The following is a 144,179-nucleotide window of genomic DNA, read 5'->3' as shown; positions in this document are numbered from 1 at the left end:
TAAAGCGATGAGACAGAACAATGTGAAGGTTCCTGTTGAAGACACTATAAGACTGATAATCACATATAACAAGCAACATCTAGACATTAGGAAGATCATGACCAAACACTGGGATCTTATTAAGAACGACCCGGTGTTAAAAATGGGAACGGTCAATGCTCCAACCATTACTTTTAAAAAAGTGGGCTCTATGCAGAATAGTTTGACTAGTAGCAGCCCTGAGTTCTTAGTCAAGACAGACTGGTTGAATAGCCGGAAAGGGTTTGTTAAACGACTAACTGCAAAGCCTGTCAGAATGGGGTGAATAAGAAAACTTATACCTCTCCTTTTTTCAAGAAAGAGATTTGCATTTCGAAGTATTTAACCTGTAAAACTGAGTTTGCCATTTATGTTCTTGAATGTCCTTGTGGGCTTAGATATGTTGGTAGTACGAGACTTCCGGTCCATAAGAGAGTACTTCAACATTTAAGAGCCATCATACATTGTGATGAAAGTTACCCTGTTGCCAGACACTTTAAGGATTGTCATAAACAAAACTCCAGTCTATTGAAATATTATGCCATAGACGCTGTCATGCCCCTAAGGAGAGGCGGCGACAGGGATGGGGCTCTCCACAAACTAGAAACCTACTACATTTTGAACTTAGACAGTAAGCATCCCAATGGATTGAATGCAGGAGAGGACCTCTATACATGTTTGTAATGGGAAACAATCATGTCTATTCAGATTCTCAAGACATTGAAATCAAAGGTGCTATGCATTGATTACAGGTTATCCAATAGCATTTAATATATTTTGCAAAAACTCTTAATTACATGAATGTCGAAGTAGCTATTTTGAAATATTTCATTTTATGTTTTTATTATAATTCTATTTTGCACTGGATTTTAACATTTATTGTGTTATAAATGTTATTAAGACATGGTTTGCACTTTGCACATATACACGGGTTGTAACTTATATTATTTACATTGCACTGCTTTGCACAATAGGATATAATCCCAAGATATTTTTGATAACACAGATCATGAAATACCCCGTTATAAGCGTTCAATGTTGGGATAAGTAATATTCTATACTGAAAGGCATTTTGTTCTTTGGTTAGAAAACTTGTATTTTACAGTTAGTACCCCAACGAGGTTTTCCCCGATGTGACATCAGTTTGTAGAAAAAATGTCAAAAGTTGTCATATGCTTCTATAGCAGCAACATATTACACATTGATGATGATGTTTTTATGTATGATTTTTTTTAAAAGTATTTATCATATATATTTATTTGGGGAAATGCTTTTAACTTTTTAAAAACAGTTCATTTAATGCTGTTTTTTAAAGTGTATGACTCAATGACGCTAGGATAGTATTTTATTTATATTGGTTATGACGTGGATTACCCAATTGTGCACTGCCACTTTAAATTTCGTTCTATCACTCCAAAGCGCTGTCATGTGATCAAGGGTCGAGGAAGACCCGAAACGCGTCATGGCTGTGGTGCGGGGGCGCTTTTGCACTAAATAAAACTTTGCACCTTAAATTCCTGGGTCCGCTGTCGTCCTTCTGCATGCTACAAGGTTGCGACTTCCAGACTTCCAGAGTTATATATATATATATATATATATATATATATATATATATATATATATATATATATATATATATTACCTACTGGCGGTCGCCAGTAGGTATATATAGTTAGGGCCTAGTTACCATAGGAAATCCCCAACATTCTATTGGGAATAACTTTGGCGCAGATTGAGGAATCTGCGTGTAATTTTCCCTAAAATTGCTTCGCTCCGCTCCTTCCCTGAAAGTTTCGGGGGGATTCGTCAAGCGGGGGCCGAGAATAAAAGGGGGGTCCCAAAACGTGTTTTCCCCATGTTAATTTCCATAGGGACCTTTAGACACGGCTACAGCCCGAACGGCTGAATGGAATTACACCAAACTTGGCAAAATGGTAGGGCCTGGTATGCAGATGTGCATTTGCTATGTTTGGTGAAAATCCCTCCAGTAGTTCTTGAGAAAATTGAATATGAAATTTTTCAAATGGAATTTTCTAAGGGACCTTTAGACACGACTACAGCCCGAACGGCTGAACGGAATTACACCAAACTTGGCAAAAAGGTAGGGACATGTTTGCAGTAGTGCCTTTTCTATATTTGGTGAAAATACCTCCAGTAGTTGTTGAGAAAATTGAATTTGAGCAAATTATATATCTATAAGCGCTCAACATTCTATTGGGAATAACTTTGGCGCCGATTGAGGAATCTGTGTGTAATTTTCCAGAATTTTGTCCAGCTCCGCTCCGCTTCTTCCCTGAAAGTTTTGGGGGGATTCGTCACGCGGGGGCCGAAAGGGGGGTCCAAAAACGTGTTTTCCCCATGTTAATTTCCATAGGGACCTTTAGACACGGCTACAGCCCGAACGGCTGAATGGAATTACACCAAACTTGGCAAAATGGTAGGGCCTGGTATGCAGATGTGCCTTTGTATTGTTTGGTGAAATTCCCTCCAGTAGTTCTTGAGAAAATTGAATTTGAAATTTGTCAGATGGTATTTTCTATGGGACCTTTAGACACGGCTACAGCCCGAACGGCTGAACGGAATTACACCAAACTTGGCAAAATGGTAGGGACAGGTATGCAGTAGTGCCTTTTCTATATTTGGTGAAAATCCCTCAAGTAGTTGTTGAGAAAATTGAATTTGAGCAAATTATATGTCTATATGCGCTCACCGTATGCGCACCGTAAGCGTACAGTACGCGTACCGTACGCGTACGTGCGCGTACCTTTACGTGCGTGAGCGAGTTTCTGATTGGCTGGCAGTCGACTGTCAACATTCCAAACTGTCCAAACCAGGAAGTGTTGGCCACCATCTTGTTTTTCAGGAGAACTGAGGCACAAGAGAGCCCAAAACAAGAGTGGAAAACACGAAAAGGGGGCAGGGTAGAGACCCCCCAACCCTCTAGCCCTTCTCAGGGGTCCCAAAAGGATCCCCAAGGGCAAAAAAAAAAAAAAAAACATTGCGGGGTACGCGCACCGTACGCGTACGGTATGCGTACCCCGCGATTAAAAAAACAACAACTTTTTTTGCACTTGGTGGTCCTTCTGGGACCCCCTGAGAAGGGCTAGGGGGTCAGGGGGTCTCAACCCTGCCCCCTTTTTGCGTGTTGGGTGATTGCGTGGTCTTGGACTGCAGTGTAGGAATCCAAGAGTTTCTGGGTGGGTTAAGTGGTTGAAAACCCCCCACGTCGGGTACGACTCCTAAGCAAATGACGACAGAGGGAACACGTCCCGGCGAGAACACACAGCGACCAGGTCTCCGTTACACGGAGTCTCTGTCGTCATTTGCTTAGGAGTCGTACCCGACTACGCATCGTGGGGGGTTTTCAACCACTTAACCCACTCAGAAACTCTTGGATTCCTACACTGCAGTCCAAGACCACGCAATCACCCAACACGTTTTGAGTACTATTTCGGGACTCCACCCACATTGGTTCCAAAACAGTATAAAGAAATAATCTATTGACTCTGCCTCTTCACTAAACCTACGGTCACGAGCCCAGCTGGGTCGGAAGTATCACCAGCAGTGCGACCTTTTGGTTTAGATACAGGCATTATAGCCCTGAGGATTCGCAAATAGCGATGAAACACGTGTCGGCTGGCTAATCGACATAATAAAGGACTCCTACGGACTACTCTCCCTCTGGAGCATCTGATTGACTTCTGTTGTTTTGTTGCACTGTACTTTAGAGATATTTGCTAACATAATATATGTGTTACTGTTGCTTGAGTGCATTGGGTAAACCCGTAATCAATCTTTTTAACATTCTGGAATTTTGCTAAAATATCTTCATGACATACTTGACAGTTTTAAACATGTAAATGTATGAATTTTGTTGCTGCTTTTATGGTTTTGTAATGTCAAAAACCGAATAAAGAAATAATTATTATTATATCAGAAAACATTGCAGGGTTGGTATGACACACACCTCTTAACTTGGGACGAGTTACACTTTCTGGAAAACACTACTCCATCTATACCCGCCTTCTACCTGCTACCTAAAGTTCACAAATGTCTGTCTTCCAGGGAGACCGATTGTCTCGTCAAAGAACAGTCTGTTTGAGAATACTTCTCTTTCCCTTTGTATAAAACCTTAATTCTTATGTCAGGAACACTAAATATTTGTTTACAAGGAATCCAGAATTTATCCTGGTGCAGGGAATGTTGGTTAGTTTGTCTGGATTTTGAAAGCTTGTATGCAAGCATCAGACATGATGATAGTTTAAGAGCCTGTAAATATTACCAACCTGCTAGGAACATCGGCATATTAGAATACACACACATGCTATTAAGTATGATTGATCTATGCCTGTGTGAAAATGTTTATCTTTTTTAAAGAGTTCTGTACAAACAGACACAAGGTACTGAGATAGGCACCTGTTTCACCCCAGTTACGCAAACCTGGCTTTGGGCTGGTGGGACCAACAGGTGCTATGGAGTGGACAGAGAGAATCAATATATTGTTACAATACATCAATGATGTTTTCTTTTGTGGGAGGGAAATGAAATAGATTTAGTTGGTTTTGTACAGGTGCTGAAATCAGTGATGTGAATTTGAAGTTTACGATGCATCACAGCCAGGAAACTATTGAATTTCTAGACACAAACATAAGCATTGCAGACAGCAACTTACAAACTAAACGTTTTAGAAAATCTACTGCAGGAAAGTCTGTCCTGCACTCTGACAGCTGCCACCCCCCTAGCTTTCGGTGGAGTGTTCCATATAGTGAGTTTCTTCAAGCCAGTAGGAGTTACAGCTCAGACCTACATACGTACAAGAACACAGATGATAGAAAGTTTTTGTGCTAGGGACTATCCTTAAGATAAACTTTGTTTGGCCAATAAGAAAGCTGACAAGACCCCCCCAGAACGTAGGGCATGTCAAAAACCCACTTCTTCACTGCCATCCTTGAGGGCCTGATCTAATTAGCAGGTGGTGACTTACGCGGTTTACCAGTGTTGAGGCTCTCCTTGTTTAACGTTTGATTGTTGTAGGACTGTCCAACCACAAGTACCTGAAGCCACCAATTAGTAGAAATATTTTTCTACTACTTCCAGGATAAGTGAAGCTCATCATCTCATACTGATCTGGGTTGGTGTGCGCCTGGGCAGATCGAGTGACCTGTTCAGGCTCAATGATGGGTGCAATCCGGCAGCGTCTTCACAACTCCGCTGATGGCTCTCTTGCTTCTCGCGGTCGGTTCAGGGCAGCAAGGACTGCCGGTACCACGAGGTGTTCACCTTTAGTCATTTTCGACTCTTGGATTATGGGGCCCTGGGCAATTGTTCATTTTCCCCAATGTTTCAATGTGGTTCCCCAAGTGAGAAAAGCATACACCTAATTAAACAGCGGCAATCTTATGGGAAAGTAGAAGACACCGGTTTTAGGAAACATTGTTTATACAAATCATTGTTAGGACTCAAGAGCAACATGCAGAGTAAAGCGGAAATTAAAAAGACTTTATTTTTCTTTACATTTAAAAAAATGCATATTTCTCAACAGCTTCAAGAAATAATAAAGAATTCCTGTAATTGAAGAAACCAAACACTTCTGTTTTGACTTCAATGAGCTGTGTCCCTCTAGTAAAGGGAGCAGACTGCAGAAAACTTCACAGAGTGACCTCATGCTAAATTTGAAAATGAACTTGGAAAGAAGGTGGCAGGCAGTATAGACCACCTTGTCTCTGGCTTCACTACAGCAAAAAACAGTCTGGTGGTTGCCTCAGGTTTCTTCCACTAGGACTTTTTTTTATACATTTTTTTATATTATTTCTTTAATTTTTTTTTCACTTGCTCATTTATCATTGCGCTTCAATGACTTGCAGCCACATGGCCATCTTTTTGTTATCGGTCAGACAATATCAGTCAGATAAACATCACCAAGACTAGAGCAAGCTGGGATGCAGCAGATATCTGCTTTGTGAGTATAATGAAAGCCGTCTGATCTCTGGCAGGGATCTCTCTTGCTGCAGGTTGGGCGACTCATTAGTATTCAGGTGTTCAATGAGTCGCTGTCACAGTACGGCATTCAGACCCGGCGGGGCATCCACGGGCACAGGGCTCAATGGCATGTGTTACTTCCATCAAACGATAAGTTAAAAATGGAAGGGCAAAGGGGCTGACGCACTAAGTTCTATGCAACGGGCAATGCCGGAGGGTCGCTGATGTTTACATTGCCAGTCGCAATAAGCTCTTTGAGATTGATCGTGAATTGAAAGCACATGCACAAACGCATACCCCCAGCGAAAGGTCTGGAAAAAGATTTGCAAAGCCTAAGCGGTCCACAGCAGACCCCATTCAGGTCTAGAGACTACTAGCAATGAGGCAGCAGTCAGCAGTTTACCAGGGACTGTACTTGCATCTTTATAGAGCACTATGGCGGCCCGGGTCACATTGATGCCATGGCGACCCATGCCCATTTAAGGGTCTGGTAACAAAATGCCATCTTTCATCTTTCGGGATGGAGGTCTGTTATGTGAACACTTCTCCTCCTAGAAGTTCAACTTTGCTCGCAAAATTGTAAGGCCCGCTCCATGTGAACGCCCACCATGACTCTGCGTGTAGCCCCCATCTACTTAGGATTGGGTTTGTATACCAGGGATATGCATGCTCTTTGGGAAGTCGATGGCCCACTGTAGACAGCACAATTCTTCATTTTCCAGGGTTTGTACATCTGCCTCCACGTTTCCATGGTCGTCTTTTCTCTATTTACTAGATGATTGCCAAGGGTTTTAACCACTGGGAATCTAGAGCACTAAATACTATTGATCCTAAACGCTCCAGTAAATTACAATATCAAAACCTATGGCTCACTGGTCTTTGGAGGACCTCCATGAAGCCAAAAGAAAAATGAAAGCATTTGAATGGAAATGCAGAATACCATACAAAGTAGAAGCTAAATAGGCTTATAGAACAGCGTTTCTACATTACAAACAGTTGATTGAATAAAAATAAGTGTTTTTTTACATTTTTTAATTATGAATACAAAAAAAGCCACTAGGCAACTATTTAAGTTTATTAAGGATCTAAAGCAAGCAGCCGCTGAAAGCAATTCCCCTACTCATTCACAAAAACTGTGTTTCGGACTGGCAAGTTTTTTAGGGACAAGACTGAATAATCAGTCTTAACGTTGATAACCCAGAAACTGTTAATGTGGATTTCTTTACCAACAAGATAGCTGTATCTGCAAAAAATACCACACTTGAGGTGTTTACTTCATTAGAAGCTCTACAAGTGAAGGAATGTGTCATGAAGACCAAATCGGGCTCGCCAATGGACCCCTGTCCACCTCAGATTCTGTAGTTGGTCAGTGATGAAATTGCTCTCACACTTAGTAACTTTTAAATAATTTCTTTGTTGAGGGCTGAAGTCCTTAAGTGTGACCATTGTGAAGACCCTCTTAAAAAAGTCATCAGCTGGTCCATCACTTCTCTAAAGCTGCTGGCTGCTTTCTCTGCTCCCCTGCCAGCTACGAAACTTGTAAAACTACTCAATACACAACTGACCAACTACCCGGAGGCAAATCAGCTGCTGGACGGAACCCAATGGGATTAAGGCCAGGTTACAATACATAAGCGATTCAAGTAGCCATAACTGTTTTTTTTTCTTTTTCTTTTTTTTTTGGTCCTCATTTACCACCATGGTTTAAAGTGTAGCCACCGGAAGAGTGCAACATGCTGTCTCAGTATAAGAATTGGCAGGGATTCTTTTAATGTAGGATTCCGACTCCCATCAGCAATGACGCTATCTCTAGAGGCCAACACCAAAGAAACCTTAAAAAGGAATATAAGAAAGGTGACGATGGCTGCCATTATGCACCGGAATTCCAACCGGAAAAAGCCAAAGCAGGAAGATGAAACCACAGCTGCGTAATCATTGGACCAGGGGAGGGGGGGGGGAAACCCCGGCCAACTTAGTGGACCCAGTTTATCAGGTACCAGAAAGCTCTCTTATCTTGGTTCCCAGCCCTGGCCAGATTCAGCCTTGACACCTGCAAGACTGAGGCATACCAATCATTAAGGGAAGGTGATGTAGGCTCTTTCCATTTGTTACAGATTTCCCTTCTGGCCAATAAGATGGAATAAAACAGAAGTTTTTGGCCGCACTCCGGGCCCCATCAATGACTCCAAAGATTACAAGGGGGAGCTCTACCGACACTTGAAAACCCAACGAGGACGGGAGTTGCTTATAGTGTCCCAAAATGAGGTCAAGCGGGGGCATTCGAAAAACTTATGAGCATCAGAGGCAGCTACTAAGCCACACCTGGCACAAGCCACAGGGTTTCCTTGAGAACATTTTGACAGTCTTTGTGGGGAAAAATAGGCTCTATGTAGAGTGAAAAGATGGTTCCTACGTAACCAAGCAGGCTTAACAATGTCCCACAATACCTTGCACGATATAAGCCACAGATCTTGCGGATTGTGACCGACAAGTATGGGACCCCACAGCAACTCTGGTAGTTGAAATTCGCCGTCCACTTCTTCCTGAATCAGATTGTACCATAAGGAGATCTCCTTTTTGGCCGGAGATTTGTCTAACAGTAGGGACTCCAGTTGACAGCCACCACCAAGTGGAAATCTGCTCCCAAAGAAGGGCTGGGAGATGTAAGAGTGAGCCCAACTAGCAATCTGCATGTATTTAAATCTAGAAAGATTTGGCCCAATTTTATTTTTTAAGTATTCCCATGGGAGCAAGCATCCTTCCACGAACAGGTCACCCCAAACCTCCAACCCTGCATCCCTTAAATGAACAACTAAACTGTCTCCCAGCCATCCAGGACTTTCAGGAAGACCCCAAAGAGGTGACCTACTAGAGAAATACCCCAACTTTATTGATGTCCTCAATTCAGGCCAAGTTTTTGCCATCCCCTGCAAAACCTTCAGTTTGATCTTCTTGAAGAATTTGGGATCTCCAAATTTAAACAGAAAACCTAACTGAGCTACTCCTTCCCCTTTAAGCAAGGCTGTAAACATGCTCCCAATGCCAAAATCTGTAGGCATCTTTAATAGCATTCAGGCATGGGAGAGTTGGAACGCCCATGCATAAATTTGCAGATCTGGAGCTGCCAGCCCACCTTTCTCCCTGCGTCGCCTAAGTTTCTTCCATGCGATCCTTGGGATACGTTTATCACAGATAAAAGAGGTAATTTCTCCCTGTAATTTTACTAATCAATATGAATCAAAATAAAGAGGAATAATGTTAAATAAAAAGGAAACTTTTAGTAAAATAGTCATCTTAATCAGATTGACTCTACCCAACAAAGATAGTGGAAGTTGCAACCATGATCGCATGAGTTTGCGACAATCTTTTGCAACAGCAGCACAATTAGTTATAGCAATTTGATTTATGCCTTTAACAATATTGAGACCTAAGTATCGCAAACTTAAACTAGACTGCATGTTTATGTCGCAGATGTCGTCATTCCAAACCATCATCTCAGTTTTAGAGGCGTTAACCTCATATCCGGAGATTTCTCGGAATTCCAGAGCCAACTTAATTGCTGCTGGAAATGCAGTACGTATTTCTGGTGAGAAAATCAGAATATCGTCAGCGTACAGGGCCACTTTCCTTTCCCATCCCCTATAGATAAAGGATTTGATGTTTGTATCCTCCCTCAGACGCTGAGCGAAGGGTTCTACGTATAGATCAAATAGGAGAGGGGAAAGAGGGCAGCCCTGCCGCGTCCCCCTTGTGATGGTAAAAGGGTCCGATAGTTCTCCATTCACCAAAACACGAGATGTAGGGCTCTGGTACAGAAGTCTGACTGCTCGACAGAAGCCCCCACCGATGTTAAACTTGGCCAAGGCCCTCGACAGGTATAACCAATTTACCCTGTCGAAGCCTTGGTGGCATCAAGCGTGAGAACAGCCAGAGGCAAGGAGTCAGTTGTTGCCATGTCGATAGCCCCTATCAAATCATATGTCAACTCATATAGTTGATGGCCCTTGACAAACCCTTCTGATCATGATGTAAAATATCAGGTGCCATTAGACCCAACCTCTTCGCAAGAACAGCAGCAAAGATTTTATAATCTACGTTCAATATTGAGATTGGCCTATATGACCCCCAACACGAGGCTGGTTTCTCTGGTTTTAAAATCAGGGTGATTGATGAGCTATCCCAAGATACAGGGGGTGGTAAACCTTCCTGTAAGATTTGATTAAATAAGATAGTGAGAAAGGGTGCTATTTCTTGTTCCCTGACCCTATAGATTTCAGCTGTGAGGCCATCGGGTCCTGCAGCCTTTCCCTTCTTACTATTTTGGATAGCGACCCTAACCTCTTCTTCCGTGATGATGCTATCAAGAAATGTTCGTTGTTCCGAAGAGAGTACGGGGAGAGAGATTTCTCTCAGCCAACTCTCAATATGCTCTGGTTCGATCTTTTTATCTTCATGGTAGATGGTCTGGAAAGATTCTCTAAATATTCTTCTGATATCAACATCTGAAGAAAATGTCACGCTGTTAGTGGTAATAGAATCAATATTGTTGCGGACCTGGTCGGTTTTTCACTTCCAGGCCAATAATTTCCCAGCCCCTTCCCCATACTGGAAATGGGCTATTTTACTAGCCTCCCATTTCTGCAAAATTCTCTGATTTAAAACCGAGCCCAACTGACCCTTTAAGGAGAGTAACTTATTATATAACGGTAATAAGATAATATTGGAGGAGGCAGCATTCAAATCTATATCAGCTTGAATTTTAACTATGTCAGCTTCAATAGTAGTGACTTCCTCTCTATACTGTCTCCTCTGATTGGAGACCTTGTTGGTAATAAGACCTCTCAAGCAAGCCTTAAAGGCGTCCCATACATTTCCAGATGCAGCCGATACAATATTATTGTACATAAAATTCTGGGCTTCAGTTTTAAGAAAAGAAATGTCGTCTGGCAACGAGAGTAAAGAACGGTCATATGACCAAATTCTAGGAGAAGTTTTGGGAAACCCAGTGAGTTCCATAAATACTGCCGAGTGGTCGGAAAGATGAGAAGGAAAGTAGCAAACACTCATAACGGAGTCCACCAGTTTGTGACTAATTAATATGAAGTCTATTCTCGACTGGTGGTGGTACTTGTAATTACGAAAAGAGGTGCCCTGTAGCTGTCCTGACCTAACCCTCCAGATATCTACATAACCATATTGCTTCATGCAATTGAGCAAGAAGGCCCTGGTCTTAGAGAGAGCTAGAGGTCGACTGTTAGGAGTTTTATCCAAAGAAGGATCCAATACTATGTTAAAGTCCCCCGCCAAGATGGTTGGTTCTGGGAAGGACAATAAATGCGAAAATATGGATTCCAAGACTGAGGGATCTCCTGGTTAGGCCCATAGTAACCCAAAATCGTGATTTGAGCCCCGCAATGATTACCGTGGTAATGACCCATCTGCCACCTGGGTTCACCAACTGAGAGACTAACCTTGCTTTTATCGGTCTCTTAAAGATGATGGTCACACCCCTAATATTCATAGCTTGTGATGTAGATACTGAGAAATCAATCCACCTATTTTTCTTAACTAGAGAGAGCATTTTGGTCTCGATCAGATGGGTCTCCTGGAGTATAATGACCTGCGCATCCGAGTCCCGTAGATACTGCATAATTTTATCTGCTCTGGGTCTGGTGCGCAGGCCATTAACATTCCAGGAGAGAATGTTTAGACTGCTCATGAAAAACAAACCCGACCACCAACATTCCACTCATTTAAAAAAATAAGGTTACCAATAGCCTGCCACAACTGTGAAATTAGTTCATTCGACATTACTTCCTTAATGCTAAAACTAAGCGAAACCAATCGGAAAATTAGGAAACTTTTACATTTTCCCCCTGTCCCCCCCACCCTGGTACCCCAGTGGAGTAGCCATAACTGTTAGATGCTTTGGGTTTAGGGTTTCATCTTACACTGTTTAGTACTCAGATTACCCTATCAATATCTGACGATCTTGAGTCAACTAGGGACATCTTCCTAGAATGTTTGGAGTAGTCAGGTGAATAAAACAATTTGTTTTAAAGCTAAATGGAGAAAAAACAGATATTCTCCTTTTTGGGAAACAATCTTCATGAATCACCAACATGGGGGTCCACTGAGTGGAGGGCTTCGCCTCCCTATAGATGCAGCAAAGAATTTGAGCATCGTTTTTTACACCTATTTTACTCTCAAATCCAAGATTAACAAAGTAACTTCTCTATGTTTTCTGATATTAAGATAATTGTGTAAAATCTGTCCGCTCGTACCCGAACCAGCATGTATTCTGGGATGAAAAAGTTCCTCTGAAAGGTAATGGTCATGTACCCCTGCCATTGGTGTCGGTGGATGAGGTTGTCTGGATTCCTAATGCTGATTTTTGTTATCATAGGCAAACACCATGACATATGCTTGTCTCACGGATTACAGTTCTGTTGGACTGGGAGGGGCTCCAAAAGCGCTACCCTCATAGTGGTAGAAGGCTACTGCCTTCACCAGGAGTTAAGCAACACGGGCATGTGGTGGCAGAATACCATGCAGTGATCAGTAAGAGTGAACAGGACATTTTTAACCTGTCAGACCTTTTAACCTGTCATGAGGTGGGAAGCGTGGGGGGTGAATAATAATTTTAGAAAAAAGGAACTTACCTTAAGCTGCCGTCCGCCTCCCCATCGTGTTGCGCCTCGGTGTTCTTCCTGGTCCCAGCAGACACTAAAATCGACTCCCTGTTCAATCCCCATGCTGCTCACATGTTATGAGAGCAGCACGGGGATTGGCCTCAGCGGGCTGGATTAATGCTCTTCTCAGCACAGGGAGTCTGTGCTGGTTCTCCTACCCGGCTGTGCAATACATGCTCACTTGGAGAAACCTAAGTGCGCATGTGTGTTCGGCAGGCCTAAGTCGGCTGACCAAACACACATGTGCACTTAGAAGTGCAAACCAGTCCTCCTCCCCACTCCCATGGCCCCAGCCAGGCCCCTGCCTACGCACGCTGGCTCAGCCAGCATGTGAAAAATAAAACAATGATGGAATATCGTTTTATTTTCCACCTGCTGGCTCTGAGCCGGTGGGGCGACATTCCTCCTCCATTACGGAGGAACCGCCCCTGAAACCTGTGCCACGGGGCTGAGGCCTACAGGCTCACTCACCTTTGTTCTGCAGCTGTATGCTTAACTCACCCCATGGCATACATTGGTTTGATGTGAGGGGCTGCGCAGTGCAGGAGTGGTGATTCTGCACTGGATGTATGTGTGCCAGGGGAGGGTACAATACAGGGGTAGGGCAGTGCTGTGCGGCGCATGCCTGGTGACTGTATGTGCTGGGTGTATGTGTACCTGCGAGTGGTACATTACATGAAGGATGTAATGCTAGATTTTGCGCTGATGGTGGATGCATTCACTAGATGTAGGTGTGCCTGAATGTGGCACAGTACATAACCTGTTTGCTGGTTCTGTCGGCCAACGTCCGTCGTGAGCGCTACTTTGGTAGTGCTGCACACGTCCGTTGGCCGACGCGCCCCGCCCACTTAATAGAACGTTCCGCGCTAGCGCGGAACATTCGAAGCAGCAAACGGGTTAAGTGTATGTGGTGCAGTGTATGTGTGCTTGCGACAATTACAATACAAATGATTACAGTAGTACAGTGCGTGCATGGTGAATGTGTGTACTGGCTCTATGTGTGCTTGCAAGAGACTCAATACAGAAAGGCTGCAGTTCTGAACAGTGCGCACAGAGTGAATGTGTGTGCTGAATGTATGTGTGTCTGTGGCGGCACAATGCATGAAGGTAACAGTGCTGAATAGTGTGAGTGCTGTGTGCATATACTAAGTGCAAGTGTGTCTGTCATGTTACGTTACATGGAGAAGGCTGGGTTCCACTTTGGGAACCCTAGACCTGCCTGGTGAAGACGTGAGGAGTAGGGAAATCCCCCCAGGCAGAGTTGTGTATTGCTGCATTCCTGTTAGCAGTGTGGGACAAACTGGAGAAGGGATAGAGAGAGACTCCCTCTGTACACTTCAAAGGGTGCTCTTTGATTCAGAGTAGGGCAGGAAGCCAGGCATTTACCTTTTGACTCACATATCCCTGTGGCTGACATCCAGGTGTGAACTCTAGCCACTCCCATGCCCTCTGTTGTGAGACTATCAGCTTCGGAGTCTCTCCTGCTGTGATAGACAGCCTTTCAGGAGGAAGAAGAAAGAGGAAAAGTGTACACATCAAAAGAAGCAGAAAGCCCAACATAAAATGTAAAAGACCCAGGCCCTAAATCACACTTGGTCCCTGGAAATGGACTATAAGAAGGGGAGGTTGAGACCCCAAACTTTGTGTCATCTGCCAAGTAGCCAGATGGACTGTGTGAGTAGGGAAAGCTCTGCAAGACTTGTGCCTGTAAACAGGACTGGGGGCCACAGCCTGCTAGCCTCCCTGCTGGGTGATGGAACATCACGCAGGGTAATCAACACGACCTGCTCTGAAGCACCAGCGCCTGCCTGCTTGGCAAGACCAGTATGCCCTGTGAGGAAGAGGAGAGCATTGGAGGTATGAGGTCCAGTGGGACGACTGTTGCAACAGAGATGAGTGAAAGCATACACCGGGGCGGTCCTATGTAACTCAAATATCTTAGAAGTAAAGAGTTTTCCTGGTGGATTCTGAGGTTAAGTAACTCAGATATGTGTCTCACCTAGGAATAGTCAGCCGTTATCTGTGTAAGGTAAGAAGCTGATTCTTTGATTTACCTCGAAGTGGTAGCTAGTCGGATATTGACTGGTACAGTCCTTCAGACACTGCAACTCCCGGCGCCCCTAAGTAGCTAGGTGGTTCTGTATTGCTCTGAGAAGCTTCAACGATTGGCCTACTGTAACTGTAATCGCTACTTAACAAACGTGTAATGCCCCGCCTGTCGATAGTAGGGCACCGTAAGAATGCTTGTAATCCAAAGTTGACCTTCCTAGCAAGTCCAAGGTTTCCAACACAGGCTGGAGACAGATTTAGTTTGAGAAGGTGTGTGGTCAGTGGAGTAAGTCATTGGTAGGGGGTACCTCAGCACTGAGTTTGAGTTTGGCTAGAGGACTGCACCAGGTCACTCATGAGAGCTCTCAGTCGGTGCACAGGCACATTGCAAGACTGATTTAAGTATGTGTTGGGTAGCTAGTGAAGAATGTGCTGTTGAGAACCTTGGTACGCTGCAATTGCATAGTCGGTATTGTTGCATGTGTGTTCAGAGTTTCGTTGAATGTGCTCTGTTGAAGAATAGTGTATGGTGTGTGTTGGGTGCATGTACAACGTGCTGTCTAACTGCTGCAAGTTACTTAGACCTGTGACATGTAATCAGAGATACTCACCCTTGTGAATTCCTTGATTCCCAACCAAGTGTAAAATTCTCCAAATATCCTTTCTCCAGTTGTTCTTTCTAGCCCTGTGGGTTCCTTCAAATTCCCTGTTGACTCATCCCGCCAACACGAGTCCAAGGCACCCGTCTGTCTGTAGCTTGCATGTCTCTTCTAATGTATGTAATGTAAAGGCAAACTTATATAGCGCAGCTATCACTCCAAGGAGCATCTCCTACAAGTACTGGGGCGTCTGTAATGGCGAGTTTCTAACACTGGCGCAATTTACATGAATTCTACAATTACATGTCTATAGTACATGCTTCCATGGAATGACCACAACACACTGCTGGGGTGGAGGAGACAAACTGCAGGGTCTATAAATAGTAGTTTAATACATGGACTGCCAGATATAAACCTGAAAGCATCAGAAATAATCAATACATTACTGGAAGGAGGGAGGAAAGCAGCGGCCATGCCTGCAGGAAGTCGCATTAAGAGGATGCGGCTGTTAATAGGCGCTCAGCGAGCTGGGACTCATGAAATGCCATAAATACACATAAAGGGACATCCATAGTCTGAGTAGGATTCGGGGGACAAGCGGGGTTCAATGCACCTCTTGGGGACAGGATGCCGCTACCACCACACACAAGCTAGTAGTCATGGGCGTCAATTCACCAAAATGTCTGGGGTAGTGGAAGTGAGGTCACACGCCATTTGATCTTTACCCTGTCTCACAAACACATGCTTACACACACACACATTCACATAAACACACTCTCACCTGCAAGCAGCCATACAACAGACATTTAAAAACATTTTTTGCTTACCTCATCTGTCAGATAGGGTCATATTACAGCTAATTGTCCTCCATTTTTATTACTCTAAATAGTGAATAATTTTATTCGTTATTTGTGTAGGAATTTGTTTTTACAGAAATCCAGGAAAATAGAACTCCAGCTGACGTCCATTAGGACGAGCTGCCACTGTGTTTCTGCCACTGAGTTCGCCACCTCTGAGCCCAGGGGTCGCAAAGGCAGCGCCAGGGGTCGCAAGGGGCAAACCAGGGGTCACAGCTGTAACCCCTTAATGGCATCTACGAAGCTAGTGTGGGCGACACACAACTGTTATATTGTGTACCTAGTGGTCAGGGGGCATTTCTGCTGCAGATTGGATTTAATCACCAATTTTGTAGATTGCCCTGGAGTAATTCTCTGAGCTGGGCTGATAAAGGGGCGTTACTGGGCGGTTTCCCAACCCCAGCAAAATATGGGTGAATACTGAATGTAACAATAGATTTTTAGATCCATTTCAATCTTCAAGCGAGGAGCTGGAGTGTGTGTCTCTCCAGGGTAGGAAGGGGCCCTGTGAAGGGTGGACTTCTCTGTGGGGGACATTGGGCGGTAAACCATGAACGGGCCACCATGCACCGGATGCCCGGCTGACACATCTCAGTGCTGCTGGTCATATGTAGAGCATTCTTTCCTGTGCTACATTTAGATCCGGGTCAAAGGCAAGCGACCACCAACCAGGAGGCAGATTGTGGCCAAGAAGGGATGTCCACAGCGGTGCCAGCCGACACTCCTCTGTAACAGGACCAGGTGAGCAGGCAGGAAGCTTGGGGTACGAATTCAAACAAAAAGAGTAGAAGAGGGAGTGGGGGCAAGGTACAAAAGGGGAAACATGCAACGGTTAGCACAGGCCAGGCCTTCCCCTGCCACATACATGGTACACAGAGGAGATGGACAGGCTGGGTCTGGTGGCTCAGTGGCCTAATGCGTCTACCGGAGGGGCCTGGGTTCGACCTCATGGTCACAGGTTCAAATCCCGGCTGGTCCACTCAGCCTTTCATCCATCTGAGGTCGATAACATGAGTACCATTGAGTTGGGTAACAACAAACATTCGTTATTCAGCGCCAAGATACCCGTAGTGGTGAACGTGCGCTTTACAAATGCATATGTTATGTTATGTTTCACCCACCTCGTACAGGAGTAATGCAGAGCACACAAGGAAGGTAATGGTCAGCGCAAGCAGGAGGCCAGGAAGAGACAAGGAGGCAAATTTGGTTAAGGCATTAGCTCAAGTCTATGATGATGAAGAGGTGCAAGGTAACAGAAGGCCTTGACCATGATATCCCTTGGACCGGGCAAGGCACATTCAGGGTAAGTCGGCAAGAAGATGCTCCGATCAAGACATTACAGGAGTCAGGATCCTGCACAAAGGGATCTGAGGACAGGGACCTCGAAGCATCATGTGTAAGTAGATCAGGAACACTTGATCCAGGCAGTGAATGAGAGGCTGAGAGGGAGGGACCGGAGTGACTGGGGTCCTTGAGGAGGATGGATGAAGAATGGGAGAAAAGCCTCAGTAGGGGAGGCAGGGAAAGCACTGTTCAAGTAGAGCCGATGAGAGAGCCAGAGGAGGCAGGGAAAGCACTGTGCAAGTAGAGCCGATGAGAGAGCCACTGGAAGTCATAATAGACAGCCCGTCGAGTGCTTAGAGACAGCTGAGACGTGGTGATGCAAAACAGGACTGGATGGGAGAAGAGATCTCAGAACACAGTGTTAATCAGGGTTAGCCAGATGTACCAGCCGATACTCTATGCATGTCATTTAATAGCCCTGGTATTGCCCTTACCCGCTCTGGGCTCAGAAGGAATAAAAAGTAAGCAGCACTCAAGAGACATATTTATTTGTGCATCTCCCAAGTCTTGCCTTTGGTCTTCAGGAGTAAGCATGGGCGGAAAATCCGTTTCGCTCGCGGATTTTGCGGATTTTCGGTAAATTCGCAATCCGCGAGATTCGCGAATCTCCCGCCAAATCCGCAAGCAGCGGATTTTGCTCGCACTGCTCGCACTGTTCGCGTGAGTTCGCGGCTTCCCAGTACAACTTCGCGCCCCGCGAATAAGCGCAAAATTGCAGAAATACGATCTTAGCAAAACTGAAACTACTTACCAGGTTCAAAGGTTCAGGCTCATCATTAGTAGCCATTTCCTGTAGTGCTTCCTGAGGGGCCCCTCCAGAGTTCAGTTGCCAGTTGCAACTATTATGTGACCCTGCTCTGAACCTCAGAATAGTTACACATATGCCACAAAGGTCCTGAATTACAGCTAAGGGAGACAAGCAGGAGCCAGGCTGGAAGTTCAAATCCATTAATCAGCCCCTAATTCATTATTGTCAGTTGGGGCAGGGCAGGTGTTGTAACTAATTTTGCAACAATGAAAGCACTTAGCAAGTGCAATAGATCACTAATCAGGAAGCACTAAGGAAGCAGGTGCCAGCTAAAAAAATATTCTGTGACACATTAATCAGCCCCAAATTAATTCAGGTAACTTGAGGCAGGGAAGGTGTGCTTGCGTTGCCACAATAATGTACACTGCCTAGACAACCAGAGGGTGCTGTGATGAAACAGAGGGTGGCATGGGTGGGCCAGAGGGTGGCATGAGTAGTCAGAGAGTGGCAGTGGTGACAGAGAGTGGCAGTGACGAAGAAGAGTGTCCCAAACAGGCAGGACACAAAGAAACAACAAGTTCGCGAAACTTGCGACCCGACAGGTAAGTTCGCAATTTGCGAAATTGTACAAAACCCTCGCGAACTGGCAGAAACCCGCGCAAACACAAAAAAAAAAATTCCGCAAATTCGCGAGAATTCGCGGATTTTGCGGATTGCGAGTTCGCAAATCCGCAAAATTCGCGAACGCGAGATTCGCAAAATTCGCCCATGCTTATTCAGGAGGCTGTTGACGGCTAATGTAGGTCCATCGGAGGAGAGGTGTGGTGCAGTGGCCCAAGTGGCTGACTCCGGAGCGACGGGCTCACGGTTCGATTGCAAGCGGTAGCTCAGCTCAGCATCATGTGGCTCTGGGTAATAGCTGACTTAATTTCCCCAACTGCCCCCAGCACCTTGATATGTTCGTGCTTTACAAATATGGATTATTTCAGGGTCAAGCGATAGTTTTTCTTGGGTGCTGGTGATTGTGTGATGTCCCGGCACTGCTCCATTGCATTTTGTTTAACCAATGCCCCTCTGCAAGGAAAGAGGACACATGGGACAAATTCCTAGAAAAGAGAGAAACAGATAGGGCAGGGAAAGACAAAGGCAAAAAGCCAACAATAGAAATGAGGGTGAATGAAGGCCTTCAGAGGGCATTTCTCCATGAACGGGGGACAGTGAGGGTTGCACCAAGCGGCTGGTTCTGAAGCTCCAGCTGCAGCATCGCCACAATGTGGAAAAGCATCCAGTTTGCTGGCACTTAAAGTGCATAGAATGAATGATTGAGTCTGCCCTAAGCAGCACTGCTCTTGTTTACAGGACCTTTTGGCCATTTCTACAGAGAGCACAAGTGCAGCGTCTCAAGTGGACGCTAGTGGTAACACACCGAGGAAAGCAAAAAGGTGATAGGACGAATGCTTGTGATACTCTCAGCCACTGCTAATTACTTTGGAATGCATTTCAGATCATCACTGTTTGCACCTACTGCCACTTTAGACAAGAACTGACCTCATGCAAATCAGGAGTAGTCCTGCTCCAGTAAGAATTGCCTCACCCGAACTGCAGGGTATGTCCCTTCTAAACAGAAACCAAGGCGTCCGACCATTTTAGCCTCTTTGGGCCTCTGAGTGTCCTTCTGGACATGTTCTAGTGTTCCTGTACATACACCCTACACCAGTCGCAGCTGCTGCCTGGAAGCGGGTGAGGGGGGATCACAGTGAGAAAAAAAAACACTTACCTCCCGGCCGGCCGTCTAGCTGGCCGCCTCCGCTCCTGCATCCTCTTCCTGGCTTCTTGTAAGTAAAAGGAAGCACCAGGGCTCCCACACTCCCCACAGCCAATCACAACACCACAATGCAGCATTGTGTTTGGTCAGAGGGCCATGACACGCCGCTCAGCCAGGGGCTGTAGGGGTGGGCATGTTCTCCATGCAGGCTGTAATGCAGCCTGCATGTAGAAGGAGTAACGTGTGCATGACTGGTTTGGGCGGCATGATAGGGCAGACCAAACAGTCATTGTGCACTTAGGAGGGTTGTACACTCCTCCTCTGCCCTTCAGCCCTTCCCTGCCTCCTCACACAAGCTGCCGCAGCAGGGGGAGATGATTGACAAAGTCTCAAGCCAATGACGGAAAGAGGCTGGTTGAAGAAAGCCAAAGGATGAAAGCGGAAGAGGACTCCGAGCCCACACTGGGTATATTGTCAGAAATAGGTATGTTTTACACCTGGGCTAAAAAAACGATGTTCTTATTGTAACTGGTGCCAATTTTCACTAAAAGAGCTCGTAGCTTAGTTAAAATGGTGGCTGAAAGCATTGAAGGCATTGCTGGGCTCCTTTGAGAGTAGTATGAGGGCCCGGTGACGAACTGGTTTATCTGGGCCCCCATTTCAGCTCCTTCCCCTTGGAAAGATGATATCTACTTGGCAGTAATTCCAGACTGCCTTACAAATGTCACTGTCGAAGATGTAGTGGAATTTGCTCTCCTAAAGTCACCTTGTAAGCTTCTGGATATAAGTGAGTCCAAGTAAAGGAATGAATGAAAATCTTCCTCTGTCCTCTCTCACATGATGAATTAATGCAGTTGTTTCTTCTGTTTGTCCATCCTGAATGTGATGATCCTGGATTCTTATATTGACTACTATTAGTGGAAAAATCAAATTTTTCCAGATAAAGTCCTTGTCATGAGTGGTCCGTAATCTTCGATGAGCCGATAACAGAAGTTGCTGGTCTATCGAGATTGCGGGTAACTTGGAAACAAGGCGGATTCCCACTTTTTCTCTCACGGCATTTGCTGGGTGAAAATCCATCTACGAATGAGGATCCTTGACTGCCCATTCCTAAATGGCCCTATAGGCTCATTTTTCCAACTCCAGTGGATAACTCATGGAAACAGAACTGCTGAGCCCATGGACAGGAAACTCCAAATGAAAGCCCGGGTCTTATATTCTGTGTGTGGATTTATTTAGCTAAAGGCAGGTGTGACTTTACTGAACATGAAGGGATTTACATTTATATTCCCCGGCGCAAAGGAGAGTGGTGTCTAATTTAATAATCCTCCACAACTAACAGGATGAGCCTGGTGTATCTTCCTCCCTGTCTGAGTTCATTTGATTAAATTGCCTCAAGTGACCCAAAGAGGCAGATGAAGTTCTGCGATTCACGGATTACAAAGTTGTAGGGCACATTAGGAGATTACTAACATCCACAGTGCGCCAATTAAAAGTGCAACCACCTGTGCATGGAAGATTTCGGCAGGCCCTAACCTCCATCTCAGAGGAAGACGTGCCATATGTCCTGTGCAGTGCAGGCCATTGTAATTTTCCCTATGTTAGCATGAGCACTTTGCAGACTGCCTTCGTTGCGGACTGCCCTCTGCTTTGCGCACGTTACTATGCAAACCTATTTTGCTTTGTCCCACACAGTATTTTCACACAGGTCACGTTGTTGTTTTTGTGTTCTGTTCTTTCCTGGGATTTAGTCTGAACATGTAGACAAGGTCAAACAACAATGCCCCTTGTTATTCTGTTCTGGTCCGGCCTTAGCACCTAGACAAAACACTTGAATGCAACTGTTGTTTGGGAACACGTACTTTTGTCATATAGGTATGCACAAATAGGTAAGACACACTTGGAGAGGGATCTTTCCAGGTAAGAGATCGTGACAGCATGATGTAGAACTTTCATCTGTTTATGCTAACGGGTCTGCTGCAAACACCCAGAGATCTTTTAATATATAATCATTCTGCTTCTTTAGAAGGGGATGGGGGTTAGGTTACCCTGTCTTTAATAATGACAGCTCCTTTTATGAATTATGGACTACTTACTATGCTGACCGTATTTGTGTTAGGCATTTTCTTACTTATTGTGGCACATATACGCCAGACTAGAGCACAATAGTGAAAATAAACATTTAAAACTTTTCTTGTATCTCTGTCAGATCTTATTGTGGACAAGTATGAGTGTGAGAGCGAAAGGGTGTGTCTTGCAACCACGATTCCTGAGAAGATCTGGAGTGTTGTGTTCAGGGGTATCCAATCACTTGTTCCTCTGTGAGTGAGCAGGAGGGCAAGTGAGACACTATAGCTAGTCGGTCCGGGCTCATGGGTACTCAGGTGGTAGGATGACTTAGACCCTGCCTACTAAGGTTCTATGATCCCAAGCACAGTTCTGTGACTCCGTAGAATCCCTGCAACAGACGTGGGTGTAAAAAATTAAATAAATCAAAGATTAGACAAAAATAAATGAAGAATAGCATGCAGAAAGCCACATCCACACACCCACATGTGCAGGCACACTCTCTCAAAGACGCATTTGCACACACACACACACATGCACCTACTTGTGCCACACACATAAGTGCACTTTAGCACAAGCAAACTTGCACACACCTACATACACATGCAGCCACGTTAACAAATCTATACACGTGCACACACACATGAATATACTCAGATGTCCACAGAATCCTAAATGTGAATGGACACACATGTGCCAAATCACACAAACACGCATTATTACACCCAGATGTACATACCGGCACATACACATTCCCACATGGCCATGCACAAACTTATATAAAAAAAAACAGAACAAGTGAGTATCTTTGTGTGAATTACTTAGTGAGTTTGTGTGTATGAGTGGGTAACTTTGTGGCATGACTAAGTGAATGAGTTAGGTGAGAGTTGATAGGAGAGTGAGTTTGTGGGTAAGTTGGTGGGTGATCCTGTCTGGGTAGGCGAATGAGTGACTGCGTGCATGACTGTATAAGTGAATGAGTAAGTGACTGGGTAGGTGGGAGACTGAATATTTAATAGAGTGAATTAGTGGCCAAATAAGTGTTTGTCAGTGTGAGCTAGTGAGCAGACTACTGAATTAGTTAGTGGGTTAGTCAGCAAATACAATTGTACATGAGCGAGTGGGTGAGTGTGTGGGTGTGTAAATGGAACCTGTGGAAGTAAATTACTGGGTGCAAGTGGAAGGATAAGTTGAGGGTAGAGTGAGTGACTGGAGGATAGCAGTGGACGTTTTTAGGTAGGTTGGTAAATGAAAGAGTGACCACTTGACTGGCTAATTAGGTGTGTGCATGCTCTAAGTAAGAGACTGATGGAGGTGTAATGTTTATTTCTGTTGGTGGATTGATGAATGAGTAGATAACTCAGTACAGGAATGAGTTGGTAGAAGTATGAGCGAGTAAATCAAGGGGGTTGATGAGTGAATAAGTGATTGGCTTATGACACTCAGTCAGTGGCGTAGCAAGGGGGGAAGGAGGGCAGTCCGCCGCAGGGACTACCACCGGCGGCCAAGTGCCTAGCTACGCCACTGCACTCAGTGACTCAAAACCTGCTTCATTCTCATTCAGAATTTTATGCCAAGCACCTACCTAAATCTCAATCCAACAAAACAGAATTCCTCCTGTTGACCAACAGTACCGAATACTAACAGATTGTTTTTTTTCTTATAATTTTTTTTTTTTATCAACATGAGGTCATTTAACTTAGACAAACATTTAATATAACATAATAAACATTAATGATACAAATTCTTCGCATCCAAAATCAATGGGTAAAATACAACAAAAAAGTAATAATATAAAACAATACAAAATACGGAGATGAAGCCGGGCTTTACATAAAGGTTCCCCGGATCTTTGTCATCTTACAAAGTGATTGAATCCCCCTAGCTTTAGCAAGTAAGAGCCTAATGTTATGGATGTCTTTGACCATACCCCACCATTCCATCACCACAGGTGGTGATTTTGAAATCCACGCCCAGGCTATGATTAATCTAGCACAAGCCAATAGTATAATTATTAAATCCTTCTGGTTGGAGTCTCTATCTTGTCCCCCCATTAATACATCCATTGCTGTAAACAAAATGGGTTTATCTAATTTTTCTGATAGAACTTTAACCACCCCCTGCCAGAATTCTCCCAAAATTGGGCAAGAGAAAAACATATGTAATAGATCAGCAGCCACCAGATCACATTTCAGGCACTTAGTCCGATCGCTAGTAGTCGTATTTAATGCCCACTTGGATATTCGTTCGGGAGTATAATATAAGAAACAAATAGTTCTATATTGCTGTACTCTTAAATTATATGAATGCACCACTTTACAAATACCACTAAGTGCAGATGATACAGAGCTAGCAGATATATTATATCCCAATTTCTGACTACAGCGTGCAGCTATTCTTACACAGTCGCTTTCCTTATGAGAATTAAAGTTTTTATAGCCAATACTAACCATCGATTTGTTCTCCCTTCGATATATACAATCCCATATACTGGAGTCCAGTATTACCATAAGCTTCAACTTTCGTAAGAGATAATCACAAATCTGATAGTACTACCATTGCATACCCTCTACTAAATCATATATAAGCTTCAGTCTCTCAAATGTTATGAAACCGTTGGAATTGTATACGTCTCCTTAATTTACAATACCCAAGTTGGCCCATTGTTTCCCACCCCACTCATGGAATATTCCCCGGAGTGCTGGATTATCCCATAGAGGAAATTTAGAATGATAAATCGATATTTTATATTTTTTTAGAATAGCTCGCCAAATAAATACAATATCCCGTGCAGTCTTAAATTTAACATGTTTGTAATAGTTGGGGTCATTAACTCTATATAGAAACATCTTGGTTTCTTCTCCTAACATAAATACATAATAGAAAAGATTATTGCCTAAACTTACTAAGCTACGGATCCGACCAAGAAATGTTGACCAAAAGTATCATTTAAAATCTAGGAAATCGAGATCTCCTTGACTAAATGGGAGTTTCAATAATTCAATTGCACGCCGTGCTTTCTTATACCCCCAGATAAAGCTGCTGAGTATGCCATCTAAGGGTTTAAAGAATGAGTTATTAATACGTAAAGGAATGGACCGAAACAAATAAAGAAATTTAGGAAGAATTTTCATTTTAATTAAATTTATACGACCACTTATGCTCAGAGGAACTTTATGCCATTTCTTCAGTAAGATAACTGTCTCTTTTAGTAACGTTTCATAATTTAATGTGACTACCTCTTCTAAATTAGCAGAGATTTTTACCCCCAAGTAGGTGGCTGTTTTACAAACTCCTTGTATCCCCGAAGGTGGTTTATAATTAACTTCTACTTGGGTTTTATTTGTGTTTAATCTATATCCCGAGACTGCCCCAAATTCTTTTGCCTCTAATATAATCCCTTTCATAGCTTCTCCTGCGTCTGTTGGGTAAACAGCAATATCGTCTGCATACACTAATATTTTCAGTGAGGCCAGACCTGAAGAGAAAGGGATTATGCAAGATTGATTCTGTAAAGAAACTAAAAACTGCTCCATAGACAGAGCAAATAAAAGCGGAACAAAAGGCATCCTTGATGAGTGCCCCATAGTATAGGAAACATTGTAGATTGAGACCCTGCATAGCGAATCTTTGCCCTGGGATGATCATAGATAGCTTGGACCCAGTGTAAAAACTGTCCCTTAATCCCAAATTTCTGTAGTGTAACCCAGAGATAGTCCCACCCCACTCGGTCAAATGCTTTTTCAGCATCTAGCAAAAGCATGCCGAGTGGGGCTGAGCTAACCCTGGCCACATCAAATGCAACTGCAGTGTTTACATGGGTTGTAGTGTCCCTCCCTAGAATAAACCCATGCTGTTGGGTTGACACCAAATAAGGCATTATCGTTTCCAGACGAGTTGCAAGTACTTTAGCAAATATCTTTGCATCAGCATTGATAAACGATATGGGTCTATATGACCCACAGTCATCCGCTGGTTTATTCTTTTTTTTTTTAAATACAATTTTTGCAATGTTCCACGAGCTAGGAGCTTGCCCCCTGCTCCAATATATGCATTTACCTTACTGAATAAAGGGCCTAGCTCTTCAATACATTCTTTATATAACTCCAGAGGGATTGAATCCTCTTCATCCGCCTTCCTGGCTGCTAACGACAGCACAGCTGCTTTGATTTCCATAAATGAGATATCACTAGTAAGTTTGTCCTATTGGTCAATCTCCATATGATTCAGAGGAGTAGTCTGCAGATATGCGTCAATATCATCAATTAATGGTCGATTCTCTGGGGCATACAAATCCCCATAATATTTAGCAAATTGTTCAAGTATCTGTTCAGCATTTTTATAAACTATATTATTTGGTCCTTTGATGACCTTGATTAAAGTTTTAGCCTTTTCGTCTGCTACTTTATATGCTAATATTTTTCCTATTTTCTCGCCTCCCTCATATTGAGTTAAATGATATTTGTTCAATTTAGTAATACTTTTCTCCCTCAGTGTATTTTTTAAAGTAGATTTCAAGTCAACAAGAGTATACCTCAGAGCTTCTACCTCTGATGAATGCTGTAATTGTGCGTCAGCAAAGTTTCTTTTCTGCTTGAAGTATATTGGCGATGGTGCTATCTGTGTCTTTTTTCCTTTCCAAGTTCTGTCTAAATATGAACTGTTGTGTAAACCCCCTGATGCTTGCTTTACATGCATGCCAAACCACAATATGTGAAGCTGATCCTATATTGATTTCCAAGAATTCCTTCAGATGTATCCTAAGTTTGGCCATAAAATTCAGATCAAAAATTAAACTTCTAGGAAATGAAAACGGCCGAGGTCTCTGCTTATCAGTCTTGATTTTGAATGTTAAAAGGATTGGTTTGTGATCAGATGTAATCCTTGGGCATATTTCCATATAACTTGACTCCAATATTCTGTCCGATACCCAGGCCATATCTATGCGCGAACAAAGTTTATGTGCAGCTAAATAAAACGTATATCCAGCAATATCTGGGTATAACACCCGCCAGGCGTCTCTTATACCATGTATTCTTCCAAGTTCTCTAACTGCAGCTCGTGTTTTGTGCATCCTCTGAAATGCACCTCTTCTAGTAGTATCGATGTCATAACTCATTATACAATTAAAATCGCCCATTATTACCCATTCTCCCTCCCAATCTACCAGCTCGATATTTACCCTGTCAATGACAGTGGAGTCATCCCTATTAGACCCATATAAGACACAAAATATATATTTAGTACTTTCAATCTTTATCTGTGCTATAGCCCACCTGCCGTTTTTATCTGAAGATGTCCTAATGATCACCCCTTTAAATTGCTTGTGCTTCAAGATTACAACCCCTCGAATCGAAGTACTTAGTTCTGAGCTGACCACTACATCATAACCCTAACTGGCCAAGCAGTTTCCTAGCTTGATAAGAGATATGAGTTTCTGAGAGCAGAGCAAGATGTGGATTGTACATTCTCAGTCCTTCAAAAACCAACCTTCGTTTATTTCTACTGTTCAGTCCAGCCACATTCCAGGCCAAACATCTCATTCTATCCATACCAGTATTCTCATTCCCCTTTTCATCTTACCCATTGCAAAAGAGAAAAATCTTTTTCCTTTATTATTCTCAAAATATAATTCCCTCATGTTATTTTTACCCACTTTACCCACCCCATACCCGGCCTTAAAATCACCCAACCCCAACCCACCCTACTTATCCATAGAGGAGGATTCCTCCGCTTTCCCAGCTGCCGTTAGTGTGGGCAGTTATAAAGAACCACAGCCATAGTGATCACTCCCCGTGTAGACAAAAAAACTCTCCTATAGTTTGTTCTATATTTTATTCTTGAATTACCCATTAGAGCGATGAATAGCCTTTCAATTGAAAGAAAGAAATGAAAAAAAGAAAAAAGGAAGAAAAGAGGAAAAAGAGACTGTAAAGAAAGAAGGAGGATCTAAAGAGAAGGACAAAAAAAGGGAAACATCTGATGCTTTCATTATCCTCTCTCAATCAACTATAGACCCTCCACTATATCATACAGCAGTAATCATTATCCATTAATGTACATCATTATTCCGTTAGTTCTACAGTGTTTTCTCCTTGCCACTTAATCAGCATCTTCCCCACTTCCTTCTCATCTGTAAAGAAGTAAGTATGCTCCTTCTTAAATACTTTAAGCCTAGCTGGCTCCTGCAAGAAAACCTGTCCTCCAAGAGCTTTAATCGGATCTATATATTGCCTCAGTTTCCATCGTCTATCCATGGTAGCTTTACTTAAATCTGATCTAACAAAGAAAGTAACAGATTCCGTAGTAACTGGGGTATTAGGGCGAGCTTTAAGTGAGACCGCTTGCCTCAGTAGAAAATTTCCCAAATAAATCAAAAAAGGCCGAGGATATTGGCTTCCCTTATTTCTCTGCACCAGCGGTAGTCTATGTACTCTTTGGATCTGTGAATCCCAGTCCCAATCAGATAGGTCCAGGAATGCCTTTTGTAATAATTGGACAACGGACGCTCTTGGGTCCCCGCCCTCTGACCCCTCCGGGATGCCAAACAATCTAAGATGTTGTCGCCGCTGTCTATTTTCCATGTCTTCTAGGTTTACTTGCATAGCCATAATCTGGTTCTCATGTCTTTTAACAGTCCTCCATGCCAGCAGATGATTCCTCGACTTCCAGAACTCTTTGTTCCAATTCTGACATCTCGAGCTTGCTTGCCATATCAGATAGTGAGTGTTGTACTCTCTCATTATCCTCCCGCATCTGCACATAATGTTGCTGTGCATCCTGCCTTTGTTCATTAAGCATCTGCCATATTAAGCCAAGCGAAACATCTTCTTTAATTGAACCAATCTCCTGCGATGTCTGAGGTATCAGCCCTATCTTATCCGAGCTTTCTACTATATTAGCAGAGTAGAGAACGGGAGAAGCAATTAATGATGCAGACTGTTCCGCAATACCCAACTTGGCCTTATCTGATTCCAAGGTACCCAGTGATAGATCTTTCACATTATCCCCTTCAGGAGGGCTAGCACCTGAAAGCCGCAGTGCCATCGTCTTGACGCCTCCTTTTGCCTGCATCCATCTCCGTAACGGGCTATTATCGATCACCGAAATTCCTTTGGTAATTACATTATTTTGTCACCTGAGTGTCTTCTTTATTTTATTTTTACCCTTGGTTCTTCCTTTCTTGCGCCCAGAGCCTTCATATGCGTCTGAAACTGAAACTGAGGCTGGGGCTGTGAGCAGCCACGGCCCGTGGAAGGAGTTGCGGTGGGGCAGGGAGGCGGGGCGGGGGAGGGCCAGGGTAGGGGGTGATAAAAACCGGCATATGGATATTTGGAGGTAAGTAAACAATTAAATTAACAAAACGAATTTCGTAGAGTGCCCTGCATTGAATTTTGCGATGCAGGTCACGCTACGAAATTTGTTTCGTTTCGTTTTCCATAAAACGTTTCGTTTTTCATAAAACACAAAAGGAGAAATCATATTACATTGATGGTGAAAACAGGTCTTATAGCGCCTAGTAAATCGCCCACCCTAGCTAGGAACTACGTTTTATAAAATATAGAAGTTCTCCTAGGCTTGTGTGAGGGACCCCATACCTCTAAGAACAGCAAGAGTGAATCACATCAGGATCTGCAAAAGCTCTCTGTCTCTCTGGAAACTGAATTCTTCCAAGTACCTAAAATCATATCTTCAGTGCAATATTAAAGGCGCCAGAATCTCCGTTGGATTGCAGCTGCATGTATGTTATGTCGAAAACATGAGCAGATCAGCCCGAAAAACAGCTACCTTGTTATGATAACCTTGGAGGCTTTAGCCCTCACTGTGCAGACTAGGGTCGTGATGTAAGTCTAGGGATGCTGAAAACAAGCCTTTCTCGTGTGAAATAATTCACGCAGCCTAACTTACAACAACAGCTATATGCAGTGTTGTGTGCAAAAGCAGCAAAAAGGTAAAATGGCGTTTAGACTTATAATAAGCCTATGCTAACATAGCAATGTGCGCAAACAAGGCTCAGCCCTCACTACAGGTTAAAATTATAAGTGGTGGGTGGAGACGTTTTAAAGTGATGGGGTGCAAAGACTGCCACTGTGCCCAAATTTTCCATCACAAATCATCTTAGAAAGGCTAAAAATCCATGGACACTGCATACAGTTAAAACATCTAGATTTGCATTTTCACATGGAATATCATTTTTCAAAATGCATATTGTATATATTTCATCATTTCTGCACCCCAATTCTTTTCAGTTTACCAGTGCATGTTCCAACCTGTTTTACAGTCATATTTTATTACTGATAATCTTCTTGAAAGAAGCACAGTGGAAAAATAAATACCGCCCGTACACAAAGAATGCCCGCACACATAACAGTGGCTGCTCAGGTTATAGGGACCTCAAGTCAAGTCAAGAATCCTTTATTCGACTGTCAGAAAAGCAGTCATAAAAGTACAGAGATACATTATTATATAATTCATTCAAGATTTTTATAAACATTTTTAAAAGTAAACAGTTCACCAAAGAGTTAAAAATGCAGAGAGTAAAAAAATGCAGTAGACCAATGTAAAAATAAAAAATGCCTATTTAAGGCATAATTTCATATTTCGCGCAAGCCATCTTGGGATCATCCTTCCATGCTTAATCTAAACTTCCGGGCTGTTTTTAAGAACTTACAGATAAAAAAGGTACTGTCATCAGGCAGCATCTGAAGATATAAAAGTGCAGGCTTAATCTGTACAAAATTCAACTTTTTAAGCAAGGGTTTTAAAAACATTTGTCTTGGACTAGAATAATAAGGACACAGAAATAAAAAGTGAGCCAGATCTTGCGGAGACATGTTGTCGCAGCCGCAAGCTGGCAACACTTGACCTCTATGTGCTCCACTCGGCACAGCTAAAATCAAGTGGTAAAGGCCAAATCGGAATCTGCTCAACAGAAAACGGTCGTATCTAGGGATGTTCCATGATAAGTATGGTTCACAGAACACACATGTCTTTGTTAGTGTATGATTCCTAACACTGGACTTCTTCATCTCGGTGTCTTCCCTGGCAAGTTGTCGTTTTAACATGAAAGTGTTTTTTACAGAATCAACATCCTTCTTTGTAACATGCTGTGGTGTTAGATATAAGTCCAATCTACCCAGGTCTTTGCAACAGTTTCTAATATAGTTCATCCAGGGTATTTTAAGATGTCCTTCCCAGGTGAGGGCTTCAGCGAGGATGCTATGCGTCAGGGGTATAAGAGCATTGCGCCAACAGTTTAGCCAACAGAGTAAAGGGTTTGCAGCAATTCTGTCTCCTAGGTGTGGTGTTCCCAGTTCCTCATGTACAGAGAAATTTGCGGTGCTTTTGGGTAAGCTCAGAACCTGTTTTAAAAAGTTATTTTCTAGTGTTACCAGGGCTTCTACTGGTGAGAAACCCCACAGCTCACTCCCATAACATGCCACCGCTACACTTTTTGCCTGATATAATTTCATTATAGCGGACACTGGGGTATTACCTAATTTGCGTGCAAAGTCCAATATTCCGAAGTTGGTTCTTAGTAGCTCACCTTTCTTTTTATTTATAGCAGGACCCCAAGAAAGTTTGTGATCGAATAGTACTCCTAAGTATGAAAATGTTTTTGTCAACGGTATGCTTTCTCCGTTGACTGAAAAGGGGTATCGTTTTTTGGGGGTTTTCCCAACCGTCATTATGAAAGATTTGGAGTTATTAATATTCAGATCGCGTGAGGTCATGAATTGGAAGAAAGAATCCAATAACCTTTGAAGTCCTAAAGCGGTTCTGGATATCAAAACGGCGTCGTCCGCATATATAGGGACCTTATGGGCTTAGACAGCAGACAGTGATAGCAATCTTGCAGGTTCAGTCCTCTTGCAGTGGTAATGATAATGTCATAAAATATTCAGACACCGCAGCAAGTGACAACTAGTGCTAACAACGTCAGCAAGAAGTGTCCAAATGTCAGCATGAATTATCACTAAAAATTGAGCTTAACCAGGTCCGCAAACATCAGATTGTCAGTTTCTGAAAGCATATACTCTGTGCTGCTCAATGTAGGTGCTTTCTTTTGGATAAACCACAGCAATTCTCTAAACAAAAGCTTGTAAATAAACATCTGGTTAAGGATAGGCTCCATAACCCCAAGGAGACCCACAATGTGCCAAGAATTAATTACCACAGTGTTGCCCAGGCCAACATAATGCCACAGGTGGGAACAACCATGCTCACAATAGGCCAAGGTGATAAGCGTGGCTCAAATCCACCCGAGTGACTTACCACACTCACCTATAGATACTCAGTAAGAAGTCAGCCGGACAGTGGAGAAGAATAAACAAAGTATTTTATTAGGCCACAAACTCCCATATGAGAGGGCCCTGCCCGACCTCACCCCTAAGAGTGCGCCGAGAGGAATGACTCATATCATCACAGCAATACATCATAACATGGTACAGTGAAGCAAAAACACGCCCCTTCTGGAAAAGTACTGAACCCCAGAGAGAGGAACAATGGTATCATAAAAGAGGCATCTGCACCTGCACAGGCAACATTTGGATATCTCTGCCCAAGGCCGCGGAGCCGGACCTCAGCGTCTCTGGTGCATGAGAACATTACTGATAAGGAACTTGTTAGTTTCGGCCACAGCTAGCTAAGAAACTAAAAACTGCTGCATTAGGGTTTTTTCTATTCCTACGGGAGGGGGACTGAGCGAGTGCGACTCGCAGGCACAGTGGAACACTCAAAATGGAGGCACACAAGCTAAGCTAAGAAAACTGAATATCGTCACGCACATAAATGAATAACCACTTGAAGAGTAAAACAAACGCAAAGGCATGATTATATACTTCGTTAGTTAGACACATGATGCTAACTTGCATATGTAAATGCTAATGGGCGGGGCATCGAAAAATGAAACCTATCAGACCCTCCTTTTAGCATCATTAGGCTAACTGGGGCGTAGCCTTTATTAGCTAAAAAGGTAGCGCCTTTACAGTCAATCCTAGGGGCGGGGAACACTTCAATCAAAAATATCATCATCAATAAGCATCAACCAATTAACATCAGGAAGCTCAAACGCATTAGGAGTAGGATATTGAACATTCACTTTTCTTGGGGGCCGTAAATTGCTAGCACACATTGAGCAACACGGGGGAAGGCAGTAAATGCAAAGGCAGCAGGTCAACAGCACACCTAATATTCCCACAATCCATATCAGTATTTTCCAGCCTCACGAGGAGAAAACACCCCAAAGCCACCCCTGTAGTGACCATGTCCCAGTGTCCTGATGCAGTTCAGTCGCAAGTCTATGAAGTTTCTGTACCGCTAAGTTAACACTCGGGGCTGAATCAGGAATATATACGCAGCAAGACGTCCCGATGACGCGGCAGGCTCCACCCCGTCTAACACCATCCTGTTTTGGATCGTAAATAATCTCATAGCCTGCATCTCAACTGACATATTAGCAGCAATGTCTGCTTCAGTGTTGACCACTTTTTCCATTACTCTCGATAATCTACGGATAGCCCTACTGTTAAATATCGGATCCCAGAATGGCAGTAAGCCCTTAGAAAAATCTGTCCATTGTTGTAGTGAGGTGTCAGTCTGATCTACATCCTCAACTTGGAGTGCCCTCCTTGTACGCTGCTCCGGCAGACTGGTGAACCTACGATGAGTCTTATGATAGTCGGAGGGTGCCACATACACAGGTGGAAGCAAATAGGCCAGATAACAGATCCCACCCCAACCCTCAGGCAGCCATAGGTAGCCATTGTCTCCACAGACAAAATAGATATTTGGAGGTGTTACTAGAGAAGGACTAAGGGGCAGGCGAATCGATGCAGTCACATTGCAAGAGCTATTCCCAACCTTTATAGGGCCCCTCCCTATAATGCAAAAGAGTGGTGCAGGCCCCACAACCGCTAAGGGCATCAAAGAATGACTGCTACCGTTCTTTGTTGGGGGGTGTCTATATGACAGAGTGGAGTTCAACTGTAGAAAACTTTCCCGAACTTTGTCAGTGTCATTTGGAGTCATGAACCGCCCCACTGTCTTCGAACATGTCTCCAAAAATGTTTGATCAAAACGTCCATCAGTAAACAGCTGTCCAAGAGAAGAAGAAGGCATTGGGCGTACTCGCATTGTCATAGTAAATCCCCTATTGGGTAGTCGGGGAGATAGAAAATCGGGTTGCTGGAAATATTTCACCATACCAGTCAAAGTGTACCACCCCACACAACTATTCACTGGTGACAGGGAAAGTGCCAGAAATCTACCTTTTTTATAAGCAGCAGAAGGTAACAGCCCACAAACCCAAAATCGGTCACATTATATACTGCATGAGCATGATGTAGAGTCTTGATAAAAACATTATCTCTATAACCTTTGCGTAAACATTGTTCACCATAATCAACAGTAATCATGTTATGTTCGGGGATGGCAGAAGGTGTGGGAGCAAACACATGTACAGGATAGACTTTGTCCAGAAAAAACAATATTCCAAGGACCAGAATAAATGCGATAATCAGTATTATGATGGCCACAATTTTTCCTTTACGTGGTAAAGCCAACCATGGGGAATCAGGCTCTGGTCTACGAGGAGCTGCGAAAGGCTGCTCCTCCTCGGGGACGGGACGGCCAAAGGGGTACATTTCCTTAACTAAAAATCAAAAAAATAAAACTAAACTAGAAAAAATAGTCCCAGGCACTCCGAAACCGGCCAGAGGGGTTCTTCAACCCTTAAAAAAGGGATCTTCGTCCCTGTGTCCGTTAAAGCCTCACAGGTAGACTTCTATTGTTCATTCCCTAATCCCTCGTTGGAGTCGCACAGCTGCAGCAACTCAGGAGCACTAATCTGGGCCCAGACACAGCTCTAATGTCTCGTTAAACAAAATCTTCAGCCAAGCACCAGGCCTCTTACCAGTCCATCCCTATCGCTAAGCTATTCTGTGAGACATTGTCCACGCCTCTTCCTGTTCCAGCGCCCTATCTAAGCCCTTCTTCCAGTGCTCAGTCCCTCACGCCTTTCTCCTTTCTGGGCCGCAGATTATAACGAGTGCTCCCTCGCACTTCAGGATCTGTGAACAGAATGGAGAGGTCTTTGGCAAGAACTGCGTCCTCTGATGCCTGGTCTCTTTTCTCAGTGGGAACCTCGGAGCTTGCAACAATTTTTTTCTTTCTCTTTACTGTACTCAGTTCCTCTCCCCTCAGTGAAGCATCAGAGAAGGGTGTGTATCTTGGTATCACTTCACACTCTTGGTCAGCAACGCCATCTCTCACCCATTTGTCATACGGTAATGGCAGTGGAACCTTCTTTACATGAGAGGTATGCGTCCACGCCTTTCGACCCTCAACTCGAAGTGCGGTACGGGTGGTCAGGATCACCTGCCTCGGCTCCGACCACCTCAGTTCCGGGCAAGACTTTGGTTGATACTTCTTCACCACAACCCAGTCCCCGGGTTGTATAGCATGTCCGGCCCCCTCCGGCAATGGCTTCAGGGTGTCTGCTGGTGAATAGAACGAAGATCTTTAGTCATAGCATACAAGTAGTCTATCAACAGAGGGTACTCAATCTCTGAAAAACATTTTGGTCTCGGCACCCCCCAGACGTTAGAGGGGCGGCCAAAAACCACCTTGTGAGGGGAGACACCCGTTTTGGAATTAACCGTCACTCGGGTGGAAAGTAAAGCTAAGGGAGGGGCATCTGGCCAACGGAGTCCTGTACTCTCCTGTATTTTGTCCATCTTCAATTTGAGTGTTCCATTGAATCTCTCCACTAGACCCGCGGCTTGAGGGTGTTGGGCTGCATGGAACTTTTGAGAAATCTGCAGTCCCTTACATATCTGTTTCATCAATTCAGCATTAAAGGATGTGCCGTTATCACTCCAGATCACTCGGGACAGGCCATAGCGGGAGAAATACTCCTTTATCAACATCTTAGCTGTAGAAATGGCCGTGCAATCTTTTGTTAGGAAAGCCTCCACCCACCTGATAATTGAGCATACAACCACCAAGACATATTTGAGGTTGTTAACCCTTTCCATTTCAATATAGTCCATCTGAATCACCTCAAAAGGGAAAGAAGGGGGGGCTAAATTGCCCACGGGGACAGGTGTTCCTTTTCCTGGATTATGCCTTAAACATACCATGCACTGTTGCACTAAATGAGTAGCCGCTTTAGAAATATTCTTGTTGCTCCACACTGGGTCTAATAATTTGCATATACCCTTAGCACTAATATGTGCTGGCCCATGAGCCATCGTCACCACTGGGAGGACATATGCGTCTGGGAGTAACCATCGTCTTTTGTCTGTCACATCCGTCCAACATTCATCAGAGTCCAATCGCCCCCCCACCATCCTTCCATGTCCTCAATTCATCCTCAGTCGCCTTTTCTTGTATGTTCTTCACGCTCTGCACAGTATCTGCAAACATATTAACATCTGGTACCCATCTAGCTGGTCCTGCCACAAACATTCGTGGGAGTTTCGTCCTAGCTGTCTCCTTAGCTGTCTGGTCTGCGAACGCATTTCCCCGTCCTACATCATCAACCACCGCCTTGTGAGTACTACACTTTATCACAGCTAGTCGTCTAGGTAGCGTCAACTCTGTGAGCAGTCGTAATATCAGTGTGCCATGCTGAATTCTCTGTCCATGTGATGTCAAAAAACCCCGTTCTGCCCACAGTCGCCCATAACTATGAGCCAAAGCGAAGGCGTATTGGCTGTCAGTGTAGATATTCACATCCAGTCCTTCACTCAACTCACACGCTCGCATCAAAGCTATTATTTCTGCGGCTTGGGTCGAATGATATGGAATCCTAGAAGTCTCCACTACTGTCTCTAATGTCTTAACTGCATATGCTGCAGTCGAAGTACCGTCTGCAAGTTTAAAACAAGAGCCGTCAACAGACAGTTCCCCATCAGGATCGTCTAGGGGTGTATCAGTCAAGTCAATCCTCCCTTTCGTCTCTTCCTCTGTCCGAAACAAACAATCGTGTATTTCATCGTCCTTTGTATCTGATGGGATGGGTAGCAACGTGGCTGGGTTCAGAGTGGCACATCTTTTTATCATGACATGGGGTGCGAACAAAGTCATTTCGTACCCAGTAAGACGAGCACTAGTTAAGTGCTGCTTCTGCTTTCTGTTCAATAGAATGTCCACAGCATGCGGTACCATTACTGTGAGGTCTGAACCCAACACGAGCCCTGCCGATTGTCTAATAGAGACCGCAGCAGCCGCTGTAGCTCGTAGACAGCTCGGCAGCGCTCTTGCCACATTGTCAAACATTGCAGAGAAGTAAGCACAAGGTCTTTGTTTCCCACCAAAACATTGTGTTAAGACAGACGACGCGCAACCTTCCGCCTCATGCACATAGAGTACAAAAGGCTTCTGGTAATCAGGAATTCCCAAAACAGGTGCAGAACACAAAGCTGTTTTTAGTGACTCAAAAGCTTCTTGACATGCTGGGGTCCAGGGTAAGGGTTCGCGCACTTCTTTAGTAGTCAGATACAGTAAGGGTTTAGTTAGTAAGGCATAATTGGGTATCCACTGGCGACAATACGATGTTATGCCCAAAAACGCATGCACCTCTCGCTGCGTGTTAGGTACAGCCATGTCAGTTATCGCCTTTATGCGCTCCGGTGTCAACCTCTTCCCCTCCTTCGATAGGAGATGACCTTATTAGGTCACCTCCTTTCGACAGTATTGGAACTTAGAAAGGGACACCTTGTGTCCCTTATTAGCCAAGTGATGCAACAATTTGACCGTAGCATCCCGACAGCCATCCTCGGTGTCTGATGCAATGAGAAGGTCATCCACATATTGTAATAGAGCATTGCCTGCAGGGAGTTCTAAATCATCCAATTGAGCTTTCAATGCTTGACTATAAATGCTGGGGCTCTCTGTATAGCCTTAAGGAATTCTACAAAATCTAAAACTGCGGCCAGCCAATGAGAATCCGAAGAGGTAACGGCTATCTTCATGTACGGGAATACTGAAGAAAGCATTCTTCAGGTCCAAGACAGAAAAATACTTTGCCGATGGGGGAATCATCGTTAAAATCGTAGTAATATCTGAAACTACTGGATATTGGGGCTCAACCACTTGGTTAATATGACGCAAATCAATCACAAATCTGTAAACATCAGGGGTGTCATCACTAGCATCAGCAGACCGTCTTTTAAGGATCAGGAGGATAGAGTCCGTTTCTTCCACAACCCCTGATCGAATCCACTCTTGTATGATCTGCAAAAGAGCCTTCTCACCATCTCTAGAGATCTTATATTGTGGTATCCTCGGTAATCGGGCTCCTACCTTAACCTTAATGGACACAGGGGCAATATCCATTTTTCCCACATCAGTATCACTGTTGGCCCACAGACTCTCAGGGATCTCACTAAATTCAACCGGCAGGGGCTCATCTTTAGAAAAACACTGTTGAGCACGCGCAACAGTAGGGCCTAATGTGAGGTATACACCATCTGGAGAACAATAAATAGTGGCATTCAATCTCTTCAACAAATCTAAACCCAACAAGTTCTCACCACAATTTGATGTCAAGCGGAAAGGAGAGTCAACAGTAAATGGGCCTATCGTTAGGGCAGGAGGCTTAGAGATGGGGCTAATCACCGGAGTACCTGAAAACCCTACGGAGACATTATTTTTGCCAGACAGAGCCGCCCCTGGGACCTGGGAACGTGCCACTGAACTTTTTGTAGCACCCGTATCCACTAAAAATTTTCGAGGGGACCCCAACAAATCCACAGTTACGTAGGGTCCCCGTTGATCAACATCCACAGAAACTGGTCCCTTGCTCTGTCCTATGCTGTCCTAGTTATGAGAAAATCCGGTCAAGTCATCCATTGTATAGTCATCATTGTAATACTGTCCACCTTCCCTCTGAAAGTGTTGTCGATCCCTATTTCCGTCAAAACAATTTCCTCCTGATCTCCTTACACTATCAGACTGCCCGTCATCCCTTCGAAAATCACCTCGACCTCGTCCTCTGCCTCGCTCCGCATTCGACTGAAACTCCGGGCAGTCTCTCCACCAATGCCCTTCCTGTTTGCACTTCGCACACTGATTCTGGCCCAAACGTTCTCTCTTCTCACCCCTTCCGGAACCACTTCCCCCTCGTCCCGCTACTGTAGGGGAGGCACCTCTACCTCGACCCCTAGACACCTGCTGTAACAACACCCTCGTCTTCAAGTCCTTGGCCTTCTTCTCCTGTCTATCCTTACTCTCATTCTCTCTATGTTCGTAAAACTGAGCCATGCTTAAAATGCCAGAGGGAGTGGACGTCGTCCACGTACTCTCCGACACCTGCAACCTAGCCGATATTTCCGGTAACAAGTTCATCACGAACCTGTTAACGAAAAGTCGTAACCCTCCATCTTGTGAAATGTCCTGTCCACTGAAGTCCATAAAAGTCTCCTCAAACCGAGTAAAAAAATCAGAGACAGCTTCATCCTTTTTCTGTCTACAGGCTGTCAACTTATCCCAGTCCACCTTCTTCGGGGGGATGAGGGAATGCATATACTTAATAATCCGCCCCGGCAGTGCTAAAATCTCAGCTTTCGGCTTCTCCCCCGGCTTTCGTTCCTTGTCCCAATCCTGCAATTCCACCCAGGTACCACCCAGTTCCTCCGCTTGATCAGTGCCCTTCACCTGTCTCCATACATCCACCGGAACTAACAATCCAAAAAATAATTCAATGTCCGCTAAAGTCATAACAGTCGAGGATGCTGCTTCTGTCAATTCTTTATAATAGGCAGTCAGATTTTTCCTGGAATCAGGCAACTGAGCTTTCAGAGCTAACACTTCACTCCTCTTCCATGGCGTATACACCCACTGTTCTTGGAAGTGAGCGTCTACACGAGCCCTAGTGACAGCATTTGTCACCGGATCTATCACCTCGGGGGCTTCGGGGTGAAAAATTGGATGTACCTCACGCACTGGATGTATCCCAGGAAAATGGGGTGTACCTGCAGGTGGTAATTCATTTCTATACTCCAACAAGGATCTCAAACTTCGCATCACCTCCCGTACCCCAGTATTAGCCCTATAAGCTCCATTCTTTATGTCATGTAGAATTGCGGGTGCTGCCCCTCCATACCCCTGTTCCCATAGCGTTATCAACGTCGTCGACATATGCCACAAAGCATGCTGTTGCATCAGAGGTTCATAATCTTTCATTGTGGACCAAATATCTTCAAACGAATAAAAATTATTCCTGGCCCACTGACAAGCTTGATTCGCCACCACTGTTTTTTCATCCAAGCCAATTGTAGAGCGCATAAGTAGTTTTCGCACCTGAGAGAGCAACCCACTCCCCGTACCTCTATTCGGGGTTGACAACCTATGACTGGGAGTAGCGCTAGCAGAGACAGCGGGAAGTGGGGAGGGAAACTGAAAGGGAGCGGGTGAACTTGCCGCAAGCAAAGAAACAAGGGGCGCAGGCAAGGATGGGGAGGCAGAAGATGACGCGCCGGACAAGTGGGGAGCGCTCGCTTGTGGATCCGAAACCCAACCAGAAGAAGCCGAAACCGGCAAAGTGGGATACAATGACTGCGGGGCATAGGAGGGGGCCGAGTATTCAAAATGTCTTCCACCTAATCCTGATCTTCCTCCCTCACCACATAATTTTTATTTTCCTGTAACCTAAACAGCCTGTCTGCACGCTCAATCCGCTGTTCTTTCTCTTTCTTTGTGTGTTCCCGCGCCTTCTGTGCCATCGTCTGCGCCGCTCTCTTCTGGGCCTGCTTCTCCTCCCTCAACTGACGCTCTCTCACTTCCTTCTGCCATATCCGTAATGAATCAAACATGCTCTGACGACTACGCCTAGCAAACAGTCTGTCTTGTAAGTAGTCTAATTTTGCTACATCAAAATAACCCGTCCATGGCCACTGCAAATATATTTGTGCCACAAAGTATTAAACAAAATCGGGGTCAATCCATGTTTCACAAAATTCGGGGAGCCCTCCACCGGGGCGGGTTGGCTTTCAGCCAACCTAGTATCCGAGGCGTGGCAGCAGCATCCGAAACACCGCAACTTACTGAAACACGGCATCTTCACACCAACACAGATACACCCTAGCACAAGCTCTCTCACATCTGCTCACTAATTTCCCCCTACACAATCGCTCCTAACACGTACATACATATATTTTATACATCAAAACCAAAAAACACACATATATCCTATACATCAAAATCCTGCCGAACACGTGTTGTCAAGTTAGGACAAGGCCCGTCGACCAAGTCCTGGGGAACCTGGACCCTACCGTAGACCGAACAGTGCACTAAGTGTTCTGAGGTTGGAGGGCACATCCGCCACCCGGGCGGCACTACAGATCGCTGCGCACTTTACCACAGGGGACCCAGGACCCGCTCCCAACGAACCACACACACTTGGGGTTCGGGTGAGTCCCTGAATCTGCCCGCAACGAGCCACACCTCCACTGCAGTACCACCCGGTCGGATGACCACAACAAACATCCACCCAACCTCCGCCAAGTCTGTCAGAGCACCACTCGCACTCTGAGTTCCCCGGAGCACACTAGCCCCAGGAGCGCACCGGCTCCTCCAACCATGAAAGACACACCGGTCTCTCGGAGCACCCCAGCTCCTTCAAGCAACAGTCGGACCACTCACCTTCCGTATACAGTACCGACCTCTACCGTTCTCCACCTCCGGCTGCCAGGACCAACACGGTCAGCTCCAAAGTTCCGCCTTCCGGACCCCGGCGCAGGATCCCAAACCGGGACCTCTCCCGATCAGTAGGGTGGGGCAGCGCTGCGAGAACCAAGCTCGGCATCAAAGTGGGTACCCAGACCCACCGTGCCGACCAGAGGGTCCCCGGTCTTCTGCTACCCACTTACGGGAGAGAAAGATCCTAATCGCGGGGTACCTGTTCGGGCGCCATCTGGTAAGCGTGGCTCAAATCCACCCGAGTGACTTACCACACTCACCTATAGATACTCAGTAAGAAGTCAGCCGGACAGTGGAGAATAATAAACAAAGTATTTTATTAGGCCACAAACTCCCATATGAGAGGGCCCTGTCCGACCTCACCCCTAAGAGTGCGCCGAGAGGACTGACTCATATCATCACAGCAATACATTATAACATGGTACAGTGAAGCAAAAACACGCCCCTTCTGGAAAAGTACTGAACCCCAAAGAGAGGAACAATGGCATCATACAAGAGGCATCTGCACCTGCACAGGCAACATTTGGATATCTCTGCCCAAGGCCGCGGAGCCGGCCTCAGCGTCTCTGGTGCATGAGAACATTACTGATAAGGAACTTGTTAGTTTCGGCCACAGCTAGCTAAGAAACGAAAAACTGCTGCATTAGGGTTTTTTCTATTCCTACAGGAGGGGGACTGAGCGAGTGCGACTCGCAGGCACAGTGGAACACTCAAAATGGAGGCACACAAGCTAAGCTAAGAAAACTGAATATCGTCACGCACATAAATGAATAACCACTTGAAGAGTAAAACAAACGCAAAGGCATGATTATATACTTCGTTAGTTAGACACATGATGCTAACTTGCATATGTAAATGTTAATGGGCGGGGCATCGAAAAATGAAACCTATCAAAGGTTTACCACAGTTATGCCTAAGGAAGCCCATCCTTTTCCAAATATGGCTGCCATTATCCAATGGACCCTGTCATGACAAAAAACAGATAGGGGCAGACCAGATGGGGTGGGAGGATCTTTGTTCAGGTTGTCCTAGAGAAGGACACAGTGGCACCACTGCTAGCAACGGCACTGCCGTGAGATGCACCGTGGTGAGCACAAAGGCAGCTCCTCGGTGCCTGAAAGCAAGGCGGGGTCTCCTCTTCTGCCGACTGCACCTAAGGCCTATCATGAAGCAACGTGACAGAGGAATGACCGGGCTGGTGAGAGACGCCATCACACACCTCTGCTGAGACATGCTGTCATGTCACCACCCATAGAGGGTCTGGCCAATGGCAGTGTTGCACTCTATCGCACAAGCTAGCATAGTGTAGCCTTCTGCATCTCTCTGTTCATACAGTAATTCTAGATTCTTGCAGCTGCTACACTCTACATACAGGAGAGAGGAGTTGGCTTAAGGCTAGGGTGGTCGTCCTTGAATCTGGGGAACTGGGGTTGAGTCTCGGCAACGGGGCTAAACACCCTGTGGTTCTGGGCGAATCACTTGGGGCCCGATGTAGGTAAAAGCGATTTTCCGATTTAAAATACCGAGGCGGTCCGAATCGGTATTCTGAAATCGGAAAACGAGATGTAGGGAAAAAAAAGCGAATGAATACCGATTCGGTCGGCATCGGTAATGAGAATCGGTACGTTCCGAATCGGCACGGACCGAATCGGGAAGTACCGAATCGGCTAACAACGAATCGGAAATTACCGAATCGGCTAACACCGATTCGGATAGTCCTGATTCGGCTAACACCGAATCGGTAAAAGGCGATTCGGTAAAATCCGATTCGGCAATCATAGAATCGTAGCCATGAAAACACACCCATGGCGAAAAAGCCCATAGGAATGCATTGAAGAAACCGATTCGGTAAAATACGAATTGGATAATACCGAATCGGATTTTACCGAATCGGTAATTTCCGATTCGGTAAAAGCCGATTCGGCAAAAGCCGATTCAGCCAATGAGGTGGCTCCCCCTCCCCCACCCAAACAGGGAGTGGCAACCCTGGCAGGTGCAGCTAATTAAGAAGCTTCTGGAGAGCCAGCCTGAGCTCAACACTCACAGTTAGCAGCAGTGGGAGTAGGAGGTTGTCAACTGTAGTGAAGAACATGGCAGACCAGAGCGAGAGCCAGAAGTCCTCCCAGAAGAGGAAGCCGAAGTTCACCACCACCGAGCTTCAGGTGTTGGTCGAGGAGGTGGTGAGGGTGCACCGCCAGCTGTTTGGAAAGCTGTCCCTCAATGTGCCAGACAGCACCAAGAGGAGGATCTGGGCCGAAATCGCCCAAAAGATGAATGCTGCGGGTGTCACCCCCAGGTCCGTGGAAGAACTCAAGAAGAGATTCTACGACATCCGCAGCCTCACAAAAAGGAAGATGGCTGAGATACAGAGGCAGGCTGGAGGCACTGGAGGAGGCAGGAACCCGGCGCCACCCCTCACCGAGCTGGAGGAACTGGTCTCCAGCACCATTGAGAGGGAGAGTGTCAGTGGAATTGGGACCCTGGACAGCTCTGCGAGAGCTACAGCTACAGGTAAGAAGCATGCGCATCATGACACACCCTACCAGACACCTCCCCATTGACACAATGCATAGGCAAACCCCAGCACAGTACTGTCACCAACATACGAGAGACAAGCATCATGGTACATGTAGTCAGCAGAAGTTAGCAAAATATGGCAGTGCAGAATCACAAGACAGGAAACAGTGTGACACAGTGTAAGGAGATGCAAGGACATGTGGAATGCTTTAATTGAACTGACTGTAATACATCGGCACTCAGTTTACAAATGCTTCTTTGTACCTAGGGGCACCATCAGGCGGACCAACATTGTCATCAGAGGGAGCAGCACCGTCTGACACTGCACTCGCAGGGCCGAGCACCAGCCAGGCTGCCCAGGAGGAGGAGGAGGATGGAAACACCCTAGGGCTAGGTATGGAGGGAGACCTGGTGATAGACTTCGACGCACTGCACTCCCCACAAATGGCCAGCACACCCCCCTTGCAGTTCTCCCCAGAGAACTCCCCTACAAGGGACACCATTCCACCTACACCAGGTCCTGCCACAACCATGGCTGTGCCACCAGTACAACCTGTCCTGGGAGCAGGGGCTCAGGGACCGGCCAGCACCACACCCCCACCAGTGGCACCCCAGCCCACTCAGCAGGCCGGCAGCAGCAGTGCCCGGCGCCGTGCCATCACCACCACTGCTGCACCAGCACGGGAGGGCAGTGTATTCCTGGGCCTCGAGGGAAAGATGGTGAAGATACAGAGGCAGCAGGCAAAATCCACGATGGCCTGCCAACGCCAGCTCCTGCAGCACAACCTGCAGATGGGAGAAATGGTAAAGGGATTTCAGGCCTTCGTGGAATTGAATAAGGAGGTGGCAGCAGGGTTAGGCAGGCTAACCACTGCCATAACCCAGTTGTGTAGCAGAATGGAGGAGCAGGAGCTGGTGCGCAGGCGGGATGCCCGTGTACAGAACCGCTGCATGAGCCGCCTTGCTGCGGCGACGGCACAACTGTGCCAGCGCAGCGCAAACATGGAATCTAGCCTGAGTCAGAATACGGCAGAGCTCACAAGGGGGATGGCCCGGATCACCACTGCTATGGAGGCCATGATTATTTTGAACACAGCCTCCAATCCTGCCCTGGACCTGGGTGATGCTGGGGACAGCAGCAGCCGCAGCAGCCCGGCCAGCGCTGCGTCTGAGCCACGTAGGAGCACCAGGCGCTCCGCAGATGCTGCTGGTCATTCAGAGGGGGCTGAGGGACACCCCAGTGGGTCTAGCAAGCGGGCAAAGAAATAGCCTTGCAAGGGCGGGTGAGGCAACCTGAACCTTGGACTTTAGTTTTTTTTTCCTATACACCATTTTTTGTTGCACATCAGTGCTGTAACTGTGTTGCAACAGTATTAAAATTTGTTTTTTCCCAACCACCATTTAGCTGTCTTTGCATCTGTACTCACTCAGAAATAGTTCTCAGTAATCTCCTCACGTCTGTATCTGCCATCACTTGGCGTACACACCCCAGCGGGCTGTGTCAGTGGCACAGCTTCGTCGTCGTCATGGTCCTCGTAGTCAGACAACTCCACCTCAGTGCCCTTCTTCACCGCAAGGTTGTGTAACATTGCACATACAGCTATGATCTTGCAGCAGGTGATGGGGGTATACTGCCTTGCACCTCCACTCTTGTGCAGGCATCTGAATCTACTTTTCCAGATGCCAAAGGTCCGTTCGACAACATTCCTTGTGCGTATGTGGGCCCGGTTATACCTCCTTTGGCTGGGTGTGGAGGGGTTGAGGTAGGGGGTGAGTATGAATGAGCGGAGGGCATATGCACTGTCGCCTGGAAGACAAAGGGGTTACATTACACACATGCATACATGTATTACACCTAGCTACTATGTGTTATGGGGGTCTGATGATGTGTCTCACCTAGGAGGTATCCTTCACCAAATTCGCCAGCCATCAGCCGTGCATAGATGCCGCTCTGTTGGAAAATATAGGAGTCATGGGTACTCCCTGGAAATTTTGCTACCAGGTCTGTGATGGTGCACTTTGCATTGCAGATCACCTGCACGTTGATGGTGTGTGTAGACTTCCGATTGCGGTATATGTATTCTGTGTCCGCTGGTGGGCAAATCGGAATGTGCGTGCCATCTATGCAACCAATGATTTGGGGAAATTGTGCCATCTGGTAGAAGTCAGCTTTAGTTTGTAGCAGTTCTGCGTGGGTTGCAGGGAAAGAAATGTATTGGTCCATCCTGTGTATCATGGCGTCAAGGAATGTGTGGAAGAACCTTGACAGGCTGCTCTGGCTCACCCCTCCTGCTGCTGCAACTCCACTTTGATAGCTGCCAGACGCTAGCAGGTGTAGGCTGCATAGCACCTGGATGTGCGCAGGGATGGCGTGTGCCCTTGGGGTGTGGTGGTCCAAGAATGGTTTGAGATCCCTGATGAGCTCAAGTATGGTGTCAGAGTCCAGCCTGTATCTCTGTAGTATCTCTGCCTCTGTGAGCATGAACAGGGTTATCCTCTGTCTGTAGACCTGTTCATTTCTTAGCCATTCCCTCTGTCCTTCCTGCTGTAGCCGTAGCCGCCTCGCAATGACATAAAAAGCTGCCATCCTGCAAGTTGCAATGCATTTTGGGACTGTTTATATGGGTTGGAGTTGGTTACCACCTGATTGGAATCCATGGTAAATACCGAGTAGATTCTACCGATTTTGAGCCGATTTCGGTGTTTCTGTGCCTCCCTACATCTCCCCATCTGTCGGAATCGGGGAATTTCCCGATCGGCGATTCATACGAATCGGTATGTTTTCCGATTCGGCTCATGTCCGAATCGGTCTATCTACCGATTCGGTACATGGACCGAATCGGTCCATGTCCCGATTCGGTGTCACTACCGATTCGGTACATGGACCGAATCGGTAATTTTCCGATTCGGTGTCACTACCGATTCGGTACATGGACCGAATCGGTAATTTTCCGATTCGGTGTCACTACCGATTCGGTACATGGACCGAATCGGTGTTTGCATCCGATTCGGTGTTTTACCGATTCATTACATATCCGATTTTCGGTATGTACGTATCGGATTCTTTCCCATTCGGTACTCATTCCGAATCGGATTTCACTCCGATTATGTATGTTTTTTGTTCCCTACATCTCGATGGCTGTTTACCGATCGGTAAGGGCCAAAAATCGGTATTTTCGGCAGTTACCGATCGGTAACGGCCTGCCTACATCGGGCCCTTGATCTCCCCGTGCCTAACAAAAAAAACAAAAAAAAACTGAATGTGTCCTCATGTAACACAACTGGTGCTATGTAGAGCGCTCTGATACCCGATTCGGGTCAAGTTCGCGCTATATAAAACTCTGTTAAAAAATGTTTTTTAAAAATACATTGAATGCTTGGTCCTTGTAGTCTCATCCAGGCTTTGAGAGCAGTTGTCGATGGGTCATGTATTCTTACCTGTAAGTAAAGTTCTGTTATTACCTGGAAAGTCCATTTTAGTGTTTTCACAAACTGGCAATTACCACAAGGACCCTACGAGAGGACCCTGATAAGGATTACACCGGTCTAAAGGAGAATGTTGTGAGTGGCGACATATAGTATGACTTTTAGAGTTCCGTGGTATTGAACTGTTGACACCTTTAGTTACACTTCATGATACATGTCTATGCAGAAACATGTCTTTTGAACCTTGGTTACTGTGCAGGGTTTGGTGTGACAGACTCTTGGCGCTCAAACAGGTAGCTATGAAGGGTGACTAAATACAGGAAATAGTTAAGGGGTATGGTGCTGCCAGGAAAGGGGAAAACCCAAAACTCCTCAAAAGGACAGGTGCAGGGTCCTGCACTATACGATAAGAACACAAAACCTGGGAACACATATAATTATTGACAGTTCACAAAGTAATGCAAGTCTGGTCAGCACCGGATGTAAATCTTGTTGCTTTAATACGTGTAGTAAAACATGGACAAACGCCAGCCAATGACTCTTCAGGGCTTTACGAACGTCATGTTAGGAATCGGTTGTCCGGTGATAATTCCAACCCGGATACGGGTAAAAGAAAATGGAAAACTGGGTATGGAGAGTGGTCAGACGGGCGGATGAGTCCGAGACCACGGAGAAATCTGAAAAGGCAGCACTTCTCCTGTCAGCGTCTAGTCGGAACTGGTGTCTTTTGAACCTGCCACTACAAAGTATGCAGTAACATGGAATGGTTGTATTTTTAATAATGTTTATTTTAAATGTAATTCTGTTGTATCCTAATGTATTTTTATGCTTCTTTTATGATTATTTATTTATAATCGAATACATTTCTCAATCAATCAATCAACTTGCCTCTGTCGCTTTCATTTTGAACATGTATTGGCACATTTGTTCAATGATATACTAACATTGTTTTTCAGGACCACATCTTATGTGAGACAGGACACTGGAGGAAAATGACAAGTGTGTGAAGAGTGGTTTAGGAGCTTTGATGTAGTAATAGAGTTTAGAAGGGAAATCTTTAGTGTTCAAGAAGTAGAGGAATATTGGCATGTAATGTCTTGGGGCGGTGTGAAAACCAAGAAACATTTGGCTAAATGAATGAAAGGAGACGAATCACAGAAGTGGCATCACCCAGAACAAAGAACAGTTGTTCTAATTCTCAGGAATATGTGAGTTGTGCTCCCAGTTCTTGGGAAACTTTGCTAATATGACAGGGTATTTCCTAAAAACGAAAGGGGAGTTGATATGGTCCCATGTGTGTCAACATTCATTTGAGATGATCAAAGTCAAGTTAAGTAATGCTCCTATTTTACAACCCTTTGCTCCAACTGGACGCCACAGTGACATTCGAGGCAAGTGCATATGGGGTTGGAGCGGTACTGTCTCTACGGGAACAGAGGGGCGCGAATATACCATAGCGTTTTCTTCCTGTACGCTGAGAGAAACAGAGAAGAGGTACTCTTTTATCGAAAAGGAGATGCTGGCTTGTGTTTGGGCAGTGTCTAAATTTCAAGCAAATCTATTGGGACATTCTTTCATAGTGTGACCAGACCACAAGCCGCTTATGGACATTTTGGGCCGCAAGAGGATAATAAGTCTACTGACAGGCTAGCAAGACTGGCGACAAACTCTTTGAATGTACTTATACAGTAGAGTTTGTTCCTGGTCAGAAGCTTCACACGGCAGCCTTCCTATCAAGAATACCCCCGTTCATAGAGAAGGATGGAGGAGATGGAATAACTAGAACACTCCTTGAGAACATGCGTTGATGCAGGTGGCATGCAGAGAGACTGTAAAAAGAGTGGGTTAAAGAAGTGGAAGGTGTTACTAGTCTGAGGAAAGTAAAGCAACTAGGATAGGATAGTCAAAGGAAAGGAATCTAGAACATGAATTGCTGTGTTCCTGGAAGGTAGGTGATGAGTTGTGTGAGGAGGAAGGGAATAAACTGATGCCGCCATCTTTACTATGCAAAAGATTGTTGGATGAGGTGCATAAAGGACACGTTGGGATGACTGTGATATCGCTAATGGGGGAGTTTTCAGGAGGATGAGGACTATGTAAAGAAATGTGGGATCTGTTCACTGGAATATAAGCATTTAACAGTATATTGTCCACCATTGCAGCCACTAGAGTTTGTGGTGAGAGCCTGGCGTATGATTTGGGTCGATTTCTGCAAACCTTTCAATATATTACCTGAGAAGGGTAGGTATCTGATGATAATTATTGACTATTTAATGGAGTGACGTAAAATCTATAAGAGAGCCCAGGACACGTATTGTTTTGAATTTTTTTTTAATGAATTATTCTCCAGAGGAGTGCCGAGGAAGATTTTGATGAATAATGGTGTTCAGTTTATCTCGGTAGAAATGGCAGGTCATCATAACGAAAGAGAGATAATTAATTTGAGAATAGTTCTATATCATCCTCAACCCAATGGATTGCTTGAAACATTTAAAGATTTAACCACCTGATAGTAGAATGTATACAGTGAGCAATAAGCACTCAGCAGGCGGTATCTAAGGCAGTACGAGATAAGGTTACTTGTTACAGTTCTATTTCACACAGCACAACTTGAGTTTCACATTTTGAGGGTATGACGGGAAGAAAAATCTGTGCTGATCTGTGGCCGGTGTGAATTACGAATAGGAATCACAGAAGTTACAATAATGGTGCTGTGTGGGAGTTGTGGCACACAGCCAAAGAAAGTTTGGAAATTTTAGATGAAGAAGAATTTTGTTACACATGGAACCATTTCCAAGTCACATCAGGTGAGTGTGGGGGATTGGGTGAGAGTAAAGGATCTCTTATATGTCAATCAATCAATCAATCAATCAATACATTTATAGAGCGTGCTACTCACCCGTGAGGGTCTCAAGGCGCTGAGGGGAGGCGGGGTGCTGCTACTGCTCGAAAAGCCAGGTCTTGAGGTATTTCCTGAAGGTGAGATGGCCCTGGGTCAGCCATAGGTGGGTGGGTAGGGAGTTCCACGTCTTGGCAGCCAGGTAAGAGAATGATCTTCCTCCGGTGGTGGTTCTGCGAATCCATGGTACACTGGCCAGGGCGAGGCTGGCGGAGCGGAGCTGGCAGGTTGGGGTGAGGAACGTGAGGCGGCTGTTGAGGTATTCGGGGCCCGTGTTGTGGAGCGCTTTGTGTGCGTGGGTGAGGAGCCTGAAGGTGATCCTTTTGCTGACGGGAAGCCAGTGCAGTTCTTTCAGGTGGGCAGATATGTGGCTGTGGCGAGGGATGTCAAGGACGAGTCTTGTGGAGGCGTTCTGTATGCGTTGGAGCCTTTTCTGGAGTTTGGCTGTGGTTCCTACATAGAGGGCATTCCCGTAGTCTAGACGGCTGGTGACGAGGGCCTGGGTGACCATCTTTCTGATTTCAGTAGGGATCCACCGGAAGATCTTTCGGAGCATGTGTAGGGTGTTGAAGCATGAGGAAGAGATGGCGTTGACTTGCTTGGTCATCGTGAGGGAGGAGTCTAGGATGAATCCCAGGTTGCGTGCATGGTTTGTGGGTGTCGGTGCGGTGCCCAATGCTGTGGGCCACCAGGAGTCATCCCAGGCGGATGGGGATGGTCCGAGGATGAGGACCTCCGTCTTGTCTGAGTACATTTTGAGACGGCTGAGTTTCATCCATTCCGCAACTTTTGTCATTCCTTCCTGGAGGTTGGATTTGGCGGTGGCTGAGTCTTTGGTGTGGGAGAGTATCAGCTGGGTGTCGTCGGCATATGAGATGATGTTGAGGTTGTGTTTGCGTGCGATGGCGGCGAGGGGGCTCATGTAGATATTGAAGAGGGTTGGGCTGAGCGAAGAGCCTTGGGGTACACAGCAGATGATCTCGGTGGCCGCTGAGCGGAAGGGAGGAAGGTGGACTCTCTGGGTTCTGTTGCAGAGGAACGAGGTGATCCAGTCCAGGGCATTACCTTGGATCCCAGCGTTGTGGAGGCGGGTTATTAGGGTGCGATGGCAGACTGTATTAAAGGCGGCTGAGAGGTCTAGCAGGATGAAAGTGGTTGTTTCCCTGTTGTCAAGCAGGGTCCTGATGTCGTCGGTGGCTGCGATGAGGGTGGTCTTGGTGCTGTGGTTGGCTCGAAATCCGGACTGGGATGGGTCGAGGGAGACATTTGCCTCGAGGAACGCTGTCAGCTGTTTATTGACGGTCTTCTCGATGACTTTAGCAGGGAAGGAGAGAGATGGGGGGGAAGTTCTTGAGGTCTTTAGGGTCCGCCGTAGGTTTCTTCAGTATTGCGTTGATCTCAGCATTCTTCCAGCTCTCTGGGAAGGTGGCAGATGTGAGGGAGTTGTTTATGACGTTCCGGAGGTGGGGTGCGATGATGTAGTCGGCTTTGTTGAAGATGTGTTGATGGCATGGGTCGAAGGGAGAGCCGGGATGGATGGTATTCATAACGTGGGTGGTGCCTTCAGTGCTGATGGAAGTCCAGTTGCTGAGGGTGGTTGTCAGGGGCATTGGTTCTGTGGTTGGGGGCGGAGTCTGAGTCTGAGCGCCGAAGCTGTTTTGTATGTTGGTGATCTTGCGGTGAAAGAACGTGGCGAGGGAGTTGCAGAGGTCTTGTGACGGTGTGATGTCGTTGCTGTTCGCGCTGGGGTTGGAGAGCTGAAGAGTTCCTTGCTGTTGTGTATGTTGTTGTCCAGCCGTTCTTTGAACAATGTCTTTTTGGTGGTGCGGATCAGCTGGTGGTGTTTGCGAGTGGCATTTTTGAGGGCTGTCAGGTTTTCTGTCGTCTGTTCGTGGCGCCAGGTTTTCTCGAGGGGTTCGGCATGATTTCTTCGATTCTTTGAGGTCCCTGGTGAACCATGTGGCTTTCTTGTTGCCGGGCTTGCCTCGGGGGTTCTTCAGTGGTGCAAGGGTGTCAGTGCAGTTGATGATCGACTGTGTGAGGTTGCAGGCTGCGTTGTTGGTGTTAGTGGTGTTGATTGGTGGGTTCTGGCTCAGTGATGTGGTTAGCTGGTCTGTGGTGACTTTGCTCCAGCATCTGCGGGGGATCTGTTGCGGGTGGTGGTGGGATGTGGTCTTCTTGTAGGTGAAATGGATGCAGCTGTGGTCGGTCCAGTGTAGTCCGGTGGAGTGGTTGAAGGTAGCATGGTTGCTAGCAGAGATGATGGGGTCGAGTGTGTGGCCGGCGTAGTGGGTAAGGGTGTTCACCAGTTGCTTGAGTTCAAGGTTGGTGAGGTTGTCTAGAAAGCTGGTGGTGTTGTTGTCGTTGTTGTTCTCCAGGTGGAAGTTCAGGTCCCCTAGGAGGATGTAGTCTGATGAGGAAAGGGCATTGCGGCTGATGAGGTCGACGATGGCTTCGCTGAATTGAGTGCGTGGGCCTGGGGGTCTGTAGATGAGGGTTCCGCTGAGGGTGGTCTTGGGGTCGGTGCGAATCTGGAAGTGTAGGTGTTTGGCGGTGGTGAGGTTGTCTTCGGAGTTGGTCGAGATGCTGATGGTGCTCCTGTGGATGATGGCGATTCCTCCTCCGGTTTGGTTAATGCGGTCCTTTCTGATGATCTTGTAGCCATCCGGGATAGCTGTGGCGATGTCGGGGGCTGAGGAGGCGTTCATCCAGGTTTCCGTGAGGAAGGCGCTGTTGTGTCGAGGATGTCCCATAGTTCGACTTTGTGCTTGTGGACGGAGCGAGTGTTGAGCAGGATGCACTTGAGGTGGTTGTTGTTGCCTTGTCCGGATGGTGACGTGAAGTTTTGGACGCAGGTGAATTTGCAGCCTAGGCAGGAGAAGGGTCCGTGGGTGCGCTTCGGGGTAGCTTGGTGGCAGGCAGGTGGTCGTCCGGTGTTGAGTGCGTTGAGGGCGGCGGTGTTGTATCTCAGTCGGGTTTCCTGGCTTCGGCGGGGGCCAGGGCTTCTGGTGCTGGGCGCGTTCCAGGCGCAGAAGGGCTTGCCTTTGGAGCGCCTTCGCCGCGGCCTCCATATGAGGGGCTGTGGGAGGGAGGAGCCGCTGGGAGGTGGGAGTGGGGCGACCAATGGGATACCAGGGGGGCGGGACGGCAAGGGACGCAGCGGCGGGAAGCGCGAGGCAGCAGGTGGGTGACACAGAAGGCAAAAGGGGGCGGGGGAAAGGGCACAAAGGGCACAAAGTGAGAAACGACAACAACATTAAAAACCAAGTAAAACAAAAGTGGCAACAAGTAACAGGCGGAATCAGAGTCACAGAAACACAAGAAATAAAAACAAGCACGGGCAATGCAGGGCCGACCTCGGTGGGGAGAGGCGGTCAGATCACAGCGGGTAGCGGCAGCGGGACAGCGACACAGGAGGACCGTCTGGCGGCTGGGGGGGCGACCTACCTGGTGACAGGGTCACCTATGACTTATGTGCACAAAGGTTTGTCCAAACATCTCGAACGTATAGAGGTGCTGGAATCTGCGATGCCCGTCCAAGATTTTGAACAATCTGGCAAAAGTGACAATGAGAAGTGTGGAAAGGGAGGCAATTACCATTTGGAATGATGAAAGTAATGATGATGTGGATGATGAGGATGTTGTGTTGCTGCTTTATTCTAGGGTTCTTGGAAAGTGGATATTTGATAGATTAGGAGGGATAGGAAAATCCCTGCCAGATACAGAGTTTGATTAGTATTTACCCCATTAGTTCTGGCGGCTATGAATCCTAGTGAATTGATTTTATGTCGCTCATTCTGTGATTGGACCAAGTCTTCAGTGCGGCTTACACTGGATGATATCTTTGTTGTTTTTAAATAAACTACTGTTATTACCTGGAAAGCCTGTTTCAACATGCAAAGTCCTGCATCGTCAAGGATGCTGTTGACTGGGGGCTTGCGATGTGAAAGCTTGCTAATAAGATGCGTCATGCAGCAGCAGTTACGAAGAGACTTCAGGTTTTGAAGTGGTGCTGGGAGGAGATGCATCACACTGCGTCAGTTCTGCCCACAGAACCACATCTGGGCTTTAGGATCACCTTCAGGCCCAAGGATCCAGGACTAGGGTGGCATCACGTGGGTGGTAGGACTCACAGTAGACAGAGTCCAGGTCCTGGGTTCAAGGTGGTTGGAGCCTTTTCTGTCTCTGAGGCTCTGATCAGGAAGCCAGTCAACTAGCCCTTGGAGTCACTCTGGTGGTCATGGGTTCAAAATGCAGGTCCAGTCCTCCTCACTCAGGCAGCAGGGCAACAGTGTAGCAGTCCTGTAGCAAATAAAGTTCTTGAATCCAGTATGTATAAATAGGTTTGATTTATTGTAGATTAATCCAAGTTAAGTTAGCAATAAATTGATCCATAGATGTAATAATAAAAACCCCACCAGGAGCAGTTCTTCTCTCGCTCAGCCTCCCAAATCATGTAGCAAGAACTCAAACACCCTGGGATAGGAGGCTGTCCAGATGACTGGGGACACTGGTGGGGCTAACCAGGGTGTTTCTGTAAATTTACCTTTTCTTTTCCGGCTTAAGTAGTTCCTTGGTTGCAGTAGTACTTCATTAAAAGAGTCCTCTTTCCACGCATAGGTTCAGTTCTTTACCTCGTCGCCAATTTGTAGCAAATAAAGTTCTTGAATCCAGTATGTATAAATAGGTTTGATTTATTGTAGATTAATCCAAGTTAAGTTAGCAATAAATTGATCCATAGATGTAATAATAAAAACCCCACCAGGAGCAGTTCTTCTCTCGCTCAGCCTCTCTGCCATCAACTGCCTCTACTCAGAGCAGTCAGGTACCAAACATTCTAGTGTGTCATCAAACATTCTTCTAGATGCAGTGGCTAAGCAATGGGGAAAATCTATGCATGGGAAATGCAATAAATAAGCAAGATGTAACAAGTCCTTCTTAAATAACAGCACAGCAGCCCTTCTTCCACAGGTTAGGAGTTGTACTGAAAAGTTGGGTCTGAGGGTTCAATATTTATATGTGGTGTCCTTTTTAAAATACAAGAAGGTTCTGGAGGTTTTCAGCCACAGGGCTGTTTGGAATTTCCTGCCTCCCTGCCATGGCATTTGTATAGCGCATGGCTACCCAAAGGCATCCCAGCGCTGTGGTAAGTTGCTGTGGGTGCCTGTCTTTTAAGGAATAAGCCAGGTCTTAAGTTGTTTCCGGAACTTTAGATGGACCGGTTCCCTCCGTAGGTGTAACAGGAGGTCATTCCAGAGTTTGGCGGCATTTAACGAAAAAAGCCTTCTGCCACTTCTCGACTTCTTGATCCTAGGAACCGTTGCAAGATGGAGGTCGTTAGAGCAAAGTTTCCTATTAGCAATATAAGGGTGGATCATGGCGTTAGTAATTATAGGCTTTCCTTCATTCAGTGCCTTATGGGCTATACAGAGAGCTTTAAAATTAATTCTCTCCTGTACTGGGAGCCAGTCGAGAGCACGTAAAGAAGGTCTGGCTGAACATCGATTAAGGGTGTCAGTGAGCAATCTCCCCACACAATTCTGCACTACCTGCAGTTTTGAGATCACCTCCTTTGGGGCAGCTATATACAGAGCATTTCTGTAATCAAGTCTGGATAAAATTAGCACCTGGATCACTAATCTTTTTGCGATCGGAGGCAGAAGTGGCAGGAGTTTGCGAATGATTCTCAGTAGTCCGTAGCAAAGGGCGGCCATTTTCCTTGCCTGTGCTTTGAAGGTAAGATTCTAGTCAAGCCAGAATCCAAGGCTTTTGATCTCAGTTTTGGGGATCGGTGCTGGGCCCATGGTGGCTGGCCAAAGGTTTTATGGGAATGCATTTACCGGGCTACCAAGAATCATAAGCTCTGTTTTCTTTCCATTGAGTTTCAGATGCGAGAAACTCATCCATTTTACCACTTCTTGCAAACAGGAAGAAAGATTGGTCTGTTGGCTAGAATGGTTCAAAGCTACAACCAACTGGGTATCATAGGCGTAGGTTACCATATGGATCCCGAAAGGGGCCACCACCTCAGCCAGCGGGCCATATGGGCATTAAAATAAGAGTTGGACTTTGTAAAGAGCCCTGTGGGACTCCGCACTGTAGGGACAGGGCTGTGAGATGGAACTGCCCTCAAACACCTGAAAGGATCTCCCTTCAAGAAAGGACTGCAGCCATAGTAGCGCTGTTCCCGTCACTCCAGCTTTCCTGAGGCGGTGAATTAGGACACAGTGATTAACCTTGTCGAAGGCCGCACTCAGGTCGAGGAGGATTATTGCTGCCACTCCTTCTGCGTCCAATATTTTCCTGGTTTCTTCCACCACTGAAAGCATTGTGGTCTCCATTCCTTGGCCGGGGCGGAAGCCTGTCTGAGAAGGGTGGAGAACACCATTGGACTCCAGAAAGGCGGAGAGAGGGGGATTTACATGTTTCTCCGCTATCTTGCTGATTCCTGGCAGAAGCAAGATAGGGCGATAGTTACTCAGCTCAGCAGGGTCCAGGTTTTTTTTTTTTTAAATGCACGCACCATTGCCCTTTTCCATTCTGAGGGAACTACGCCCTAATTCAATGAGGAATTATTCAGGCAGGTGACAGTAGAGGCAATGGTTGGTCCAACCAGTGACAACATATTGGGAGGGGCTGGGTCTAAAGGGGATACACAATGCTAAGATTGCTAGGTTCCTGGGTAAGTGTAGGGAAGAGCGTTAATTCCTGACTTACTAACTGCCTGCAGCCCTTCATGTCCAGGCCGGTCGTATGGGGGGTCGTTAGTTCCTGAGGTCTTATCTGCCAATTAACGCTCATGTCTATGCTAGAAACATTCTTGGCCTCTTGAGGGACAATCTTGAGGATATTCTGGACTTTGGTGGAGAAAATATTGGCCAATTCGGTGCATCGCTGGCTAGATGAGTCCGGCGGAACAACCGGGCTAGGTGATTTCATCAGCTTCGAGGCGATATTAAAGATTTCTCCAGGGAAGTTGCGTGCTGATAGTATTACTTTATAGGGACCTAGTGGTAAATCAAGGGGAATATTTACAATACCCGGGCCGCACTTTTGTGCTGCTGGAGTGTTACTTTTGTGAAGCTATGGAGGCTCAGCTTGCCGGCCCATATTTACAAGGCAATGCAAAGCTACCCTGTGTAGCTTTTCATGGCTTGTAAATATGGAGTAGGGCAATTCCTTACTCTGCGTGAAAGGGGCGTTCCATCGGTGTTGCTGTGGGTATTCCCATGCAACACCCATAGCTTTTCCAACTGCCCCAGATTGACAACACAGCATAAATCTGTTCACATTTCTTGTCGTTTGTTCCTTTTTCCACATGTGCTGCATTCGGCAGCACACATAGAACAAGAAAAACACCTTCTTTGATTATTTTTATGCAAGAAGGTGTCTCTTCCTGCACAAAACCAATCATGCTAACAACACAGACTTCCTCGCACCATGGCACAAGGGTACCTGCGTTGGCGCTCAGCTGCAGTTCGTGAGCCGTCAGAAAGGACAAGAAGGCACCTGGGAAGGGACACGTTTGCACCATTGGTCTCGAAGGCTCTGCCCCTGGTCAAGAAAGCTTCATGCATCATCTTAATAAGTACATATGTATCTCCATCAGTGACTCCAGGGAATAGAACATTAGTCCATATTATGGCTCTATTATGCATATCCTTGAGATATATGTCTAAGATATCAAATTTAAAAAAACAAATGCATTGAGTAATGCAACCCAAATTCTTAATACTTCTATATTTCTGTAAAACATAACTGAGAAAAAAATGCTATTTATGCCTCAATCCAAGTAGTGAGGTAAGATTTATTACAAATTTGACATAGAACGATATTATCACATAAGTAAGTATATTCTTTAATTTAAGGGATTCTAGAAATGTGTGATGTGCCACTCCAGACCTTGTAAAATCCACTTAAGGCCTATAACCTGGCCTTACTCCACTAACTAGATTTCATAGTTCCAAATAAATATGTATCCCTTTCAGCTGCAAGATCAAAAATTTTAGAACACAATGAATTCCCTATCATGAGATTGCCCATTCAATGCCTCATTGAAGCCCGAAAATAAAATTTCAAATTGTGAAGTTCCAGCGCCCCTATATATTAAGGGAAGCTTCAAAAAACGAAGCCTGCATTGGGTCCTTAAATGTTCAAATAACGGTAAAGATTGATGATCCACTTCATAAAAACAATTCATGTGGACCGTACAATGGAATGAAACGAAAGAGATAAAGAAATGTGGCAATGTCTCCATCTTTACATGATTGCATCCTCCGTTGAGAGCCTCAGGTGACCTCTCCCACTGTTTCTACAGTTTGATACGTTGTCACAGAAGGGATTGTTAATGAGCACATATTATCTTCGCAAGATCCCTATCGAGTCACCCCATGATAAACCACCTCTTGTACCTCACCAATTATGTTGTAACCAATCCCTCCTGTGCCCAGACCCTGAGTCTGATCACCACTGAGGCAATAGCCACAAACTGGTACAAAATTTGTGGCTTCCATGAAGATGTTTTTATAGCTGTGGCACCAGGATAAATTTCCATGCTATCAGTTTTTGTTGTTATCGTCATCTCTTTATTATTGACAATGGGCAGAAGAATAGCAGCATTCCTGCTGATTCTAGTAATCTCTGCTTTCAGATAGAGCAGGAAGATCAAAGGAGTTAATGGTTAGCATTACAATGAACTACATTGGAATTTATTATTGTGTTGAATGAACATTAATAACACACACATGGGCTACAAAATTCACCAAGAATGTTTGTATTGAATGGATTGTTGAATGCAGGCTGAACGCACATTATATAAAGGCAGGGGCTGTCCACAGACATTTGAAAAGATCTGGTCCCAGGGAGGGAATGCAGAGACCTCGATTGATCTTGCGGGTTGTCATTGTTGTCAGTTCAATTTTCTTGATCTATGAAACATCATTTTCCGATCTGTGTGTTCTGTCAGTGTCACACTGTTTTGCTCTGTTTCTTTGTCCATGGCATAATGAAAAGATTTATAAAAAGAGTGCTTGTATCAGAAGCAAAGCAGAAAAGACACAGAAATACTGATTCTAGGCAAAAGTGTCCATGGAAGTGACCAACATACCCTATCAAAGGCCTTTCATGCACCTAAAATTATCATAGTAAGATCACGACCTGTAGCCTGAGCACCATTATAAGAGCCACGGTAATGGCCTTCTCAAGGATATGGGGCCAAGAATACCACCTTAAGGGCATGCAACAACTTGACCATTGTATGTAAACATTGAACAACATTTTGCAGCATTGCCCATGGCTACTCGTCACTGTCCTGTGTGCACAAAGGATATCTAAAGCCTGGCCAGTCAGTTGTGAGGTAGTGCACCAGGTGCCAGAAGATTATGTAGAGGATTTATAGTGGCCCAAGCAGAGTATTCAGGAAGAATCTGTTGAATTTTGCAGATTCTGTTTATCTGCTACCTAATTTTGAATGTCGGTTGATATTCCATTAATGTACTTATATTTGCTTTTCTAATGTAACCACTAATGCAGATGTCATCTTTTAAGCATCCCCTTTAGTCATCTCTGTTGCCCAGTGGGCTTTAGGAAAGCCTATTGAATATCCTTGGTTGACTTTTATGTCAATCTCATTTCCTTGTTTAGTAATTGATTGCTTTCTTTCATCTTCCTGTTTTTGTTCCTCCCTAGAGCATACCTTCTTTAACAGCATTTTCATTGGATGGCTTGAATTCAACCTGTACTTACATTCAGGGAACTTCTTTTTGCAGTCTCTGTACAGACAGCTCCAGCCCTTTGTCACAGATACCATTGTATAAAATACTACAGTCAGACTTTGTTCATAATCAGCAGTGGCCGGTGCAGGTAAGAGCGGTGGGGCCTAGTTGGAGGGTCTCAACAGATGACTAAGAGGAGAAAATAAATAAATAATTAATTTTCCCTCGTTGTCATCTGCTGAAATAACCCCCTCCCTGGCCCCATATGGTCCCACCGCTCTTACCTGCCCGGGTCGCTGCTGTTCCTAATTAGATAGCTCCCTTGTCAGTCTCAGTTCTCAGCTCTTTAGTAGATGACTTTCCTCCCTATTATATGTTTCCCTCCCCCACAGCATAGATTGAATACCCTTACCCTTGATTGGCCACGTTATATCCTTCCACTGCTGATGTCACCTGCAACCTCCCTCAGCTCTCTCTTGAACCTTAAATGTCCCCACCCTCACCATCATGGCAGGGCCTTGCCTAACAGCTACTGGGGACAACTCGTACACCCTTGTTTATCCTCCCAATCTCTCCAAAACCACCACAAAATCTTTCAAACAATCCATCCTGAAAAGACAACCTGAGAACCTGATCTCTGACCTACGATATAGAGCGGACAAGGGCACAGTCATTAATGATCTCATCTTCTACTCCAGAAAAACATCCCAATGGCGCAAAATTATCTCGAACCTCCTTAACATATACGAAACCAGGAACATTCCGTACAGCACTAAGCTCACTATCGCGCCCTCCTTAAACCTGAGAGCTGACCTTACCATCACCCGATACAAAAACAGCATTGTCCTGCTCCAAGCTACAACCAAAAACGTCAACAAATTTGCGGACCTTTTTACCCTCCCCAAAATCAATGTGCACGACCCGCATCCTGACATGCTCTCTCAACACCATCTGTCACCACCTGACCCCCTCCCTCGCCCTGTTTAATGCAGCCCGATGGGTAAGGACAATAGCCTCCTGCTTAGTGACACCAAAGACCCTACAGCTCCTCCTCACCCCCCCATATCCTCTAAGGGCGACTGTTAGAACCGGGGGTCTCTGGTTGGCACAGGTAAGTACCTTAGACCAAGTAGGGACCCTTGCTTCTAGTCAGGGTGAAGGAATAACCCTCTGAGATAACCCCCGCTCACCCTCAAGGTAGCATGGCGCGAGCAGTCTAGGCTAAACTCGGAGGCAATGTGGATAACATTTGCACTTAACACAACAGTAATTCCCAATCCACCACAAACTGAGACCACACAGGTAAGTATATATAAAATATAACTTTATCTAGTTTCAGCATATAAAAGAAGCAATTGCATGATAATCACTTCTGTAAACAACTTAGCCTTTTATCTTAAAGGTTGCACTTAATTCTTAATGGTTCTTGTAAATAGGCAGTTCTCAGAATCAAAACAAAACAGTCTCAAGTCTCTAGTCTCTAGTCTCTTTAATCAGTAGGTAAGAAAATATGGCCACTGATTTATAATTGGAACGCTCTCAAAACGAGCAAAGAAAACAATGCCAGCGTTTGAACTATGCCAGAGAATCAGCCCCTAAATCAATGGGCCTCAAGCGCTGCAGATGCGCCTCACCGCGCGGCCCAGGGACTCTTTCTTCTGCCCCGGGACAGCCTCACTCGTTTTCAGGCTCCGGGCGCGCCGCGCCGTGCAGATCTCCCTCGTCCCCGCCCCGGCCGGTCCCCTTTCCTCTCCCGCCCGCTCTCGACAATCCAACGAGCGGCGGGGGAGGAGGTGAGGCTCACCTTGTTTGGGACGGCAGGCCAGGGGTGCGGGACGCTTTTAGAATCCCTCGGCGAGGTCAGGTCAGTCTTCTCCCGGTCCCGGCGGTGATCACGGCACTTCCTCGGCACCTCCTGCAGCTTCAACGCAGGCAGCCAATCCCGTCGCGGCTCCTGCGACGAGCCCCTCAGAACGCGAGGCCGCCAACCAATGGCAGCGCGGCCTCGCCGATGACGCTCCGCAGGCTCAGCCAATCACGGCACACCACAGCTGATGACGCTGCGCCGCGCGGGCCAATCCCGTCGCGGCGTTAGTGAGGGGGCTCGGCTCCCTCAGCCAATGGGGTCGCGGCGGCTTCGTTCTTCGGCGCGGCAGCTCCTGGACCTCGGAGCAAGTTGCGGGGGGGTTTCCCGGCCCCGGGCCGTGGTGGTGATTTGGCGGCCAAGGGTTTTCAAGGGTGCTGGTCTCGACTAGACCCCCCTCTCGACCTTGCCACCACCTGGGAGCAGATTTCACGAGGGGAGGCTCCACAAGCCTCCGACCCTCACGGTTAATGTGCCGATGAGCACACCGATCCCTTCCTCACGCTCCGCAGTCCAGCATCACGCGTCTCGGGTCCCAACAGCACGATTTTCCAGCCGTTTTCTGGGATAGCTTTAGGAACCTTTAGTCCTGGGTTCCCAACAGGAGGCCAGCTCTTCTCAGGCCCTTGGAGATTCAGCAAAGACACAGCACACAGCAAAGTCTTGGTAGGTTCAAGCAGGCAGGGTCACAGCACTCAGCAAAGTCCCTTTCTCCTCTTCAGCTTTCAGTGGCCACAGCAGAACAGGTCAGCCCTTAGAGCACACAGCAAGGCAATCTTCCTTTAGTTCTTCAGCTGTCCTTCCTCCAGCAGAGGTTCCTTCTTGCTTGTAGAATCTTAGAATCTAATCTTCTATTGTAAGGGGTCCTTCCCTTATACCCCTGAACGCCTTTGAAGTTCTTTGTGCAAGGGGGTCCTTGGCTCTGGAATGTTTCTGGTGTTCTTCTTCCTGACAGCTTCAGGGCCAGGGGTGACAGTGGGCCGGCAGGGGAGTTAGCCAGTACGGTGGTCAGGCAGGCACAGCCCAGCACTATCAGGCGCTCCTCTCTCCCCTTCCCCAGGCAACAGATGTCGCCTTTCACCCCTGGGCTGACTCCAACCCCCTCCGGGGCCCTGCAGCTCCTGTCACGCAGGCATTCCACACACACAGGCCCAAGCACACAGAAAGGTTTAAACAAAAGAACAGCCACTTTCTAAAAGTGCTATTCTCAACCCCAGGATCCAAAAACAACCTTCACTAAAAGATGTGTCATTTAATTCTGAGTTCAGGGATATCTTTCATTGATGTTCCATCTTGTTCCTATAGGGAGATAGGCTGGGGTCCAATGGGACCATCCTCCCCATGTTACCCTAGGGAGCCTTACAGCCCTACAGCAGTGGGCACACAAAGTGGCTGCTGCTCTCCACCAGTGCATGTTACCTGCACTAGTACATGCTCTCCCCTATCCATACACTGCACCCTGCCCAGGGGGGTACCTGGAGCCTTCCATAGGGGTGGCTGATGTGCACAGACAGGGGAGGGTTAAGCCCAGCCAGTGGGGACACTGGCCAGGCGGACAGGACAGTCCACTGACTGCACACAGGCCCTGCGCTGGCAGGCCTGAGACATCATTTTAGAGCTACTTATGTGGGTGGCGCAATCTGCGCCGCAGGCCCACTAGTAGCATCTGTCATCACCAGCCCTGGCACACACAGTGCACTTTACTAGGGACTTCATGGTGATACAAATATGCCAATCAGGTATACCCAATCAATATGACAATTTACAGAGGGAGCACTTACCCTCTGACACTGTTCAGCAGTGGCAGAGGGTCCAAAGCATCTAAACCAGCAAAAACGAAATCCAGCACAGCATCAAAAATACATGAGTCAGAGGCAAAAAGATGGGGGAATAACCACGCCAAGGATGTCAGGTCTAACACGTGTCCCCCCCAGCTGAAAGTGGGGAGAACTACCCAACCTCTTGGGAGTCCTCATCACTAAGGCGGAAGAATCTGGACAGACCGTCAGCATTGGCGTGTTCTGTACCAGGGCGGTGCTCCACCGTGAAGTCCATCCCCTGTAGGGAAATGGACCACCTCAACAGTTTTGGATTCTCGCCCCTCATATGCATTAACCATCTGAGGGGCCTGTGGTCGGTCTGAACACGGAAGTGAGTCCCAAACAGGTAGGGCCTCAGCTTCTTCAGAGCCCAGACCACAGCGAAAGCTTCCCTTTCGATTGCACTCCATCTCTGTTCCCTGGGGAGTAGCCTCCTACTAATGAAAGCCACTGGTTGGTCTTCGCCCTCCTCATTGATCTGTGAAAGTACTGCTCCCACGCCTTGCTCTGAAGCGTCAGTTTGCACAACGAACTCACTTGAAAAGTCAGGTGCCTTAAGCACCGGTGCTGTGCACATGGCAGTTTTGAGGGTGTCAAAAGCAGTTTGACAGGCCTCAGTCCAATTCACTTTTCTGGGCTGGTTCCTAGATGTCAGCTCTGTCAAAGGGGCCACAATGGTGCCATAACCTTTTACAAACCGTCTGTAATACCCGGTGAGACCCAAAAAGGCCCTCACCTCAGTCTGGGTCTTGGGGGGTTCCCAAGCCAGAATGGTCTCAATCTTCGCCTGTAGGGGCGCCACCTGGCCGCTCCCCACCTGGTGTCCCAAGTACACCACAGATCCCTGCCCTATCTGGCACTTACTGGCCTTGATAGTGAGGCCTGCCTTCTGCAGGGCCTTCAACACTGCGCAGAGGTGTTGCAAGTGTTCCTCCCACGTGGAGCTGAACACAGCAATGTCATCCAGGTAGGCTGCGCTGAATTCCTCCAGCCCGGCTAATACCTGGTTGACCAGTCTCTGGAATGTGGCCGGGGCATTTTTCATCCCAAAGGGCATGACACGAAACTGGAAGTGCCCCTCGGGTGTGGAAAATGCTGATCTTTCCTTGGCCCCCTCAGTTAAGGCAATCTGCCAGTAACCTGAAGTCAAATCAAAAGTGCTCAGGTACCGGGCAGCTCCCAACCGATCCACCAGCTCATCAGCTCTGGGGATGGGGTGCGCGTCAGTCTTGGTGACCGCATTGAGCCCGCGGTAGTCCACACAGAAACGGAGTTCTGGGGGGCCACCAGGCGTAGCAGCTTTCTTAGGCACTAAGACCACTGGGCTAGCCCAGGGGCTGCTGGAGGGCTCAATTACCCCTAGCGCTAACATCTTAGAAACCTCTTCTTTGATGCTAGCCCTGACCTTGTCAGCCACTCTGTAAAACTTCTGTTTCACAGGCAGGTTGTCACCGGTGTCCACATCGTGGACGCACCACTTGGTGACACCTGGGGTCAGGGAGAACAGGGGGGCGAACTGACCCAAGACTTGGCGACAGTCCTTCTGCTGCTCTGGGGTCAGGGTGGGTGAGAGTATCACACCATCCACTGACCCATCCTGCTCCTTGACTGCCAGGAGGTCAGGGAGAGGATCACTATCCTCCTCCCCTCCAGCATCTGTAGCCATGAGCATAGTCACTTCAGTCCTCTCAAAGTGAGGTTTGAGGCGGTTCACATGTAGCACTCTCAGGGGTTGCCTGGGAGTCTTCAGGTTAACCAAATAGGTAACCTCGCTCTTGCGCTCCACCACCTCGTATGGCCCAGACCACTTGTCACGGAGCGCACAAGGCTCCACAGGCGCCATCACCCACACTTTCTGTCCAGGTTGGAACTCCACAAGAGAGGTATTCTGGTCATACCACCTCTTCATTTCCTCCTGGCTAGCCTCTAGGTTCTCTTGAGCGAGCTTCCTGAAGCGCTTGGTCTGGTTGCGAATGGCCAGCACATATCTGAACACATCCTGAGGGGTTTTCCCACGGGATTTCTCCCACCCCTCCTTCACCAGAGTAAGAGGCCCTCTGACAGGGTGGCCATACAGCAACTCAAAGGGACTGAACCCTAAGGATTTCTGAGGCACCTCCCTGTAGGCAAACAACAGGCATGGCAACAAGACATCCCATTTCCGCCTCATGGGCTCTTCCAGCCCCATGATCATGCCCTTCAAGGTGCGGTTGAATCTCTCAACCAAACCATTTCCTTGGGGGTGGTAAGGAGTGGTGAATTTGTATGTCACCCCACACTCCGCCCACAGGGACTTCATATACCTAGAAATGAAGTTTGTCCCCCTGTCTGAGACCACCTCCCTGGGAAATCCCACCCGGGAAAAGATTCCCATCAGGGCACGGCCCACCACTGGGGCTGTGACCGTCCTGAGAGGGATGGCTTCCGGGTACCGAGTGGCATGGTCCACCAAGACCAGGATAAACCTGTTGCCTAGGGCTGTCTTGGGGTCCAGGGGCCCCACGATGTCAATGCCCACCCGCTCAAAAGGGGTGCTCACCACGGGAAAGGGTTGGAGGGGTGCCACGCACTTCCCTCCGCTCTTGCCACTAGCCTGACAAGTCTGACAAGACTTACAAAAGGCAGCGACGTGCTTCTTCATCTGGGGCCAGTAGAAATGGGTGACAAGCCTGTGATAGGTCTTGTCTTGCCCCAGATGTCCTGCGAGAGGCACGTCATGAGCCAGACCCAGTAGGAAGTTCCTGAAGCGCTCGGGTACTACCAGCACTCGGGCTGCACCGGGCTCAGCGAACTTAGGCTCACTATAAAGTAAGTCATCCTCCCAGTAGATCAAATGCTCCTTGGACCCCAGGCCTGCGGCCTGGTCGGCAGCCTGCTGCCGCACACCAACGAGAGAAGGGCACTCCTTCTGAGCCTGGCAGAATTCCTCCCTGGAGGGACCACCTTCCTGCTGCCACTGGGACAGCTCAGGCAATTCCCCTAGTTCGGCCACCTGCTCCCCTGTAGGTTCCAGGGCATCCCCCTCTGGGTCTGCCTCCTCCTGGACCGTGGGAACAGTGGGGGCCGGTTTCCCGCGCCCTCTACCCCTTCTTCTCTTGGTAGGTTCCTGGGCCTTTGTTCCAGGCTCCAGCTCTGCTAGACCGCCCTCTCTGGCTGTCATGGCCCGGGTGGACACACAGATCCACGCAGGCAAACCCAACATCTCCAAGTGAGTCCTGTGCTCTACATCTTTCCATGGAGAGCTCTCCAGGTCATTACCTAATAGACAATCTACAGGCAAGGCATCACTTACAACAACTTCCAATGTACCGGAGACTCCTCCCCATTCGAATGGAACCCGTGCCAACTTGCAGTAGCGCACTGAACTGTCAGCTGCCACCACAGGACGGAGTACATTGGGAATGATCTGCTCTTCAGACACCCATTGACACCTGACAGATGTCACACTGGCCCCGGTGTCTCTCAGAGCGTCTATCTCCTTTCCATTGATGGTCACCTTCTGCCCATATTTCTTAGTGTTTAAGGGCAGCAAGGCTTCCTGGGCCATCTCTTGGTCTCCTAAAGAGACAAGGGTCATCACTGCTAACCCCTCCTCCCCACTAGAAATCAAATCCCCTCCCAAAGCTACACTGGCCAACGCCGGTGCTGGAGCACCAGAGGGTGCTGGAGGTTTCTTTGGACATTTGGGGGCAATGTGCCCCACCTCCCCACATGTAAAGCAGGTAGGCGGGGGCCTGTTGTCCTGCTTGCCCTTACGGGGCCAGGACTTCTTAGACTTGGGGGGTTGAGACACCTTCTCCTGGGAACCAGTTTGGGGCCCTTTAGAAGACTCCTTTTGATTACCCGTGTCCCCCCCACTCTTCTGCTGGGGACCCTGTCCACCCTTGGCTGGGGTACTTACCACCCCCTTGTGGACCCTGGTGCTAGTCCACCGGTCCGCCTCTTTAGCAAGCTCACTGGGATCAGTTAACTTGCTATCCAAAAGATGCTGGCGCAGCTCTGGGACACATAAACTACTTAAGTGCTCCCTACTAATCAAGTGACACAACCCCACATAATCAGTAACCTTGCTGCCCTTCATCCAACCTTCCAGTGCACGCGTGTACATACTCACACACTCCACCCAAGTACTTGAATCAAGCTTCTTGAAGTTCCTAAACTTCAGGCGGTACTGTTCAGCAGTGAGCCCATACCTGAGGCACAAAGCCTCCTTCATGGCGGAGTAGGATAAAGCATCCTCTGCTTCTAAGGGTGCCAAAACATCCCTCCCAGAGGCCTCAAAATGCTTCCACAATCCTGCTCCCCAATTCCTCTCAGGCACTTCATTCATCTTTAGGGCTAGTTCATACGCTCTAAACCACGCATAAATATCATCACCCCTCTGATAATTCTGTACCAGATCCTTTGGTATGTATACCTTACCCGCCTGTACTGGTTGTGCGCTGCCACCATTAGAACTGGGCACCCTCTCTTTATATTTGATGTCCAACTCCTTCATGCTCCTCTCATGAGCCAATTGGAGCTTTTTCTCCTCCAAAGCGAGAGCATGCCTTCTCTCCTGCGCCGCTCTCTCCTGCGCCTCTCTCTCAACTTCCAGGCGCAGTTTCTTCTCATCGGCGTCTGCTCTGAGTTTCAAAAGCTCAATCTCATGAGCCCTAGCTCTCTGATTATCCTCCAGCTCCTCTGGAGAAATAACCCTACTGGAATGGTTGCTGCCAACCTTAGATGCTGACCGCGCTGGCAAATCACTGAGCAAAACAACATTCTCCTGTGTGCCGTCCACTTCAGTAGCTTCTTCTGAGACAACATGTTTGGCCTCCCACCAGGCCCTCAGAGATTTCTGTAACTCTTCCTTGTTTGCGCTGCCCTTCACTGGGCATCCAAGCTGTTTGCAGAATTGTTTCAGGAGATCCTTTCTGTAGTTGTACAACTCCTGAATTGCGAATTCCACTTCCAATTCTACTCTCACGCTTGCCGCGTTCAAAGACATGATGCTTCCTAACCTTTTCCACAAAAAGGTTTCACCAAAAAGAAAAAATCTTGCGCAACCTGTGCTGCTAAACTAGACTAGTGATGTACAAGAAATCACTGCAGGTCAAGTGCAATTATTAGTTCAAAATCCGCACCGCTGTCCAACAATGTTAGAACCGGGGGTCTCTGGTTGGCACAGGTAAGTACCTTAGACCAAGTAGGGACCCTTGCTTCTAGTCAGGGTGAAGGAATAACCCTCTGAGATAACCCCCGCTCACCCTCAAGGTAGCATGGCGCGAGCAGTCTAGGCTAAACTCGGAGGCAATGTGGATAACATTTGCACTTAACACAACAGTAATTCCCAATCCACCACAAACTGAGACCACACAGGTAAGTATATATAAAATATAACTTTATCTAGTTTCAGCATATAAAAGAAGCAATTGCATGATAATCACTTCTGTAAACAACTTAGCCTTTTATCTTAAAGGTTGCACTTAATTCTTAATGGTTCTTGTAAATAGGCAGTTCTCAGAATCAAAACAAAACAGTCTCAAGTCTCTAGTCTCTAGTCTCTTTAATCAGTAGGTAAGAAAATATGGCCACTGATTTATAATTGGAACGCTCTCAAAACGAGCAAAGAAAACAATGCCAGCGTTTGAACTATGCCAGAGAATCAGCCCCTAAATCAATGGGCCTCAAGCGCTGCAGATGCGCCTCACCGCGCGGCCCAGGGACTCTTTCTTCTGCCCCGGGACAGCCTCACTCGTTTTCAGGCTCCGGGCGCGCCGCGCCGTGCAGATCTCCCTCGTCCCCGCCCCGGCCGGTCCCCTTTCCTCTCCCGCCCGCTCTCGACAATCCAACGAGCGGCGGGGGAGGAGGTGAGGCTCACCTTGTTTGGGACGGCAGGCCAGGGGTGCGGGACGCTTTTAGAATCCCTCGGCGAGGTCAGATCAGTCTTCTCCCGGTCCCGGCGGTGATCACGGCACTTCCTCGGCACCTCCTGCAGCTTCAACGCAGGCAGCCAATCCCGTCGCGGCTCCTGCGACGAGCCCCTCAGAACGCGAGGCCGCCAACCAATGGCAGCGCGGCCTCGCCGATGACGCTCCGCAGGCTCAGCCAATCACGGCACACCACAGCTGATGACGCTGCGCCGCGCGGGCCAATCCCGTCGCGGCGTTAGTGAGGGGGCTCGGCTCCCTCAGCCAATGGGGTCGCGGCGGCTTCGTTCTTCGGCGCGGCAGCTCCTGGACCTCGGAGCAAGTTGCGGGGGGGTTTCCCGGCCCCGGGCCGTGGTGGTGATTTGGCGGCCAAGGGTTTTCAAGGGCGCTGGTCTCGACTAGACCCCCCTCTCGACCTTGCCACCACCTGGGAGCAGATTTCACGAGGGGAGGCTCCACAAGCCTCCGACCCTCACGGTTAATGTGCCGATGAGCACACCGATCCCTTCCTCACGCTCCGCAGTCCAGCATCACGCGTCTCGGGTCCCAACAGCACGATTTTCCAGCCGTTTTCTGGGATAGCTTTAGGAACCTTTAGTCCTGGGTTCCCAACAGGAGGCCAGCTCTTCTCAGGCCCTTGGAGATTCAGCAAAGACACAGCACACAGCAAAGTCTTGGTAGGTTCAAGCAGGCAGGGTCACAGCACTCAGCAAAGTCCCTTTCTCCTCTTCAGCTTTCAGTGGCCACAGCAGAACAGGTCAGCCCTTAGAGCACACAGCAAGGCAATCTTCCTTTAGTTCTTCAGCTGTCCTTCCTCCAGCAGAGGTTCCTTCTTGCTTGTAGAATCTTAGAATGTAATCTTCTATTGTAAGGGGTCCTTCCCTTATACCCCTGAACGCCTTTGAAGTTCTTTGTGCAAGGGGGTCCTTGGCTCTGGAATGTTTCTGGTGTTCTTCTTCCTGACAGCTTCAGGGCCAGGGGTGACAGTGGGCCGGCAGGGGAGTTAGCCAGTACGGTGGTCAGGCAGGCACAGCCCAGCACTATCAGGCGCTCCTCTCTCCCCTTCCCCAGGCAACAGATGTCGCCTTTCACCCCTGGGCTGACTCCAACCCCCTCCGGGGCCCTGCAGCTCCTGTCACGCAGGCATTCCACACACACAGGCCCAAGCACACAGAAAGGTTTAAACAAAAGAACAGCCACTTTCTAAAAGTGCTATTCTCAACCCCAGGATCCAAAAACAACCTTCACTAAAAGATGTGTCATTTAATTCTGAGTTCAGGGATATCTTTCATTGATGTTCCATCTTGTTCCTATAGGGAGATAGGCTGGGGTCCAATGGGACCATCCTCCCCATGTTACCCTAGGGAGCCTTACAGCCCTACAGCAGTGGGCACACAAAGTGGCTGCTGCTCTCCACCAGTGCATGTTACCTGCACTAGTACATGCTCTCCCCTATCCATACACTGCACCCTGCCCAGGGGGGTACCTGGAGCCTTCCATAGGGGTGGCTGATGTGCACAGACAGGGGAGGGTTAAGCCCAGCCAGTGGGGACACTGGCCAGGCGGACAGGACAGTCCACTGACTGCACACAGGCCCTGCGCTGGCAGGCCTGAGACATCATTTTAGAGCTACTCATGTGGGTGGCGCAATCTGCGCCGCAGGCCCACTAGTAGCATCTGTCATCACCAGCCCTGGCACACACAGTGCACTTTACTAGGGACTTCATGGTGATACAAATATGCCAATCAGGTATACCCAATCAATATGACAATTTACAGAGGGAGCACTTACCCTCTGACACTGTTCAGCAGTGGCAGAGGGTCCAAAGCATCTAAACCAGCAAAAACGAAATCCAGCACAGCATCAAAAATACATGAGTCAGAGGCAAAAAGATGGGGGAATAACCACGCCAAGGATGTCAGGTCTAACAGCGACTAACCAAACCCTGGCCGTTCCCCACTCTAAACGTCACTCTCGATTATGTTTCCCATATTTCATCTAGGGATTCTCCTCCCACTTCTACACTTCCTCCGCCATCCCTCAAGGAGATCCTGACGCTGCCCCCCCTTCTCCAACCAGTTCTCATCCCCCACCTACACAGTGACCCATATGCTTGACACCTGCAGGGTAGCAAACACCCTCCCCAGCGATCCCCTGACCAATCCACCAAGCATGCCTAGGCACTCACTAACCACCCCTCTAAGGGTTCAAAACACAGATCAACCTAGCCCCACTCCCATGCTACCAGCGCTTGCCAACAGAATCGTTCCCAAACCATTGACCTCCTGCCCGCAAGCTCTTCCCTCTGATTTGGATATTGAATCTGTTCCAAGGGCCTATGACACAGGTCGACCTAGCCCCACTACCATAAAACCAGCGCATGCCAACAGAATCGCTCCCGAACCCCTGACATCCTGCCCACAAGCTCTTCCTTCTTATATGGATATTGAAACTCTGCACCACAGAGCAGCCAAACTAACTCAGAGTATCCATAGCTCCATTCTGGTACTAAAGAACCTCCTTCACCTCACTGAACTCTCCTTCTCGAACTTCAAGCTCCAGCTGAACTCTACTCCCCCCTGTCACTGAGCCCCCATCACCTGTTACCGCTATCCTTGAGACACCTTCACCCTCGCAAGCAGCCCTGCCACCTCTACCACCTCTTGGAGGAGGAAAATCTAGCCCTCATCCTTTCTTAAAATTCTGCCCCTGTAACCCCAAGTCCACTAGACCTCACAGAAAAGGAAATTCTAGCCATCCCCGTTACCTACATTTCTGCCCCAGTAACCCCTAGTCCATTAGACGTGAATGACGAACATGCTATCCTCACGGTTGCAATCAACCCCAACAGATCAACTACCCTCCGCAACAGAAGTGTGGTTGATAGCAATCTAACGCTAGTACCCTTGTCACAACACTCTCTCCAACCCCCCTCTGTCTGGCCTCCTAATTAACTGCTGTTCAGTAGTTAAGCATGCCGCTGATATCGCAGATCTCATCCTGAGCCAAAAACTTGACTTAGCAATCCCGACCGAAACGTGGCTCAATGAATCCTCATCTCCCTGCCTAGACCCCTTAGTTCCTCCCAACTATAACATCGCAAGGTTGGACAGGCAATCTAAAAAAAAGGGGGAGGCATTGCCTGCATCTACTGCTCTAACCTCCTCATCACTGAACTTCTGGCAGATTCCACAAACTCCTGAGAATACCTTGCACTATCCATATGCAGCAATGTCACCCAACTGTGTAGTCTGCACATCTTTTACCACCCCCAGGCATGAATGACACCTTCATTGACCACCTCATGGAAATCATCACAGCCAAGGTTTCCTCCAACTCTAACGACATTTTCCTTGGTTACTTCAACCTGCACTGGAATGACCTCAAGGACCCTCAGATCTATGGCATCAAAGACTTCCTGGCCGACCAAACCCTTGCCCAAGCCTGCTCATTCCCAACACAGTCGAAAGGCGCCACTCTAGCCTCGATCATCGTAAGGAGTCAAGCTTATCTCTATAGACCCATGCGACTGGTCTGACCACCAGGCTATCACTTTCCTATTACCTGGCACCCACAAGACAAGGGCACCGCAACCTGTGATTCCAAAATGCTGGGTTAGAGACACCAACGACCTTGATCACGGGGAACTGGCTGCTTGCTGCAAGTCTGACCCTCCCCCTCATACATATCACAACGGTCAACGCCCTCAATGACCATTACTCCGTGACTATATCTAACATTCTTGATGATCTTGCTCTGCTAAAACTAAAAAGAACCCAAATCAAAGACAGAAACCCCTGGTTCAATGGGTCCCTCAACAATAAGAGGAGAGCCCACCGGCAGACAGAAAGAAATTGGAGACAGAACCCTTCAGCCGCACATTTAAACCTTCTCTGCCAGACCAGGAATGCCTATAATAGGAACATGCTCAACTCAAAAAAAAGAATTAGTCAGATCAGAACTGGGGAACACCCGGAGCAGACCTCGCAAGCTCTTCGAAATGGTCAAACACCAATCTAACAAACTGGCTAAAACCTCTAAAGAAACCCCTAAATCCCTAATATCATGCGAGGAATTCTCCTCCTTCTTCTCCGACAAAATCACTGCCCTAGGAAACGAACTTAGGTCTGCCACCTTCTCCCAACCCCTACTGGATCTGCCTCCTCTCTCCGATCTGCCCTTTCAGACATCACCCAAAAACCAAGCGCACTGGTCCAACTAAACTTTGAAGTTGGACCAGTGCGCTTGGTTTTTGGGTTTATGACTAACACTCCGTCTTGAAAATTCTATCCTCCTTAAACCCGAACAACCACTTTAATGACCCACTCCCCTCTAACTGCTTAGCCGCCGCCTCTCAATTTATCATCCCTAGTTGGACTGCAATAATCAACGTCTCCCTTCTACAGAGGTCGAAACCTGACTCTCTAAAAGCCGGTGAAGTCCTCCCCATCTTAAAAAAACCTATTCTGGATCCTGTTTCCCCTGACAACTTTAGACCTATTTCTAATATCTCACTCCTAGCTAAAGCTCTGGAGAAATGTGTGCAACAGCAGTTGAGCCAACACATCACCATCTTCCACCTACTAGACAACTTCCAATCCGGATTCAGGCCTGGGCACAGCACTGAAACCACCCTTCTCCACATTCTGGATGATGCTCTTCAAGCCCTTGATCAAGGCAAGACCTGTCTCCTAATCCTCCTAGATCTATCCTCGGTTTTCGATACGGTCAACCACAAAAAACTCCTTGAACGCCTCAAACCCGGGATGGGACTGGGTGGCCCTGTTCTTGAATGGTTTAGGTCCTTCCTCCAGAACCGCTCACAGAGATTTATAATCAACGGCAACTTGTCCGTTCCCTCTCCAATCATGGTTGGAGTCCCCCAACCCTGTCCCCTACCCTCTTTAATCTTTACCTCGAACCGCTAGCCAAAGTACTACGCACCAATAAGGTATCCTACCACATGTATGCCGATGACACCCAGATCTACATCAAAATCTCTTCTCCTGAGGAGATTCTTTCCCTGAATGAGGCCTTGAAATTGACAGTCTAATGGCTCACCTCTAACCAGCTCAAACTCAACGCAAAAAAAATATTATTTCTCCTAATCTCCCCACCCAAAACAAACCCTGACATTCAGGAATGGATTAAGGCGCTCACAGCTTTAAACTGCCCACCGACCATAGTGGACTCTGCCCAATCGCTTGGAATAACCCTAGAATGCAGCTTGAACTTGCGTGACCACATCAACTCGATGGCCAAATCAGCCATATTTCACCAGAGCTACCTAAGAAAACTGAAACATTTCCTTTAGACTCCCAAACTAAAAATGGCAATCCAGGCACTAGTCATCTCTAGACTGGAATTTGGATGCTCTACCCTCTCGGGTCTAACCATGATCTCCCTGGCCCCATTAAAAACCTGCCTCAATGCGGCCGTCAGACTACTAACAGGTTCAAGGAAATTCTACAACATCTCACCACACCTGAAAGCTCTGGACTGGCTTCATCTTGAGGCCTGAGGTACCACAGTGCAAGCCAAGGATAGAAGCTACTGCCCCTGGTTACCCCTCTTCAACACCCATGACTCTGTGCCATGTAATTTCTAGAGTTTATAACAGATGTCTTCAGATTTCTTATAAAGCGTCACATGATCCAACCTGGGCATTTAGGGGCTAAGTAGAATCCCAAAGACAGCAATCCCATAACTAGAACAGAAAGGTTATCAACTGCTTCCTGAACAAGAATTAATATTTGATTTGTAAAGAAAGGAGCGAGGCGAAGTTCCAGAGGGTGCAGGCATGTATACGAAAGAACATCTGGCTGCCCAAGCTCTTTTACACAGAGTAAATACAAGAGTCCTCTCATTCTATAGGTCTGTTCCAGATTCAGTTCTAACTTTTTCACCAGCCTCAAGTAATCAAGAAAATTTTGATTTCACAGAGCCTGGTGGGCAGAAAATCTGGATCTTATTAAAGACACACAGGCTAAGATTTTGCAGATCCCATTTATTGTCAGCTCACAGCAACAACAATTGAAGAATATAGAACTTCAACAACATTCTAATAAGGTATAAAGTCCCCCCACCCACCGGGCCCGATTCACAAAAGTAATCTGAGACAAAATCCTAACTTTACGACTTTCAGCATTCACAGAAGGCATTTAGGAGTAGTAAAGTTAGGATTTTGTCTCAGTTAAACTTAACTTTCCCCTGGATACTGAGGACATTTTCCCTGTTCAACCTCCAATTGCTAAAGTCTCTGAAATTCTGGGACAACCAATTCAATACACCATTTCTTAGTCCAGCGATATGTTCTGCTACTACTGAAATGCCCTTGCTCAAGCAGTAACCCCAAAAAAAACTTAGCTAAAACTGAGAGCCCTTTGGAGTGAGGGCCTTCCGTCTTGTTGACATATCTGACCATAGATACGTTGACCATGCATAACATTACAGAACACTTCATTAAGTTCTTGGTGACCAACTAATGAATTGCAAATTAACCTGCCAGTAATTCCATTTAGTTGATGTGCAACTCCTTCTGATTTGTCCAGCTTCCCCATACTGATGAGTTACCACATCTCGCACCCCACCCTTCTAAACTTGCGTCCAATTCTACCACTATGTCTGGTTTTGCTCTAAAATGGCTACACAATTCCATGCTTCTGCATTCTTTAGCCCCCTTACTAGTTCCTTCTTTGAGTCCGGGTCTAAAGACAGCATTTTAGAATAAGATTGACTTGTTCTCAATGTTTTTGTTTAGAGTCTTTGGAGTGCCCGGGAGTACACGGGACCCGGGTAAATTGCTTGGATTCGTTCAAGATAGAATACCCAGGATCCTCGGTAAAGCGTTCAAGGGGAACTCCTTCCTCCCTAATATTTTCCTCAATACCTTGCGAAGTTTCCTAAGCTGTTCCCCTGGTAATTTCAAGTCTGCCTGCATTGTGTTTATGACAAAACCCAAGAACTGCGTTTCCTGAACTTGGTACCAGGCAAGACTTTTTCCTGCTTATAACAAAAGCCAGGTGTTCTAATAAGTTTATGGTAAGGTCTGTGTGACATGAAGCCACCTCTCAGGACTAAGCCATTATTAAAATATCGTCCAGGTAAATGAGTAGATTGGCCTTGAGCCAACCCGCTACAGGATGAAGATTCTTAGTGAAACACCAAGGGGCTGAGGAAAGCCCAAAAGGGAGACTGCAAAACAGCCAAAGGTTGCCCATCCAAGTAAATTGAAGGAATTTTTGATGCAGTGGCTAAATTGGCACAGTCAGATATTCATCTTTTACGTCTAACCGAGTTAGCCAACCCCCTAATTTTTTAATACATCTCTTAGGATCTGTACTACTTCCATTTTGAAATGATGGTAGACCATCCATTTATTCAGCTCTTTTTGACTGATCACTGCTCTCAGCCCTTTGTCCCTAGAAACATATTGCTGAAAAAACCTGACTCTGTTCCCTCTCGAATTGCCCCTTTGGTCAATAAGTCTTCTACCTCTTGTGATTGAATCCTCCAGTGAGAAAACCATTACCCGAGGGATTTCCCTTTGTATCGGTGTAATCCCTTGACTGAGGAAGTGCTTTGATAGCGAACCGCTGCTGGAAAACCTTTTGTTGCTTGAGGAGAACTAAAATCTCGGTATCCTGTGCCCTTGCCCACCCGCCTCCCGCCGCCTGACCCTTGCTACATCTTCGGGTCTGGCCGCCGAGCGGAGCGCGGTGCTGGGTCCAGTCAAAAAACTACACTACCCAGCATTCCCGGCGACGCATTCCGCGTCAATCACGCACCAGGAGGCGCTTAAATCTGCTGTCACCCCGGTCGAGGGGGGGAAGTGCTTTGATAGCGAACCGCTGCTGGAAAACCTTTTGTTGCTTGAGGAGAATTAAAATCTCGGTATCCTGTGCCCTTGCCCACCCGCCTCCCGCCGCCTGACCCCTGCTACATCTTCGGGTCTGGCCGCCGAGCGGAGCGCGGTGCTGGGTCCAGTCAAAAAACTACACTACCCAGCATTCCCGGCGACGCATTCCGCGTCAATCACGCGCCAGGAGGCGCTTAAATCTGCTGTCACCCCGGTCGAGGGGGGGAAGTGCTTTGATAGCGAACCGCTGCTGGAAAACCTTTTGTTGCTTGAGGAGAACTAAAATCTCGGTATCCTGTGCCCTTGCCCACCCGCCTCCCGCCGCCTGACCCCTGCTACATCTTCGGGTATGGCCGCCGAGCGGAGCGCGGAGCTGGGTCCAGTCAAAAAACTACACTACCCAGCATTCCCGGCGACGCATTCCGCGTCAATCACGCGCCAGGAGGCGCTTAAATCTGCTGTCACCCCGGTCGAGGGGGGGAAGTGCTTTGATAGCGAACCGCTGCTGGAAAACCTTTTGTTGCTTGAGGAGAACTAAAATCTCGGTATCCTGTGCCCTTGCCCACCCGCCTCCCGCCGCCTGACCCCTGCTACATCTTCGGGTCTGGCCGCCGAGCGGAGCGCGGTGCTGGGTCCAGTCAAAAAACTACACTACCCAGCATTCCCGGCGACGCATTCCGCGTCAATCACGCGCCAGGAGGCGCTTAAATCTGCTGTCACCCCCGTCTCGCGGGACGCCGGGCGAAGCCCGGGCCAAGGGCGGGCCCGTTTCAGCCCGTTCCAGATCGATCCAGGTTGGGCTGGGCCACCCCCCTTGCTTAATTCCATCCGGACACTGCCCCAAAGGTACAATCTTTGCCCATTGACTTTGGACATCTGAACATTTAACTGTGAGACCTTAAACTGTTATAAATATGACTAGGGGTTTAAGAAGCAAAACAGCTCTTAAAGCTGCCTCATTTACAGGACCTATTGATTTATTCATTTCTAAAACAACTGAGGCCATTAATCAAAATATTGCTGTTTTAGAACGTAGGGTGTCCCAGGACCTTGCGATTGCTCGGAGATCTTCTATGGGCCCCATAGCAGCAGGCTTAACCCCATTGCCATCAGCTACCCCTATCCCAATTCTAATACAGTCTGGCACCACAGCACAAGTTCATTCCATCCCTAGTGTTGTACATTTATCAGCCACCAATCTGTCACTGGAATTGGATTCGACTGGGAACCTTGAGACAACCCCAGACCTTGAGCATATCTTATCCGAAGATCCGGCTCAGGATCTAGCACAGGTTAATAAGCTTAGGGGGGTCAGAGAAGGTGCTGTCCCAAAACAGCCAGAAGCGCACAAAAAGGGGAATACCAACACAAACCACCATACTACCAACAAAAAGAAAGGGCCTACTGTCCCATCACCCAACACTGCCCTTCCTAGTAATAACTCTCTTACATCAGATCCATCCAATCTGCAATGCCCCACTTTGGACAATATTCAAGAGGGTGGCACTAGCCCGTCTGACAGTGATACTTCACAACTCCTTGCTAGCTTTAGGGACTTACTAAAATTCCACCTCCAACCCTTGGAGAGGAGTATCATGGCAATAGAAAAGCAACTTTCCATACTCCTCACCAAAATACCCAATCAGACTAGGGTGGGAACTACCAAAACCGGAGGGGTACCAGTAGCAATTAATTCTGGGACCACACCGGTTAATCCACCCAGACCGCCTGTTACACCCAAAGTGATCAAATATACTTTAAGCCGCAGTATATTTGTTAATGATAAGGTCCAAATTTACACATTGTTCCAGAGTGCCCATACCTTTCCGGAAACCATATTGCACTTTGGTTAAAATATTCGAATCGGTTGCCCAGGTTTCTAACCTTTTAAGCAGAATCCTGCTCATGACCTTTACTGAGGCATCCAGCAAAGAGATCGGTCGGTAATTGGAGGCCTCGGATTTGCTACCTTTCTTGAATAGGGGAATTATAACTGATTGGCCCCAAGAAGGAGGAAAATTGCCTTCTGCCGCACAGTTAAAAATCCTCACCAGAATGGGGACCCACAAATTCGGTTCAGCTTTTAGTAAGTCAATGGGAACCCCATCCGGGCCTGGGGCAATGTTGTGACTTTCATGTGTGCAGCATGAATCAGCACACATGAAAGTGACAGAATGGCATTTTAGGATTGTTTATGTGCAGAAAGGGACTCCTTCCTACACATAAACAATCCTCCCCTGCACGCAGATTCCCTTGCACTATGGTGTAAGGGTGCCTTCGTTGGCGCTAAGTTGCTAAACTTAGGGCCCCATTAGGATGGCGGGCGGTTGCGGAAAACGGGACCGCCCACCTTAAGGGTGGGGGTCCCGATGTCTGCATTAGGATGTGGCCGCCAGAGTGGCGGGCACATCCTGCATTTTTAGCTTTGTGGCGGGCGGTGCTCACTGCACCGTCCGCCACAATGTCAAAAATGAATGCGCGCATTTGCATAAACAAAGCGTCAGGCACCGCGCAGTGCCTGCCGCTTTGTTTATGCCAATGCTGGTGGGTACCACAGGTACCCCCGTGTGCACCCACCCCTCTTTCACTCTGGGGGCCAAGACCGCATCCGATTGGCCCATACTAATATGGCCCATACTAATATGGCTGGCGGTGTCTATGAGACACCGCCCCCACATTAATCCTTTTCCGCCCCGGCCGCAAGGTGACCAGGGCAGAAAAGCGGCAGACGGTCTTTCCGTCCGCCGCCGTCCCCCCGCCATACTAATATGGCGGGGGGACATTCGGGAGTGGATGTCGGGCGAATTGCCCCCGCCAGGCTGGCGGTGGCTACCGCCAGCCTGGCGGGGGCAATCTGCCCGGCATCTTAATTGGCCCCTTAGTCTCAACGCAAAGCTGAACCATATCCTTGTAAATATGGTGCAGCCCTGCGTTTCAGAAGTGGCAGAGAATGGTGTTAAGCGAGGAAGGCTAATTCCTCGCTCCGCCACTTCCTTGTACATATCCCCTCAAGTGTTTTCTAGCTCTCCCCCTCATGTGTTTCTGCCCCCACCGCAAATACCTGGCCCGATGCGCTGCATACTGCTGTTCCCCATGTGCTGCAAGCTCTCTCTCATTCGATTCTAGGAGCACTTCTATAGCGCATGGATACCCGAAGACATCTCAGCGCTGTTAGTGCGGCACCGAAGGAATTACAAGACCGCACCAGGGGAATTACAGGGACATGTTCTGGAAGAGCGAGGTTTTTAAGATTTGGGGAAGGAAAGTTCCTTATCAATAAAACGAAGAAGGGGGGAGAGGATATTAAGCAATTCCATTGCATTAAAGGAAAACGGTCTTCCTCCCCATCTTTCGCTACTGATGATAGAGATGCGCTCTCTTGTGCTTCGTTCCCACTAAACTCCGCCCTCCTTACTGCTCTCTCGCTCTCGTGCTTCCTTCCCTGCCCTCCAAACTGCTCCCCAACATGTGCTGTTTTCCCCCTGCCTGGCCAACTTCCCTTTGCTTTCTCAACCTGCTCCTCACCTGACCCCCATGCCCACCAATTTCTTTTTTAGCATTTTTTGGGGGAGAGGGCGAGGGGGGTTTGAAGACAAGGACCAGGCAGGACCAGGCAACGAATTGCTTTGGGCCCCTCCACTTTAAAAAAATGTGTCCCCCGCTGCAGCTGCATCAATGTGCCTTCTGTTTTTCTTTTCCTTTTGCCCATGCTGCACGGTGTCTTTCTGATGCCATACAACATCACCCAAAGGCAAGACTTATTGGATTTTCCAATGTTTGTTCGTTTTTTTGCATCCATGTGTGTTCATACTTTGTCTGCAGTTTACAGTTATTAATACCAATAGTAGATTTTTTGTCCCAAAACGAATGTTACTGTCCTGTGATGCGCAATAAAAGTAAAAATGATTTGGACAACTGTTCTAACTACATAGGTTTACTAAGAAGCAGCTAGAAAGTAGACATTTCATGTGACTTTTTTTTATTTAAAATTGTATTGCAATCAAATGGTCCACACGTCAAGGTGGTAGCAAGTTTTCTTTTTTGTTCTTTTTCTTTTTGTGTCTTATTCTTGCAATAAGAATGGTAACCATCACAGCAGGTTGCCAACACCAGGCCTATTGGCTTTGCCAATGCTTGTTTTCGACTGATTTGTATTCTGAGACCTTCCCAGTGCTGGTATCTTTCGCATGATCCAATCTGATCTCACCCTCCTGAGGTCAGGCCTGTGCCCACAGTGGTCCAGACACAAATTTGAATTAAACAAAGTACATCCGCTTCTTATCTTTCATCTCAGGGCTTGGAGTATATCATGTCAGGACAGCCATAAATAAGCCCTTCGATCGAAGGAGTGAATTGGAAACCAGCATCTGCTGCTGCTTCCTCGCAAAATCAATAATGTGCCAAATTCCTGTGTCTAGGCGCATTATGGGGTGGTTTATTGATTTTAAATCTTTTAATTGTGTTATGGTGCAAAGTGCTGGTCCGAAATTATTCAAAAGTCATGCATATTTGATCTTGTTGTCTTGTACCATGTTGCGCGAGCCTAAGCGGGTCTTTTGCAAGCAGGGTAGGTAGAGAGAGCAACCAGCAGAGGGCAGAGATATTCAGAGGAACACTGGGCCCCCGCGCTACAAGCGCAGGGGTAACTCCACTGTTTGCACAGGGATTGGAGTTACAAGTTGGTGATACTGATAATGATCACACCCTATCAAACCTGCTGAAATTTACCGGGAGAAAAGGCCTGGATATAAATCAAAATATGTGGAATTGGGTACGTTGAAAACCGATTCCGCATGTTATGTTTTTCCGTATTGTGGTGCAAAGGTGTTTGCGTGGCGCTAGGCAGCCAGAGATGCGGAAGCACTGCGAGAGAGCAGGACTGTGCCATATCTTACTATATATGATGGGGTTCTGCACTCTGCCTTTGACGCAACGCAGCCCAGCAACCTCCCTTGCTGCGTTGCCTCAAAGTTTAGTAGATCTGGGTCGAGGTAATTAGCCGGCATTTTTTCCACGGTAAATTTGCTCAATTGTAAACTGTAATGTAAAAGTAAAATTAACGACCGGAGCCTTGATTTCTGGGTTGACGTGGAGACTGAATTTTATGGCTCCTGTATGAACATGTTATTAAGGGTTGGATCCAATTCAATTCAATAATCTTTATTTCGGTTATAAAAAACCGTAAAAGATGTGCATATAATATAAAAGCAATACATAGATCAAAATTCCGATCCCGCGTCCATCCATCCCAGCATAATTTAAGAGTACTAATTGAGGACCCAATAAAGGTTATTGCTAGTAATTGAAACAATAAATACAATTATTAAATCTAGGATCATGGAACATCCATCAAAAATATGATAATCACAACCTTACAGTATTATCAATTCATTTGGACGGTTTTTTTTTTTTACATGAAGTTATTTCCTTCTTAAAATATATATAAAATTATCGGCAATTATCATAACTCCATGTCGTACCTTTTAGAGCTTATTATTTGCTCTACAAAGAGTTCATCACAAAAATGGCTAGAGCTTAAGACCCCTTCTCCTCCTTATTAGGTCCACACAGAAGAGGTATCTGCTTATACTAAAGACAATAGATTGAGTAGTTTCAGTTCGCAGTATTCTTTCCGCCTTTTGCAACGTCTAAATCCCAAGAGGCGACAAATAGGTTTTATCCATTTTCTCCTCGGGTGAATATAAGCTGAACAAAAGAATAGTATATGTGAATCATCCTCTTCTGCGCCTATATTACAAAGTTCACAGCTGTCAACATTTTCCTTTCCCGGTTTGCACACCCATTTTGTAGTGTTTACTTTAATTTGTAGGATGCCGTAGCGGAATTTTAAATACAGGGTTTTAGCAAGACTCAGTAAAATTTCATCCATAAAGGACTCAAATTTACTGTCTGTTTTCATAACAAGATACCTCAAAGACAAGGTACCCAATTTGGGGTTATCTAAATGGGAGTTTTGAACAAATGCCCAGTAACTTAGTTTTAGCACTTTTTTGCAACTCAAAGTTAGGCCTTCAGGGTCTTCCCAGTAATGTCTCAGCCCCAACTGATTGAGCCAATCCTCAATATGGGTCAACCATGCCAGCCTTGTATAATTTTTTATTCTCAGGATTTCCTTTAATGCTTCTCTGTAATGGACTAATTTGTCTTTTGACCACAAGCGGACCCAATATAGTAAGGGCCGTAGAGCCGCGTGGTCATCAGTACGGTGAATGTGATGGTCCATTATGAGAGGAAGTAAAGGTGTACATCTTGGAATAATTAATAATTTCCTGAAGAAGATATTCTCTTGTATCATAAAGCTATGTTTTGCTTTATAGCCCCATAATTCCGCCCCATATAGAGAAGCAGATTGTGCCTTGTGTTTGTATAACTCCAGTACTGGGGAGACAGCTTTTGATTGGCTACTCTTATGCCTCCTTGCTATCGGGACTAAGTTCTGGATAAGGATAGTTTTGCTTTTGTCTATTTGGGGTTTCCAATCTAATTTGGTGTCTAAGGTAATGCCTAAGTAGTTAAAATTGTGCACATATTCAATCCTTTCTGTGTTAACAGTCGAAATTTAAAAAAAAATCTGTGCTGATTGCCTGTCATATATTTGGTTTTAGATGAGTTAATCTCCAAACCTTTGATTTCACAGTAGGTTCTAAAAGTATCAAGTAAGTTTTGTAGGCCTTTGGGTGTCTGTGATATTAAAATGGTATCGTCTGCAAACAGGAGTGCGGATACGGGGGCCCCACCCAACTTGGGAGAATCATGAATGCAGCCCAAGAGGGAGTCTGGAATATCGTTCACATACAAAGAGAACAATGTGGGGGCCAACACGCACCCTTGTCTTAAACCCCTGTTTATATTTATACGATCTGTCCATTCACCATTTAGACCCCATCTGACCCTGGCAAAGTTGGACTCATGCAGCCTGACGATCTGTACCAAAAGTTCCCCCGGAACACCCTGATCCCTTAATCTTGTCCACAGGGCGTTTCTGGGGACCAGATCAAAGGCTGCCCTGAGGTCAACAAATGCAATATACAAATGTGCCGTTTTTATTTTAATATACTTCCAGATGATACAAAGGAATCTAAACACCTGATCGATTGTGCAAATTTTTTCTCTAAAACCTGCCTAGTACTTGGTTAGGATACTATTTTCCCCAATCCAAGAACTCACTTTGATTAAGATTTGTCTTGCAAATACCTTTTGTAGGACGTCAGTTAGACTGATTGGTCTGTAGTGGGCCGGGTTCATATGGTCTCCCTTCTTAAAAATGGCTACAATCTCTGTGCCCCGCCATGTATCAGGGATAGGAGCACCCTTTGCAATGGCATTACACAAACAGTTAATATACGGGGCCCATACCTTGTTCTTGTACTTCCAAAAGTCCCCAGGAATCCTGTCTGGCCCGGGTGCCTACCCTTGTTTTATTGCATTTATCGCTTCCGTGGTTTCTAGCGTACTGAAAGACAAGGGTGTCTCACTTGAGTTGAGAATTAAATCATCATTGCCAAAAATAGCCTCCTTGTTCGTCAATGAATATAAATGAGACAATGGGATACCCAAGTATTAGCATCTAGGGACAAGTCCCTACGACAAGTCCCATTGCTATTACCCTTACCTACCAAGCGCCAAAACATGGCTTGATCGTTTGCTTTACATGCGTGCAGCAGCTCGGACTAGATGTGCTCATCCCAGCATTTCTTTGCCTTAAGCACTGCCTCCTTGTAGCATTTCCTTTTCTCCCTTAATGCTAAGACATCATTGTTTTTTGCTGCCTCTATGAGTTCCTTTTTGGCATTAGTAGCAGGTGTACTAAAAGTTTTGTAGCCCACTTTAAAAGGACTTTCAACAGCCCAGGTTTCCTGAAATAATACAATTTCACAATTATCAATGTACTCCTGCCACATAGGATCACTTAAATTTTTTCTAATACCCGCTATAGTCCATGACGTTAGCTTTATGTTAGATTTAGCACCTTCGTCAGGCATATTACCATTTGTCCTTACATTATGGACTTCTACTGTTTGTATAGGCTCTAAGTGTTTGCCTAAATCATCGTTAATAATGTAGTGGCCTGTGGTTTTATCATCCTGGCTTTCTATCACAGCATGTTTATCATGCACCTTCACTTTAGGTATTGAATATGCATGTCTTCTATCACAAGTCCTCTCATTAATCATCTCATTGGTCACAATCTCGGGATTAGCAGAATTAAGGGGCGGAGCCTCTCTGTTAATTATGGGGGGCAGCACATGAGCCCTATTGTTAATACTCAGAGTTCCTGGCACGTTAAAGTTTGTTGAGGTTTCATCATTATACACACTTGCTACTCTATCGTCCCCAATTCCAGAGCCTGGTAGTGTACTGATTCTTGCTGTTCTCATTCAGTCTACCCCTTCAAGCCCACATAACATACCAAAACAGTTAAACGTGGGGAGGTTAAATTGATTTTTGAACCCAGCAAAAGTACCTACTTGTTGTACCCCAAAGAGATTAAAGTTTGGTGGTACAAAAGAGGTTGGACGGTAGAAATAGCTTAAATCATAGGTATGTATACCACTCTCTCCTCTTTGATGGTACCGGTCACAAATATAACCGACCACCCGTCTATCCCTAAAGTTGACAATAATACAGTCACCAGCTAGATCCTTAGGTCTGTGCCCCACCCAACTTACTCTCCGAGCATACAGGATCTCACCATCTATATGAATCGGGAGGTGCCTATTCTTATTTAGCCAGAAGATTATCTTATTTTTTAATTCGAGATAAGTTTCTATTCTGTCGCTACCGAACTCAGGAACCCCAGTCAATACCACAGCGTATGGGAAGGAATCTGGTGGCAAGTCAATACAACATAAAACAGATTTTTGCTTTACAGTATTAGATATTTCCTTAACTATGGGCATACTTGCTTTAGTCTGCCCCACGTCACTGGGCTCCTGTACCAACCTTCCCCCCCCCTCACCCCTGGTCGTCCCTCTCTCTCTCTGTGGTCATTGTCCTACTTTCTGAGGATGTAGTGGCTTGGCTATTTCTATTTGATGCCAAAGGGGATGTGTTAGTTACCGTCGGGGTAGGCAGCGGGGTGACTATATTTGCGGGCTTTCATGATATATTATTTCCCACAGTACTTTGCCTGGGTATACACTCAAACAACTTTTTCAATGTGCCATAATTTTCTATAGTGGCCTGTTCAAGTTTCCCCAATCTTTCACTAATTATCTTTGTCCTTTCTAATAAAGGTAAGATTAAGGACTTGATCAGTTGCTCCACATGCTCCATGAAACCCTCAATAGTTTGCAGCGGTGGCAAGGTAAGATCGGCCGTCTTAGTAATTGGTACCATTACCGGTGGAGTAAGTATTAATGAAGATGCTGAGAATGTAATAGCTTGTGGAGCTGGAGTCTCAGTTGTGCCATTCTTAGTTGCTTTTGAAGTTTTTGTTATCTTTGGGCACCTTCCCTTATTGGGACCCCAACACGTTTCCTTTTAGCAGTGGGTACTAATCCTGCTGATTGTTTTAAAGATTGGGAATTCAAATTGGATTTGGACATAGACCTTGAAGAGGAACGTGAAGCAACATCTTTAGGTGTGTCATCCAAGGCACAATTATTAGTTGGGACATTAAGACTAGTCTCATTTATTGCAGATAAATCGGGCAGCCCCTCTGTCTGTTGGTCATTGCTTTCTCCCACATTAATAAGTTTATTATATTTTTGCATTTCCGGTTGTTTTGGTGAGATGGCCGACATTATGGCTCCCAGGGATGATCGCCTCAAGTACATGGGTTCTAATGAGCGGCGACGTTCTGTCAGAGCTATTTCATGCTCTAACACTGATGCGGCCCTGGTTATAAATTGGTCTAGTGTCCCGTTAACGGTTTCCCCCGTTACAACCCTCCTCCTTTTTCCTAGACGTGACGCCATTAGTGCTATGAGGTACACTATGTGCAATTGCCAGACCAGCCTAACCCTGAACAACAGACCAGGAGACAATCAGTTAAAAAACAACAATTAAGAACAAGTTATTGATGTCCTTACAGTTATGGAGATGTTCAGGGGGTGGCCCAGCCCGGCCTCCTCCGGGCTATGACGGGCGCGGATGGGCCTGCCCTTGTCCCGGGCTTCGCTGGGCACGTCTGCTCGCGTCCCGCGCTGCAGGAGCCCTCAGTTGAATTTAAGGCACCTCCGGGCGCTTTACAATGACGCGGTGTTAGTCGTCAGTAGATGGCGTCGGAGGACACTGGGAAGTGTAGTCCACGTCCCCTCATACCCTTGATGCGGCAAGAGTTCGATGCAGTCCCTCCCGGGACTGTTCAGCGCAGCAGGCAATCTGGAACCAGCAAGACAGGTAAAGGCAAAGGTGAGAACCAAGTTGTGCGAGGGACCCGCGCTGCGTGAGCCCTCAGGTGAATTTAAGGCGCCTCCCGGCGCTTTACAATGACGCGGTGTTAGGCCTCAGTAGATGGCGTTGGAGGACACTGGGAAGTGTAGTCCTCGTCCCCTTGATGCGGCAAGAGTTCGATGCAGTCCCTCCCGGTACTGTTCAGCGCAGCCGGCAATCTGGAACCAGCAAGACAGGTAAAGGCAAAGGTAAGAACCAAGTTGGGCGAGGGACCCATTGGATCCAAATCAGTCCCTAAACCATCCTGAAACCACAGGTGATGGACAGAATGCAGAACAATGTCATACATTCACCCCAGTACAGAGATATGGGCCAAAATCCATCGTTTTTTGCACTCCACACCACCCCAGTTCAGACATGGCCATATTGCATTTAACCCTTGCTAGTGGTGGGGGCGTGGCCTGGAAACATGGCGGCGCAGCAGTGGAATCAATGTGCTGCTGGCCTGCCTGCAAAACTCTTTCAGAATCTGCAGCATGGAGGGAGCTTTAGGAGACCAAATTAACATCCCATGATCCTGCCACCCTGGCATGGCTCTGAATGTCGAAAGTGCTTGTCTGGCTGACCAGCCAAAAATTAAGATTTTGGGCACCCGTCAATTCCCAGCATATAGTCTGCTGGTGAGCAGTGGTGTAACAAAAGCCTCCACAGCCCCCACAGTGCGCGGGGTGGAGTGGGGGGGGGGGGTGAGCTCTGGAATCACCCTCTGGCACTGGCAGGTCCCTGTCCTGACGCAGAGGGGTCGGAAAAGTGACTGAGTGAAATCTTGTAGATTTCACTCGGTCACTTTTCGGAGGCGTTTTTGCGCACGGCTTTACAACGTGACGCATCTCCCTAGATGCGTCACGTTGTAAATACCCCGCAGTATGGTGCTGGCTGTACGCCGCCGCTGCGTCACAGAAGTGACGAAACGGCGGCGCAAAAGTGGCGTACGGGGCTTGTAAATCTGCCCCATTGAACTTAAAATGTATGCTGATGTTTCTTGCCAAGCTGGGGGTGATCAATAACAGGGAATACTACTTCATTACAGACCCAAAGGTGGCGAGCGAATGGCGGAAGAATGGGCAGCAAAGAGACGCATCCCTGCTTCTCATTCCAGACCATGGAGACCCAAGTGGAAGGAGAGAAAATATAAGCCCTTGATATCCGAAAATCCAACATCGGATCAAGAAAATGTTGAAAAAAAGACACACGAGAGGATAATACCATGGAAAGAAACTGTGCGTCAGGCTGGCTCCAATATAATAAGCAGTGGTTCATTTGTAATAAAACATAAGCGCCGGGGCTCTCGTCAATAGGCAGCTTGCACCAGCCCATTTCTCCTGTTAGCGCCACCTACAACAGAACCAGCTACTAACCATGAAAGTGGGGGTAGGATGTGGCGTAATGGCCAGAACTGCAGACTTTGGAGCTGAGGAACCAGATTTGAGTCTTGGTGTCTGCTCAACATCCTGTGATTCTGGGCAAATCACTTAACATCACCGTAAATGAATGTGCCCTTAACTGGTGATCATGAAAAGCAGCAGTGTTGATGGTTAAGTGCCAGCGCTGAGCACCGGAAACCACCGCCTCAAATTAAGCACTGTGTAATAGGTTCTGAAATCAGGAAACAGAAATCTCCAAACAGCTGCAGTGACAAGTAAAAAGCTCTCGACCAACCTTCGAAAGTCACGCCGATGTCCACAGATGATTTGATACAACTGACTCTGCCATCTCTTACCCTCAGGTTTTTGTCGGTGGCTGAGCTCATAGGCGCAGTTACATTTTCAATTAACAGGAGTCCTTCATGGTGGGGTTGGACTCCTGAGGTAGGATTTGTTGGGGGGCTGGTACAACAGTGGCCAGGGCACTTATGAGCACCAGACTGTCTATAATGCCTACAGCTATACTCCAGTTTGGCCTGCACTTGGTAGAAGATTTGTAACTTTCCACAGCACAACCCCGTCACAACATTACTACCCTAAAGGATCTGACCGTTCCCTATAACTGTCAAGATGTTTCTGCATTCTTCAGGAGGGAATTGAATAGTTTAGAACTGAGCCAAGGATGGAGCATTATGGTTAAGATATAAACTGAAGACTAACATTATACATCAGTTTCTTACCAGTGGACATGCAAGCTATAATTCACAAAAAGCAGGGGGGTGTAAATCATAGCTGTTATGCTATATCCATCACTTTCGAAGACCATCAATAAATATAAAAGAATGACCTGAAACATCAGCAGAATGTGGGGCATAACAAAAAGACAGAGGATAGGCTCATATTTAAGAAGACGCGAGGTAGACATCAGGTGTCTACAGGAGACACACCTAACTAAGACTGAGGGAGCCAGAATTCAAAGGAACTGGAGGGGACAACTAATCTACACAAGATATATTCTTTGTATTCTAGGGGCACCTTGATATGGATTCAACCAGTGCTGGTGGATGACGTGCACCATACTAAGGTTGTCTCCAAGGTCAGGGACATCATCATCAAGAGAAACCTTGATGTAGACCCCTGGCAGCCAGTGGATTGAGTTCCACATCGGTGCAACTGGTATATCTGGACCAATTAACACCCGGCCTGACCTGCACCCCTTCCATTCGGGCTAGTCATTTCACCTAGTATTAGAAAGATCACAGCCACCAATGACTGGTCCTCAAGTGATCAAGAACGCACAAAGCTTTAGATCGTGGCTGCAAAACTGGAGACTCAGACATATGGAGAGAGCTACAAACAATTAATTCATACACTATTCATTCTACACTCTAATCATGCTCCAGATTTGATTTGATTTGAGTTTATATAGCTCAAACAAGTATTATAAGGCGTCTCAGAGCTTAAAACGGTGCAGAACCAGGAAAGTGATATCAGTGGCTTTAGAGAAGAGCCAAGTTTTTAGTAACATATGGAAGCACCAAAGATCAAATATGATCCTTTGCTCCGAATATTTATACAACATATTGAACACTGTTGCATATTTGTACTTCAGTCAATATGGCTACTTGGAGTCAGTAGTCCTTTCTTAGTGTTCCTATCTTACCAATCTCCCATAGTACCTAAGAGTGTTCTATCTGGTATGTGAGATTCCAGCCTTGGCAGTTGATGGTTTGGTCAGCTGTGAGGTCTACTGCTCTGCTGTGCTATCTAGTACTATCTTAATAAATCCAACTTAATAACCTGAAGATGTGTCCTGCTGCATACCTAAACTACTTACAACATTTTGGCGACGAGGATGGGATAACTACTTACAACAAACACCTCTGCTGAACAGCATCGGATCATAACTCAGTGCTGTTGGGTATACACAGGGGGTAAAGAAGCCTCACACATCTTCACCTGGAAACAACCCAAGGCGCTCTTTGATGCTCCGGTTTGTGAACCTATTAGGGAGCAAGTAGACCAGTATTCCAAAGACAAAACAGGTACGACTCGTGTTGCCAGGACTGAGTGGGAGGCATACAGTTTCTACCTACGCTGAATGAGTATGCAGATGTCCTACAGGGTACAAGCGATGCTACAGAGAGACCCCCTGAGAGTGGAGGGGGAGAAAAGGCAACTGGAAATTGCGGAAAATAAAATGGACCAGATCAGGCCCCACCTGAATCACACAAAAAACATCCTGACACAGTAGAGTGCCTATGTCGCCATGATGTCAGACACTTTATGAGACCCGATCCGGTGGCACATCGAAGGGCTCAACAGAAAATACATCAGATATATGGCAAAACGTAAACGTAAACGTAAACGTAACTACAGCAGGGGCTATCAAGAAGTTATACCTTGGAGTCGGCCATAATATTAAGATTAAAAGACTCTGAAGATCTGCTTCAGGTCATAAATTATTGCTATCTTGAGTACAGACCATCAAAATAGAAACAACTCGGTCATCCGGACTTCAGAACCGGCTAAACTGAATAAGGCGACAAACTTAGCGGAGCAAACTAACTATCTGCAGGTAATAACACTGATATCCTTTGCACCAGTTGAGATATAAAAGAAGCATTTTTGCCACCTGGGGAACAAGACGGATAGACAGCCAAGTACTGTTAAAAATAACCATCATTTAAGATACAAAGAACAGGTCCCCTGATAAATCTGGTACAAGTGTAGAAAAAAATCTATTAGAAGCCTCGACGCTCCAACAAATAAGCCACGGTTATTATACCAAAGAACAAGGCAGATTTCCTGAGGAAGGCGAACGGCCGAAACGCGTTGAAGGAATTAATTCTGCGTTTATATTAAGTCTCAAACAGTGATGATGTTGTTTTAAAAAAACAGTTTTTATGTGAAACCATCCTAATGTTATGTATGTAAAAATGTCTTTTGTAAGAAAATAAGTAAGAGTATATATATGTAAAAAAAAGATAAATAAGAAAAAAAGGAAAAGAAAGAAACAAAACAACAAAGAATAAATATCAAATATATATAAAAAATAAATAATCTCGATCAGAATTCCATGGGTGGAGAATGATTTATTATAATATGCATGTCTAAGTTACTCATGAATTACTAGTACACATAACCCGGTGTGCACGCTCTATTTTCTAAAAAATATTTTACCTTGCTAGGGTTTATCCTATTAGGCAGGGGCCCCATTTTTCCTAGAAAGTCAGACACTTTATGACCAGACAACATCGGGAGGCGGCTAGCCTGGTTGCTTAGAGATGATAATCCACATTGACCAATCATGGCATTATCAGCCTCCCCTCACTAAACAGTGAACACCCAAATGCACATAGACGAGACAATGTATGCTTTCTATAGAACCTATCAGCAGCACAGCACTCTGCTCTGCCCCGGGAGTTAACTGAGTACTAAGAGTGTATCCCCCTTGCCACATTAGCATTGGCACAAGCTGAGACATTGGACAAACCACTCAGTCTAGAGGAGATCAAAGCTGCCCCCTGGAACTGTGGAACAGTGTGGAACCCCCTGGAACTGATGGGTTCCAGACTGGGTTTTACGCCATCCTTGGTGGCTTACTGGTCCCTAGGCCACTGACAATGTCCGAAGCCAGGGACAACATGCATCTTCCATCCACCACTACTGAGGCACCGCTGGTCACTCTTCTGAAACAACCAGCTCAATTGTCTGGAGTTGGGTTCAAACCGCCCTCTTTTTAGACTGGACTCTGAATGCAAGAATATGGGTAAGATTTGAGCAAAGAGATTGCTGGTGAACCGAGACCGGTCTGGGATTATATCATTGAGGAATTCCACATCAAACATCCAAAGTCTTTTCCTTGTGAGCGGTGGGTGCATGGCCGATCACAGCATCCCTGCGGTCGCTTCTATTGAAATGGAGAAGGCCTTCGACTCACTAGACTGGTGACACCTCTTTGTGGTGCTCCATAAAATGATGCAGGGATCTGAAAAATGAAGTGGGTTAGACTATTGTATGCCAACCCCATTTCCAGGGTCAAGTCTGCAAAGAATGCAAAGATCATTTCTGTGCGGGTATGCATAATGAGAGGCACCAATGGTGTAACAATCCTTGAGGGCCCCCTGCAATGTACATGGAGGGGGTCACCCACACTCTGGACCCAGTCAGGAGCTCTCAGGCCTGCCCATGCCCTGTGTTATTTCACTGCAAACCACACACCAGGGTTGCCTCTTCTCTCTTTTTTTCTTGGCAAAGGAACGACTGGTGGCCAGGATCGGCTCCTCCACTAGGGCGGAGGAGCGTCGACTCACTGCTTTCTCACAGTGCAAGAAGCAGAAACATAAAATGGAAATAACTATCATTTTATGTTTCTGCTTCTCGCACTGTGAGAAAGCAGAAAGGTTTGGTTGCGGGTAGATGGGGCTGCTCTGCAAGCAGGGCTGGGCAGGGGTGCATGACCAGAGGCCGACCAAACCAGTCATGCACACTCTGCCCTTCTCCATGCAGGCTGCAATGCAGCCTACATGGAGAACATGGCCGGGCCATTATCCCCTGGCTGGGCAGCGTCCCGACCAATCACACAGGTGCTTGCAGAGTTGTAATTGGCTTTGGGGTGAGACTGAGAGCCTGGCTACCTGCTTCCTGTTCCTGCCGGAGCCAGGAGAGCAGGAGAGAAGCAGAGACTATGCGGAACCCGTCTGGTGGTAAGGTAAGTTTAATTTCTTATTTTATTATTAAATTAAACGCCCCAACCCCACCCGCGAGTAATGCCAGTCACGACTGCTGGTGGCGGCGTTCAGACAGATGACCCAACGCAGGGAATGCAGATAGGTCGGGTGACTCAAGCCATCTTCCTATATGTGTAATATGTATTATAATGTTTTTGTGAAATAGAGGCTCACCTGGTCAACCAGCTAAGAGCCCTGGAGAATTTGTCGGACTGCACATAAATAATGCTAAATCCTATCTGTTTCCATTGAAGGTGGCAGAAGACGGAGTGATTGATTAGGTCACTGAGGTGGGAGAGTAGGACTTTCTGATAGTTGGGATCATGTGTTTACCATCAGAAATCTGACCCAATAGATGAAAGTTCCATCATGGAACTTTGCTACATCTCTCGCGAGCGCTCGAGCATTTGTGCCTTTTTGGAGAAACTACCATTATCAGTGAATGGAAGGATTCCCTTTCCTAAAACACTTCTATGCTGCATTTCCTTGATCTCATTTGAACATTTTTGCCAGGACTGATTTTGTTTTCTCGTCTGGCCCTGGTGCTTTCATTAAGCTTCTGATGTACCAAGGTTTTCCTCAGACGTTCGCCACTTGTCCGGCCATGTCCGGGAAAGATCTCAAAATAAGGTTTGTTTTGCAGGGCTTTAAATGGGCCGGTACTGCCCGGTACTGAGACTTTTTGAAAAACAGATGCCAACCCCACCACTTTTCAGATGCTCATCAATTCGAGCAAACAAATCAAGTTAGATTCCAGATTTGTTTGGTATATTTTATTTATACCCTTTACTTAGAAATTTTCAACATGTAAAATCAAAAAAAAGTTTGAGAAAGACATTCCACATGTAACACTTAACATGTAACAATACAAAAAGTACAAATCCCTAAATGAATTATTTAAACAAACAAACAGTCATATTGTACACCTTTTTCTATGGAGTACTGGCAAACAATAAATCATTGCACATATTCAGTAACAGTCAATATCTCAATGATAGAGGAACATAGTCAATATTTCAACTCAATGATAGAGACACGTTCAAGGAAGAAAATTGAAGAACATAAATTAATTTATCAGTAAGACTCAGAAATTGATCCTGTATCTTTCATATATTCTTTCAATACTGCCGACGCGTTTCGAATCCGTAAGACAAGTAAACAGACTCTCATCAGGGCTCAATCAATGTAGTTCTGCAAGGTGTTTTTTTTAAAAAAAGAAAGAAAGAGAAAAAGAGAGCAGCGTGTCACCAATCATTGTAAATTACAAGGTGCCAGAAACCCGTGCCCCTTTTGGCCCTTTATGTACCTGGTAGTCAATCCGAGGAACTTATCGTGGGGATCTTGTCACACCAACGTGTGTAGCGGGACCATGTTATCTGCAAGATAACAATAAGCTAAGAATGTGCAAACATAGTGTAATTCGGGTTTGTACACAAGTGAGCAATCCCAATGAGAAGAAAATTCATACCTTGGACAGTCGTGAGTATTGCTCCCTGTCCCAATTGTTCAATTTCTTTGAGGTCCTCTGTTGACCTGCAAATAGCGTACCCAAGTCGCCATGTTAAACCCAATGTGGCAGGACATACAAGAGCATATTCAATGACATATTAAGTCAGATATATACAGTCTGAAACGCATACCTGGAGGCACAGCATGAAATAAAAAAAAGCCTCTGGGCGGTCCTTAAGATCTCTCGGTCTGTGCAGACGGCCGATCTACAATAACAAAGAGCGGAACTAAATAATTGTCTCGCCTGCAATCGAATGGATGCAGTGCTGCAGAGAATTACATCGCGATGAGGGGCACCTTAAATCATCACTTTTCCGCAAAAAGACAGACAAAAATACTATTCTCCACCACCGGAGTGCTCATCCACGGAATTTGAAAAGCAATTTACCCTATGGTCAACTACTCCGTATTCGAAGAAATTGTTCGAGTATGGAGGATTTTGACCATCATGCGAATAAGTTTTGTGACGAGATGATCACCCATGGGTATCCTAAGAAGATGCTTAAACATTCATATAAAAGGGCACGTTACACACCAAGGGAATGTCTATTGCAAAACAAAGCAAAACGAGAGTTGGAACAAATGGTATGCGTCACGACCTTTGGACCAGACACACATCGAGTAAGACAAATGGTCCTGAAAAATTGGCATTTGTTGGAAGAATTGGAGTGTCCATTTCCGAGGCCTATTTTTGCCTAAAAAAGAATAGGAGTATCAGTCAACAACTAGTACGTGCCGACATGATAACATCTAAACCCAAGCAAGATCTACTATCTAAATGGGGTCTCAAGCCTGTCGAGGGACACCACAAGTGTGGTAATTGTGTATCCTGTGGGTCCTGTCTTGAGGGTTGTGAATTCCAACACAAGGAAGTGAAATGGAATAATAAGGGTTTTTCAAATTGTAGGACCAAAAATGTTGTGTACGCCATCGTTTGTGGGTGTCCAAAACTTTATATTGGCAAGACTAATCAGCAAGTAAACACAAGGATTACACAACACCGCTCCTGTATTAAGAATAAAGTCCTTAGTGCCCCCATGGTCCAACATTTTGTAGACAAAGCACATGCAGAAAATGACTTCTTATGGACAGTACTGTTTACAATGCCCAATAAGAAAGGTCTTGTCGACATTGAAGAAACCTTGTTGCGCAAAGAGGCCTATTTGATTATGAGGTTTAATAGTGCCCAAACCGGACTGAACAGCATGTCTGAGGACTCAAGGCTATAGGCCTGTCACCAGATGGTGATTTGTAGTGCTCCATCCGACATCAACATTGTTAAACCCAATTGGGACTACAGGTACCATAATCCCTTGCATTCAGTGACTAGCTATATCCCCGCCCCTAAGATGGCGCTGGTGTTCCTGAACTGAATCTGGCAGTCGAATGCGATGGAGCCTTGACTAAACCCGTAAGCGTACACAGTAATAAGTGGTTGTATAACCCGCTATTCTAACTGGGTAAGTAATACGTCTCCCATTGCTTATTGTTAGGTTACCGGCCGAGTCAAAAGGTATAGCGCGGCGTGATTTGAAAAACGCTGCGTCCTTCAAAAAGAAAACACAGCGGCCAGATCGGGAATTTGCAACGTCGAATTGCAGGTAAACGAGAATCAGACCCTTTCCGTTTTAAGCCACACGCCAAGATAGTTAATCGACTATTTGGTCTTAGAACTGGTAATTTTTCGCACCATATGTGCAAGATGTAATTCTCTGCAGCACTGCATCCATTCGATTGCAGGCGAGACAATTATTTAGTTCCGCTCTTTGTTATTGTAGATCGGCCGTCTGCACAGACCGAGAGATCTTAAGGACCGCCCAGAGGCTTTTTTTGATTTCATGCTGTGCCACCAGGTATGCGTTTCTGACTGTATATATCTGACTTAATATGTCATTGAATATGCTCTTGTATGTCCTGCCACGTTGGGTTTAACATGGCGACTTGGGTACGCTATTTGCAGGTCAACAGAGGACCTCAAAGAAATTGAACAATTGGAACAGGGAGCAATACTCACGACTGTCCAAGGTATGAATTTTCTTCTCATTGGGTTTGCTCACGTGTGTACAAACCTGAATTACACTATGTTTGCACATTCTTAGCTTATTGTTATCTTGCAGATAACATGGTCCCGCTACACACGTTGGTGTGACAAGATCCCCACGATAAGTTCCTCGGATTGACTACCAGGTACATAAAGGGCCAAAAGGGGCACGGGTTTCTGGCACCTTGTAATTTACAATGATTGGTGACACGCTGCTCTCTTTTTCTCTTTCTTTCTTTTTTTTTAAAAAACACCTTGCAGAACTACATTGATTGAGCCCTGATGAGAGTCCGTTTACTTGTCTTACGGATTCGAAACGCGTCGGCAGTATTGAAAGAATATATGAAAGATACAGGATCAATTTCTGAGTCTTACTGATAAATTAATTTATGTTCTTCAATTTTCTTCCTTGAACGTGTCTCTATCATTGAGTTGAAATATTGACTATGTTCCTCTATCATTGAGATATTGACTGTTACTGAATATGTGCAATGATTTATTGTTTGCCAGTACTCCATAGAAAAAGGTGTACAATATGACTGTTTGTTTGTTTAAATAATTCATTTAGGGATTTGTACTTTTTGTATTATTACATGTTAAGTGTTACATGTGGAATGTCTTTCTCAAACTTTTTTTTTGATTTTACATGTTGAAAATTTCTAAGTAAAGGGTATAAATAAAATATACCGAACAAATCTGGAATCTAAATTGATTTGTTTGCTCGAATTGATGAGCACCTGAAAAGTGGTGGGGTTGGCATCTGTTTTTCAAAAAGTATCATATGGTCCAGCTGACCCTACGTCCCGGGACCTATCTCCTTAACTATTCACGGTACTGAGTACTGGCACTTTTTTATTTTGAGAGGGAGAGTACTGGCACTACTTAAGAGAGACGTAATACTTTTAATTTGAAAGTACCAGCACTTCTCAGAAACAAAAAGGTACTCTGCTCCAGAACACCTGCATTTCTATTTTTCCATCCCACTGTTGTTACCCTCAGCTGGGAACTCACCGAGAGTGGGTCGCAGGGACAACCTCCATTGCCACCAAACAGTACAGGGCAAAATTACAGTTGATAGAACCATTATCAGTTGTGGAGGGTAATATATCCCCGGGAAAGTATGAGATTACTGGTGTCTCCGGGCCCAGGAATTATTTTTTGATATTTTTGATATTTTTGGGTATTTGTAGAGCGCAGACATACGCTCCAGAAGGAGCATCTTGGCGCTAAGTTAGCAAGCAGCGGGTACAAGAGAGATGGTATGTGGTGAGGAGACTAGAGCTAGATGGCCGCCAATACAGAGATATCTGATTGTTGGTAGACCCAGGTCTTTAGGAGTTTTCTGAAGGTGTTCTCCTTGTCGGTTAGTCTAAGATTGACAGGTAGATTGTTCCATGCCCTAGCTGCAAGGACGGTAAAGGTCCTCCCGCCCCTGGTTTTGCATTTGAATCTTGGAATGGTAATGAGATTTGTACCTGATGATCTCAAAACTCGCGAGGGGTTGTAGCGTGTGAAACGCTTTGCAAAGTAATGGGGCTTTGAGTTTTTCATAGTTTTAAAAACAGTAAGGAGAAGTTTAAAAAGAATCCTTTTGTGTAACGGTAGCCAATGGAGAGTGTTCAACGCCGTTGAAGCTGATGACCTTCTAGGAAGTCCCAACACCAATCTGGCGGCTGCATGTTGGACGCTCTGAAGCTTTTTAAGGGTGGACTTTTTTACTCCCGCCATTAAACCATTACAATAATCAAGTCGGGAGAGTATTAGAGCTACCGCGACTGATTTTCGGGCTGCAATGGGGAGGAAGTCAAAGAATTTTTTCAAAGACTTGATGAGTCCAAAACAGCGGCCAGCAGTGATCCTGACGTGGTCATCGAAAGAGAGGAATGAATCGAATTGCACGCCCAGGTTCCGTGCTGAGTGTACAGCGCTAGGTGGGGCCTCAGAGCCTGAGGGCCACCAATCCTTCGGGCAGAAGGATATATCTTTGCTCAGCAGTATGATTTCGGTCTTGGCACTATTGCATCTTAGATGATTGTTGTTAAGCCACTGGAAGACATCAGAAAGACAATTTTGGAAACGCAGATCTGCGCTCGAACACTTTTTGTCGATCGTAACGACAAGTTGTGTGTCGTCAGCGTATGACGTGACGAGGATCCCATGGGATTCTATCACAGCGAGGAGGGGGGCCATATAGATATTAAAAAAGAGGGGACTTAATATGGACCCCTGGGGCACTCCTGATGTTATAGGTTTCTCGCTGGATAGATAGGGACCCAAGGACACAGTTTGGGACCTATTAGATAGGAAAGATTTAACCCATGCCAAAGCTGTGTCTGTCACGCCAATCTCTCGCAGTCTGTTGATCAGGATGACATGCGAGATAGTGTCGAACGCTGCTGTAAGGTCAAGCAGGATGAGGATGGCCTGCCTGCCCTCATCCTGCAGGAACTTGATAGAATCAGCTAGTTCGATCAGAGCTGTTTCTGTGGAATGGCCAGATCGAAATCCCGACTGCTGTGGATGCAGGATGTTATTAGTCTCTGCAAAGGTTTTCAACTCTTCATATACCAGCTGTTCTGTGATTTTACCGAGGACAGGTAGTAATGAGATGGGGCGCATATTGGTAAGATCAGTGGGGGATTTGTTTGGCTTCTTCATCAGAGGCTTCACAATAGCCTTCTTCCAGTCATTGGGCACCATCCCGGAGTCGAGAGATTCATTTATAATGGTGTTAATATGGGGATTCACTGTGTCAATCAAATGGTGCAGGATGCTGGGTGGACAGGAGTCAGTGGGGGCTCCTGATTTACATGTCAAAATTGCCTTACGGGTTTGTTGAATGGAAACAGGTTTGAAACTAGAGAGCAGACAGTGGTTGTCTGTAACCTTGCAAAAGGTGGTCAAGGGAGGAGGGAAGTCTTTCTGAATATTAACAATCTTCTCCACGAAAAAGTCAGCAATTTGATTGCACAGGGTTGCCGATGGAGGAATTTCCGGCGCGAGAGTCTTGGGATGGGTGAAGGACTTAACTATAGTGAAGATAGTTTTTTGTTTTTGATGGGCATCATTTATGGCTTTAGTGAAATATATCCTTTTTTGCCTTTTTTATGTTAGAGAGGTATGATTTCCTTTGTTGGACATAAAGCGCCCTTGCGGCCTCATCGTATGTTTTTCTCCATTTTCTTTCTAGTCTACGACAGAGAAGATGGCTGTCGGCTAGGGCCTGGGTGAACCAAGGTGCGTTAGGTTTTCTTTTATGTAGATTCCCATGTTGATTTTTGGGAGTGGAATTCTCCAAAACAATTTGGTCAATCCAAGCATGGAAATTATGGGAGTCAGCAGTTGCGTCTCCGGTTGGTATCGGGGGATTAGGTAGGGGTTGAGAGGCCAATTTAATATGTTCCGACACTTTCCTCCAATTCACTGTAAAGGAGGGGGGGGAGCGTTTCTTGTTAGGCAAGGTGGGGGCTTGTGTCTTGATATTAAAAGGAATGAAGGAATGGTCAGTCCAAATTTGAGGCATCGGGAGGGACGTGGTCAGAGTTGTAAGATTAGAACAAATACCGTCAAGGGTATGACCCGCGATATGAGTGGCCGCAGTGACAAGTTGGGACAATCCAAAGATATTTAATGAATGTTGGAAGGAGATGGCATAGGGGTCTATGCAAGACTCCAAATGCAAATTCATATCTCATATCTCCTAATAAGGTAAAATTGGGGTAGTGCAGTGTAAGAGCTCCCAAGACCTCATCTAGTGACTCAAGAAAAAGAATTATCGGATCTGCAAACTCCGGACCCGACAAAGCTGCTGCGACCGACCCCTGGCACCACCAGCACACTCCAGCACGGAGGCAGCAGAGACAGCACCACTCAGCTGAAACAGAGTCTGCATCGCCCTTCCCTCCCGAAATCAAGGTATTTGCCCTTAAAGAAGGAAAAACATGTGGTTGATCTGTGATTCCCCATTTCCGGGGACATAACTCATAATTCCTTTATATAGGTGAAGAGATGCCGGCCAGAAAACTCCGGCATCCTGCACCTATATTGGGGGGACTCGTAATGGGGCCTTTTGTGTGCAATCCAATACAGTTAGGGCTACTATATACACCGCAGTACAACTGCGCTACACAGCCTATAAAAGAAAACAATGGCTCCCTTGCTTCATTTAAATATATATTTAGTATAAGATAATTTGTAGTCATATATGTTTGTATTCTAGTAATATACTCAATGCATTCCCCCATTCCCAACATACGTTTATGTGCCCTTCCTATGCCCCTGCTTGTCACTGCACTATGCTTGCCGTTCCTTCCTCATTACAAGAACCACAAGCCACGCCTGCATGTGCGATACACAGAAAGAAAGAAAAGATTTGCACAATGGGTTAGGCCGGTGGGTTCAGCGCCAGCTTGAGAGAAACGTGTGTAAGAAGCAGTTCACTGCTTTGTTTTGTACTGGCAGAATCAGCATTTCAGTCCGATCGGTATTAGTTATTTAAGCGCTAATACGTAATTCAGGTTGTGATGCTTGTTATTGTAATGCCCAGTATTATATTAGACTCAATGAAAAAATAGGACTTTATGAAAACATTTAAAAACTATTAGGAGGAGGTTCCAGAAAATTCACTTTAAAATGTCCAATTCTTACGAAATATATGTAAAAATCACTGAAAAGTAAATCCTTACAAAAAAAATGTAAAGATGTTTTTGGGCAGTGTCTCTACTAAAAACATTTGTATTGTGTTCACCCAGTAAAGCAGAAAGAAGGGACGGAGTTTCCTGTAAATCTCTTTTTTTCTGAATATGCTTAATGGAGGCCAACAAACATACGGGTATTTCCTGCAATTCAGACCGTTGTAATATTTGAAGAAAAGTATTTTCATACGTCTTGGAGGCGGTGCATAGCGCATAGTGTGCCATTCTTTACTTGTTTACAGCATTTAACTCTGACTGTAACTGTTTCAGTTAAACATCCACCATCCCTCCAGACCTTTCAGTCCAAAGGCTTAAATGCAGTAACCCGTTCGCCGTGCATCTAACACAGGTTTTACACACATCCCAGCATCACTAATGAGGGCATCTGCAGCAGATCTAAGGGGAATATTTACAAGGGCCATATCTCCGCTTTTTTGGCTTTTAAAGCCAAAAAAGCAGAGATAAAAATATCGCCCTATTTACAAGAGGATGATAACATGCATTAGCACATGTTAGCTCCCTTTTACCCGACGCCTCTCTTTGCATCTCTAATGAGATGCAAAGTGGGCGTCACCAGGCAGTACAACCTTGTAAATATCGCTGAAGTGCACATCCCAATATTTACAAGGCTGCCCACGCATTTTAGCCGACGTTTGTTTATGGAGAAAACCGCTGTTTTCGCCAAAAACTAACGTCTGCTAAAATGCAGATTTACCTATCCCTAACATTGGGGGTGGATTATGCTGATACGACCACAGGTTCGTATCAGCAAGGTTATCGCCGTTTTTCATGGAACATCGCTAAAACCAGCGATGCTCCATGGAAAACATCGCTTTCACTGGGAAATTATCGCCATTGCGCTATGCGTTGTTAATACAGCGCTAGCATGGCGATCATTTTCTGCGATAGCCGGCGATAAACATTTTAACGCTGAGGGCGGCCAGCGATAATTATCGCTGCCGCTTGTTCATTTGCCCCTAAGATAGCATCTAATGTAACGTTGCATCGGCGTTGTGCTGCATAGAACAGTTTATTATGAGGAATAACGAGGCTCACAACTCAGTGCGCTTAAAAAAGCAAAGTCACACAACAGACAGACAGACTTTCAGGCGGAAGCAAATGCAAGGACAGGCGTTTCCTGTCTACCACAAAAGGGACCCCAGAGGGTTGCATAGTTGATGTCCATCAGGAGACGCCATGGACAAGTAATGAAGGATTTTCTATTGTAATGTGCCAACACAACCCTGCGATGTGAGCACCACACCGCACTGAGCCTTACTGGCCCTACAGGCTGTATGGTGTCACTTATCCTGTCCAGCTTGCCATGCCACAGTGTTCAAGTAACAGGGAGTGTCCCAGGTGCCCTGTTAGAAACGAGGCGAGTATTTTTGGTGCCCCATACAAAAATGACGGTTTATGGTTTTGAGGCCTTTGTTGCAAGCTAGCCCCAGCTTGTACCTTCTGTGATGTTGCCATAAGGCAGCTGCTGACAATGGATTTCAAGGAGACATCCTAATAGACCTGCCAACTCAGGCAGTGCCCTTGTGTGTCTCACTATATCAACTCCCTTCACACGGTCACGGCGGATATCCCACCATGGCAGGGAAACCGACCTGAGAACCACTGTAAACCATGACTTCCAGCGCGCTTTCATAAGCTTTGAACTGCAGACGTCCATCGGGGTGTGCGAAAATACACTAGGACATTGGCAGCAGCATAGCAAGCATTGTTTCTTTTCTTTGAAGGAGGTGGTTTGGGGCGAGGCTGGGGCAAAGCACCTTCTAGGTACTTCTCAGCACAGGCCCATGCCCTCCTAGGCCCCGCCCCCACCTCGCACAGTGAATTATCTGTTTTACTTGCCGAGTCTGCAACTAGTGTAGAGAAAAACAGTTCTCTTGGCCCAGTCTTACATTCCAGGCAATCACTACCCACAGACATTCTAGAATGTTGCTTTGTTTGATGATGTCAGCTTGGATTTTGAGACCTGTTGTGACATCATGGCATTCTAGAATGTTGCTTTGTTTGATGATGTCAGCTTGGGTTTTGAGACCCGTTGTGACATCATGGCATTCTAGAATGTTGCTTTGTTTGATGATGTCAGCTTCGGTTTTGAGACCCGTTGTGACATCATGGCATTCTAGAATGTTGCTTTGTTTGATGATGTCAGCTTGGGTTTTGAGACCTGTTGTGACAGATATCAGATTGGGTTTTGAGACCTGTTGTGACATCATGGCATTCTAGACTGTTGCTTTGTTTGATGATGTCAGCTTAGCTTTTGAGACCTGTTGTGACATCATGGCATTCTAGAATGTTGCTTTGTTTGATGATGTCAGCTTGGGTTTTGAGACCCGTTGTGACATCATGGCATTCTAGAATGTTGCTTTGTTTGATGATGTCAGCTTCGGTTTTGAGACCCGTTGTGACATCATGGCATTCTAGAATGTTGCTTTGTTTGATGATGTCAGCTTGGGTTTTGAGACCTGTTGTGACAGATATCAGATTGGGTTTTGAGACCTGTTGTGACATCATGGCATTCTAGACTGTTGCTTTGTTTGATGATGTCAGCTTAGCTTTTGAGACCTGTTGTGACATCATGGCATTCTAGAATGTTGCTTTGTTTGATGGTGTCAGCTTGGGTTTTGAGACCTGTTGTGACATCATGGCATTCTAGACTGTTGCTTTGTTTGATGATGTCAGCTTAGCTTTTGAGACCTGTTGTGACATCATGGCATTCTAGACTGTTGCTTTGTTTGATGATGTCAGCTTGGGTTTTAAGATCTGTTGTGACATCATGGCATTCTAGAATGTTGCTTTGTTTGATGGTGTCAGCTTGGGTTTTGAGACCTGTTGTGACATCATGGCATTCTAGACTGTTGCTTTGTTTGATGATGTCAGCTTAGCTTTTGAGACCTGTTGTGACATCATGGCATTCTAGACTGTTGCTTTGTTTGATGATGTCAGCTTGGGTTTTAAGATCTGCTGTGACATCATGGCATTCTAGAATGTTGCTTTGTTTGATGATGTCAGCTTGGGTTTTGAGACCTGTTGTGACATCATGGCATTCTAGAATGTTGCTTTGTTTGATGATGTCAGCTTGGGGTTTGAGACCTGTTGTGACATCATGGCATTCTAGAATGTTGCTTTGTTTGATGATGTCAGCTTCGGTTTTGAGACCCGTTGTGACATCATGGCATTCTAGAATGTTGCTTTGTTTGATGGTGTCAGCTTGGGTTTTGAGACCTGTTGTGACAGATATCAGATTGGGTTTTGAGACCTGTTGTGACATCATGGCATTCTAGACTGTTGCTTTGTTTGATGATGTCAGCTTGGATTTTGAGACCTGTTGTGACATCATGGCATTCTAGAATGTTGCTTTGTTTGATGATGTCAGCTTGGGTTTTGAGACCCGTTGTGACATCATGGCATTCTAGAATGTTGCTTTGTTTGATGATGTCAGCTTCGGTTTTGAGACCCGTTGTGACATCATGGCATTCTAGAATGTTGCTTTGTTTGATGATGTCAGCTTGGGTTTTGAGACCTGTTGTGACAGATATCAGATTGGGTTTTGAGACCTGTTGTGACATCATGGCATTCTAGACTGTTGCTTTGTTTGATGATGTCAGCTTAGCTTTTGAGACCTGTTGTGACATCATGGCATTCTAGAATGTTGCTTTGTTTGATGGTGTCAGCTTGGGTTTTGAGACCTGTTGTGACATCATGGCATTCTAGACTGTTGCTTTGTTTGATGATGTCAGCTTAGCTTTTGAGACCTGTTGTGACATCATGGCATTCTAGACTGTTGCTTTGTTTTATGATGTCAGCTTGGGTTTTAAGATCTGTTGTGACATCATGGCATTCTAGAATGTTGCTTTGTTTGATGGTGTCAGCTTGGGTTTTGAGACCTGTTGTGACATCATGGCATTCTAGACTGTTGCTTTGTTTGATGATGTCAGCTTAGCTTTTGAGACCTGTTGTGACATCATGGCATTCTAGACTGTTGCTTTGTTTGATGATGTCAGCTTGGGTTTTAAGATCTGTTGTGACATCATGGCATTCTAGAATGTTGCTTTGTTTGATGATGTCAGCTTGGGTTTTGAGACCTGTTGTGACATCATGGCATTCTAGAATGTTGCTTTGTTTGATGATGTCAGCTTGGGGTTTGAGACCTGTTGTGACATCATGGCATTCTAGAATGTTGCTTTGTTTGATGATGTCAGCTTCGGTTTTGAGACCCGTTGTGACATCATGGCATTCTAGAATGTTGCTTTGTTTGATGGTGTCAGCTTGGGTTTTGAGACCTGTTGTGACAGATATCAGATTGGGTTTTGAGACCTGTTGTGACATCATGGCATTCTAGACTGTTGCTTTGTTTGATGATGTCAGCTTGGGTTTTAAGATCTGTTGTGACATCATGGCATTCTAGAATGTTGCTTTGTTTGATGATGTCAGCTTGGGTTTTAAGATCTGTTGTGACATCATGGCATTCTAGAATGTTGCTTTGTTTGATGATGTCAGCTTGGGTTTTGAGACCTGTTGTGACATCATGGCATTCTAGAATGTTGCTTTGTTTGATGATGTCAGCTTGGGTTTTAAGATCTCTTGTGACATCATGGCATTCTAGAATGTTGCTTTGTTTGATGATGTCAGCTTGGGTTTTAAGATCTGTTGTGACATCATGGCATTCTAGAATGTTGCTTTGTTTGATGATGTCAGCTTGGGTTTTAAGATCTGTTGTGACATCATGGCATTCTAGAATGTTGCTTTGTTTGATGATGTCAGCTTGGGTTTTAAGATCTGTTGTGACATCATGGCATTCTAGAATGTTGCTTTGTTTGATGATGTCAGCTTGGGTTTTGAGACCTGTTGTGACATCATGGCATTCTAGAATGTTGCTTTGTTTGATTATGTCAGCTTAGGTTTTGAGACCTGTTGTGACATCATTTACCAGATAGTCCCTTTCATGTCACACTTGCCAAGCGGCCGGCTGGCAGGTGTACTATTTTAGCTTGACTGTGTCCTGTAAGGCCATACTAAAGGAAGCCTCCTTTCTACTCATCTTCCTCAACCACCATTCACAGCAGCCGGGCCACCCCTGCTTCAGGGCACCTAGAAACCTTGCAGGCCCTGTAAGAAGGATGCTTGGCTGCCAGGCGTCCACGCCCATCCCAACTGGAGTGAGGCACCAACGGCCGGGCCTTGCTCCTCTCATCAATTCTGCATCTTCCTGAAAATGTACTTTTAAGCGCCTTAATTGCATTTCAGAGATAACCCTGCAGGCAAAGTGGCAGGAAGAGGGAGGCACAGAGCCGCTTGGCGGTCGGGCCGGCTCTTTTAAATCAATCACTCATCTGCGGCTAATGCAGCGCTGGGCCGCTCCTCAGGAAGCATTATGGCCATTAGTCTGCGCTGGCAGGAACACAGAATAATAAATATATTTATGGGCCGGAGCGCATGTGCGGCGGCGCAGGCGCGGTCACCAGTTGTGCTGGGTGGAGGTCGGGCTGGCACCCTGGAACCAGGAAGTGGGCATCCGTGGTGCTGCGAGGGGCCCGTGCACCTGGCACACTGATCACTAACAGCGCTTAGACAAAAGAATGGTTCTGTTAGCACCATTTGTATAGCGCCTCCTGTCGCTAGTATGGCATTTTAGCGCTTTCTTAACCTGGACACTGTTTTCGTAGGGCTCTGAGCTTCCCGTACCCCGGTTAGGCCCTCCTGGTTGTTTGGTTAGTAGAGATTTGTTAAATGTCTCGCATTGGTTCGTATTTTTAGCAGCTCCTTCTCCCATGTCTCTCGGTGCGACGGCCGAGCTTTGAATAATATTCGACCTCTTACTTTTCCTAGTTTTCGTAGAGGTTTGTTGCCAATCACTGTTTGTTAACCTATTACTGCTTCTTACTTCTATGATAATCAATAACGGAGTATTGACTTGGCCTCTGCGTCACTTCCTATTATGTCACTGTGGTTAAAAGGGTGTACAATGTAGTTTGTTTAAATTCTGCTACCCCTGCAAGTTTCTATTTTGTGCTAGGCCGTGAAAAGGTTACCCAGGGCAGTGCAAGTATACAGACACGGGTCTGTGGAGAGGCAGAGTGTGTGTGTGTGTGTGTTGGGAGGGGGGGGGGTAGGCTTTAATTGTCACTGACACCAGAGCCCTAGAGACAAGTCTTCGTTTTCTAAATGATGGTTTTCTTTAAGCATAACTGGTCTTTTTAGGGCATCTACTTGGGGATTCCTACCATGCCGTGGAAAGGATGAAAGCTCTGTTATTGGGTCCGTCGAAGGGCTGCTTTGGCTGTTCCTTGACATTCTGCCTGACCCGTGGTCTCTGGTTTTCTAGCCACCAACAGACCTTTGATGGCTTCTGTTTCTGCACAGAATGCCGCCCCTCACTCAAGCTTGTATTGCTGAGAGCTGTATGAATGTGGCAGAAAGATGTCCCCAGAACTCCCTCTCAAGAAACAACTTGCCTTTCTTACTGCTTGACAACCAGTTGGCTATCTAAGGAAAGCCCTAAAGCGTGGATTCCATCTCGGCGAGGCATGGAGGTGTTTCCACTTTTGGTGCCTTACAGCGCGCTCTGCGCCTAGTTGAGGTTCCTTTTTTTTTTCTATATCTCTCATTTATTTTTATTTTTTTCCATTTTGTTTCAAATATTTAATATCATCTGCATACCCTGCTATATTTATTTATTTCTGACAATTTTTAAAAGGTTGCCTTGCTTATAAGCACTTCATTTCTTAATGCACGTACAAATACAAAAAGTAAAATCTCATTTTCAGTGCCAACAACTCAAACTTTAATAATGCGAGACCTATTGCATTGAAAATGCTTGTTATTCTCTGGAGGCACCGCTTGGAATAAGTACATATTTAGCTGTAGGCTTGGGTAAACAACTAGGTTTTCAGTTTTTTTCTGAAACGCAAGAAGTCTGTTTCTAGTTTCAGCGGAGAGTGCAGAGTTCCAAAATTGGGGCCCGGAGTTGAGAAAAGCGACCCTCGAATCCGTTTGCGTATGAGGCTAGGCACCACCAGGCGATTCATATGCATGGAGTACGCTGTGGAGAGTATCTCTGAATTCTTGAAGATATATACTGAGGGCCAATACCATGTATGACTTTAAATAGTACACATCCAGTTTTAAACATGGAACGCTGCTCCACTGGAAGCCAGTGTAGTTCTCTCAGTGTTGGCTTGAAGTGGCATCGTCTGCCTTGTTGATTTATGATTCTGGTTGCTTGATTTTGGATCAGCTGCAGAAGATGTTTCAGGTTTCATGGGAGGCCCAAATAAATTGTGTTAGCATAATCGGTTTTAGATAAAATCAGGGGGATTATGATTTGGATGCGTGCCTCTATGCTGAAATACCTTCTGATTTTCCGCGGTTTCCAAAGGTGGGAAATACAGGCCAAGGTAACTGCACAAATCTGCGCGTTCGGGGAGCCGTCTTAGTCAATTTTGATGCCTAGACTCTTAATCGAGTTGTTAGGAGTAGGTGCAGGGCCAAGTTCTGATGGTCAGTAGGCTGGAGTCCAATATGATAATTTATTGTTCGGGATGACGATTTCAGTTTTTTTTTAGTTCAATTTTTTTAAATTGTTTTTATTGAAACAATAAGCAAGTGGCATTACATATCATTGCATCGCTTACGCATGTTCCCAGCACAATAAAATCCTTTAATACATTTACAGCCGTCTATGGTAACTGTGTGCATAGCGTATAGGCCTTTACCCTTCCTCCTCCCCCTCATCTGAACTTTCACCTTCATCCTCTGGCAGTGGTTCGCAAATTTCTCCCCGGTAAGTGTTCAAAATAGTCCAAATTTGATTCCACTTCCGTGGGCTGCCCCTATAGCATATATTGTTCGTTCAGTGATCACTGCCAAGTCCATGTTTCTGCACCATGCCGACAGTGTTGGGGCCTCCGCTGCCCCCCACTTCTGCACAATCTGTATCTCTTGTTTAAGGGTGACACAGTTTGCTTTTAGTGAACCCATGTAGGTATTTGGTGTAGGGTCGAAGTCCGCTGTTCCTCATTTCCTGACCATTGTTCTGTACTGATCCAGATCTGGTATTTTGTGTTCAAGCCACTCCAAGTACAGCATAAAGTGCCCTAGCCCTCACATCCGTCCCCCGGGCTTTTCGGTCTGAGCTTGGAGCTGGAGGGCTGAATGAGGAAAGGTTGTTTGCTTTGCTGTCTCTTCACCCTGCCCCGGGACCAGAACTGACACCCAGCTATCCTCAAGCTGTCCTCATGAAGTGCTAAGCGACTCTTCTGCAAGCTCCTGCTCCCTCACACATTTTCAGACTTCTTCATTTTTCTTCATTCTGTATCGCAAAGTGGTCCCTGTCTTGCATCAATATGTATAACTCCAGTGACCAGCTACTCGGTTAAGGGTCACATTGCGCCTATGATTATGGGCTTGTAGGAGCTTCTCTACTTGTAATTTACTTGTTTGGGCAAAGTGACCTGCCCTCTCTTGTCCTGACCGGGGTATCCCAGATACCAGCCTCTGCTCACATGACTCCCAAGCACTTGGACTCAAAAGAGCAATGTGGACAAGAGTTAACTGCCACAAGGTTGGAAGCTCGAATAGGTAAGGGGAACCCTATCCAGTTCCGGAACTGATCTTCAACCCCACAGGGACCCGGGTAAGGAAGTAAACCCTTCGTCATCTAGTCTGGAGGGCGAGTTTTATCCAAAGACGTTTCAATGGTGGAGGTCTTCTGCTGTCTGTGACCATTGAGATGTTCCAGCCGGACAATCAACCAGCGGTGACTCTCTCCAAGCTTTCATTTGCCCACCCTTTTACAGAGCGGGCAACAAGAAAACCTAGTGGAACTTGAAATCTCATACACAGGATTGCTACTATAGGGTAAATTATCAAACCCTTTTACTAGCTTTTTGTATCTACAACTGTGCATTTTCAGACTAGAAACAATCGAAGGAGCCTGGTACATTCAAAGGAGTCCATCCTTTGCCCTCAACTTGTCGCCAACGATCCCACTCCAGAGAAGACATAAGACCTGTGTCCCGAGACTCTTTTCAAGGCAGCAAACTCAATATAATAAGGTTACATGGATGCCATGTCGTAGAAGCCTTGATGACATGCTTCAGTGTAAGTAAAAGTAGTGTGAAACTACCCTTAATCTGGCTTCATTCATTTTTTGTTTAAAACGTTCCAACCTATGTAAACTTCCTATAGAATATTTGGGAGATTCTCCAGCAATCACCTTTACAGCAGGAAAGCTTTGCTCCCACTCATGCCCGTCATTGGTAGATAAGCAGTCATGCAAACATTAGCTCCACCCCGTGGAGTGGTATCACCTGTTCATTCTTCTGCACATCGCTCACCACCCAGAAGAACCATATAACTTACCAAAAATCTTTAAAACATCAGCACTAACATTTTCATGGACATGACAACCTCCGTAAATGCTTCAAATACTTCAAGAACAAATCCTGCCTCACTCACCCAGGAATACAACACCAATACACCTTCCTGCACCAAATTAATTAGAGCAAGAACCTCACCCCTTACTCCTGTGGGTTTCATGGCAAGTAACTACACAAAGGTAAACCCTAAACAAGTAGGACGGAACAAGCATATGTGGGCGAGTGGGAGGGAACCAGCATATGGGATGTGACAAGTGGGATAGAAGGAGCTCTGCTGGTGTGCGAGACCGGTGGGAGGGCGGGGGAGCAGGGGAGCGAGCGAGAGGGAGGGAAACAGCTTATGGTGTGTGAGTCAGGCCAAGCGCATGCTGGAGAAGCATCACGGTTCAATAGATCACATGCATTGGGAGAAATCCGCATGGAATTCACTTGGACAGAGAGTTTGTTTCAACTACATTACTCTCGTCTATTTATCCCTTTGGGATAGAATAGGCGAGACCTAAAACATTGAGAAAGTACCCCTCAAGCTGTAAAAAAGAATCCATCAAGAAATTAATATTTGGTGGAAAATCCACATTTATTCAAAACAGACTACATTTGGCTAGGAACTGTCCTAAAGAACTATTCTTCATTCTGAAGCCACTTCCTTCTACACCCAGCGGCCACCTCGATAATTCTAGCCTGAGGAGTTTGCGGGAAATTTTTTGTAAGATATAAGTGATTCTAGCAGTGAGATTAAAACTCGTCACTTCGCTTATGAAAGCCTGCCCACCTTCACTCCGAGAAACACTTCCATCAAACATCATGTGTCATGTAGGGATCACTTTTCAGAGTGTTGAAACCCCTTTATTAACACAAGGGAATACTGAATTCCCTACTGAATCCATCTCCAATCCATGGCCAAGGAACACCAGGATGCCTTCACACCTCTTTGGATAAACCGTGTCACTACCACCATCCTGAGTAGTATTGTACCTGATCCTCTAAAAGTAGTACATGAATGTCAACTACTAGACATGACTGATGCCCACTCCTTCAGGCCGATTGGATTTCAGTTCTATCACAGGATTCTCTTACTTTGCAAAATGTCTCCAAAGGTCTCATGGGTCCAACTCAGCATATCAGTGACAACCAACTTCAATCAGTATTTAGAGCTGGGCACGTCACTAAAACAAGTTTCTTCAGAATTGCAAGTGAGTCCCTCGACCTTTTTGACAACAGTAACTTACGTCTACCAGTGCTACTTGATCTCAGTGTTCGATGCGACTGACCGTGGCATCCTTCTCATTCCCTCCTTGCCCTTATATGGAGTAGTTTGAGTGAGCTGGAGACCTCTCTCTCTCTATGAATCATTGTTGGGCCTACAAGTGACCTCCAGCAGAGCAAAGCGCCTGCCTACGAGGCCCTCCCCATCTCTGCGCTAGCTGAGGCCCGCCTGTGATTGCAGCGGTACATGCGAGCCGCGAGGGACGCAGGGACCTCTAAAGGAATTAGGGGGCCCTTGGCAAAATGTATTTTGGAGGTACCTGTTTGGGACAGCTTCTTCTTGCCCTCTTTGGCCAGGTCTCTGACAGTGCACAGGAATACCGGTCCAAATTCTAAATGTGTTTACATCTAATATTGAAGGACAGTGACGTATATGTTCAATAATATAATACAGCAGCAGCTCACTAATATTAATGCAAACAGTTTTTGTGACACTCCCTCCCTTTTCTCATATGAAAGGTTCTGTTTTGATCTAAAAGAAACCTTTTTCATAGATGTTGCATTGTGTTGAAAAATAAACATTTCTCTGCAAAATGTCTGTAATAAGCTGCCGTACATCATCCACATTAAAAATAAATTAGAGGAACACGTTTTTTATAGCATGAACTAGACCCGCAGATATCGGGTATCAGAGCACTTTACATAGCACCAGTTTCGTTACACAAGGAGACATTCATTTTTGATAGGCGCAGGGAGATTAAGTGATTTGCCCAGAATCACAGGATGTTAAGCGTTGTTGCCAATACTCGAAACTGGTTCCCCAGCTTTGTCGTCGACCATTCTAGCCATAAAGCTACAACCTTTCCCCAGCTTAAACAGATTAAAACAATATGTTTAAGAATTATTCCAGGTCATTAGGACAAGACTGTGCAGAACAATGCTGGCTCTATCAGGGGGGCCCCCTGAACGGCTAGGGCACGGGGCCGGAGCCCAATTTGCCCATGCCCTAAATCAGTGATACTCAAAGTACAGCCCGGCGCCGCTTGCAGCCCTCCTGAGCTTTACATGCGCCACCCTTAGTAACCAGCAGTACGAGTTACTGTTTTGCTGCTGAATACTAATATTCAGATTTTTTTTTAAATAAACGGGCAAGCATTTATGAACCTGCAAATAAATGCTTGCCCGTTTATTAATTTTTTTTTAGACCTCCTTACACAATTCCTGATCCACCAAAACACCCTACCACCACCCTGCTGGCATCAGTGCGGCCCTCGGTCACACCACAGACTGTACTTTGTGGCCCCTGGGCAAATGTTTGCGAGTACCCATGCCCTAAATCGTCTCTGGTGCGGGCCTATGATCACTTGGGCCAGCACAATGTGCACATGCACCTTGGAAGCTGTCCCACTTTAGTCGGCTGACACCTGCAGGAAATGGTGCACACCAGCTTTTGCTGCCTTGGCTCTGGGCGTGTCTGGGCCAGGGCTTAATTTGTAAACAAATATGTGCCAGGGCCCTCGTAGGGAGGCCAATGCAGCTCACACTACCCATTGCCCATTTTAGCACTTCCATCACTGTACCTGCACAACTACTAATCATCACACCGCTCCAAGTGGGACATTTCAGACTGTTCAAGGCTCTCAAAGCTATACGAATGGCTTGGGCTGTTGGTATTAGTTGTTTTTAATGTATATTAAATTACTAAAACAACTGTTGTTCTGTTTGCCTCTAAATCACGCCAACAGTGCCACAATGTGGTCTCTATTATAAGTGCCCGTGTTGACAATTAAGTGCCGGTGCCTAGTACCAGGAACCACAAGCTCAAAGTAGGCACTGGTCTGGGCCCAGGCGACGCTAGAAGAGTTGGTGGTGAATCTCGTGGCTGCGGCGCAAGGTCTGGGCTCTGACATTCTGTCCCAGAGCAGAGATATCTCGAATCCACTTTTGCCCGACCACAGCCTGGAGACAACAGTCCAGTGATGATGTGGTGAAGTGGCCCGACCACTACTGTGAGTCTGTTCCCAGTCTGCCATCTCACTGTCACCCTGGTCAATCTCCACCGGCCTGCGGGGCGACACCCCCCAGTTTAATAAATACCTGTAACTCAGGCCTGTGATTCCCCATTTGTGGGGCCTGCACGGAACTGCGGGCATCGACTTCTACAAACAACAGCTCCATAAATACGCAATGGAGAGCCTGACACACATAACCAGCCCACTCTGGTATATCATTGGAACACCATTGGTAGAGGTCTGGGCCCCCACCCCTGTGTTACTGTCTAGAGCAGGGATCTTCAGACTAGGGGCGGGTCCCCATATGAGGGCTCTGCTCTGGCCAAAAAAAGCATGATGCTCTGTGATGGGTCATCACTAACATATTTTGTCATTTATATCCTAGCTGGGAGAAGGTGTCAAAAGGGAAAGGACTCCAAATAATCTTCAGACCCCACAGCCTCACACTGGGGATACTTTTAATAGACACAATTTAATAGAATAAATTTGAAAAATTCTGAGGGGGCCCAATGATTTTTTTCCACTGGGGGCAGGATGCACCATAAAAATGTTTGAAGACCACTAGTCTAGGGGCCTCACTGCGGTTAACAGGTAGCCATGTGCCTTTCTTGAAAACATTTCAACAGCTCTTCTCCCTGAGGTGGTAGCATTTAAAGTGGAGGCTGCCTCAAAGCAAAGTGAACGCACACGAGAAACATGGCACTAGGTATGATTCTGGCACTGGGCGCAAAAATCACCAGCTTTGACTCCATGATGTCTGACCTTTCTGAGGAAATCAGGTCCATGCTGTCCAACTTCACATCAGTTCACCAACACCTGGGCCCTGTGGACCACAGGATCGAGGACCTCAACTGGCAATCGAACTCTCAACCAGACTGAAGGTCAGAAATCTGGATGTTCCAACAAAAGGGCATGGCCCTCTATGACCACTCCAGGCGGAACAATAGTTGCATCTATGTGGCACAGGAGGGAGCAGAGGGGGATAACATGACTGCCTTCTTACAGTTCTTGGTGCTCAAAATCCTGGATACCCCAATTTGCAGCTGCACTGGACATTCAGTGGGCACGAAGACTGCGGCCTCAGTAAACTTGACGCGATCTCCCACGCCAGAGCCATCATAGCATGCCTACTCTAGCATGACTAGGTATATTCTTGCAAGCGGCTTCAACAGGAAGGCCTCTTCCTGCTTGGTGGCCAACAGATCCATATCGTAGCAGACTTCATACACGAAACAGCGATAAAACACAAGAAATTCCTGGCCATGAGACCATGGCTAAGGCATCACAATGTGAAATTTGGCCCCAGGATTCTGCTTATAACTATCAATGGTCTGCCACTGGAATTTCTTGACCTGGAGGAACTCTTTGGTTTTCTGAACTCAGAGGGCATTTCACCAGGAGACTGACTTGCATCACCGCGCACCATGAGTGGCTCCATCTGTTTTGGGGAGCAGCTCATGGAGCACCTAGATTAGCACAACAGGCCACACATGGCAGACCACAGGAAATCAGGCCGAGCGCGCCTTTACAAAGGCGTAGAAGTCCTGCCACAGGACAAAGACCAAGTCACGCTCCCCGTTAAAAGACAGAAAGTGCAATGATACTGAGAACTTGTTTGAATGACTTTGATTGTCCACTTCCTCTTCCAGTGGTTTCACATGAGGAATGCAGCATAATATGTTTCTGTACAATTCCTGTCTATATTCAGGTGCTGAAAATCTTACTATATGTGGGTTAGTTCCATAAGTATGGTATTAGTTGTGTTCTGTGGTTAGTACACTACCGCTCGAAGAAACATCTTTAGCCTTATCCTATGTGGTATGTACGCCATGCTGAGCATAGGCAGTGTTTCTGATAGAATGTAGGGGTTGTTTCTGCCTCTGCACCTCACACATTCCACCCAATCAACACTATCTGAGCAAGGAATCTGGCTATCTCATCTCCCCCATGATTCTTTCCAGAGATCTTGTCGTTTGACCCTCAAGTTAGCCCCCCGGCATGCGAGGAACAGAGCACAGCTCACAGTTGAAAAGTTAGGGTCCAAGAGGGTGGGAAGAGGCAAACTCCTCTAGAGACATCCATGGCTGTTTATACCCCCCCCCCCCCCAGATAATATGTAGGCTTCTTTTCATAGTCCACACTGAGAAGATGCACACACCCTTCATACTAAGCTATCCCCCCGCTTTGGCGTTATATAGCTGCTGCAGCAGTGAAGACATTTCCACCTATTGCACATCTGTCCCATCAGTCCCAGAAGAAGAATGGCTGTGACCTTGCTTTCCCATATCCCAGTTACGGTCATATTGGTGAACGTTATTGGCTTAAACAGTTATGTCAAGTGGCAGAAGGCTCTGACTTACTTGAAACATAAGCATGCTGACATAGCTTTTGTCGAGATACTCACTTATCACAGGTGAAAGACAATACATTGAAGCAGGTCTGGGTTGGAAGGGACATCCACAATTGTCGTGTCAATACAGACGGGAACAGCCAAGCCACATCCACTACTACCACCGACAATGCAGAGTAGCCATACTTAAGAGCGAAACCCTCCCGCACAAGGTACTAAGAGCTTGGATTCACAAAGAGGGTAGGTACGCATTTGGCATCCCTCTGGCGTATGCACAACACCCTACTCCGTGGAGTTAAGCTGACATTTGGCTACTTTCAGTTGTTAAATAATTGGTTTTGGACCCCACAGAAGCTGCACAAAATCTCGTCTCCTCCCACATGACACTCTCTGGAAGTAGTATGGGATTTGGGGGGGCGGGGAAGGGGGTTTGCGATCTCCCACATACCGAATGGCAGTGGGCCTGACTATCCACTTATTGAACAGCTACATTACCCACTCTGTGTGTCTGAAGTGCAGATTCCGCCATCAATGCACCATGCTTTCCTTTATGATATGTCGGACCACGTGATAACCAACAAGCATAGACGAAGATGTCTGACAACGGCATGGGCCACTGCGACAGTGCGCATTTTACAACACTGGGGGAATCCCTCTCTCCCAACCCTTTCAGAATGGCTCTTGGAACTCGCAAAATTAGCAAATGTGAGCGAGTGGCGAATAGAATTAACGACCAGTTGGGGTTCTTTGAGCCACTCCCAGGTTAATAGACTCTGCTCCCCAAACTGTGAGTACATCATGTATGGCGAGTACATCATGTTTGCATATGGACTCCACTGTGTGTGAAACCTGAGATGTTTATAATGTATGTAACAAGGTTTCTATAAAGATGCCAAACCATGGGAGTACCGAAAGAGGGGCTGGATCCCAGTTGAGGATTGATGCAATATAAGGTAGATACGCCGTATATTTTGCAATGGGCAATGGATTACTATTTAGTGATATCAGCCACTCTTCATACAGAAAACTGATAACATCTTGTGTATGCCTCTTTTTGCAAAAGCCATGTCTTTGTAATATGTGAGATTGTATCTCTTCCTTTGATGGTATTGACATATTTGAAACTTCAATAAACATTTTAGTTAAAAAAAAGGAAATACAAATTAGGATGAAAAATATTGAGCTAATGTTCAACTAAGAATTCCTTGTACTTTCCACAAAACTATATTGCAACCTACCTACAAACTGGGTTGAACCCCTGAGGAAAATACAGATTACATCTAGAGCCATTTCTTGAGCAAAATCCATGGGGGTCAGTTTAGACTCCAAAATAAACTTGGAAGCCCCCGTGAAGGTGATAGCTAGGAGTAGCAATTGTCATCTCAGAATTATACATAGCATACATTTCCTTCCCAGCACATATTCAAAGACAACAGCCAAGCCAGAATCATATACAGTAATGCTTTGTTCACAAGACATCCCAAGACCACACTAGTTTCTTTAAAATCAGTCCTGTCTCCCCTGCCCTGCTCACTTCCAAGACAAGGACATTTGACTACATCACTCCTGCCCTGGCCTCAATAAACTGCCTACCCCTCCAAGGCAATACATGGATTTCTGGAAATACTTAGTAAATGAATGAACCCTAAGAGGAGCAGCAAAGACCTGAGGGTGCAAGCTTTCCCAAACCTCCATCGCCTGAAGTACAAGAAAACTTCACTGCAAAGCATGTCTTCTTCCGCGATACCCCAAACGTCTCCTTACCAACTAAGGTCATGTGGTCGCTCAGTCTCAGTAGTAAAACCAGGTCTGAAAGACCAGGTACTGATGGCTCCTAGGAAACTGCTTCTGTTGATCATTTTCCTGCAGACAAGCCTGGTGCAATGCCAGTCTGCCAGTTAGGAGGGTTTCCTGTCACTGCCTGTACGCCTATTCCCTGTTTTAACTATAGGTTATGTTTCTATCCCCTGCTATTACTATAGATTGTTTCTGTCGCCTGTTATACTATAGGTTATGTTTGTATCCCGTTATTAATACAGGTTATGTTTCTGTCCCGTGTTATTATTATAGGTTATCTTTCTATGCCCTGTTTCTTTACAGGTTATATTTCTATCCCGTTATTATTATAGGTGATGCATCTATTCCCTGTTATTACTATAGGTTATGTTTCTACCCCTTTATTACTACAGGCTATGTTTCTATCCCCTGTTGTTACTACAGGTTATGTTTCTATTGCTTGTTATTACTATGGGATATGTTTCTATCTCTTGTTATTACTATAGATTATATTTCTATCTCCCATTATTATTATAGGTTATGCATCTATTCCCTGTGATTACTATAGGCTATGTTTCTATCCCCTGTGTTACTATAGGTTATGTTTCTATCTTCTGTTATTACTTTAGGCTATGTTTCTATCCCCTGTGTTACTGTAGGTTATGTTTCTATCTCCTGTTATTACTATAGGCTATGTTTCTATCCCTTTATTACTACAGGTTATGTTTCTATCCCCTGTTGTTACGGTAGGTTATGTTTTTATCCCTTTATTACTATAGGTATTATTTCTATCGCCTGTTATTGCTCTAGGTTACGTTTCTATCCCTTTATTACTACAGGTTATGTTTCTATCGCCTGTTGTTACTATGGGTTATGTTTCTATCCTGTTATTATCATAGGTTATGCGTCTATTCCCTGTTATTACTATAGGTTATGTTTCTATCCCTTTATTACTATAGGTTATATTTCTATCTCCTGTTATTACTATAGGTTATATTTCTATCTCCTGTTATTACTACTGGTTATGTTTCTGCCCCCTGTTATTACTACAGGTTATGTTTCTATCGCTTGTTATTACTTTGGGTTATGTTTCTATCTCTTGCTATTACTATAGATTAATATTTCTATCTCCCGTTATTATTAGAGGGTATACATCTATTCCGTTATTACTTTAGGCTATGTTTCTATCCCCTTTGTTACTATAGGTTATGTTTCTATCTCCTGGTATTACTATAGGCTATGTTTCTATCCCCTGTTTTACTATAGGTTATGTGTCTATCTCCTGTTATTACTATAGGCTATGTTTCCATCCCCCGTGTTACTATAGGTTATGTTTCTATCTCCTGTTATTATATAGATTATATTTCTATCTCCCGTTGTTATTATTATAGGTTATGTTTCTATCTCCTGGTATTACTATAGGCTATGTTTCTGTCCCCTGTGTTACTATAGGTTATGTCTCTATCTCCTGTTATTACTATATGCTATGTTTCTATCCCCTGTGTTACTATAGGTTATGTTTCTATCTCCTGTTATTACTATAGGCTATGTTTATATCCCTTGTGTTACCATAGGTTATGTTTCTATCTCCTGTTATTACTATAGGTAATGTTTCTATCCCCTGTTGTTACCATAGGTTATGTTTCTATGCCCTGTTTTTATTATAGGTTTTGTTTCTATCCCCTGTTATCCTGTTATTACTATAGGTTATGTTTCTGTTTAAAGGTGTCTTTCCAGTAAGCAAAGTGCTTTTGCACTCTGGATCAACGGAGCTAAACAAAAAGTAAATAAATACACAAATAAAATGTTCAGGCACAAGTTGAGCTTTCTGGGGAAGGCTTAATGGATGCAATTCAGAGTGGGTACTAGCTTAGCTCGCAGGACGTTTAGTATTGGGTCAGCTGTTGGGCTGTGTAGCTGGTGGCTTAAACGTTTCAAGCTGTAAATGAGGCTGATTCCCTTGGTTGTGAGCTGTTTAAGGTGGACCCCTAGTTCGGCCCCTTCGTTGAGCCAGACGCAGATAAATGTAACGTGTGCAAGTAGATATTTGCTGATCTCCTAATTGCCATTGAGCAAGTTTCTTGCGGGGATATTTGCTAAACACTGCTATTTTGTTCTTTGCCTGATTCACCAGGAGTTTGTGTAATATTTAGTTTACCCCCCCCAATGACATGCTCTAGCCAGGATGCAGGTAGGTGTATTTACTTTTATTTAATAGCGCAGGGAGAGTGCCGGGAACACGTCTGCGAGGTTCGCGGGCTCCTCGCACTCTCCCAAAATGGCAGTAACGCTCTACGTCTTTACGACACAGCGTAACGACTAGAGCGCAACACTACATATCTCCCTCCTTTATGGATTGTACAATCAATGAAAACAGTGTCTCACAGTCTACCTGCTTGCTGGCTCCTTCACATCACCCATCTCATAGTCTCTGTACCTTGCCGGTCTTACCACAGTTCTGCCAGCGCGGCTGCGTCTCACTGGAGTAACAGAAGGGTTCTCTGTGACTTCTCGGAGAGTTCTTACACCTGTTCTTTCAGCACTCATGGGATTTTCCCTTAGAGGTGTTTCGCCTGTGCTTCCCAGGTTTTCTTGGGTGTCTGGATCGCTCCCCATCTCCAACTCCTCTTCTCTCTCTCTCACACCAGAGTTTCCCTCTTCTTCCGCCGTTGGGACGATCTCCGTGTGTTGAGCAAGGTGATGTTCTGCCTGCACGCCTTCTCCTTTAGTCAACTGCAGTATAATAATAATCCTGTATTTGTAAAGCGCACAGCTACCTGTAGTAGGTTTACCGGCGCTGGGGGCCATCGGGAAGATTAAGCAATCTATTGCCCAGAGTCACATGGTGCTGGGCAGACCCCTGCCGCTGGTGCCGGGGTTGGAACCATGATCTCCAGCGTCCGGCATCAGTCGCACTGGCCACTGCGCCACACCTCTTCCACAGTATCTTGTTGCATTTGGACATGCGATCTTGAGACCAAACTTTCCCATCACTCAACAAGGTGGCTCTGTTATAAACCTCCTTCACTTTCAAAGGTGCACTGAACTTACTGTCACCTTTCCTTCTCAACTGGGCCAATTTGACTCGGACCCACTCTCCTCTCTCTAACTCAGTCTCCTTCACGTTGCGTCTTCTCTTAAATGGTTCGGTGTATATTCTTTGTGCTCTTTCCAAGTTGTGGTGAACTACTGCTGGGGACCATTTGCTCGTGATGGTGGGTTCCTTCCACCGACATTGTCCTTGGTGAAAGGATCTTGAAAGGACTGTATCCCGTGCTGGTCGGGGTGATCCTGTTGGCCCACAACGTGCATTTCAGTTCCTTCTCTAAGTCCTTTCCTGCTCCTAACGCAGACTGTACGGAGCCCATGATGACTCTATTAAACCTTTCAGCTAAGCCATTGCCTGCCGGATGATATATCGAAGTGTGCTTGACCTTGATGCCATTCCTTCCCATGTAGGTGTTCCATTTTTCTGACATGAACCGAAGCCCATTGTCGCTTTGGATGGAGCGAGGAATATGTTCCCTAAGGAAGATAGTTGTAAGAAACTTCAGTAGATTATCTGTGTCCATGTCCTCTTGTATGTCTATCTCGGGCTACTTGGAATACCTGTCCATGAGCACCACTACATATTTCGAGACTCCTTGTGCATCCAATACCGGACCAAGAATGTCTATCGATAACTCCTCCCACAGGTTAGAGGGGTCAAACTTCCCCAAAGAGGGGCGCATCAAGCTTTGTGACTTGTCCGCATTTTGGCATTGTCCACACTCACAAACGTGCCTTTCTATCTGGCTATCCATTGCCGGCCACCAGTACATCTTTTTCGTCCTAAACTTCATTTTCACGAAGCCCAGGTGCCCTTCATGCAGGATGGCAAGTAGGTGTGGCACCAAGGAATTAGGAGGATCCACCTTATCTCCTCTTTGCAGGAAGATCCCTCGGTCTCCTATGGATAATTCATCCCTCACTTCAAAGAATTTCCTGTGCTCTGCCTTCAAGTGTCTCTTTTCTGGCGATCCTTGTAGTATGAATTACTTGACCGTCCTGATGTCTGATTCGTTCTCATAGGCTTCCTTCCACTCCTGCACGCGTATTACTTTTTCATGATCCTCCATGAATGCTACTCTGATGTCTTCGTCTTCGTAGTAGTGAGGGGCCTCCTCCATGGCTGAAGCTCGGCTGAGATAGTCGGCTACCTTGTTTCTTGCTCCCGGGATGTGTTCTATGTCGTACCTGTAGTCCAACAATTTCAAGGTCATCTTAGCAATGCGTGGGGTCGCATTCGCATGTCCGCAGGACGTGAGGGCTTCGACCAGGCGCTTGTGGTCCATCCTGAGCCTGAATCTCGTGCCCCAGATGAATTGGCAGAACTTCTTCATGGCCCAGACTGCTGCCAACATCTCCTTTTCTATTACGCTGAACTTTTGCTCCGTGGGTGACAAAGACCTGGATGCGAAGCTGATGGAGGCCGTTTCCCCATTCTTTGTCTCCTGCACTAGGACTGCTCCTTGGCCTCTTTCACTCTGTTGTTAGTATTGATCTTGCTTGTTGATCAAACCCATGTATAGGGACTGCCGTGCTGATGTCCACTTTGATCCTCTGAAATTCTTCTTGTGTCTCCTCCGTCCACCAAAAGGATGTCTTGTCTCGGAGGAGTTGGCGCAGGTGGTACGTCTTGGTGGCGAAGTGCTGAATAAATTTACTATTAAACTCGGCCATCCCTAAGAAGGATCGGACCTCTTCCTTGCTTCTCAGTGGGGCTGCGTCACATATGGCTTTGACGTTGGCTTGTTTAGGCGTGATGCCTTGATCACTGATCTCATGGCCCAAGTATGTGACGGACGACATACTAAACCAGCACTTGTCCCATTCCGCTGTGAGCCCATTGCGTTCTAAGACATGCAGGACATTGGACAGCTTTGGTAAACAGACAAAATATCGAGTCCAAAATATCGATTGGACATAATATCGAGTTTTAAATATAGATTGGACAAAATATCGAATGGACAGAATATAGACAGCAAAAATATTGTTTTTAAGGTAAGTAATGAAATATCGAAAGTAAAAAATATAGAAAGTTAAAATATCGAAGTATATAATATAGATTGTTAAAATTATCGAATTTTTAATAATATCGAATTTTTTAGTGTGTATTTATGTTATAAATAATTTAAAAAGAATGAATTTTGTGTTTTTTAATTTTTGCGTAATTTTATTCTGTAGCGGGTTGTGGGTTTATAGGGGAATAGGGTGGGAAGTAATTCAATTATAATTAATTAAATATGTAAATGTATTTATTTGTATTAATTTTTAATTAATTGTTATTTAATTTATATTTGGTAATTAATTAAATTTTAATTGGCAATTAATTTTAATTAATTGATTAATTGCTAATTATGGTAATTTTACTAATTTATTTTCTGTTGCGGGTTGTGGGTTTATAGGGGAATAGGGTGGGAAGTAATTTAATTATAATTAATTAAATATGTAAAATAATAATTTGTATTTATTTAGAATTAATTGTTAATTAAGTTTTTATGTGTAAATGATAAAATTGTAATCGGCAATTGATTTAATTTAATTGAATCATTGCTAATTATGTTAATTTTACTAATTTATTTTCTGTAGCGGGTTGTGGGTTTATAGGGAAATAGGGTGGGAAGTAATTTATTTATAATTAATTAAATAATAAAAATTATTTAATTGTATTTAATTAGAATTAATTGTTAATACATTTTTAATTGTTAAATAATTATTTGTTAATTTGTAATTAATTTGTATTAATAGGTAATTATTTGTAATAATTAATGTTAATTACTAATTTTAATAGGTTAATTATTACATTATATTAAATTGGTAATAACTTTTAATTAATTTTTTATAGATATTAATTTATATTTTTATAAATAATATATGAAGTATTTACTTTCCCTACTGTTGCACTCTTGGGAGTGGGAATAGCAATTTTTACCCCTACGCTATCCAACGCTTTCCCTACTGTTGCACTCTTTGGAGTGGGAATAGTAATTTTAACCCCTACGCTATCCAACGCTTTCCCTACTGTTGCACTCTTTGGAGTTGGAATAGTAATTTTTACCCCTACGCTATCCAACGCTTTCCCTACTGTTGCACCCACTGGAGTGTGAATAGTAATTTTTACCCCTACGCTCTCCAACGCTTTCCCTACTGTTGCACCCACTAGAGTGGGAATAGTAATTTTTACCCCTACGCTATCCAACGCTTTCTCTACTGTTGCACCCACTGGAGTGGGAATAGTAATTTTTACCCCTACGCTATCCAATGCTTTCCCTACTGTTGCACCCACTGGAGTGTTATGTTATGTTATGTTAAAATCAATTTATAAAGCGCTCGTACACCCGTGGGCTTCATGGCGCTATAGAAGAGGTGAGGGATCAGTCCAACATAACACCGAGCTAATAGTGGCTTAATGGTAAGCTTGAGAGAACAGCCATGTTTTTAATTCTTTACGAAAGGTGAGTAATTCCTTGCTCTGCCTGATCGGTAAGGGAATGGAATTCCAAAGTAAGGCTGCTAGATGGGGGAAGCAGCTACCTCCCTGTCGCTTCCTTTTAAAGCGAGACACCTCCAGTAAGGATTTTTGAGCAGAGCGCAGACTTCTGGTAGGTGTATATTTAGAGATCAGGCTACAAATAAAGGCAGGGCCTTTCTCTTGTGTGGCTTTGAAGATGATGCAGCCTGTTTTAAAGGCTATACGCTGGGGAATGGGAAGCCAGTGTAGTTTTTCGAGTCCTGATTTGATAGAGGACCATTTTGGCTGATGTAGGATAAGTCTGGCCGCCTGGTTCTGGACTAGTTGGAGTCTCTTCAACAGGCCCGCTGGAAGTCCCAGATAGACACTGTTGGAGTGGGAATAGTAATTTGTACCCCTACGCTATCCAACGCTTTCTCTACTGTTGCACCCACTAGAGTGGGAATAGTAAATTTTACCCCTACGGTATCCAACGCTTTCCCTACTGTTGCACACACTGGAGTGGGAATAGTAATTTTAACCCCTACGCTATCCAACGCTTTGTCTACTGTTGCACCCACTGGAGTGGGAATAGTAATTTTTACCCCTACGCTATCCAACGCTTTCTCTACTGTTGCACCCACTAGAGTGGGAATAGTAAATTTTACCCCTACGGTATCCAACGCTTTCCCTACTGTTGCACACACTGGAGTGGGAATAGTAATTTTAACCCCTACGCTATCCAACGCTTTGTCTACTGTTGCACCCACTGGAGTGGGAATAGTATTTTTTATAATTCTGCTATCATACGGTAATAATATTGGATATTATTTAATTATATAATGTTATTATATATATATATATATATGTTTTAACAAATATGATTGTAATTTTTTTATAATGTTCATTAATTATTTAATTATTATAAGTTAATTTAATTATTTTTAAGTATATTTTAGTAATTAATTTTTAATATTAATGTAATTTAACACTGTTTTTAATAAAGTCGATATTTTTATAAACTATATATTTGTAAACGATATTTTGTACTCGATATCTTTGTACTTACCTGTTTGTAGATACAAACTCGATATTATGTCTGTCGATATTTTTTCCTCGATATTGTTGCTAGTCGATATTCTGTCCCTCGATATTATGTCAGTGATCCGACAGCTTTGCGTATTGGTCTGCCTTGTTCTTGCCCATTACCAATATGTCATCTTGAAAGTACTGTACTCTGTCCATGTCTTTGAACAGCTTGTGCATAAGTTTCTGAAATACGGCCGCCACCGATGCTAGTCCATACGGCATCCTCCGAAACCGGTAGCACCCGAACGGGGTTATGAAAGATGTCAGTTTCCGGCAAGTGTGGTGGAAAACCATTTCACCCCCTTCGTTTTTGCCAGCATTTTGTCTATTCTTGGTAGCGGGAACTTTTCAACTATTATGTTTTTGTTCAATTCCCTCAGGTCCACACACAGGCAGACTTTGCCATTACGTTTCATCGCTACCACCAACGGTGCCAACCACTCCGCACTGTTTATCGGTTCAATGATGCCATTGTCTTCCAGCCACTGTAATTCCTGCTGTACCATCTCTCTGATTACCATCGGGATGTTCCTCACTTTGTGGCACACTGGTTTTGCATCTGCCTTGAGGTCAATCTTTGCACCCAAACACTGTGGGAAAGTCTTCCTTCATTTTTGTGACATTGGGCTGTTGTTCAGGGCTGGGCATCAGAACTTGTGTGGTGCCACCCGGGTTAAACTGTATGCCTACATCTCCTTGGTCGACCCATCCTAGAACTGAAGGCCCTTTTTCTGCCACATAGAGCTTGCACTCTGCACTCCGATCCTTAAACTTGAATCTCAAGCTTAGATACCCTACCATAGGGATGGGCTCTCCCGTGAATGTGACTGGTCGAATATCAGGGGGTTCCAGGTGAGGTCCTAGATGGTATTTGAAGTGTTCATCCCACACTATCCATTGTATTATTGTATACGGGGACCCTGAGTCTGCTACCATTTTTATTGGTACTCCTCCTATAACCAGATCACATTGAGGTTTATTGGAGCGGTTGCACTTGATACCCAGTATGTGTTCTTCTATGCACAACAAATTATCTTCTTCTTCTTCTTCGCCCTCTCCATCTACTTCTGACTCTTGTGCAACATACTTGATTGCCTGTCTTTTCTGCTTGCGGTGACACACTTTCTCGTAATGCCCCACTATTCCACAGAACATGCATTTGGCACGGAAGGCGGGGCAACGTTTGTCATAGGCCGCATGAGAAGGACTGCTGCACCTGTAACACACGTTCTTGCCATCACTGGCGGGTTTCTTCATCTGCGCTGGTCTGGGTGTCCACTTGGCCTGTGTCCTCGTGTCCCCAGCTACCACTTTGCCTTTTTCCGGTGGTTCCGCTTCAGAGACCTTGTTAACCATGGGTCTAGTGGCTGTCTCCTTTTTTGCTGTCTCCGCGCATCTTTTCGATAGCTCTGCTTTCTTCACCATGTCTATGACTTCCTTCAGGGTCGCATCTCCATTCACCCACAGCTTGTCTTGGATTGCTGAGTTCGTAGTGTGCATGACTATTTGGTCTTTAATTAATTTATCGTGTAAGGTGCCAAACTTACACGTGACTGCCAATTTCTTCAATGCAGCTACATACTCGTCTATAGACTCCCCCGCCACTTGTTTTCCTTGTTGGAAGTTGTATCTATCAATGGACGTGCACACCGCCGGTCTATAGTGGTTGTTCAAGTCATCAATCGCATGTTGGAACATGTCGTCGTCAGCTGCTTGTCGTGGTGTAGGGACTAGATTCTGGAAAACTCTGATGCCTTCCGGGCCTAGGTTATGGAGCAATATTCTCTTCCTTCTTTTGCTGGGAAATGCCTCTCCATTCTCATCCTCCTGGGCCTCCAGATAGTTCATGAAGTATTCCCTCCAGTCTTCCCACTTCATTGAGGGATCCCCTGGTTTGGGTAGGAAGGGAATCGGCGTTGTGAGCGAGGAGGTTTGGGTGCACATTTCTACTCTTCTCTCGGGTATTTCTTCCTCCCTTCTGGGACTGCCTGGCGCGCTCCGTCTGCGTATGCTTGTGGGGCTCTGTTGAGGTGCAGGTTTGCCCTCTGTGCTGTGTCCCATTTGCTCCGCCAGGGCCCCTGGTGGTCAGTCTGTCCCCTTTGAGCGTATTGAAGGTGCCTATACGCACTGATGAATGTCTCTCCGCCCTGCCCCTCTTCCCTATGCGGGCTGTCATACTCACTGTGGGTGTCTTTCTCCCCCACCTCTGGGCGTGCACGTGAGAGCAGTGTTCAGAACTTTGTGCAGGCGGTTGGTGGAGAACTCCTCCCCTGCTCTCGCAGTTGGACAGGTCAATCTGCCTGTCGTTGGCTCTGGCCTCTGCCTGCTATGCCTGGGGCAGCCCCTTCAATTGGTGGGGCTGCGCTGGTGACTGCGGGTGCTTTCCTCTGCTGCGCTCTCCTCACCACGCGTTCCGGCCTGCGGCTTGTCTCTACTCCGTGGCCCTGGTTGTTGGTGGGTTCTCTGTAGGACTCTGTGGCTTGGGGGTTCCTTGTGGTCCTTTTTCCTTCTTCCCGACCTCGTCGCCAGTTGTAATATTTAGTTTACACCCCAATGACATGCTCTAGCCAGGATGCAGGTAGGTGTATTTACTTTTATTTAATAGCGCGGGAGAGCGCCTGGAGCACGTCCGCGAGGTTCGCGGGCTCCTCGCTCTCTCCCAAAAAGGCAGTCACGCTGTACGTCGTTCTGACACACAGTAACGACTAGAGCGCAACACTACATTTTTTTCCTTGAATTTTATCTGTGGAGAGCACTAAGGGCTCTCTGTAGTATTGCAGAATCTGCAGACGTGTTCTCCCCAGCCTGGGCGTGATTAGACTGGCACCTTCCAAAGATTTCGGCATTGTAAAGATTGAAAAGTCTAGGGGCCATCATGCAGCCTTGTTTGAGGTCATTGTTAGATGGGATTTTTGCCGGTGCTGTGGTGGGCTGGTTTTTATCCTGACCCATGTTCCCTGGCACAAGAACATTATGGCTTTGAGGAGTTCGTGAGGAATTCTCCAGGAGTTTAGTTTCTGTCATAGTGTCCCCTAATCAACTTTATCAAACGCTACGCTATATTCCACAAAACAGCAAAAGGGGGCAGAGGGGGCGTAGATTGGCCTGTGTGGCTCTTCTGGACCGGTAGGCCTGTGCTGAGCTGGTGTTGATGGTCGAGCTGTCAGGTCAAAATCCTGACTGGGAAAAGAAGAGAATGTTGTTTTTGGCTTACCAGACTTCCAGTCTGCCCAATAGTATTCGATCTTTGGCTTTAAGGTCAAGTACGGCTATCAGTCAGTAGTTGGCTAGATTAGTGCAATCTCCCTTTTTGTGTATTGGGTAAAGAATTGATCCTCTCCATGGCCGTGGGGTTGAGGCAGTAAGAAAGGCGTGATTGGAAAGCAGAGTAAGAACCCCTGTCCAGAAGGTTTGGGTGGATTTTAATACAGCTGCAATAATCCCATTGGGTCCTAGTGCCCCATCGTTCCTCATTAGTTTGGTGGAATCGATGACTGAGGCCTCTGAGATGCAGATGACTTGCTGGTCCGGGCGATGTGGGGGCTTTGGTGGGCTTGGTGTTCTTGTTGCCCCCAAATCTGGGAAATTGAGCTGCTTAACGTAATCGACTAATATGCTGTCTGCAACACCATTGTCCTTTGACTGACTATGATTACTATGTTGGTTAATGTACTTCCAGAGCTGGGCCTGGTTCTTCTCTTTGAGGAGGGTAAACATTTTCAGTCATTCGGATTAGATCTGCTTGGCTCTGTGCTGCCAGTCTCTGTTCCTGTGCTCGGCTCGAAGAGCTGAGAGAGCTTGACTCTGGGATTTTTTGCTGCCTCTCTTTCTTTCCTTTAAGGTCTTTCGGAGCCTCCGCTTGCTTGCCAGAAGCTCCTTGACTTCTTTAGATAAGACTGGCCCCCAACTCTGGAACTCTTTTCCCATTGCAATCAGACAAGCAGCAAACTACATGTGCTGTAGAAAGAGGCTGAAAACATGGCTATATACTCAAGCCTATAGCTAGGTGTTTGCTCAGATGACGGCCGGTTAACTAACTCAGTGCCAAGAGACCTGTTGGTGTACGTTCGCTCTATAAATTTCCCTTAACATAACAACATAACATAACTGACGTGTCTTTCCAATAAGCAAAGTGTTCTTGCACTCTGGATCAGGGTTACTACTGAGCTAAACAAAAAGTAAATAAAAACACAAATAAAAAGTTCTGCAAAGTACACAAATTTCACAACATTGCAAGAGCAAAAAAGTTTTTGCTTCACTGGCAGAATTATAATTTTACCCACCTCTAGTCTAGACGTTTATCAGTTTTATGAATGTTAGTGCAACTCTACCTTGTTTTAGAAGATACGTTTTGGTGTTTCAGAGCTGGTTACATTTACTTTATTTTCAAGTAAAGCACTTAGGATTGTACCATGTTACACTGTAATCTGCTGTGGCTGGTTATCTACACGGTAGCAGATTGAAGGAAAAGCGGTAGTGATCCATATATTACGTCAGGGGAATCACATTCATTAATGTCTGCTAATCACGATAGGAATAGTTTATATGTCCAGTTGCAGGACTGTGTATCATTCAATTGCTAGATTATTGCATTTATAAGTAAATAACAGATGAACATGTAAAATGTATATGCATATTGGCGCAGAGTATTTCAATACATGTTAAATTGATTTTCCAGTTACCCCAGACGAAGGGCCCATGGAGGCCCGAAATGCATTGGGCTGTCAATAAACTGCTTTTCGATGAAATCTGCTTCAGCACGTATTTTTGACAGAAGAGGTTCGGATGGCCCATCAGGAATATGAGAAACACAGGACATTGGCATTTCCTTGCATGCAGACTAAAAATGGTTTATTAAGAAAAAGGATGAAAACGTAAAAATATGGAATGAAAAGGTTTAAAATGGCGAACTATGAATAATAATAACTGCACAAGCAGCAGCTATTGTGCCATGGTTTGGGGCACCTTGCAGTGTCCCAGAGTTGCGATGTATCGTACCACGTGCCATTTGGGCTGGGCATGTTACCATCGAGCACGCTTTGTGATATTTACGATGAAAATGAACATTATGCAATAGATAAGGTGTGCAACCCATCCATTAATGATGTTTGCGAGGTCTGGGCAGCACATACGCCAAGCACAGAACTTTTGTCCCAACAACAGTAATCAGGCCTCGAGTCGGGGTAAAATCGCGGGTGGACGGCGTTTCCCCACTTATTTTACCGGGAGCTCGATAACTGGAAGAAATGGAGCCACACATTCAATCTTTGGTCTCTCTGGGGCGAGATCGGAGCCCATTCAGAACGCTGCTCACGTGCTGGCTTCTCTGATGCAATCTCATCTAAGAATTGAGCGAGGGGAGGCAATGAGTTTGATGGTGCAAGCCACCTTTTGTGACGTCACATCCTGTCATGATGTCAGCGTCTAGGGCCGGTCTGGGAACCAAAACCGGCCCGGCAAAGTTCTCGGCCGGCCCCCGGGGGGAGGGCTGAGCTCTTTGCCGGGCCGGTTTTCGTCCGGTTTTGTTGCAGGGCCAATTTTGCAGCTATGCTGCATAAATGGCACTGTAAAAAAACCGTCCCCCAGGGCCCCAAAACCGGCCCCCACCCTTGCAGCGCACCGGGGGATTGCCCGGTGCCTGCAACGGCCAGTCCGGGCCTGCGTTCCCCCGCTTATTTTTCAACGACTTGTGCCCTGACAGTAACGATACAATATCATGCAATTTTTATCACCACTCACTGCTTCCTTGATGTTGCTGCTTGCGACCAGTGCAGCTTTTACTTGTTTCATTCCCTTTGCATACATGCCAACATTTCAGAAGACGTGGACTTGAATCGGGTTACTGGCATGTACGGGCTTTGGAAGTGTGCAACTCCAGGATCGGACATTTGAAACGCAAATGCACGTTCTGCAATGGCAGGCAGAGAGAGGGGGATGCAAGTGTTGTGCACTGGCCTGGCAGTTTGCTGGCAGTGCATGCACCCGCCCTACCCCCCTGTGTGGCAGCCCGGGCACACACACAGCCGCCCTGCCCGCCCCCCACCCCTCAGAACTACACAGGTCTTTAAAAGACCATTCCCTTGTTAATGACGCTTTGTTGTATTTTCACCCCTTAGAGCCCCTGCATCACTGACTATTGCTGGAAGAATTAACAAGTTACACAATAAATACCAAGCCTGTCCGCTGAAACCCCAGAGGAATCGGGTTTTGCTTGCAGGAATCGGGAGGCGGGAGACTAGCCTTGAAAATCGGTAGTGTCACGCCTGAATCGGGAGGGTTGGCATGTCTGCCTTTGGAGCCCCCTTCTTTTAGTGCTGGGGTGCTGCAATGACCAAAGAGAAAACAGAGCGGAACCTTGATGGCAGCCCTGGCGCACGCACCTTGCAAACACAAGGACTGCGGCCCAGATGCCCAGTGGTGCAAATCGAGGGTAGCGCCCACACCTGGCCTGCAGGAAGTAGGTCAGAAGGATTCGCCACACCTGCTCACAGGCGCCAGGCAGTGTTGGGAAAATGACACGTTTCTCTTCCCGCAGTCCTTCGTCGCTTTCAGTCACCCACAATAGGCCTTCTAGAATGTTGTTTTGTTCGATGACGTCAGCTTGGGCTGGACGGCCTGTGAATCGTGACGTCATTCCTCGGGCGGCGGCCTCTTTAAGAAGGGGGGCTGGTGTACAATCGAGCCTGTCGCAGGCCGCTCCCGAGCCCCGGCGCACACCGAGATTATGTTGTCAAGAAGGCGGCCTTGTTTCCTCAACTGTAACTGATCATGTGGGAAGAGGATAACAAGGCTCGGCGGGGAGGCAATTTTCTGTGATCCCACCTCGGTGGCAGTTGGCAGCCAGGATTAGCAACTGGGTCAAATCAAATCATCGCTGCTGGGTTTGCATGTGCGCTGCGAGGAGAGCGGCGTCTTCGCCTCCCCACGTGCTGCTTTTCTCAGGCTGGGCTGCGTTTTGCAGCTTTACATTTTCTGCAATGCCCGTGAAATCTTGGGCTCCCATTATACACAGCTCCGATCAGCTTTGCGCCTGGGCACAATATTGCCAGCAGGCCTATCTCGGGCTTGTATTGACGGAGCAGTGCAATAGACAGTGCTGCCGCAGCGGGCTGGCGCCTCGGCGTAGTGTCCAAGAGCACCAGTAGAGGGCGCTCCTTCTCTGCCACTGATCTCCTATCAGAGGACCCTGCAGGGGGCGGGCATTCAGCGCTGTCTGCACATTTACTGTTAGTCGTGCTGCCAGTGTCACGTGTCCTCGAAAGGGGGCCCCAGGGTAGATGGCAAGCTGTCAGCGTCTCCTGTCCTTGGAGGGGAATGCAGAATGTCGCACAAGAATTACGCATCAAAATTGTACTTCTAAATATTACCTTGAGCTTTTTATCCTTATTCGCTTAGAAAACCAACATCAGACAAAGCTAGCTCCCAACAAATCTTTTATCTATTCTTACACGAGCGTGTGCAGTGAGTGATAGTTTACAGCATCGAGTGGTCATTGAGCACATCCTCCAAAATCACATCTGTATGTATCATAATTCGTAGGCATTAGTAATGCACTGCATTGTTTTCAAACAAAGTTTGGCCTACCTCACAAGTCCACCAAACTCTGATAACTTCCAGATTTGTATAAAAGGCCAATCATAATGCCCACATACTCCAAACCCCCATGGGGCCATGGAAAGGTCTACCTCACCATTCTCAAACAAGGTCATCTTCGACACTGCGTTTTACTTCCGCTTCTTGAGTCGTTTTGTGCCAGAAGAACAAGGATTTATAGACCAAAGTCAGAAGCAAAGGATGGAAGGGTCATAACTCAAATCTGTCCTTTCACAAGAAATCCCTAGTAAACCACTCAATGTGTTTCTTTAGTTCCCATGCGTTCTGGAGAGGTAATAATGATGGGGTTTGTACTTCTGTACAGATGGTTCAATCTTTATTTGCAAGCAGCATGATACACCAAGTTCAGCTGCCCTTGAACGTGTTGGTGCTCTGGCCTACCCTCAGTCTTGTTGACTATCCGTGGGCGCCGCCTCAACCTCCATGTCCCAAAATAATGAGAATATTTAGATTTTATGAACAGCTATCAGACATAATCCTCACAGAAGGGTCTAAAATCCAGTTCTGCTCTCCCTGAAAAATGCAGTATGGCAGGTCTGCACACTCCCCACGGATCCCCCAGCATCGCCCTCCTTCCAGGATACTCCTCTTCCACCAAGATCTTATTTTCCTGCAAGAGACACAACTTCTGGCCAGCACTCTCCCCTTCAGATCCTCCACATACGAAGGACTGACAAGGCTGTCCCTCTTATATGCATCCCTGGTTTTAGTCAATAAGTAATTTTAGTCGATTGGCTGTCTGAAGGCTTGATGCTTTCCAGACCACCTATGTATTCCTATCTGAGCCCCTCTCCACTGATACTTTGTGTCTATAGAGGACCCTCCCTTATACATGCCAACCCTGCCCTATTTGGATATTTGGAGTGTTATTTATAAAGCGCAAGCGGTCGCTCCGGAAGGAGCATCATGGCGCTGAAGATCCTGATTCCAGTCACAGAGTGGAGAGGGGGATGCTAAATGGCAGCTTTGGACCAGTCGTCGGGGAGCGTGAAGATCCAGGTTTTGAGCTGCTTCCGGAATGGTTTCTCAGCTGTTTGAAACCTGAGATGTCTTGGCATACTATTCCAGGCTTTAATGGCTAAGTTGCTCAGGGTTTTGCCGCCTTTGGATTTCAGGTTGAATTTAGACACGGTCATGAGATTGTCTTGTGCAGATCTAAGGGAGCGGCACGGAGTATAATGGGGGAAGCGCTTAGTTAGGTAGGAAGGACCGGTTTTGTTGAAGGCTCGGAAAGCTACGATGAGAATTTTAAAGAGGATTCTCTTGTGTAGGGGGAGCCAGTGCAGGGACTTAAGGGCTGCAGAGATGGAAGATTTTCGTGGAAGTTTCAGGACAAGCCGGGCGGCAGTGTGCAAGACACTTTGTAATTTGGCGAGGGTAGATTTTTTGGTCCCTGCCATGAGTCCGTTGCAGTAGTCAACACGGGACAGAATGAGGGCTACCGCTACCGTTTTTCTCGATTCGAGCGGGAGGAAGTCGAAGTCTTCATGGCAAACAAGGACCGGTCGGTATCTGCTGTACCATTTCCAGCAAATGGTCCTGAGAAGGACATGAGTTAATTTCAGGTTGTGAGAGGACTTCCTGAACCACCGTAGCTCTCAGTCGCCCCGCCTGTGGGAGTCAGCATGCCAAAGAGCACAAGGTAATGTAGGGTAACTGATCTAAGGCAAAGAACCCTGTCTACTTTCGGCCAAGCATAGTCCCTCCCGTTAACACTGCTGCACCTACCACAGGTTTTGACTTTTCGAGCGAAGCGTCTACTCAAGTACCCCTTGGTTGCAGTACGAAGCCAAAAAGTTACTGGCCTAGGAAATTCCTTGTCAAATCTGTGTGTCCCTGGCCCATAGTAACCCTAAAGAAATTTGTCTGTATTGAAAGTGTCATCACTAGATGCCACGTCAAATATCATGTAACGTCATTTCCTGTGATGTCATCAGACGAACAAAGGGTATGCCATGTGACTTTAGCTATCCCTGGATTTTTGGGAATCAAAATCCATGCTTTCCCACAATGAGAGTGAATACAGGGTGTGTCAGAGTCCTCTGTCATCAAATCAAGGCACCCCACTGTGGTATCTCCCACCTGGTTTGCCCCCCCCGGCGGCTTCGCTCGTGTGGAGCTGCTCGCGGTGACATCACTCCGAATGTCACCGCGACCAGTGTTCTAAGGCGAGCGCCGGGAGAGCGGAGAGAGCTGAGAGAACGTAGGTTGTGGCTGAGGTCGCAGGTTATATCGTCTACTAGAAGTGAACGCGAAAGTGACAAAAACTGGATTTTAGTGTAAGGTGTGGGAGGACATTAGGATTTCTGTGTACCCCCTTCCCTCATATTTCAAGTTAAGTGTCGCCGAATACCCAACCATCTTGAAAAAGCCCAAAATGGGTAGGGTTAGCCACTTGAACTCTTTCCCCATTTGTTAGGGTGCCCATTTGTGAGAGTTCATTCCCACTTACTAGTTCATGCCAGGCACTGACTTCAGAACACTTTGGGGCCTGTGGATGACCTGCTGTCTGAGATCAAAGAAGAGCCTAGAAGACTGGACCTGCTCTCTTTCATGTACCCAGGACAAAGAAGTGGACTCCAAAGGCGACAAGACTGATCTCTTGTTCAAGCTAAAGGAATACAACAAGTTCCAGGAGGACTTTCCTGCAATTTCCCAGCTGATCAACAGCAACTGGGCCTGGGCTAGACCCTGTCTGCCACCCTGTGAGTCTCTAACTGCCTACCTGAGGTCCTGGGGGGGCTTTAGAAGTGTACTCCTGTGGTGGATTGGAACTTAAAGGAATAAAGTCAGAAGGTAAAATCTTTGACCCGGATGAACCTTGTTCCTGTATCTCACTCTCACTCAATTGCAATCTGCATAAAATTGCGTCTATGTCCGAGTCTACCACAACCATTGACTATCATGGCCACTTTGTGATTCTTAGTGCGATTACCTGGGCATTTTGTTTCACAAAAGTGGTTCATGGACGTCTGCAATTAATGCTAGAACCCTGCTATTCTCCAAAACTATCATGGCTTTACAATGTTTCATGAAAAAGCTAGGAAAAAAACACATAAAGGAAATTTTAACTATTTATAATGCTACTTGTATATCTGTAGCTATTTATGGTTCAGGATTGTGGGGCTACTCGAATGTTAGTTCAATTCAAATCATGGAAAATAAGTTTCTACGCCACATTTTGTCCGTACCTGAGAGCACTGCGACCCATATATGTCATGCTGAACTGGGCGTGGTGTATGTGACTGATACAATCATGATTCAGCCAATTTTACTCTGGCACAGGGTTTGGACAAATGAAGAATGCGTGGTTAACCGGGCTATTTTAAAGGACATTCTTGCACTGGACAATATTAACAACTTCAAATGGATATGTTATGTCAGAAACTTTCTTAAAGAATTAAGCTGTGCCCAATACTTTGAGGACCCGTCATCAATGGCACACATATCAAGAAGAGGTCTGAAAAATCTATGTATTGCTCACCTCAGGGTCAAAAGACAAACGGAGGAAGTGAAAAAAAAAGACGGTTTCTGCTCACCAAGTGATTACAAATGGAGAGAAATTACAGCCATACTTATCATTATATATGTCCAATCATGAACGTTTCCTTTTAACCCGGTTCAGATTCAACATTCTATTTAGGCTATTATCTTTTCCTGTGATGAACTGTTGGGTGAAAGAATTATGTCCTTGCCCATGTGATGATGTCTCCCCACAATCTGATATGCATATTTTATTCTTTTGTAAATTTTATCTATTTATCTATTTTATCGAAGAAAACTTATCATTCCCATTCTCAAAGAGTTAAATGTATATAGATGCCGCTTGGCGTTTTTGGAGTGTCAGAAAATGGAAACTGTTTTTATGGTAGCATCCCTTGCTGAATTTTTTAAATCAGTTTTTAAGTGTCGTAAATCAATCCAAATCAATTAATTCTTTTTATGTCGTACATATGTAATTCTTCGGGGTGTCTTTCTATGTGTTTCTTCTTTTTGATCACCTGACCCATGTAAATTGTACCTTTTCATGCTACTTTTATGGTTATTCTTTGTTTTTAACCGAATAAAGTACTTTTGAATCTTGAATCTAGTGCGATTTGTACTTAAAACTTTACAAATTCATATCGCCTGTTGCCCTTATTAGATTATTGTCATTTATATTTTACTCTATTCTAATAAGATTTTTTTTTAAAATATCTGTTTATTAATCCACACAAAAGAAATCATAAACACATACAGTAAATACACTGGGTTGCGTCTCACACACATTACATATATATATATATATATATATATATATATATATATATATATATGACCTCCTGATCAAAGAAAAACATCAGAAATAATAACATATGGGTTCATGGGTTCTCCGACATTACTGGATCATCCGGTTCGACAGGGGGAGCGCATATATCCCCCCTATATGTATTCCAGGACCCCCAGATCTTGCCCCATTTCTTGGGTCTTCCCCTGGCCACATACACCGCCCGCTCTCTAAATATGCACCAATCCAAATCTTCCATCCATTTCCCGACAGTAGGCGGCTGATTCGCTCCCCACAGCTGTGCAATATTGCGCTTGGCAATCCCGCAGGCCAACGTGGCCCAACTCTTTCCATGGGACGAGAGGTCAGTCGGGTCCCAGATGTTCAGTAGACACCGCCGTGCCTCCAACTCAAAGCTCACTCCCCAAACCTCACGTACCTTGGCATGAATAGCAGACCAATACTCCTAAATCAGAGGACAGTCCCACAACATATGAAAGAACGTTCCAGCCACACCACAGCCTCTCTTGCACGCATCACTCGCATCACTCGCCAAGCCCATTCGCACCATCCGTGGGCCAGTCACATAGCAACGGTGGAGAATCTTTAATTGAACCAGCTCGAGCCTCATTTGAATTGCAACGACCCTCGGAGAGGCCACAGCCTCCCTCCAGTCCTCGCCGTCTAGCATCAGTCCATCAGCTGCCCACTGGTCCCTAAGTACCACCAGGGTATCCTCTGTGTGGTTAACTAGTTTCTTATAAATCAAGGAGATTGTCTTCGTGGGAAGAAGACCATTCAATACTCGGTCCTCCAAAGGGGAAGCCTCTGGGAGCGCAGTTTCCCGGGGAATACCAGCAAGCAGCACAGGTCTAATCTGGAGGTAACGAAACCTCTCGCCCCCTTGCAGTTGATACCGTTCCTGCAGGGTTTCAAACGGAAGGATACAGTCCTTACCCCAGAGATCCACCACACGGGAAATCCCAATGAGGTCCCATTTGTCAAAGCCCTTGGACTTCCATAGACTACCCAGACGTCCAGAATTCCAGAGAGGTGTAGCCAGTGTATTCCTCCCCTCCCACCCAAGGAAGCGGTTAACCTCATGCCAGACCTGAACCGCAATTGCCGCCGGACCCACCAGGGGAAAACGTCAGCGCCTCGCATATAATGCCCTAGTCAATTCTCCCCCGGGAACCTGACCGCGGTCCATGATATAACCGGGGTCCAACGGCGAGCCATAAATGGCCTGATTAACCACCGCCTCTATTAAATATTTTATTTGTTTGCATTTCATCTTTATTGCTGTTTTAGTACTGCATACATACTTTACACATTTCCTCTACGTTAAGCCTTCCTGCTCGGTGCCATAGCCACCAGGAGGTTGACAGCAGATTTATTTAGTGACTTTAGTGATTTACCTGACTAGGATTGTGATTATTACTTGAGGTGGGAACTTCCCTCTCTATTGACCCACTTTCTTACAGTAGACATGAGAAAGACTTGCTGTGAAACATTCCAAAAGAACTTCATAAGGGAACAAAGCTACACTTGAGCAGTTTTCCTCCCCTCTCTTTCATTTGCCTGATCCCCGACCCAACCTTGGGCCGCTGTCCTCAGTATGAAAGGATCCCTGTGTTGAGTACTATTGTAGACGGTCAGATGGGGAAAACACTCAACTCTTCCTCCTCCTTCTGACAACAGCTCCTCAACTGTCTCTTTTTTTAAGTCTTTCTTTTGAGGCTTGTCTTCCCTAGTTGCCATGTCCTCTTTGGGTCTGGTGCTTTTTCTGAGTCCAGTGTTGCCTTGAGTTTTGACTGACATCTGCTTCTGCTTCTCATCCTCCTCGCTTTTGATACTTCATACTCCATACAAGTCCTCTCCTCTGTTCTTGACAACTATCTCTGTCTCTCTTAGTCAACTCTTTTTCCAGATACCTGTGCTCTGTCCTGAAAATAAAAATATTTTGCTTTAAAGTTGCAATAACTGACATTTTGGTAAGTGAAATGTAAATGCAAATAAAAATGATTTTTACATATAAGTAACATTTTGTAATGGGATGCACGATGAAAGAAATACGCACCCACCAGATGGCCCCTTCAAATATTTAACATGGATTAAAAAAAACAAATTGCTAACTTCTATTGGGAAAATGCGATGAACTTCAAACATACAGCATATCATCTAATTTGACACAAACGATGACAGTATTATATTTTAATTACCTATAATATGTATTCATTATTTAAATTGTTTATTATTGCCTGACTTTAATTTTATAGCAAAAACGTAAAGACATTGGCTGGCCTCCACCTGGTCATAACTCATTATCTTTTTTCAAAGTTAAAGTCAAAGTCAAAAAGAACTTTATTTCGGCTGTAGAAGCCATAAAAGCACAATACATGTACAATTCATAAGATAAAAATACATGTAAAAACGCAGAGACTATGGGGCCCATTAGGCGGGGGGACCTCGGCGGATGGAAAGACCATCCGCCGCTTTTCCGCCCTGGTCGCCTTGCGGCCGCGGCGGCAAAGAAATAATATGGTGGCGGTGTCTATCAGACACCGCCAGCCATATTATGATGGGCATTTTACAATGTCTTTCCGTGGCGGCAATGCCGTCACGGATAGGCATGCGGTCTTCACTTTGGGGGCCCCCTGTGGACTCCCAAAGTGAAGGAGGGGTGGGGGATGCACATGGGGGTACCTGTGGTACCCCCCTGCATTTGCATATACAATGCGGTAGGCACCACGCGGTGCCTGCCGCATTGTGTATGCAAATGCATACATTCATTTATGGCATTTTGGCGGGCGGTGCAGAGAGCACCGCCTGCCACAATGTTAAAAATGCAGGATACGGCCGCCACTGTGGCGGCCGCATCCTAATACCACCCACGGGACCCCCGCCCTTATGGCGGGCGATTCCAATCCCCAACAGGATGGCGGGCAGGCAAAGTCCGCCCGCCATCCTAATGACCCCCTATAATTCAAGAGTAAATATTACAATCATCTCAAGTTGATAAGTTTATAAAAAGCGAGTTTGAGTTGTAATACTAACAATCAAGACAGATCTTTCCAACCCCTCAAAGTTTAACATACGTGAAGTTCCAGGTCACATTCTAGAATATTAAAAATGTGCTAAAGCAGAAACAAGTTGTTTGCATCAAAGAAAGAAAAAAAAAGAAAAAAGAAAAACATTTTTAACGTTTTTTTATTTCTCTTCAAAAAAATAATTTAAAAGAAGGAACGTTAAAATTGCTATACCAAAACTAAAATATTGGGCACAATTGTCTAAAAAAGCTATGAAAAACAAATATATTTATAGCCCTACGTATACACCACATTGCGTATAGAAATTTCAAGGTGACAGCTTCAAATAACGGCAGTGTTTCATATTTAAGTAACCTAAACACTTCAACATGATTTCTGAGCCCCATAGTCCTGCAGAGTTGGAGGACCCACCTCGATCTAGGCATAATGTAAGCAGGGCAAAACAACACTACGTGGAGTTCTGTTTCTTCAAAAGTGGAGCAGCCGGGACAATCAGCTTTGGTTACACCCTTCCATTTATTCGTAAACGAACGGAGTGGTAGCGTACCATGCCTAAATTGTAAATACATTTTTTTTGCCATGAACGGTTGGATGCTGTCCAAAACCAATTCTAGTTTGTACTGCTGCTTAACATCTAGAAACCTTGAGGTCAGGCAACAGGAATTCAAACTCTGGGTCAACATAGCAAATTTATGTTCTTTAAAGGCAACAACTAGTGACCTTTTAGATATACTGGGGCAGGTCTCTTCGGGGGTAGACCACATGTTTTCCCACCCCAGTGAGAAGCATACCTTTCTAACATAGGACAGCCAAGGTAAGTTGGCTGCACCTAATAGGGACATGACGTCCCTCAGTTCCTCCCTATAATAAACTAACTCTGGCGTGCTCCATATGCGACGCCAAAATAGGAGAGGACGGGAGGCTATTAAATCAGCAATAGGGCCAATACCCAAGTCCATCCTAAGGGGGGTTAGAGGCGTGCTGTTTGGAAGTCCCAGTAGTTGCCTAATAAAGGTATTCTCTGTGACCGAAAGAGTATGAGACGCACAGTGACCCCAAAGTCTTTTTTCACACTTGCTGAGGTGACCAAGTGGATGGCTTCAAGAGATTGGCCATACCAGGGATTCGGGAAGGAAGGTAATCATTCTCCCACATATGCAGATTATGTATTGCTGTGAAAGGAATCCACTAGATCAAGATCCTTTGTAAAGGGAAAGCATTATTGAGTATGGGTGGTGAACACTTTCTTTGATCATTGGTGGGAGGAAATGGTATGGCAGTGGAAATTGTTTATGGAGAAAGGAGGGTCAGAAGAAGGTAACCAGGCTTCCGTCATATTGCTCGTGTGCCTTAAAAGGCACTCTGAGATAGCCAGTACGAGGAAGCATTTATATTGATTTTTAAAGTTGTAAGTAGAACTAACGCTAAAAAACGCAAAGTGCTAATGATAGTCAGTGGTCACGGTAGACCAGGACTCAGGGGTAATTTGAGACTGACCGTGAGGAAGGACATGTCGGATTCACCAAGATTTTACCTTCCGAAAAGGGGGGGCACTTTCAGTTTTCTTTCTAACAAGATCTAGAAGACTGTACGCAGGCATTGGAACATCTTGAATGTAGCTCAATCTAACATTTTGCCACCTCTGTTTTCTTTCAAAAGAGCCCAGAGTCTACGCGACAGCCTGGTCCATACTAGACCTAGGGCACCAGTGATAGAATCATCCAACACACTCTGGAATCTTCCCCCAGTACGTGGACATTTTCCATGCGGGTCCTGCAGTGCATGCCCTCAGACTTACAAAGCTGATAAGGTGGATCTTGGCACGGGAAAACCGTGTTTGCTTAAAAAAAACACCAATTGCAACACGGAAGGTGTCATATATATGATAACTTGTCCTTGTTTATTGAGGTACATTGGCCATACCACTCGCAAAATGAAGGTTCGAATCAGCGAACACAAGAGCACCATTGGGTGTCATAAACAGTCTACTTGTCTAACCAATCATTATCTGTCTATGAAACACCGAGCAGAGGATTTAAAGTGGGTGATCTTGGACTATCCATATATTCCATCGCACATTAGTGATATATCAAGGTTTCTATTAATCAAGGAGCAGAAATTGATTTTTAGGCTCCAAAGCGACAGTAGAGGACTGAATGATGCCATTCCGTGGGTCTCACTGTAGTAGGGAACATACCCACATTATCCCCATTCGCTTCAGAATCAGGATTAATATGGCAAGAGGGAATTCATACATGAAGAGGCCGAGTTAAATCTCGAGATATTAGAGATGGTTCAAGCTTTCTCTACAGTTAGATCTTTATGTAAGACCATC

Source organism: Lissotriton vulgaris, unplaced genomic scaffold, assembly GCF_964263255.1.
Source record: "Lissotriton vulgaris unplaced genomic scaffold, aLisVul1.2 SCAFFOLD_505, whole genome shotgun sequence".
Classification (NCBI taxonomy): domain Eukaryota; kingdom Metazoa; phylum Chordata; class Amphibia; order Caudata; family Salamandridae; genus Lissotriton; species Lissotriton vulgaris.
This window is presented reverse-complemented; position numbering follows the sequence as displayed.